A 142,017-nucleotide genomic window follows, 5' to 3' on the forward strand; every position below is an offset into this window, starting at 1 on the left:
TTCATTTACACTGCAATCAATAACCCAGGTCTATCGGCAATGTAACTATTTATACAAGCATTCCTGGCTCTCTATCGATCAGAAGTGCGGGAAACCATCATTTAGCAATGTGTGTGTGTGTGTGTGTGTGTGTGTGTGTGTGTGTGTGTGTGTGTGTGTGTGTGTGTGTGTGTGTGTGTGTGTGTGTACATCTGTGAGTGTGTTAATGTGTGTATATAAGCTGTTGTGCACAGCAAACTGATTCTGATTATGTCAATTAAGCTGTCACTCAGGACAACATGAAATTCAACATGTATATTAGAATTATTTAAAATTTTAATGAACAAAAAAAGAGCATATTTTTGATGCAAGCTATACATTTTGAAACATAAAATGATGTTAAAATATTCAACAAAAAGTGCAGTCCAGGAATCCCTATTTTAGGCTTGTGTGTGTGTGTGTGTGTGTGTGTGTGTGTGTGTGTGTGTGTGTGTGTGTGTGTGTGTGTGTAAGAGAGAGGAGAGACAGGGGTGTGAGGGGGTGGGTGTTGGGGGGGGGGGGGGGGGGGAAAGGGACAGAGAGAAGAGTTGTCTGGCTATACTAAAGGAAAATGCATTATGTTTATCTTTAAAGGACATGGACAAATACAGTTCGAATGGACCAATATTGTTATGAACGTACTTGACTGCGTGAGGATCCAGTGGAACGCTTACAGCCAACACCAGTCTCCAGGTAATAAATAGCACTACGCTGTATTTTGCATTATTCTTAGATCATACTAGCTGTTTGGGAATACGGTCAGGGACTTGAATAGTTCACTCCCTGTCCCTGCCTGTGTTGTCAAGCCACTGACCAACATGAAGCCTCTCCGGCACTACTTCAGCCTTTGTTTACAGTGGTCCGCAGCGAAACCAAGACCGATAGTGTTCCCTATCCAGTAACAGGTGACTCAATGTACAACCACATCAACAAAAGCTTGATTTCTGCGAATTACAGGCTGCACTGACCAAATCAAACACCCCATTCCTCGCCCACCGACGGGCAGTTTCCTCCCCAGATCCCTTTAATATCGTAAACAAATGACAGACTTACATTTCTGCAGCAGCTCTGGTACAAAGCTCCGTACGCTGAATGTGTAGTAGTCCAGAAAACAATCGTATAAAGAGCCCACTCATTCCTTATGAATGATCCTCTGCGTTTTTACGGAGCCAGGAGGGGGAAAAATGGGGAGAGGGAGAGAGAGCAGCGGGGTCCAAGTTGTTACCAAACAGTGTAATTAAAGCTACATATAGGCTGTAGTAGTAAACAGAAAGATGGGGGACGGAGGGGTTTGTGCGAGCTCCAGAGGTAGAATGAGTTCTGATCACTGTGGGGGGAAAAACACTTGGCTCTTTATTCCTGCTAATTAGTTTCCTTCAAAAAATGGCTGAGATTATGCCTAGTGCGCATGTGCGTAATTGCGCAGACACCGCTAATTAGCCCGTATGGATTCAGAGAGAGAGAGCGAAAGGGAGGGAGGGGGAGAGGCTACAGGGGACTCATAGAAGACAAGGAGGAGAGGAAAATATTTAAAAAGTACGAGAAATTAATGTCGAAACGTTGAATTTTAATCACAGACGTTATATTATTTTGAAAAAACCCAGTGATACATTTAAGAGGCAAATAAAGACAAATCCCTGTTTATTTAAAATGTATATTCAATGAATATAAACGATATCACGGAAAAATCTCCAAATATATCCTACTTGAAGACAAGAAAATATTAAGTAATAATAATAATAATAACAACAATGTGGTTATTAAACACAACAGACGTATTCAACCCCAAAAGGCTTTTTAGGGGAATATTGTGATGCCAGACAATCACCACAAAATGCGACACTGTCACCGTGATTCACCACTGAGCACTGCAAGCGTACCATAAGGCCCTAGAGGAATATTTGAAGAATATGATACTGAAATTTTGTCTCAGATAAAATACCTTGTATGCGTTTACATGTGTGTCCAATACTTCAGCTGCAACGTTTACATTACATATTAAAATGATTGGCCAATTAATGCTGTAAGAAAAAAAGTTATTTAAGCTCATATTCGTCAGCTGTATTGGACAAATATTCACGTCTAACAAAGAGAAGCTTACATTTATATTTAAAAAATGAAAGAAAAAGAAAACAAAGATATAAATATGCTTAAATATGAAATGAGACACTCCACTCTTGATTGATTTTTGGCTGGGCAGGTTAGTCTGGGTTTCGGACTTTGTTTTGCTGTTTAATTTTCTTTGTTTAGGAGACCTAAAATATATAGTTAAGCCAAAAATTGGATGTGTCCATTCCTGTGTAAGTCATCACAGAAGACCTTTAGATTTTTTTGTTCTTCTCCGGCCGTCCCATCCTCGCCACTCGGCTCTATTGTTATGATAATACTATTGTGAATTTCACGCTGGATGTGCAATCTGTCGATCGTCCATATTTTAGAAGGTGAAAACTGCATTTATTTGTAAGATCATAGTATCCTTCTCCTTTGTTGGGCTTTGCTTATCAAAGCTGACCTCGTCCTTATATAAGAATATACATGTTTTTAATGCTATGAAAGGCTCCAATGTTGCAGCAAAAAAGAGTCCCTATGTAAAAGATACAGGAATGTTGTACCTAGAGAGATAAAATACATATTTTGCATTAACAAAAGTAAGGTTACTATCTGCTCACTGATGCGTGATAAAACTGCATTACAAGGCCATATCTGAATAGTGCATGAATATTAATGATATTTCGTTGTGTTGGTTTTGCGTGCACCAACGTTTTGATTTGGATTGTCCCGTTTCGTGTTGATTTTTTTTTTTTCATTAGAAAAATAGATAAAGAATCTTTAATTGTCATAAATGATGATTTGGCCTACGTTTGGTGGGCATCCAATAACTGTTTTACGATTTGAAAACGCTTTAAGTGATTGTCTGTCTGCTACATGCCACCAAGTGAAGACTAAGACGGTAGGTTATCACAAACATAAATCAGTGACTGCTGTCTTTATGCCTACATTCTCTGTTGTTATGTTGTTATGGCTGCAGTTAAAAACAGTGACAATTTTATATCTGGCTTTTTAGCAAAAGACAATGAATGGTCGTTTAATTTTAATGTTAGTCCATATCAGTGTGTGTGTGTGTGTGTGTGTGTGTGTGTGTGTGTGTGTGTGTGTGTGTGTGTGTGTGTGTGTGTGTGTGTGTGTGTGTGTGTGTGTGTGTGTGTGTGTGCCTACATTTATGCGTTTAAATAAAATGCAAAATGTTAATTTCTACTAAATATGTTGTTTAAGAATGTAAATCTGTTTATGTTGAAACTCTGGCATATTTATCATAATTCATATATTTTTGCTTCTGTTATGCATGTAAAAGAATAACCTGTAAATAGATGTAATGTGAGAAAATAAAAAATAATAAGGACATTGGCTCTGTTGATTTTACTTTTATTTTTAAATCATTTATGTAATTGAATGTCATCATAAAATCAAATAATCTTAAAGTCTACATTACAGTGCTGTAACACAATAATAAAATGCGTTTCAATGATCCTTCAAATTAAAGCATCACAGGTTATTGATGTAAATTTCCATTTATATTTGAATCTGCAATTCTAGATAAGGCAGGTGAGCATACGCGCACACACACATACACACACACACACATTTAAAGCCTATGCTTGTGAGCGGGGAGTGTGTGTATATATTTTTGATTCACATTTACATTGTTTATATTACAGCACATAAATGCACAGTCTCCTCACAAACAGTCCTGACACAAAGTCACATTTTTACAGAGTAGAATAAAATAATCCTCCTGATTGGTTGACTGTGCACTCTGAGAAAGTTCAGCACAGATATGAGAGGAGAATCTCTCCCTGACTGCCATTGTGAGTTCATTTCCGTTTTAATAAATATAACATTTTAATATCTCACCAATATGAAAGGTCTCATGTAAATGTAAATCTACATTCACAATTTACACACTCTCCTTCTCTCTCTCGCATTTACACTCAAACATACACAGGCCGTACTGTAAAATGTAGCATGTGTTTCATGCCCCCGGGTGTGTGCCAGGGGTTGTTGTTTTCATTGTAATATATAGTTAACCCTTCCACCAATTTACCCTGTCAGTGCTAATGGGGCAATTAACCACTGTGATACCCCCCAGGCTGAAGGAGAGCCAAAAGCTCCCCAACTCCAAACTTGTCTTCATGACATTTATATGACAAAATGTGGGGGGAAGCTGGGGACCCTTCTGACACCTTAGAGGGTCCTTAATGTCACTCCCTCCCTTACTACCGCCCCTTTCTGCCCCAGGGTATGGCACTGAGCAAGAAGTGTAATACATCATGTACAGGAGAGGCTCAGGTCTCTTCCAGAAAAAAAAACTTTGTACTTTACTTCCAAAGCTTCAATGGGGCAACTCAGTTTACACACTGTGTCCAGTTCGGCAGGTAAACTGGCCTCTAAGGTAAGTCCAACACACATCCAGCTAACACACTCAAACTTGACCTCTCGCTTCATTTAAAGCTTTTTGGTGTGTGCAAGTCCCCCCTATCTTTGTCTCTGCTCACATTCCCCCTGTCCTTCTTACATCCCCAAGGAGGCAATAACCTCCCTAGCAAGTGCTTCCCCTTGAGCCGTTGTCATAGTAACTTGTGGGTTGGTCGACATGACAACCCCATGGTCCAGAGATAGATGATAGGCCAGGAATGGGGAGGGAGAAGGCACATGGGGGATATGCACCCCCTTTAATTTGGTTTGCCTGATTCTGATTCAAAATGTTTTTTCCTCTCTCTGAGGGTGAGGTTCATTCAGCATCAACCTGTTTTACATTTATACAGGTATTTACAGCCGGCAAACAGCGCCGGCCTCCGAGCAACTCCACTGAACAGTTATCTGCCTGTGGACCAATGTACTGACATGGTTGAGAGAGAGAAAAAAAATCTCAACCTTGTCTCGTTAATAAGAATATTTTTTGTAACACTAAAAACACAGTTTAATTAAATATTGTGATATTCACATTTTCAAACAACAGTCCTGAAACACAAAGAAAATATACATGGTGAGTCCTGTGTGTTTTTACCCTTTTACACAGCTTCAGCTATTTATTGTCTAGCAACAAAATACCAAATTCATTGGGAGGAGCTGCAGAAATGTTAAAGTCCAGGAGCAAGAAGATATCCTCATATTAAACCTTTGTCTCCCCACATCTCCATTTTTAACTCCGAGGACTGTTACAGTTAATGTCCCAGCACCACTCTACCTGGCTTTGTCATACTATGAGTTAAACAGGTGCAGTATGGTTGTAATTCACCACTTCACCTTTTACATTCCTGACAATGAATGAGAATTCACAGCTGTTTTTTTGGACATGATGCAAAAATGTACAAACTCTAAAATATGTACTGACGAATGTACATGAGTGTAAAAGTCACCAGTGACCATTGATAATTAACCTTGTGGATTTGCAAAAATGTACCATACATTTCCTTTCATTTATTACATCTTCAGTTTATTACAGCTGTCCTGTTTTTCCTAATGGGGCAGTGCCATGGTCCTTCAAATGGGGGACTCGATGAGGAGAGCACTGTCCTTACAGAAGACCGGCGCGACATGATGAATCCCAACCAGCTCCAGGGGTGCTAGCCTTCAGATGACCCTCATCTTTGACATCTGTTTAAAGAGGAGAAAAGAACAAAAAAAAAAAGATATTTCCAATAAGGATCAATAAGTAAGATTATAATCACGACTATTAGATGCATATAACATAAATCATATATGAAATATTTGATATAAATTATATTAACAAACTAACATTGTGCATTCAATCCAGTCACTTTGAGAAGAAATATGAAAATAAAACCAAATGATCACTCATCCAAAGGGGCTTTATGATTCTGTTTGTGAAATATTCTCCAGCTCTTAATTATTTTCACCAGAAACTGCAGCAGAACATTAGTTTAATTTGTTCACATGGATTTTGTTTGACATTGCAAACAACTTAAATACTGTAGCATTATCCACAATGTATAAAACTGAGAAAACCTCATTGATGAGCCACAAAACATCTGCAAATCATACATTATATGTCCATTGCATTCAGTCTTTAATTTTTAATTTAACATTGTACTTACTGTGCTGATGGTTGGAATAAATGACAAACTCTAAGATGCATTTTTGTCTTTGATGTGTGTGCACCAGGAATTCTCCAAATTCACATTTGGACAGTAATAATAATCCCAATTGACTACAGTTATAGTACAGCAAATCTGGAAAAAACTAATCTTCTGCCTCAGGTGCTCCCAAAATCACAAATATGACACATCTTTGTACATCGTGGTGTTTTCTCATTGTGCTCTTTGATTATGATTCAGTCAGTGTTCACATTTGGTCTCTTGTTTGTGTGGTTGTTTCCTCTCTTCTTCTTTTTTCTGGTTTGGATACATTTGATGTGTTTCCTTTCGTTTTTTGTTGCCTCTGCCTTTGACATATGAATTATCCCTTGGGGATCAATAAAGTGTATCGTCTCATTTCGTCTCATCTCATCACCTCAGCAATGGTGTCCTGCAGGAGAACATTAATAACATTAATGTTAGATGTAGATGAGTGTGCCTACAGGTAGCCAATATTTAGATCCAATCATGCTGGACCATAAGTAGAATAGATAGATAGATAGATAGATAGATAGATAGATAGATAGATAGATAGATAGATAGATAGATAGATAGATAGATAGATAGATAGATAGATAGATAGATAGATAGATAGATAGATAGATAGATAGATAGATAGATAGATAGATAGATAGATAGATAGATAGATAGATAGATAGATGGGACGAAGGGAGAGAGGGAGAGAGGGGAGATTCACATTCAATGGTTCAGAAACAAAACATGGTAGTAAAACTGAACAACAGCGCCCCTCGACGGACAGAAACTTGAACTGAAGAAAGAGAGGAATGAACCCTGCTCGGCCCCCATACAATCGCGGAAGTGGTCAAACTAATGTTTAGGAGGAGCGAGCATGAGAGGTAAACTCAAAGGATAACTTGGAGGAATTAAGCAGTGAAATCTCCATCGTGGCTCTTTTATAACTGGACTTTGAACATGGACGATGAATGGGAAGAGGAGGTATGAAGCACTGTTAATGTAGAAGTGTTACGGTATAGCGGGACCACCGTTAGCTGACATATTGGCTAATTTAGCTAGTGTAGGGGGGGAAACTTTAAACATTACTGTATTCACTTTAACCTTTCAAACCAGAGTTCTCCTGGAAATTTCAGAGAATTTAAATGTTAGATTTTCATGGAAGACTTTCAGAATTTCATTTCCCCATACTTTCGGCTCACTTTCTGACGATAAGATTGCAATAGTTCAATGTCTTAATTTAGATTTATTTATGTTTGTAGAGTCCAAATGATTTAAAATCACATTTCAAATCAAGTGTGTGTGTGTGTGTGTGTGTGTGTGTGTGTGTGTGTGTGTGTGTGTGTGTGTGTGTGTGTGTGTGTGTGTGTGTGTGTGTGTGTGCGTGTGTGTGTGTGTGTGTGTACAGGAGCAGCTTGTTGTGGTGGAGCTTTCTGGTATAATAAACAATGACTTTCTGTCCAAGTGTCGGACTACATGCAAGATACTGGTGAGTTCTTCTGTCTATTAGTATTATTATTATCATTAATATTACTATTGTTATTATTATTATTATTGTTATTTAAAAGTCTGATGATCGTCTCTGGCTGCACACACTGATTCAGTTTGCAAATTTGTGTCAAAGGATATTGACAGCGACAAGCCCATGATGCAAGTAGGACAGTATGTGTTTGCAGGGGAATATGAAGGTAAGGATAAATGTTGTAAGAACAAAATAAACTGTAATATAATAATAACAATAACGTGCATCAGGGGAAAGTAACATGAAATCAAATTCCCACACACATCATAATTCAGTTTAGTCAGGGAAAAAATCTTAGGAAAGACTTGAAAAAGAATGAGGAAAGAATGATGATATATTAATTGTTTTGTTTATATATCTTAACACTTTTTCTCTTATCTTTGTTTTGTTTGTTTTGTTTTGTTTCCATAAACATCTGTTCAAGAAATTATTCATGGAAATTATTGTGATTTTTTTTTTGTAAATGACCCGAAAAATAAAACTTACCTAACCTAAAAATAGAAATATGTATCATACAGGAACTTGTGTGAATTGCACCTTCAAAAAATTAATAGAAATAGAGATGCTATTTTTCTGAAGCATCACTTCAAAGTTTAAAAAAAAAATACAAGATCACTGCTGATTATTTCCACAATTAATGGATTTGCCTATAAAATATAAGAAAATATTGAAGAGAGCCAAAGGTGACATTTTCAAAAACCAAAAATATTCAATTTATTTTCATACGTCACATTTGAGAGGCTGCATGAGCAAATGTTTCTTTTTTTAAAGTGATTTAAAACTGTTAGTTGATTATCAGAAGATTCATTTTCCATTAATCGCACTGATGTTGATTTTTACCAGCACTGGAAAAGTGTCCATGCCTTCCCTTATAGATTTTATCATTAAACATTTTTTTTTTTTTTTTCTTGGTATCCCTTCCTCTTCAAAGATGCCTTGGGAACGACTGTCCTATTTGAGGAGGAACCACACAAAGGTAAGGTTATTCTCCATATATTCCAAATGTTCCTTTATTGTTTCAGTTGTACTTGAGTGGTAGTTTTTGTTTTTCACTTGTGCTCCCATTTGGCATGTCTACAGGAAAAGCAGACAGTGGTCCAGAGCTCAAGTACATGTGCCACACTGTGAAGAAACTTATGATGCAACGTATGTTCCTCACTGAGAAGAAAGAAAGTGAAACCAACACAGGTCAGCCACCCAAACTCACCATGCTGCAAAGTCTGATGCTCCTAATACATTTAACTTGGCTTGTTTTCTGTCACACACATATTTAAATAATTGTGCTATTTAGCTGTAGTTTGACCCAACTTGTCGTCATTTATCTGCAGCTTGTTTCAGAATGAACTTTCCATAACAACCATGTTAAAAATGTGCTTTTCATCTTGCCTCAGCCGGAAGCTGTGATGGTGATGAACAGAGAGACTCCGCTGGTCCGTCAAGTCAAGTAGAAAATACCAGGGAGACAGAAGATGAGATAGAAAACACTGATTTGGAAGATTCAGCAGTTGGTTGAGGGGGCTCTCTGAACTTATAGAGACACTGCCACTTGTGAGACTATGTGAGAATCCATCTCTGTAACTATTCAAAGAAAGTTGTATTTGTACAGTTAAGCAATGGCTAACTAACTAGTTGTACTGTATTGCACATGTGCCACTATCCTTTCCTCATTGAACCTCAAGAATTTAGTTCTTAATCCAAAAGGAAACATGGCTAAAAGACACCTATACAGAAAACATGCCTGCCACAATTCATATTGTGGCCCAGTTTCTTTCAGAACGACATGGGGGAGGTCCTGGGAAACGCGGTTACAGATTTGGCTCACTGAAATCTTGCCATCTTATTTTTTGAGGGGTGGTCTTAGTGTACTTTTTGTTGTTGTTGTTGTTGTTGTTGTTTTGATTTGATTGGTTTTTTTGTTTGTTTATTTAATGTTTTTATTAAGAAATGTGTCAAATGAAAAGAATGAGAAACTCAGATGCAACATACTATGTGTGTTTTTTTACTATTTGAATTTCAAGCCCACTAAAACAAAAAAGGCAATATCAGATACTAATAATAATGATAATAAATAAATGAATTGCTCCTTGTGTGGCCTGTGAATACTGACTCACACAAGGGTGGGGCAAGTAAAGTAGACATTCAAAGCATTAATATGTTAAAACAAAAACAAAAAACATTCTAAATTATATATTGCACAATGTCACTTTCAAAGAATAACCATACCAGCCATGTGAGAAAGTAAAAACACCATATAAACCATCTATTTTGGTTAAGAAATAAAAAAGTAAGGAACAGGGTTGGAAATGTAATAGGTTACAGATTACTATTTACCTTGTTTAAAATGTAATATGTAATTTAACTATTTCATTTTCTTAATCAAGGTAATGTAACATATTACATTTGATTAGTTTTTGATTAGTTTTCTAATTTTCTAACATGTTTTCATCTGTTGGGGTAAATGTACCCATTAAACCCACCAAAATCTGAGTTCAGGTGTTTTTCATGGATACTGGCATGATTGAAAAGGGAGATCATTTCTTATAAAGAAAGGTTTATCTTTCATTTGAAAATGTATTCATTAGTTCATGTAGATTTTGGATATAAAATAAAGATTTATTTATTTTTTATTTTAAAGGTCGAAAGTCTGGCATGGGATTAATTGACACTGTGACATCATTTAAACCCATGTGTGATCCAAATAAATCCATGTCATGATTTATTTACAAAACAAAAAATATTGATTTCAAAGAATTAAAAACAGCTAAATGTGCATGTAGTAACATGTTAAGTATTTCAAAAATAGGGGGAAACCCTCCTGAGTGAAATCTTAAAGGTCGCTGTAATTTAATTACACTTTTTTTTTTTCTCAGTAAATGTAACGGATTACACTTACATTTATTTTGTATTTAAACTACCTAACGCGGTTACATGTAACTAGTGTCAACCGAACACAGGCAAGGAATAAATAAGTCAGTGAATTTAAGGACATTCACTGAGTAAAAGGCACCTATTTAATAAGACTACAGTCAGTAATTTAACAGCCTGATAGCAGAAGGGAAGCAGAAGGGTAGCAATTTGTTAGGAGCACTGACTGAGTGGTTTGGAGCTGTTTTAGTAGAATCAGTTTTATGAATGAACGAGGTTTTGTTGCCTTTGACGACGTGGCGGTTCTCGGCCAATCCAATCACCGATGCTCTCTTGAATGTGGACCAATGAGCATGCGACATGGCACTCGCATCCTCAGAAGCCGATTGGTCAGCGAGTGTTTTAGCACAGGAAGTGCATGGGTGTGTTTCCGGGAGGAGGGCTCCAGAGCTGCAACGACGAATTTCCCCTGAAGACACCGGTGAGTACAGTTGAGATTATTGCGCTTTTAAACACAAAACTTTAACTCCTGTAGGTGTTATTTAAAAATACGCATTATGCGAAGTAATGTAGTTGGTTGTATATTTTCGGAGGACGAGTGAAACTGCAGGTAAGTAGGTAAAAGTGACGGTGAGCTGGGTTAGCCAATAGTCAGACTATCGATGGATGTAGATTGTGGGGTTGCTAACTCACAATAACACTCAAAGACATAATACATCACATTTAAAGTGACGAGACATTTAGAAGTGAGAGCACATACATTGTGATGTGTCATAGGGCAGTAGACGTGTTTTAATGAAAGCGAGGTAAAATTGTCAAAATGTTGGTATTTTCTCTCTTAATGATGAAACATATCTCCTATTAGTTAAATGACAATCACGTATATTAATAAAAATGATATGCGAGGGAAACATTTCTATCGGGGTAGATCCTGAGAAATGTAAATGTGTCTATTTTCAGCCCCCTTTATTTCAGGTTTGCTGTTTTTAGATTTGTTTAAAAGAGTGGGTTGAATATGCTGGTTGTTTCTAATAGTGATTTAAAATGTTGTGATCGCATTCATCATGTCTTTGAGGCTAGACTAGATAGCAGTATTACGCAAAACAGTAAACATTTGAGACACTTCCCAGAATGATGCAACCCAATTCAACAGGATCACAAACTACAACCTCTAGATTGACCATTTATTCAACACCAACATTTTTATAACTTACATCAAGGTAAGTAGAGCTGCAAAAATTAGTCGATTAAGCAATTAGTTACCAGCTATTGAATTAATCAGCAACTATTCTGAAAGTATAGAAAACTGAATGTCTTTAGGTTGTGGACTAGGACAAAACAAGACATCTGGGGACATCCTCCTGAGCTTTGGGAAACAGTTATCATGATTTTCATCATTTTATCATGTTTCATGGACCATTCAACTAATTGACTAATCAAGAAAATAATCTAATAATCAATAGATTAATCAATAATGAAAATAGCTGATGTATTTGTGGCCATAAAGGTAGGGTCTATTGCAGTGTGGTTGTATTAGACTGCCTTTGTTTAGCTAAGCATACCTAATAAGCTAGAAACTGAGTGTAATTTTTAGTTTGAAGTTAGTATGAATTGATTGTTATGTATGAATGGTTATTTATGGTTGTTGGGAGAATTGGTGGTGGTGCTTCTGTATATGAGATGTCAAGTGCAGTAAAGTAACAGAGGGAGAACAAATAAGGGATTGTGTCAGCTGGAAAAGATTAGCCGTTGCTGGCACTCAGACCTTACACTCTCACCGCTAAACAAACATGGACATGCATAGTTGGCAGTGTGAAAGTATGATGTAACTTTGATGAATGAATTTGACCAGAAAGCAAAATTTAAGCAATAACCAAGTTGTTTTTTTGTTTTTGTTTTTTTCTTCCTCTGGTGCAGACGGTGTTTGTACGTGTGCAGGATGGAGCTGCGACCACTTGTCATGTGCTTTGCTCTCTGTGTGGTTTATGCCATCAGCAAACCCACAGAGAAGAAGGAGCGTGTTCATCACGACGAGCCCCTCAGTAACCGTGATCACGATGATTCAGACAACTTTGACTATGACCACGAAGCCTTTTTAGGACAAGAGGAGGCCAAAACCTTCGACCAGCTCACACCAGAGGAGAGCAAAGAGAGGCTCGGGTAAGAATGCAGTACATTTGCACATATGCTTGCAATACATTTACTACAAGTATATGCTTTGACAATGACCTAGTTTCACCTCAGGGAGCATTGTTCATGTTCATTCAGAGTTCATGTAAAGTGATTCACCACTCAGGGAAATAGGGGGGGAAACCTGAACATTTGCTAAGTCTTTGTCTTTTCTCTGCAGCATGCTGGTTGAACGTATAGATGACGATAAGGATGGCTATGTGACTGCTGATGAGATGAAGAAGTGGATCAAACACGCTCAGAAGAGATGGATCTACGACGACGTGGATCGGCAGTGGAAGAGTCATGACCTCAATGGGGATGAAGTGGTGTCATGGGAAGAGTATAAGAATGCCACATATGGATACATTCTTGGTAAGATTTCAGACAGTGTTCATTTTATATATTCAATGTATAAATTACACATTATACAGTTATACAAGTTGTGACCTCTGACTTGCAGACGACCCTGACCCTGATGATGGCTTTAGCTACAGGCAGATGATGGATCGTGATGAGAGGAGATTCAAAATGGCCGACCAAGACCGTGACATGAAAGCCAACAAGGAGGAGTTCACAGCCTTCCTTCACCCAGAGGAGTACGACCACATGAAAGACATTGTAGTGCTGGTGAGTGTCAAACACATACACACTCACATAGGTGTTAATTAACAACAGAAAACACTTTGTCTTTTACATCCAGTTTCACTGTCTTGCACTCCCTCCTCCTCTAGGAAACTATGGAAGACATTGACAAGAATGGAGATGGTTTAATTGATCTTGATGAGTACATCGGTGAGTTCTAACAGCCTGTTTTAATTTGTAAGACTGTCGTAAATGCACACACACTTTTACGGTGAATCTTCAAAACTGCTCCTATCTTTTTGTGCTCTAGGTGACATGTACAACCAGGAGGGAGACGCTTCGGAACCTGAGTGGGTGAAGACGGAGAGGGAACAGTTTACTGAATTCAGAGACAAAAACAAAGACGGAAAGATGGACAAGGAGGAGACCAGAGACTGGATCCTGCCCAATGACTACGACCATGCTGAGGCCGAGGCCAAGCATCTGGTCTATGAATCAGATACAGACAAAGTATGTGTGTGTTTGTTTGTTGAAGGAATCAGTTTCAAAACTGTTTGTTTTTCTCATGAGTTTTATTTCCTGAGTCATTCAATGAACATTGAGTGTGAGGGGAACTTGTGAGTTTAAATTGTGTACTGTAGGGCTGCAAAATAAGGAGAAAACATAAGCTGTGCATTGTTGGATACTGCAGTTAGAACTGGCTTTTATGACTGGATATCAATATCGACATTATTACTATCATATTAATAAATACATTATCCACTGTGTGGTAAATGTATAGCAAATACTGCAAAATGATATCACCTTATCATTTCATAGCACCATGATACAATTTTACGTAATTTATACTAAAATCATGCCACAAAACAAAGAAGCACAAGAAACTACCATCTAGGTTTAGACCAGTGTTTATGAAATAATGAATTTGCTTGCAGAGTTTCACTCCAGTCACAGTAAAAGCCCTTCAGTAACACCTCACGCCTTGCTGTCGCCAGAAGCTGGAAGGCTATAACTGCAGCTGAAAAACTAAAGCTGTTCTCAATCTGAACAAGGGGTTGAACAAAGGGATCAAAAGAAACTGGCTTAATTTAAGCCCCTCTAATCATGAAGTATCTCTAGTGACATAAATATAATCTTAACATGTTTGTTATTCTCCCTCTGTCAGGATGGCCGTCTCACAAAGGCAGAAATTGTGGACAAGTATGACCTGTTTGTGGGCAGCCAGGCGACTGACTTCGGAGAGGCTCTCACTCGACACGACGAGTTCTAATATCTACCCGGCCCCCAAAGACTGTGTTCATCCTGTTTTACCACCTTACTCCTCCCACAGTGGACAGCGTGTTTGTTTGTTTGTTTGGGTTTTTTTTAAACAAGATGAGCTCAGTTAATCCAACCCCACGGACAATAATTTATTTGATCTCTTGAATGTGTCCCAATGTACACACACTAAGTGTGTCCTCATGATAAATTGTGCGTAAGATTGGGATATATTGCTAGCTTTTGCTCTGCTTCCACACATTATCCTCGCCTCGTCCAGGTCAGGTGAAGGACAAACAGTGTTTTTATTCTTATGAGAGAATTATTTGAAATAGCCATGTTTTGTTAAGAAAACTTTGATAGAAAAATAAGTTTAGACTTGCAGTTTGTTGAACAATTTGTTTTTGCAATGCACTGGACCGTGAAGAGTAAAGCTGATTTCTAGAATTTGTTCTACTCTGTCTAATCATGTAATTGGGTCCAAACTGAATTCACTTGTACTTTGTTTTTTGATGTCTTTATTGATCATAGTTTGATAATGCTGGAGTACAGGATGTTTGGAATAAGGAGTAAATGTTAAATTTCAATGACAATGAAGACTATTTGGACTAGTGCAATACAGTATCATCAGTGGGACCCCGCTGTGTTTGCTATAATGGTCCCCCAAACCATCCATGGTAACACAGGCTGTGGTGTATGTTAGTTGAAGGAATCAAGATGACTTTAAGGACTGATGGATGCTTTGTCAAAACTGCCTCTTCTTTTTCATCACCTCAATATTGTGAGTGAGTGACTGAGTGAGTAAGTGTTTGTGTGTGTGTGTGTGTTTGTGTGTGTGTACACTTATATTACTTGTATTCTTGATGAGTGATTTCCCCTTTTTTCAATGTTATATTTTGAGTTTTGTGTAATTCAGCTCAACTACTAACTCATTTGTGTGCCAAGCAAAAAAAACTATTGTTTTTTGTAGGCAGTTAAAAAAAAACACTTTCTCCTGCATATTTTGGGAGCTAAATATGTTTATGCTTGTCTTATCACTACCACCATTTATAACCACTGTTGATCATTTTTATGGTATACTATAATGTACATGATAATGTTTTTTTACAGGCTCACTGCAGCGACATGCCTTTCACGAGTGACTTTACTGTAAATAAGTTGTTGGTCTGCAAACTGAGCACTCTAATAACAATCAGGTCCAGTTTTTGTGATTGAGAGGAATGTCTCAATAAAACAAATAAAATTGGAACTTTTAGTCATCTGTATTATTTACGGACACATACTTTTACTTTTCACGGCTGTTTCCTTTGTTTCTGTTTCATAAAAGATTAATGCAGGTTGTTTCATTTCTAATAACTCTGGTTAAAAGGGTGTAATTCAACAGTTGCATTAGAAAGCTTTGCTGCGCTCACAGTTTTTCCAGCTTTTGCCTTACTAGGAAATGCTCTGTTTCCTGCTCTCCATCAGGCTTTTGACCCCATGGATTGTTGTTTCAGATGTTTGGGTTCAACATCCTCTTCCTATTACTTCTACTTACCACTACAGACTTTTATTTGCATGTTTATTTAAACAATATAAAATACTTTTTTTTAAATGATCACACACAAAATCATAGTCTCAATGGTTTTACCCACAAGAAACTCTTATTTGCATGTGCAGGGCCATTAGACGAAGTGGGTTAATCTCCAGGATTGAAGCTGATGCTTTATAGCTAATCTTGACAGTCCCATTGTACTCAGCTAACAGATTGCTAATTGAATAAGACATTCAAATACAGTCACATGCTGCACACACTTTACTGTAGTCAAAGTACTGTGAGAGCTTTACCTCTTTTTTATCACCAGTTTGTTGGTGTTTTTTGTATTTTAATGACACATTCTTGGGTATCATGCACAAGACATGAACAGAGGTCCCAGATTTTTACTGCAAGTTTAAACCTTTACCCATCTCCATCTCAACCTTAACATAAACATTTTTAATCCTACACCTTAACCCAGGCTTATCACCACACATAAACCCATAACTCTAACAGGATCCATCATTTTGCGTGAAGAACTGCTCAAAGTTCATTGTTTCAGTTGGACAATAGCTTTACTCATGTTCAAAGAAAAAACTGAGGCAGCTTGTAGAGTAGGCATAACAAAACAGTTAAAGTTGCAGTACACTATATCAGAGTTTTGAACAAAATCTGCAGCTATTTAAAGGATAAATCCACACCAAACCATGCAGGACGCAAAAAAGCTGTTCCACTTTTCTCTGTGACTTTAAATGCTGAAGACATGCTGCACGTCTACGTCTGCGATGTATCACGTGTTACAAAGACCAAACTGTGTCATCGCTGACTGGGATTTATGGTCAGAAATTCAGCCTGTGTGACTTTTTCAACACAAAGAGAGCAGTGCAGCTGCAGATTTCCACCCTACATGATTTTTTTGTGGATTTATCATTTATCAAAAGAATATAGTCTTATTAATCGTAAACAAATAAAAACAATATATTGTGAGTGATGACAGGCTAGTACTGTGAGAATATGCTGGAATTATAATTCATACATTATGAGATTTCTTTAAAAGATTGTTTTTAAATGCATTGTGCTTTTAAGGTCACTCATTCCTGTCACCTAAGCTAATTACATGTTGTATTTATAATTAATCCTCTTAATTGTGTGTTTTTATAGTGTATCTGTGTATCGTGTGTGTGTGTGTGTGTGTGTGTGTGTGTGTGTGTGTGTGTGTGTGTGTGTGTGTGTGTGTGTGTGTGTGTGTGTGTGTGTGTGTGTGTATTATGTCCTCTTCCATGACTAGGCAGTGCGTACAGTACAGCAGAACCACGTTCAGGTGTTTCTTTTTTGCTTGATGACGTGACCATCTTCATCTTACCTCCTCCACTCTCTGTCCTCCACCCCGTCACTCACAGTGCCTGTGATATTATAGTGACATCACTTACGAAATGTTATAAAAATGGGATTACAGCGAGCCATAACTCTCAGCAGTTCTTCATCATCTGGGTCTAACTCATCCTCACCCTCACTGTTCTTGTCTGCGTCTTCATCTCCCAGAATGCCATCGTCCTCCTCTTGCCCCGCCTCACGACTGTCCTGGGTGTCTCCTGAGTTTGTTGAGAGCCTTCTGTCCTCAGATGGGGCAGTTGCTGCCCCATCCGGCTGCTCTGGTGCGTCTGGTTGGTCCAGTGATGTAGAGGGTTGGTCTTCCGCTATGTTTACAGTCATAGATGTTTGCCCTGGTGTTACTGGAGGGGTTTCAGCAGGAGATGCATCTATATGTACCAGCTCGGCTTTTAAAAGTGCATGCTCAGGGGAGGGTGGGGGTGTGTTTGTCTGCTTTGGGAGGGGTGAGGAATCTAAAGGTGATTGTGGATGGTTTGGGGGGGTATCCACACGAGGTTTGATGAGAGGTTTCTCTGTCTCTGCTGAGGCGATTCGGCTATCGCTGCATGGCACACTGGATGGAGAGGACTGAGAGGAGGGGTAGGTGACAGGTTCAGTAGGGTCATCACTGGTGTTTTCCTGTGAATCTGGACCAGTGAAAGGTGGTGGAGTGATAGGGCTGGGGTCAGGTTGGTCCACAGTGGGGTCTGGGGTTGTGTCAGGTGGAGGGGTTGGTGACCTGACCTTGTCTTGAGTTGGAGGAGCATCTTGAGTTTGCCTCTCATCCACAGTGATTTTGTGAAAGATGGGCGAGCTAGACACGCATTTAATTGGTGTAGAAACATTATTATTGAACATCACAGGGCTGCACACAGTTTTGATAGGAGTGAAGCTGGTATCAGGTGTTGTTTTGGGTGGAACGGGTCCTTGGCACAACGGGAGGTCTTGGTGGGTGTACATAGGAGGTTTTTCTGGAAAACTGAAGGAAGGGTTGCAGGTGCCATATTCTTCATTGCTGAAGGGTATTTCTTCCATCTGTGACATGGCACTGCGGTGACTCACCTGAGGAGCCGCCAGAGTCATCAGGCCAACATTTGGAAGAAAAGAATAAATATTATATTGCAAAGAGGAGACAAGTGTGGAGTGAATGCTCTGGATTTAGTGCGATGTGTAGATATTGTCACATTTAAATAACCACAAAGATCAGACAGTCTAGCCTTGAGTGAGTAACTGACTAAATGAATGAATAAATTGCTTTGAGTGAGTTACTTTCCAGATTTCTTGTATCTTCAAATATAAATAGTTTATTTACTTGTAATAGAATATCACACATGCTACCTTCATCAGATCATTGCATCAGTTTTTTAGTAAAAGTATAATTTTCTTATTTATTTTTTATTAATTTTCTAACCCTAACCCTATCAAAACACTGAAACACACAATGTGTTCATCTTCCTCTCCATTTGACTAGTGGCACTCAGTCCCAAGCCCAATAAAATTTCTTAAAAGGGCTTAAAATATATTGTTTCATTTTTAAAAGAAAGATCCAAAAAAATCTTACAACTGTTGAACACTGTGTTTTTTAGCAAACATTACTCAAACAGGAGGGGATAGTGCTTTTGTTGGGGACTATTTTCATTGGTGGATTAATACACAGTTGATGCTTTAGTGAGTATTTATGGCAGCAGGGGATTGTGTGGGATTGACTCAGAATCACTCGTGCATGTAATATGTTTTGACAACAATAGAGCTCAGTGGCACAAAGGAATTCCCTTTAATTATTGAATATCTTTTAAGATATCTATTCTACAATAAGCACTTGTACAATATATTGATTTTATAGCTAGTATACTATAAAGAGTTAAGTAACAACAAAAAAGAAAACAGGACAAGAATGAGGAGGGGCTGTAATAGAATATAAATTACTCACCAGCTGAAACCATCGTAAGCTCTGTGGGAGTATTTAGAGAATATTTCAGAAACACAAATGTCTTGGCAAATACATCCTGGTAAATATGAACTAGAGTTTAGTAATTCATGATCTCACCACATTGGGGTGTTTGCCCTGGGCCACACAGCCTCTCTCCAGCGGGCCCTTCTGCCCTTTGTGTTTCTTCTTCAGCCACATTATCAGACACAGGATACATCCAAATATAGTCATGAACACCATGCTCAGGAACAACGCTTTCCCCACGGTGCAGCTTATCAGATGTTCATCTCCCAGCGGACTGATAGGGACTGCAGTGTACAACATACACACACAGACACATATGCATAGAATTTGCTTCACTTTGTAAGATCATCAGCAATCAGCAGTGTGTGAAAGCATGAATGTCTGCTTACTTGATTGTCCTTCAGATAACACCTCCACCACCACAGTAGCAAAGGTGGCATCACCCGACTCCTTGTCTATAGCCATTATCTGGGTGTAGAAGTATAGAAATATTCAGTAAGATGAGGTTAGCAATAGGTCATGCTCATTGGATATGAGATGAAGTGCTTGGTTAATGACATACTGGTGGCTTTTTAAGGTTTTAGCCAAGTAATATGAAGTCTTGCAGATCATTTTAGATTTATTTCCAGCTCTACATATTCAGTTACATAGAAAAAGTGAAAATAAATTGTGTTTGTGTAATTATAGTTTACAGAGAAAATCCTCTATAGTTATGTTGTCATGCACATCATAATATATTATTACCTCTGGGTTGTTGCAGTTTTACCCTTACCACCTAGTCAACCTAATGATGGATGTATTCATTATCTCAAGCAAATTTCATCTTTCTTTAATGAAGGAAATAAATCTATGCATGTACATAAACACTAAGGATTTGAAAATCAAACAATATTGTCTGGTATGATTTGAAAGTAAGACACTGAATGGCTACTCTGGCATAAGGTGTACATAACACAGAAAATTACAAGAAATGTCTCTTTTATGTCACTAAACTTAAACAGATGTTTCCACTGGCTGAGGCTCACCTCAAGAAAGTGTTTCTGTTCTGGTTTGAGCTCATTGGTCCTGGCAATCAGAAGCCCCTCCTGTGTGACCTGGTAGATGTCTGTGTGATTGGATGTGGGGCTGAAAGTGAAGTGGATCATGGGATTGAAGCCCTGCCGATTTGTGGAGAGTAAAAGGGAGGTGGTGGGTACCAGAAAATGAAACAAATACAGAGTGTGCTGAATGGGTGCATGGAGCAGTACATACATCCTTGAAGTCCTGGTCCTGTACATGTAACATCAGTGCTTTGCTGCCGTAGGTTATGACTAGGGACACGGTACTCTTTCCTGCAGTTACAAAGCCATTGTATGTAGCCATGTCAAACTTTGGGTAAAACTGGTTCACTGCCACCACACGGACCAACACTGTAGCAACAGAGTACTTCCTGGGGTCATCGTCTTGGTATGCCTGGTTGCAAGCCACAGAGAGATCAGGAAGAATGGTACAGGGAGAGGAGAGTTGGTATTTTTAAGCCTATTATGTGACCCACATATGAATTTGTTAATCTCACCATGACCTGAAGATCCAACGTTGGAGTTGTGAGTCTGTCCCTCACAGCCTGAGTTAGTCTCACTTCTCCTGTCTCTCTGACCATCAAGAAACGCCCATCATCATCCCCTAGCATGAACACAAACCCAGTTACAGATATACACATGCAAGCACAGCCCATTTAAAAATGATTACTGCATATAAATGTGTGTGTGTGTGTGTGTGTGTGTGTGTGTGTGTGTGTGTGTGTGTGTGTGTGTGTGTGTGTGTGTGTGTGTGTGTGTGTGTGTGTGTGTGTGTGTGTGTGTGTGTGTGTGTGTGTGTGTGTGTGTGTGTGTGGTACCTGAGATGATGGCATAGCTGACTGGGGAGCTGAGTCCTCTGTCTCCATCTACTGCATGAATGGGACCAGGAGAGAAGTCCAAAACAATGTCCTGCAGCATGACGCACATTTGTTGCATTTGAAGTCATGGTCACTTCCTAACTTGGTATAACAGTAGATGGTTCAATAAAAAGTCCATGTCTGAAACTTGCATCTGGTGAACAAGGTAGAGTTTATCAACTGACCTCTTGCCCCTCTGTGACGTTGACTGTGTACACAGGGCTGGTGCAGACACGACTGGTGTCATCCTGAAAGAGTAGTGTGCAGGGCAGGAACTGTGGGTACTGGTCATCTCCATCCAGGATGGTGATGGTGATGGTGGTGCTCGTGTTGAAACGCTCAGCGGTGCTCATTTCCTGAGATCATCAGGAGTTAATGTGTCTTAAGTGGGCATTACATCAAATCATTCATCATCTATTTACTGGGAAGTGACCATGGAAATGACTTAGGATGATAAAAACGTATGGGTAAATGTCAAAATTAAAAAGGTAGATAACTTACCGAGGCATGAATGGTGACAGTGAGCTGAGTTTTGGTCTCATAGTCTAGAGGCTTGGACAGGATCACCTCTCCACTGTTTGGAAGATCGACTTTGAAGTACTCTGCATCCGACTGCAGAACACACACATAAACAATGAGGCAGCGATAATGTTTTATTTTTCATCTTTTAAGAGTGTAAAAGTAGAACTTACTGTTGACTGGTCAATTGAGTAAATGATCTTGTCGTTATCTGCATCTGTTGCCTGGACAGTAAAGACGAGTGTATTCACTGGAATCAGCTGGAAAACACAGACAGGCAGACACACACATTAGACTTATTTTATTCTCTGTTTTGTGTATGCACTGTAAATGTGTTTATGTATGAGCATCTTACCTCACTGATAATAAGAGACTGGACAGTGTCTTCTGCAAACACAGGTGAATTATCATTCTCATTGAGAATCTCCACCATGATCCTGTACACACTCTACAACAACAGCGAAAAAAGACAAGTGCAGATTTAAACTTTGGAATGGAGATGAAGAGTTAAGATAAAGGGACAAAATGTACCTGCAGAGTGTCCTCCTCTTGACATGACAGCTCAGCCATCAGGACGGGACCCTGCACCTGAGAGACAGGAGATGCCAACAGATTTATAGATATATATTTGATAGGATATTTCAATACAAATACTTTGATTACACAACTGAGACTTTGTTATTATCTAAATCATGATGACCAAAAGAGAAACCATTGTGTACAGGTTACTAGTGTACCGAATCATTGAAATTCAAAACCCCATCATTTTCATGCCAAACTCCATCCACTTTTTTATTCAAGTGTTCTCATATTTTCCTTCACTAGTAATGATTTATTCTTAACCTGCATATGCCTGCCTTAATTTAATATACAGTAAGGATGAATGTAGAAAAAGATTCTCACACAGTTTTTCTAGGGACACACAATGCACTTTATATTCCCTTATATTCTCATATTTATTCTGTTAAATATTAGTAAAACTACTGTTTATATGGTTATGAATGAACTCTCATTCCCAATTATATATATTCTTTGTTAATTTATTAAAATGTTCTTGCTATTATTTAATGGTTACAGTATAGTCTTCTTACATTCAAATATTTAATTAACTGCTTTGGCAGAGAAGGCGGCAACAATTACAGCTGAAACCGTCAACTCATCAGTTAGTTAACTGGCTTTTGGTAAATTGATCCACAACTATTTTAATAATCGATTTATCATTTAAGTACATTTTCAAACAAAAAAGGCCAAACCTGGTCCCAGCTTTTTATTTTATTGTTTATTTCATTGTTTTTTTCTGAATATATTTAGATTTTGGACTGTTGGTCGGACAAAACAAACAATTTGAAGATGTCACTGTTGGTTTTTGAAAATAAAATGTATCAGTCAATCAAAAAGAAACCTGGCAGATGAACTGATAATGAAACGTCTTGGTTCTACAGAGAGGTGTCTGCACACTGAATTGATGATCCCAAATAATTAATTTACCTCAGCACAACGTTTTAACATGAAGTCTTTATCTAGTATATTCAGGTTTATATATAGACTTAGAGTATATAAAACCTGATTCAACACTGACTGAGGGTACAATTACTATTACCACCATCAATAATCCTAGCATATACAAAAACTTGTCCCGGTAGCTGACAGGTTAAGGTGCATACAAGTGAACTGCAATACCCACAGTTTTATTCTGACCGGTTGCATGTCTGTTTCCTGTCTCTCTACAGTATGATTGTCAAATAAAGGCAAAAAAGAGAGAGACTGATAGCAAGAGAGAGAGAGATTGTTAATCTGGTTGACCCTTTAACAGCTGCCAAGATGTAAGACAGCTGGCTGAGAAGAGGATGACGGTAAGAGAGATTGTGTTTGGTCCAAGAAAAAGGTTGTGAGATTCAACCTCTGAAAGTTTGTTCTAAATTTAGATACAACAGCCTCATTGCGTCCTCACACTGTCACAAGTATTCCTGGAGATTCAACTAAACCGGTCCTCATCAGTTCAAAGAAACGGTTGAACACATAAAATATATGTTAAATGAATAGTTTTCTGAGGAATGTCCCAAATTTCATGTAAATCAGTGTTTAACAAGAAATATCTTTACCTCTCGGTCGAGGACCTTCTCAGCTGATGTGTTGAGCCGGATGTTTCTTCCATCCAACAAGAACCAGTCAGCATCTTTCCCATTCAGGCTCCAATGAACCCCCTCCATTGTGGTGTCGGTCATGAGCTCAGCAACAATCTCTCCTGAAAGGCTGTTTTCTCTGACTGTTGCAAATACATCCTGACCATCCAAACATCCATCCCATCCGGACATTCCTGCGAGAAATGCAAAAGTAAACAATCACAGAGGCTGAGAGATGCTTTAGTTCTGGCCAAGAGCAAAGTTTTACTAAGAACATACGTATGTGAAGTGGATGTACCTGTGACTGTGTGCAGACTCAGGAAGACCATCAAAGAGTATGCGAGAGTCTTGGCCTGAGACAAACTCCATTTTAGGTCAGTTGGGGCCATTCCTGAGCTCAGTCAGGCCTCAGGAACCAGTTCTGCCAGAGTGAAGTGGAGAGAAAAACATATAATTTCCCCCTCTAATGACTGAATTAGAAGGTAAGACTGGGCATTAATACTAACTCAATGGTGACACATCAAGAATCATCATTGGGTTAAAACCCTCTCCTAACACAACCATACACTCTTCTCTGTCCTATAATTCCCTCAAATCCTCACTAAGTGGGGTTTTGCCTGGCTTTCCACAGTCTGAGGGAACAGACATGTAGAAGAGTTAACAAATATCCCCTTTCTCTTCAATTGTTTCTCACCTGATTCCTTTTATACTGATAATGTTTAGTGTAGACCCTAGATATTTAATGACATCAGAAGATGTACTAACTTGAAAAATAATGAAGAGCAAAATCAGAACTCACCTACAAATATATCTTAAAACATGATATGTGTGTGAATACATGTCTGTCACACTCAGGTGAGCTGATGTGTGCACTGGTGTGTGTGTGTGAGTTTTAATGTTCTGGGAAAAGCTTGGCAGAATAAGTAGATTACATCCTACCAAAACATGAACTCTGCTGCCCATTTGAGGTAAATAAACACATATAACATCTCACTTATGCACTCAAATGAATCAGCATGATCGTAAATATAAACACAGATCTACACTGCTGTTTAGCTACTGACCTGTTGTTGTCAAATCCTCTACTGCTTGTATGTCAGTCTCCATATCCTCCTGAAATGTGGTGGAAGCAGCATCTCTGATTCACACACGCAACATCCCTGAAAAAGCCACTCAAACCTACACAAAAAGGTCACCTGGAGCTTTTGGGAAAGAAACAAGGTGACAAAAATAAATAACACTGACTACGGAAACACACACCGACACAAACACTGACCCCCCCACATACATTAAAAAGTAGACAGCAGATTATGGTGTGTTTCCTGGGATAAACTTCAGCTCAGAGGCTAAAGCCTGAGGGTGGGGCTTACCTGGTCAGGGACAAAGACTGAGCCAATCAGATTAGAGATGGCAAGAACCAGGCAGTGAGGTCAGAGACCGTGGCCACAAGTGAATCTAAGAGATTTGTCTGGCACAAAAGACACTTGACCTTCATAAACAGTTTGTCATGCAATCGAATCTGAACGGTCAGAGTCAGTTCAATGTTGGGTCTCTTTAAAATTAAAACGTGAAGAGTACGGTTTAGAACCTGCTCTATGTGCAAAGTGACTTGAGATGACTTTGTTGTGATTTGGCGCTATATAAATAAAGATTGATTGATTCATTCATTCATTCATGCTCAAGCTTCACTCGCTGTGCTGCAGGGCATAACAGAAATGTTATTTTATTAGCTGAATATGCTTCAGTTTCTTGTAAATACTTTTCAATGTGTTGTTTGGGTTAGAACTTGTTAAAAGAGCCCGAGCATGTACTTTGTGTACACAGCTTGCACCTGATGGATTTGTTCAATTAGCGACAACTAATGGAGCCTGACAAGGGATTAGCTATCAAACATCGGCAGCTCACCTTCTGAAGATTAACCCACATCCTTTTACACACTTGTCCCAGCATGCACAGGCACAGGCACACACACACACACACACACACACACACACACACACACACACCCACACACACACACACACACACACACACACACACACACACACAAAGACACACTGTCTTCAAATATCTTTAGGGCTCCTGTGATGAAAGCATGTCTGGCTCTTTGAGAAATGTTTTGGTTAGTGCAGACTTGTGAGTGTTTTCCATTGTCAGAAGAAAAGCAGGGGGAGTAGGCGTGTTTGGAGTCTGCCTCCAGGAAAGGTTAAAGACTGCACAGTCTGTGTCCCTGAGAGAGAAAAAAACGTTCCTCAGATCATATAAATGTTCAAACATGCCGTCTCAAGCAGCATTAAAAGAAAATGAATTGAAATATGAAGATAGAGCCTGCACTTTTCTCCTCTCATGTTATCATTTTGTTTTATGAAGCTACTACTGACAAATATTTGAAAAGATTAATCTCACCATTAGATTCAAAAAGAGCTGTAGTGTTTGTGTTATTCTGCTGTGATTGAACTTGTCCACTGGATGTCAGCAGAGATGTGGTTAAAAAAATATAAAGTCATGACAGATGGCTGATGCAGTAAATAAAAAGCTGTCTTTTGAGAACCACATCATCATCTGAACATCTGTTTTTCTCCAGAATTCCTCTTTTTTTCTTCTTGTAATGCTGTCACTTGGCAATCATTAAAAGTTGAGCTGATACTGATGAAGACTGTTGATTCTTCATCTCACTAGACAAATCTACTATAGCAAAGACTGTTAACATACTTAACTGTCCACACTCAAACATGAAATATCGAGACATTTACATGCACTTATCAACCTGTCAGATAGATAGATAGATAGATAGATAGATAGATAGATAGATAGATAGATAGATAGATAGATAGATAGATAGATAGATAGATAGATAGATAGATAGATAGATGGATAGATGAGAGAAATGTAGAAATAAACTCAACATATACACAACATAAACACAATAGAAATAATATATTAGAATACACTATAAATAAGTGAGTAAAAATGGGAAAATTCACTATGAGCAAAGTTACTAAAGGAGCAAAATAGAGTGGAGTTTGGTTGAGACATAACCAAACTTCACTCTGTTTGTTCCTTCAATAACTTTTTCAATAACTGGTTGTGTATTAAATAATTAAACATTGCAATAATGAATGTTACATTAAAAATATTTTGAGACCACATTCATTCTGGGCAAACTTGTCTTTCTCCCAGGAGAAGTTGCTGGATTTGTCCTGCACATCTGCCCATCTGGGTGTAACACTAACCTACTTCTTCTACACAAGCGAAAGTCCTACTGGGTACAGATGAGCATGTGAGAGCAATATTTTTTCCTTGTCTTTTCAGATTTTACAACCTTAAAAAGGCTCAATGCTACATAAAAAATGACCAGAGCAAAAATGTGGTGCTTTCTTACTGCTTTATCGAAGTCTGCAATCAGCCACGAATTACCACACCATGCAGAGGGATTGGGTGTATGTTTAAAAAGCTCTGAAGTGAATAGAGCTGAGAGTTTTAATTTTGGTTATTACAGGCTTTGATTATTATGAGTCATGGATGAGGTTTTGTTTGGTATGCGCACAGAAGGTAAAATAATCTGAGTTACAATCAGGTGTGATAACACAGCGTCTCATTGAGTGTTGCAGGAGTCTGGCTCTCCTTCAACGGATATAATCACTGCAGACTCTCTTTGTTGGAAAACAAGTCTGGCACCAGATTGAGCAGGGATCGTCTGTCCGGTATCGAGCAGAGTGGGATGCACACTTGGAGTGTTTCCAAAGCAGTGAAACATGACTACTTGTGTTTACCCCCGCCCTCTCTCTCTCTCTCTCTCTCTCTCTCTCTCTCTATCTCTCTCTCTCTCTGTGTACACACACACACACACACACACACACACACGCACACACACACACACACACACACACACACACACACACACACACACACACACACACACACACACACACACACGTATGGCTCCCCTCCAGTCTCCAGACCAGGTTTTAGCTGATAACCAAAACGGGGGTCCTTGGGAATCAACATCGCTGAGCAGTGCTGGGTGGAGAGGGAGTTTTTTCCTACCAAAAAGAAGGAAAACAGGGGAAGAAAAGACTCCGCTCACAGCTATCCTTCTGGGGCTAAATACAAGAGACAAGAGACAAGAGCCGGTGACCTCACGCACTGCACACCTGAACTTTTTTTTTTTCCATGTGTGCCTTTTTTTCTTGAAAAAGGATAGGCTACTAATAATTGTTATTGAAATAATCATCAAGTTTACCTTGTGACCATGCACTGAAAGTGTGTTGTAGATGTGGCCCCGGGGGGGAATGTGAAGTGACTGCGGAGAAGTGACGCCCTGCCTGCATCCAGATGTTTCATGTTCCCCCCGCGCGCTCTTGGGAAAGGTCTGCTCCGGAGTAACAAGGGATATCTTAAACGCACAGTCAGACAGTTCAAAATACGATGAACACCAGGCTTTTTGTGTGAAGTGTTTGGAGTTTCATCCAGACTTTACTTTTTTGCGTCTGGAGAATGGAGAGCTGCAAACTGAGGACGTTCATGCTTTTGGAGATACAGTTGCTCTGGATCTTGGCTCTGTCTGTGCACGGACACCCTGGTCCAAATCATGAGAACGGTGAGTTTACAAAATTGTCATTGGGACCCATTAGTCATCGACTTCTGAGACTATTGTTGATGGTTTACATGTTTGAAAATGTTGTGTATTTCATACATTTAAAAAAATAAGTGATAACATTTATGTTTATAGGCTACTAATAAACAACATTTATGAAATTGGGGAGGTGGTGGAAGAAGTATTTTACTTGGAGCTAGCATTGCCACAATGTGAAAGTGCTCAATTGCAAGTTAAAGTCCTGTATTTATTATCATGGTCGTCGTCATCGTAATCATCATCATCATTATCATCATCATCATCATCATTTTATTCATTTAAAGCTTCGAGAAAACATAGAGGGAGAACCCTAATTGTTAGTGGTGCCGAGGTACAAATATTACAACAAATGCAGACACAACTAAAATCATATAGCCATAAAAGAAAAATGCATAGCTATATCAATTGAAAACAAATGAACAATGCTAAAGAAAGAACTTGACATTGAGAGAAATATATAAAATATTAAGACTAATACTAATTAAAAACATTAAAAGCAATGACAGTTACAATCAATACATTTATCAATTAAATCTTGACTTAAAGAGGCCTACTTGAAGTTTGTTTGTTTGTTTGTTTGTTTGAAACATTTTTCATTGTGGGACACAGTAACAGAAAACAGATCTTCCTAACACTGTATGAAGTTTTGGTACTTGCATGATGAGCCACTGTGAGCAGGTACAATGGCTGCCAGCTTTCAAACAGGGCTGAGCGATTGGAGGGTGGAGGGGCTATTGTAAAATAGCTTTATAAATCAATAAGAACAAATGTTGATCCCTCCTCCTTGATAGAGCAGGCAAGTCAGTTTTTTGATATAGCAGGCAATGGTTTGTCCCATATCTATCTCCAAAAAAACCTTAAAACGCTTATTTAGCTTCAAGTTTCAAGAGAAGAGCTATCTCTAGGTAGATTTAAAAAGTTGGATTGCATTCATTTTAAGGGCTGTCTATCATGGCCTGCTGGTGTTGTTTGAGGTCCACGAGTCAGCCATGTGTGACCAGCTAATGAATGGCTTCATTTGGGTTCCCTTTCCCACAGACTTACCCCACAAACCACAGTGTCATCCTCAGACAGAGCTTGATGTCATGCAGTATGAACATGTTTGTGTCTCAGAATCTGACTCTCTGTTTCATCTCCTTCCTAGTGATTGATCTTCTGGCAGCTCTAAACATGTCCAACCAAATGAGTGGTGTGGCCAGACTGCAGAGTCACGGCAGCATGATGTACAGAATACGTCCCAGAGCACCCTATCTGACCCTCCCTCGTGAATATTCCCACTTCCTATACTCCAACCTTAAGGGGAGCATGGGGGTGCATTTGGTGGGGCAGCAGGCGGTGGGCTATAGTGCCACCCTTTTTTCTCTCTCCTCTCCATCCTCACCCATTCTCCAAATGATCTCCTCCACCGTCAATGACACTCTCCATTTGGACTACCAGGCTGAAGGAGGAGTTGCTAGCTTTCACTTCCCCAGGAGAAACCCCTTCTCCAAGGAGGATTGGGTACAGTTGGCTGTGAGCCTGGAGCATAATAGACTGGCTTTTTTTGTAGAATGTCAAGAAGCTGTGGTTATACCGATAAAAAGTGAAGAGAAGATCAACCTGGAACTGCCTCAAGATGTTGTCGTCACACTTGCCAGCACACCGGGAAAGAGAGAAAGCAAATTTAGTGTGAGTTTTTGCCCATACTGCATGCCTATATGAATACTGAAAGGACAGTATTTAGTATTTTTTACTAGCTATCATGTTAAGTCTTGTAATCATAACAAAAAACAACATAACAGTCTTTTGAACTACAATATAGCATGTCCAAAATATATGCAATGATACACAACTTTACAGTTATTTCATGTTTTCTGCCTCCATTCAATGTTCTTTATGTAAATATTGTAAACTAATATGTTACCATTGCTGTGTTCATGAATACAGGGGCATTTGAAGACAGCTGAGATTTCCATGAAAGCATATCTAAGGCGTCCATGGCACTGTGACAACGTTACAGGTAGAGAAAGGTTATCTATTTCAAGACTGAGGGTAAATTATCTTCTTTGTTCTGAGGATCAAGTGAAAGCAAATGATGTATGTGAGTTTTCCATGTGAGCACAGAAGAAATAAATAAGTAAAATAAACACTGACCTTTCAAAGCTAAACGGAGAGCTATGATTGACTCTCTGCTGTTTCTGGATTCTGTATGTGTATGCAGGCCTGCGCCTGTACTACATCTACACTGTATATCAGATTGCAGCATGTAGTGACAGTTTACAGTATGCCAGAGGCTGCAGTGTAATTTCCTTTTTTTTTCATTCCTTCTCCGCATTACTGACACTGGTAATTTAGTTTCTTTTGAATTCTTATATGGGGTGAGATAAGATTTTTAGATACGTGAAGAGCTGTCTTGCCATTAATAGCTATATGAATGGGTAAATCACTTCATTTTTAACTCTTTCTTCCCAAACTGTGAGATTCTCCTCTCATTGTCATATAGAATTAAACTCAGTTGAAGGACCATTGTGGTTAATGTGCATGACTGCAGATAATATCTTTTGGCCCTTGGGCAGAAAGTCCCCCAAACAGTTAGTTAATTATTCCTCAGTGTGGGTCTTAATTTAGACAGTGCTTTCCTGGATGTTTGTTTAGGCTCAAAATGTGTTTTTTATTAATTCAAAAATTATTCAGGGATCTCTCTGTTTTACTCCCCTCTCCTCCCACCAACTGTCTCATTCTAGATGATCTGCCTCCATCTCAGTACACTGACACTCGTAACCCAAATTCTCGGACTGACAGCGGTCGAATGTTGCGGCACGGGGTTTCCACCAGTAAACCTGAAACAAGCCACAACATCCAGAGTGACCAGCTGCATATAGGTGTGGTCCTGGGGCCTCCAGGATCTCCTCAAGGGGTAAAATCTGTTTCCCAGGCACAGAAAGACGACAGGCTGAAGAGGCTAGAAAAGAGGCTGGAAGATATGGCGCGTATGCTGGACATGATCAAAGCTCAGGTAACTAATGTGCTCTTAATATTTGGCTTTTCATGAAAATTGATGCAACATGAGGTGACATGATCATTTTCTTTTGTAACAGAATGCAGACCTACAGTCACGTGTGCAGTACCTGGAGGGATGTGAGTGTGTGAGGCAGCAATGTGTGTGGGAGGGACGTGAATTGGAGGATGGTCATCGCTGGTTGACTGACCTCAACACTGTGTGCACATGCACATCTGGAAAGGTCACATGTCAGGCTGACATCAAAGGTAAAAATGACTCAGCTTCTGACTGTCAAATCTCTGTCTCTGTTTTTCCTTTTCCAAGTGTTTTCTCTCTATGTTTCTTTCTTTGTCACACACATACAAAAAACACATCATACAATCTACTTATGATGTAAGAGCACTGAACAGCCTGATACTAACACACATTCAAATGATGTTAAGTAGCTAGTTTGCAGATGGTCATCCCTCTCCCAGACCCCTGTCTGTCTAGCCCCTGTCAAAATGGAGGTGTATGTTTCGTCTTGACCCTTGACCCTGCAGGGTTTCATTGCTCCTGCCCTCCCAACACCAAAGGACCAGTTTGTCACAGACAGCTGAGACAGGTACTCTTGTGCAGGACTCAGGTAGTGGATTAGAATAGATTTGTAGAGTATTACAAAACATCAAAATTTCCATGTTGGTGGCAAATCTTTCTGGTCCACATTGTGAAAATGTATGTTCAGTCCCCCTTTTTTATGTTGATTGTGTGTTTTTGAACACTGTAAGTGTTACAATTGTGTTAGTTTTGAAGGTTTTCTTATTGTATGTCTGGTTACCCGGCAGGTCTCCAGAACTTTTCAAATGTTTGAGGTGGGTCACAATCAGAAATGAAAACCAAGGTTTGAAACCCCTTTCTGTTAAGTTTTGTGTTGCTGTAGTTTTGTTATAGTTTCATGTTGTGTTAGCATTTACTTTTTTAGCCATTAGTTTGTAGTTGCATCTTGTACTTTGCTTAATTTTACAAGGATCTCTGCTACTATAGCAGTGAGTGTTAAAGGAATAGTGTCTTATCTAGAATTAAACAGGAAGATCAATATCACTCTCATGTTAACTTGTTAAATATAAAGCTGACCAGGACAGCCAGGAGACAGTTAAAGAAAGACTGGAAACATGGGGAACAGCCAGCTTGGCAAATGGAAAAAATACCAGCACCTCTAAAGTTCACTAATGAGCACATTGTATCTTGATTTTTTAATCCAATTCAATCTTTTGGCCTTACCCACACTTACTGTTTCACCATGCTTCCAGTGTTATGGTAGGCTAAACTAACTGTGTCCTGGCATGAGTGTATTTCCAAAACTGCCAAACTATTCCTTTAATGTGACTTATCTAGTTTTTAGATCACTTTTGTGATTTCCTGTTATATTTAGCTGTAGAACATACAGCCACTTGGCCTGCTGGATTGGGTGAGCCCAATAGCAGTGCTCTACTTTATTTCTGTCCTTTGTCAGTTCTGGGTATGGGCTTTGCAGTGGGGTGTAAGGCTGGGTAAGAGGCCCTGTGTCCCCCCTCCCCACTTCTAGGTTTGTTGGGTACCCAAACCAGGGAGCAGCTGTGAAGGGGTGCGGCCAATTCAACGCCGCTGGGCCTTTAATCCCTCTTCTGGCCTCTGTGAGGACTTCCTCTACTGCACTGGCAACAGCAGCAACAACTTCCCTTCCTTTAATGCCTGTAGGGACCAGTGCATGTTGGGAGCATGCTGCCTCCGCAAACCAAGTCTTCCCACTGGCCATCTTAATGGATACAACATCTCCTCTGAGGACAGCACTCTTGGGCAGTACGATCATTACAATTTAGAGGATGAAACATGGTATGGCAATATAGACTTTAACGTTACGGAATTGGAAGTCCTAAAAGAAAACCTAAAGAGAGAGCAAGAAAAAAAAATAGTTGACTGCCATGAGGATCCGGCTTTCAATTACACCTGTGATTACCTCACAATAATGCAGTGCCAAGCCCTGGTGAAGGACAAAGCTAGAGAGACACAGGTAGTGAGCTTTTACCCTGGAGTAAAGTGCTCAGACATGAGATGTGGTGGAGGCTGTGGATGCTTCTCTCAACGCAAGCTCTGGAGATATGGAGAAAAGTTCAGGCAAGGCTGTGAAAAGTGCGTATGCACTCACAGTGGCAGAGTTGACTGTGTGTGCAGGCACCTGACCCAGCGTAAAGAGATTAGAGACCTCACAATAAGAGAGAGGAGTTTGTACCAAAAGGCTGTCAGGAAACTATACACCAGGCCAGGTAAGACTTAATCTAAAGGTTGTTGTTCCTTGTTATTTAACTTATTTTGAATTCACCTTTTAATCATAAATATTAGCGGTTTAATTCCGTCTCTATGTGTTTGCATATGGTTATAGCTGTGTGGAAAGGCTTTGCACTCCTGAGGGCTGAGTTTTCCCCTCAAGTGGGTGATCACGCCTTCTTCCTCCCCTGGCACCGCTACTTCCTGAGATTAGTGGAGCGTGAGCTGCAGTCGTTGTCATCGTGCAAACTGGCAATTCCATATTTTGAGTGGACGGTGGACTCTGGATCAATGCAGTCCTCAGCTGCTTGGCAGGCTGGGTTGTTTGGAGGAAACGGCAAGCCCGGCTCTGATTGCGTCCAGTATCACCCTTTCCAGGGCAGGACATCTCGTTCCCACTGGTCCCCTTGTCTCAGACGGAGTTTCAACTCCTCGGTTTGTCTATCCTTTTTTTTTTAATTGACAGCCAACCTCAATGTACTTTTTATCACCATGCTGTTATATTCTTCCTTATATTTTGCCAATTGTCTTTTTGGGCTCTATTATAGTTACAGGGTTTGTCTAATTGATTTCCACTACTTCCTTCAGGTTTGGTTGCCAGATGCAGTGACCTTGCAGGCGGCTGTGAACCTGGCAGACTTCCAGTTGTTCTCCCAATCTTTGCAAACCTTCTCTGGGCTCTTTAGGCTGTGGGTGGGCGGCCTTTTGGCTTCACCTTTGGCTGCTTACGACCCTCTATACCTGTCACACATGGCATTCATAGACAAACTGTGGGCACAGTGGCAAGAGAAACATCAGCATGGATCAGACAGAGAAACTTCTAAAGAGGATGACCCCCTCTACCCTGCTAGACAGAGGCATATGAAGATGAAACCTTTTGATGTTACCCCTGATGATGTAATTTCTTCAGAGAAGCAGACGTGTGTTATATATGTGCCTATAACCATTGGTGCACCTTGTAATATGACATCATTACAAACACACACAAAAGGAAGTCTGAAATATCAGAAGCATAGCTTTGCCAAGCACAATTCACACCACAGTAGTTTTGTCAGTGGAGGCTTTGACAGCAATGGCTTTGACCATGATGGTTACGACAGTGAAGGCTACGATCAGAGCGGTTGGGACAGGTGGGAGTTTGGCAAAGATGGCTTTAATCGTGACTTCATTGATAGGGATGGATATGACATATCTGGTTTCAATCGCTATGGTTTCAACCATTCTAATGTCTCCTGGTTTGGTATGCATTGGGATGAGATGTTTAAGATAGACAAGAAAGAGAATCAAGAGACAGATGGAGAGGATAAGAATAACCAAAAGGTACTCACAGACAAGATCATGTCTGAGCTCTTCAGTGACAAAGGCTTCAGTATCTATGGGTTTAATCCCTTTAGCTTGGATCGGGCAGGGTTTGATGCCTTTGGCTTTCGAACAGATGGTTATGACAAAGACGGCTGCAACTGGTTCTTCAATGGACCACACTACCTGCGGTTCTACTTCCACACCCAGCAACTGTTGATGTCATCCAGTGACCAAGCTCTTACTCGCATCCCCCGTATCTGCCCTCCAATCACCTCACTTCCCAAGCACTGGGCCATACAGGACTGGATGATTCATAGTCCAGAGGAAAGCATTGCTCCAAATGGTGAACCAGAGCACAATTGGGTGGGACAAAATAAGCAAGAAAGTGATGATACTGTTATGGCAGCCACTCACAATAGGAGCACCACATGGCTTCCAATCACACCAGATCACAGGTATCAGCATTAAAAGAAAAAAGTACTAATAGCCAGGCCCTATTTTTTGTTTCCCTCCGCAGGATTTAAGTTATACAACTGTTTATTGGCAAGGGCTCTCCTTACACCAGACATCAATATGACTCCTTCCTAAACCTGATTGGACCAACACACCACTTACTGGGCTGCGATTGGTCTTTGTTTCCATTTTTAAATATATCACATTTATTCACTATCCAGTAAAATACATTTTTCGATATCAACTGCACAGACAGACCTCATTGTATCCTTACTAAAGTGATGAATATTCAAAGCGCCCCATTAACCTCGCTGATGTGTAGAATCAGTCAATGCTCAACTGAGACTAAAACTGAGTATAGGCTATTTAGGCTGGCTTTACCAGGTCATAATGTCAATAGTTACATAATGAATCTTTTTTCCACCATTTTTATTATCTGCTTTCCCTCAAAACATTTGTAGGTTTTGTTTCAAGCTCCACTGGTTCAGTGGCTGTCCCCTTGGCTCTGCGCCTATCACCTGCCCTGACCTCTGCCTTCAGGCTCGTTGCCATGGTTACCCGAAGGCTGTCTGCCATATGCGCAATTGTGGTTCATGTTTCACAGAGTGGCAGGATCCAACCACTGGAAACCAAGTAATATGCCATGGCTGGTAAACACTGGACTGTCTCCCTGGAAAATGGAAGAATAAAGTACTTTTCCCAGCTTTGAGAAAAGGACATTTGACTGTTGGACCTACTAGTACTTTATGACCGGGATGACTGTTTAAAGGACTAAGAAAATAAAATAAACAAAGACATCATTCATAATTACCAATGTGATGATAGCATAACATTCTTATGGGGAAAAAAATACCTCATTGCTCATATTTGGGTATAATCCAATATGAAATGTTAACTTTTGCACCAATAATTTGTGGTGAACACAACATTGACAAATAACATTTAAATTATTTAAGAAAAACTTGTCTTCTCAGTAACAATGTCCCCATTAGTATGAATGATCCACAGACTTCACTGTCACTGAGTTTTCATAATTTGTTAAAGATGTTCCACTGAAAACTGCTGACTGGGAGGTCTGTAGATTTATTAGGAGTAACAAGGTCTGGGACACTGTTAATGGAAAGAGATCTTGCTGTTGGGACAAATGCATTGTTCACCTTATTATTTAGGTTTTACCATCCACACCTTTTACTGTTTTGTTCTTTCTCTGTTTTAAAAGAAAATGCTCTAATATGCTGGTTGAACACTATCTTCCTAGCACCAAACAGCACATAGACAAAGTTAGCAACTAGCTGCTAACTATAGTGGAGTATTTTGCAGCTAAAGAGCCAGATATTTCTGGACACAGAACAGGAGCTAGTGGAGAGTGAACATTGGACTTATCTTTGTTGGCTAGGAACACGACTAAATGAATGCTAATACTGCTCCATATAAACTGGATATGTATGGATCTGCTTGCCAATGTCTTCTCATTGTGAAGTTTGTATAGTTTTCTATGGGTTCAGTGTCACATTTGCATCATGTTACGCTAGGGGCACAATTAATTAATGTAGATTGAATCAACCATACTGCTGGTTTATATGTTTGCCTGCTAAAATTAAAATGTATCACTTCCGTTTGCCAAAAATCTCACAGGATTTAGAGTAACTTATTTTATAGCAGTATAGTTGTGTGCAGGGACTATACTGAAAACGTTTTAGAAAACATTTAAAGAAACTGTGTACCACCACCTGACACAGTCAAGTAAAACAAACATGTGGCACTTTAGTTGATGTTGAACTGGCCTTTTTAAGATTTCCCTCTCTTTCGCTCTCTTCATCAGCCCACTCCGCACTCCTCTCTGTGTCTTGTCCTGCCTATTGTGTACATTTCAGGCTTCTGTGTTCCCACATATCTTCTGTCCTCTCTCTGTGTCTTTTTTTCTCTCAACCCCTTAGACTGCTCTCTGTCACTGTCTATGCCTTTTCATCCATCTTTCACTTAATTGTTTCTGCATGTAGGCCAGAAGACTTCACTGGTACACAGTTGATACACACTCGCAGACTCACAATCCCACACACTTTGATCTCATGCATGCTTGGCTTGCTAGAGGAAATGCCTGTTGGCTGCTGGCACAGTAGGCAGCCTCACTAGCCCCTCTCTCACTCTGTGATTATTGCCCTCACTCACACACAAACACATTGTCTCTGTTGTCATTAAAATAATTATCTCCTGAAATGTCCAAGCTAAGCAAAAATAGTATTTGATGAGCTCCCTGAAAGCCCTTGAAAAAAATGAGTGACTTTGTGCCTCAGGGTTTGGTATGTATACTGAAGAGTACACTGAAAAGTACTTTAAATAAATCACTGTAATGAATTACTGTAAATGACCCTTTGTCATCACAATAATCCAGACAGTCACAGAATATCAGGGCTGTATCTCACATGTTTTGTAGGGAAATTACAAGCGAGGTCTTCCTCTTGTTTCTCGTGCAGTAAATGTCTTTCAGCAGTAATTGACTTGCCGGTAGTAGTTTTTAACGGCTGGAAGGCAGCAGGCACTTTTGGTTATGGTTTACAAACCATAAAACACTGTGTTTTTTGAGAGAACGTGTATATTACATCAGAACCACACTGTTCTGTCATTACTGGAGAAAGAGCAGAGCCAGATGTTCCCTAGTGACCTATAGTGAATCGGTGAAGAAAATCTGCAGATAGGGATAGACAGACAGGGTGGAGGGCAAAACCAGCTATAATATTCAAACTTATTTCCACATTACTCTTTTATTAAACTATCTGTACACACTCCTGTTAGTTCACCACTTTTAGACACACACCTGGAAGCTTAAAACTGGGCATGCACTAAACATCTGTCTTGTCTTCAGGGTGTGAGCCAGATGGGACAGTTCATAATGTGTCCTACAGTACTATAGATGGCTGCCAGACTTGTTCATGTAAGGTGAGTATTTGAGATACATCAACACTGGCACAAACATTCATTGAGGCTGAATGATTTCTTTTCATTTTTCTTTTCATCCTCTACTGTCACCTATATGTCCTTCCTTTGGCAACAGGGGGGTAACAGGGAGTGCTCAGCCCTGCCCTGTCCTTCACTGGACTGCACACAAAAGGAGACTGTACCAGGAGAGTGCTGCCAGCGATGCAGAGGTAAGGGGCGTAGAAAACATCACTTTTCTGGGTATAGCATCAACCCATAACAACACAGGATGATTGGCTACGCTGTGAAAACTATTCAAAATATCACTATTGGATAGATATGTGTACTGTTTAGGGGCTCACACATGGATTAGTCTTCATTTAATATACCTTTTTTGAATTATATAAACAATCTTCTTATGATGGTCTGTAAAAAATTCTAGAGTGATAAATTGTGATTGCAGAACATACACAACATAAACCATCCTTGAGCAGTCAATACATTTCGCTGTTAGTTTAAAGTCCAAATAAAATCAGATTGCTTTTTTAATAGAGTATACATATCTACTCTTAAATCACTAAATCTGACACCAAAAGGCAGAAATGTATATTTTAAACTCATTAATCTAATATTAGTCTAATTAATTTTTTGACTGCAAAGAAGAATTATTAAAAGTGATTTCAGTTGGCCTTATGATTAATAAATGATCTGGAAACAGCTCTACCAATAATACAAATTGACAGTTCAGTTCAATTCTTTCGACAACTATAAAAAGTGTTTCCCGAGTTGTAAGTATACAATATTTATCCTTGAAACCTGGAAAGATTCGTTCAAGTTTGGCGTGAAAAATGAGTTTATCCCACTGAGAGATGACGTGGTTTTCTTTCCTGTGTGATTTAGTGTGAATAAACCTTTAGCCTTTTTACTGCCAGTTGCACCATCTATCATCATCTAATGTGTTCAGGTTGTATCCATTCTGGTATCCAGCATGATCACTTAGCAAAGTGGCGACCACTGGAGAATCCCTGTGATATTTGCTACTGTTTGGTGAGTCTGATACTAAATAATTGTCAGTTTAATCCCCCATTTTTCCTGTCGCCTTTATCTCTAGTGATCTTTTTCTCTCCTCTCATCAGGAAGGTCATGTTCACTGTGAGAGGGAGCAATGTTACACCCCATGTAAAAACCCAGCTGCTCCTCCAACAAATACCTGTTGTCCAGTTTGTCAAGGTGGGTTTCTTTACATTGCTGTAGCATTGTGTGTGTTGTTTAAGTTACAGCGACACAGTGTGTGCTCATGTGTGTCTATCAGGCTGTGGTGTGAATGGTCATGACTTTCCTAATGGAGCTGTGATCCCCACTGAAGACCGTTGTCAAGAGTGTACATGTGTGGTATGTCTATCATTTATCATCGTTAAATTTCATCTTTTTGCATATAAATCAATAATGATTCATTTTATTTCAAAGTATATCTGTGTTCTCTCCTCCAGAATGGAAATGTGGCATGTTCATCCCATCCCTGTCCTGCCTTGCCTTGTCGAAACCCTATACATCGTGCTGGAGACTGTTGCCCACGGTAAACAAACCTGCCTAGCCTCAACCATAATTATCCTACTTTGAATGTGCAGTTTTTGGAAACATGTTGTTTATGTGACCTGTAGGTGTGAGCAGTGTGAATATGAGTCTAAGGTGTATCTGGATGGACAGAAGTTCTCCTCCAGAAGAGACCCTTGCCTCCACTGCCGCTGCTCTGTGAGTTCAATCTGGCAAAGTTTTGTGGTTATGTGATGGTCATGTGACTTTACTCATGATGGGTTGGCAAAGTTTAATGACCCAGGGGTTCAATGAAAACATGTCAAAACCTACTGTACCTTTCCGAAGTAAATGGGATTAAATTAATTGGGGTTAAGGGTGAAAATCAATAATTTTTCTTATCTTGAAAATGCTGAAAATGTTGCTGCTGTTGCAAATGAATGTATCGTAGAATACTCTATCAGAGTGACATATTAATCCCGTCTTGTCTGTTAGGCAGGTGAAGTGTCTTGTGTGCGTATGGGCGCATCATGTCCCACAACATACTGCAGTCATCCAGCTAAGCGCAAAGGAGAGTGCTGCCCAACATGCAATGGTCGGTGTATACTGTATATAAATTTGTTCAGAATTTTTTTTTACATGTCATCTTCCATTTCTTTTGAAGTAGTTTTCACTGTAACTGTTCAAGTTCAAGATCATTGTATGTGTGTGATCTCACAGAATGTGAGTATGAAAGAAGAGTGTATGCTGATGGAAAAGTTGTCACCCCTGCTGGGAGCGGACCCTGCCTGCAGTGCCGGTGTAAGGCAAGTCCATGCGGTATACTCCAGCAAAAAAATATCATTCACAGACAGGAAATGTGTCTACTTCTGTCATCTTTTTTTGTGTGAGAGCTCAGTATGTTCCTTGACTTATTAGCCTTTTCACACCATCTAATATGCATCATAATTATAATAGGCAGCAAATCTCTTTTGTAGGTCGATATTTAAACTTCACCATATTTATTGACTTTGCATGTATATTGTGCATTTTAGGGAGGAAACGTAATTTGTCATGAAGAGAAGTGCCCTCCTGTCCAGTGCTCCAACCCTATTATAGACCCACATCTCTGCTGTCCAATCTGCAAAGGTATGCACACAAACACATATGCAGGTGTAGCTCATCAGTCAATTTATAACAAAATCCCTGCTTTCTTATTACAGCATGTGTGTTAGAAGGGGTGGAATATGAAGAGGGCTCCAACTGGCAGCCTGAGGGTCCCTGCTCCAGCTGCACCTGTGTAAATGGAGACGCCTTATGTACACACACACAGTGCCCCTCCACTGACTGTCTGCATCCCACCAAGATCACTGGTAACAGGGCATGAGTGTGTGTCTGACCTTTGTTTGTATGCAGATGACTGTGTAATCTATTTTTTTCCCCTCTTAGGCTCCTGTTGTGCAGTGTGTGAAAGCTGCAACTATAACCATCGTATTTATAGCAACGGACAGAGATTTACCACTCCTGACCAGCCCTGCCTCATCTGCACCTGTCTGGTGAGCATGCCTCCATTCACACAAAATGTGCTGTCCACCTACAAACCTGCTGACACAGTGTTACCTTCTCCTCCTCAGCATGGCACTGTTGAGTGTGAGAGAAGACCATGTCCTCCACTCAACTGTACCAACTCATACACACCAAATGGGGAGTGTTGCCCTAAATGCCCAGGTACCCAAACTCAGAAAAAAATATAAATCTAATTGTACATTTTGAAGTTATGGATTTACATATTTAATTATGTCTGTCTCTGTCTTTCCCAGACTGCTCCTTTGAAAACCGTGTGTTTGTGGATGGAGAGGCTTTTCCTAACCCTGTGAGTGTGTGTGAGGAGTGTAAGTGTGTGAGTGGCAGAGTTGACTGCCACCATGCACAGTGCCCCCATCCTCATTGTAATGCTCCTCTGCCTGGAACTTGCTGTCAGAACAACTGCAATGGTGAGAAATTATGACTATCAGGAATATTTTTAAAAAAAACCATCCAGCATAGTAACATCTGAAAACTGACAAGATATTGTTTTACATTAGGCTGCAGCTATGCTGGGAAGGAGTATCCCAATGGCCAGGAGTTTCCCCATCCTACTGACAAGTGCAGAACATGCAGCTGCATAGTAAGAATAAGAAGAGCATGTCTAACACTGCTAAATATTTATGTTTTTCCATGAAACTGGTTTTCAACCCAGCCTGTGTTGTGTCTATTATAGAATGGAAATGTCAAGTGTCTGAAGAAGAGATGTCCACCACTGCCATGCTCTAACCCCAATGTGCTGCATGGGGACTGTTGCCCCCAATGTCCCGGTAAGGACATGCAAGAGTGAAAAGTTCAATGCAGTAACGATGCAGTGAATGGTTTTTAATGGCCCTGCACACCCACACAAGTGTTTTCCATTTTTCTGGCTTCTGAAATCTGCTCAGGCTATAGTTGGATGAAGCTATGTTGGAATTATATCAGGTCACTAAACTTCATGAACCAATAAGAATTACAACTGTGTAATCTCTCCCACCCTAAAAGTTGCAACAAAACTGATTAGAGGGCCAGACACATGTCAACCAAGTATAGTTCTTGACTGACATGGCAAATAAGTGAAAACACCTGTGTAGGTGTGCTGTTTAATGGGGTCTTTGACCTTAAGCAGGATCAGAAGGAGGGTGTGTTTTCACCCTTTTCTGAGAACATTTTCAAAAGTAACACATTGAGATTTGGTGGATTTATTGGTCTTGAGCCAAGGATAAGATAATCAAAACTAGATTAGGATATGAGTCTAGTTTTGAGAATTGTATAGCACTGACAAAGTTTCATCATATATATTATTGTTGTGATATTTCTGTCCTATTTAAAGTTATGTACTATATATCACTCTCTTTTGTATATTTACTTCATCTGTTAATATTTATTCTACATGCGGCTATTGTGTTCCTCTTTATTATAGTTTAAAATGTTTTAAATTGAGGTTTTATCACCCTGTATTAAATGATGACTGTATTTGATCTTCATCTTATCCTTATTTGGCGAACAGAGAGCTTACAAAACGTTTTAAAGCATAAGTTTAAAATTAATCAAGCATTTAGAGTTTGAAGGTTTATACTATACAAACTGAATTTATTTACTGATTACACTGGTAACACTTTATGGTATGGGTACAGGAATTATAATGAATTTGTGTGACTTCATGCCCTAACTGCAGACTTTACTACATGAACACCATTAATAAATCATGAAGACTGAAATAGCTTAGTTGTTACATTACCTAAGGTATTGTTCGTTATGTAAGTTTGCAACCTGCAGATTCTTGGCTGATGATGTCACATGATCAGAGCTAAAATTGTGGTTTAGGTGCACACTCTTCTTGACTGTTTTTACTGATGTTCCCTCAGCTCCCCCGTCAGACTGCGTGTATGAACAACGACCCTATAGACACACGGAGCGCTTCTACCACCCAACCGACAACTGTCAATCATGCGCCTGCACCAACGGGACAGTTCACTGTCAACGCAAGCCCTGCCCCTTCGTTCCATGCTCTCACCCAATCACACAGGCATGCTGCCGAACCTGTGAAGGTACACATTCTCACCTTAAAAGGAAACAATTCTCAATTTAACAGGAAAAAGCAAAATTGACACAATGTCATAATTTGTGACAAAAGACCCCAGTTAGTTTGAAGCATTTTTTTTGCTATTTTTTTGTCTCAAATTTTCTTGTATATGTTCCTCTTGCAGGCTGCCTATATGAGGGTCGAGAGCGAGCTAATGGGGAGACGTGGGATGACGTATCAGACCAATGTGCTGTGTGTATGTGTCGTGAGGGCTCTGTCCGGTGTGAGAGAAAGCGCTGTCCGCCGTCAAACTGTAATTACCCTGTCCAGAGACAGTGTTGCATGTCCTGTGATGGTGAGTGATTGGAAGACTTAACAGCCAGTTTCATAAAGAGTAGGATAAACCCTGTCAACAGTTTTCATTGAGAAAAATCTAATTTGATCTCATCTTCTACTTGCAGGCTGCATGTTTAATGGTAAAGAATATCCTGACGGCACTGAGTTTGGTGATGACCAAGGCCCCTGTGGTGTATGTTATTGTTATGGAGGTGAGGTTGTCTGCACCAAAATACCCTGTTATGGAGAGTGTAGCCACCCTTATACACCACCTGGCCAGTGCTGTGGAGAATGTGAACGTATGTAAAGTCAGAATAAAACTCCCAAATTCCTAGTTTATCATCACTGGTTCATCATTTCCACGATTACAAAATGACAACATAAATATGTGTCTTCATCTGTCAGGCTGTTTCTACAATGGTGCAGTTCTCACTAATGGACAGTCCATCCCTGACCCAGGCAACCCCTGCTCTGACTGTACCTGCCAGGTAACATAAACACGCACACACACACACACACACACACACACACACACACACACACAAACACACACAAACACACACACACACACACACACACACACACACACATTCTACTGCCAGTTAATCTCTTTAGACCACACCTGGTGCTTATTCCCTTACAGGCTGGGTATGTGCGATGTGTGAAGAAGCCGTGTTCAGCAGCCCTCTGTCCTCACCCGGTCACCAACCCATGTGACTGCCCTGTCTGTGACGGTATGTCAGCTCCCAACTTATCACAATGCATGTTATGTAGAGCAAGTAAATAATTGATGTGTCACTGTGTGCATAGGTTGTCATTTCCAAGGTGTGAATTATGTTGATGGACAAATCCTTCCAGGAGGAGAGAAAGGCTGCCAAGACTGCACATGCTCAGTGAGTGAGAAAGGTATTTAACTTTGGGTCACCTCACTGCAACATTACAGTAACTGTCTATCCTGTCATTGTTATTTTCCATAGAGAGGTGAAGTGGTGTGTACACAGCGAAGATGCCCTTCTGTGTCATGCCCGCACCCGGCGCTGGACGGCTGTGCATGTGGAGTGTGTGATGGATGCAATTTTAGTGGGCGAGATTGTTTCAATGGAGAAAGATTCCCTCATCCTACAGATCGCTGTCAGCTCTGCTCCTGTCTGGTATTCGACACATATTTTAATACTTTACTTTAAAATCCAACAATCTTAGTTACTTTTTACTTTTTCTTTCTTGTTAGTGTTGGAGCTGTGAACAGAACATGTCAATTTGAGATACTGCACACAAATTGATCAAAATGTATGCAAGAGAACAAGAGATATCGTCTTTTTTTATTCAATGCAGACTTCTTCCTTGTGTCACATCCTTTGAGGCTCTCTATTAAACTGGCCACAGCTCTCTGTGGAGCCACAAAGGGCTTGATACAACTTTTTTCACATATGCAGTAGTACTTCCCAAGAAAGAAACAAAGAGTGTAAACAGACTTTGCTATGTAAAATCAGTGGAGTTATTTTGAGCATCAGATCCTCACCCCCTGTAGATTTGAAAGTTGGCTCTGCTTCCTCATGCAGGATAGCAGCTGTAGATTTACAGTAGTTACAATAAATTACATGAGACACACAGATTCAGTGCAAACAAAATGTTGTCCAAATGTTCATAGAAATGTCTACAGTCCTGCAGAATAAGCCACTTCTTTACTGTTGTGTCCAATGTCTTCCAAAAGATATTTGGAACTATAAATGTGTGTTTGTCTGTATAGAATGGTGGTGTGGTGTGCGTTCATGTATCTTGTCCAAGTGTTGCCTGCGTGCGACCAATGACCCCTCCAGGGGACTGCTGCCCCATCTGCACAGGGATTTGTCTGCATCAGGGAAAAGAGTATCAGTCCGGCTCATCCTTCTCCTCACCCTCTGACCCCTGTTCCTCATGCTCCTGTCTGGTCAGTCTGATAGTTCGTACTAAATTAAAATAAGTTATCTGAGTGTGATGTGATCCAACTTCAAATTATTTAATAGTTCGCTTAATTCCACCCCTCCTTCTTTTTTCTCCTCCCTCCCACTTCTCCTCTGATCAGAATGAGGTGGTGAACTGTCAGAGGAGACCTTGTCCAATCCAGTGCTCCCATCCCGTCCCTTCAGATTCCTGTTGCCCTGTTTGTGATTCCTGTCTGTATGAAGGCGTCATTCACTCTCACAGTCACACCTTCACACGCTCCTCCAACCCCTGCCAGCGCTGCACCTGTGTCAGAGGCACGGTCACCTGCGTTCCCCTGGTCTGCCCACCAATACCCTGTGCCCGACCTGTTCCGAAGCCAGGACAGTGCTGTCCTGAGTGCAAAGGTACTTCTGCATGAATGATAACTGAAGGCCTTTGTGTTTCTGCTCATTTTTCTTACTTTTTTTAACCAGGAAATTAGAAAATGTGTGTTCTCAAGATTGAGCAACATTCCTTCTCCCCTTCTCACTCTGTTTCTTGCCTTTCTCTGGTCTCAGTGTGTATGTCAGATGGACAAGAGTACAATGACGGGCAGACATGGACATTGCGTTCAAACCACTGCTCCACCTGCACCTGTCAGGTCTGACCCCTCAATCTCTGTTTTTTCCTTATGTAAATGTACCCTTCTTGTATTTTTTTTCTAATCTGTTCATGTCTTCCAGGCAGGTGAGGTGCAGTGTGCATCTCCCAACTGTCCTAAGCTGCCCTGTAAGCACCAGGGGACAGATCCAGGAGCCTGCTGTCCTCGCTGTAGAGGTAAACACCACAGATTAGTAAGAGGTTTAAGCACAAGAGTAAATATTCTTACCAGTGGTTCAATTTTTGTTTTTCAGGTTGTGTGTATGGGGGTGAGGAGCATATAGAGGGCACCAGTTGGTTTGCAGACTCCACCCCCTGTATGACCTGCATGTGTGTGGAAGGTGTGACAACCTGCTCTGAAGTACACTGTCTATCTCCCTGTATCAACTTCATCAATGTGCCCGGAGAGTGCTGCCCTGTGTGTGCTGGTAAGTAAATCACCAAAAGTCTTTTTGGAGCAATATGTCTTTGAAGACTTTCCTGGCCCTGAAAATATCTAAAGGAATTAAGCTGTATGTTTCATAGTAGAATTTCTAGATGTTGTTATGGTGTTTGATATTCTTATATTATTGTTTTTGTGTAGACTGTGTATTTGAGGGCAAAGTATACGGCCCAGGGGACAGTTTCCATCCAGCCAATGATCCCTGTCAAATCTGCACTTGTGAGGTATGATGATTACAAACCTGAATTGTGGAAACTTGAAATTGACTCTTTATGTTTTTTTGTTTAGTTTTAAGCAACTAACAATTATTTTAATTATCTTTAATTATTGAATAATTACTAGTTCAATTTACACAATTCAGAAAATGGCTCTCAGATATTCCCAGAGCCCAATAGGACATTTTTAAGTTGCTTGGTTTGACCCAAAGATACTCAGTTTGAGCATTTGAGATGCTGGAACCAGTGGATGACAGGAATTTTAAGTCATTATATAAAAGTCATTTATAATTTAAAAAATGACTTAAATACATTATTAATACATTATTAAAATAGTTGCTAATTAATGTTCTGTAGATCTATTTATCTTTTAATTAGCTAGTAATACAGGTAGAAGCAGTAGTAATAGAAATAGATAAGGATGATGCATAAACTATGGTATTAGCTATAGTAGAAATTAGTAAATAGTATTAGTAGTAGTTGTATTCTAACCTGTATGTATCACAGGTGATGCCGGATGGAGAGCAGCATATGCGGTGTTATCGAAAGCAATGTCCCAGTCTGGTTGACTGTCCAAAGAGTAACATCTTGTTCTCTGGACCAGACTCCTGCTGTCCTGTCTGTGCACGTCAGTACCTTATAGCATTTTATAATATATTACATATTACACTGCTGTGCACTCACTGAGCTCTGTAACATATGTATGTCTCTCTCTCTCTCTCCAGAGCCTCTCAGTAACTGCACTTCTTCGCTGATTGGCAATGAGGTGTTGGCCACAGACAATCCCTGTTATACCTGCCACTGCAAGGTCCTGCAACACTTTTCTTGTGCTATGTCATTAATATGTTAGAAATATTATGAAGACAATTAAGTGATTTTTCAACTGAGCTAGGAAATATGAATAATACTGACACATCTAGCACAGCTTATAATAGTCTTTAACTGTATATAATTGCATTTTATTTTTATTTTTATAGTCGTTTCTACAATAGAGCAAAGTTGGTTTTGGTTTGAATCAGACATCTCAGCACATATAAATCTAATTATTCAGCTTTTTAAACTACTATGTGACATTTTGCAGTGCAGTGATACTGTCTGTGTTTGTGATTTAGGACTTAACGTGGACCTGCCTGCACCAAATCTGCCTTCCACTTACTTGCCCCGTTAATGAACAGTTCACCCCTCTGGATTCTTGCTGCCCCGTGTGTAAAGGTGGAATAAGTCCATTCTTCTCCCTCTTTTCTCTGTTCGTTTTAATTTTAAAGTCTTATTGATGGTAACACATTCATGATTGCAGAGGTTTATTTGTCTGTTTTTCATACAGAATGTGTAATTGAGGGTCAGAATAAACGTATGGCCAACGGAAGCAGCTGGACAGACAGTGATGATGACTGTGTCACATGCACCTGTAATGTGAGTCGGACTTAAATGCACTGATTAACTTCAAGTACATGAGCATATGTATTTATACACCACTTTTCAAAACAATATTTGCTTTACAAGATAATAGAACACATTTTAACACAGATGGAGTAAAAATGTTGTATTCATTTACAAGGAGCACACCATCAACAAGATGCATTTGAAGGATTTATTAAGAAAAACAATGGGGATAGGATTGCTGGAAGTATCACAGCTGAGGTGTGGTACTGCTCCTGAAACTACACTAAATAAGCTTCATTTGAGTCTGGAAAAAATGCCTTAAAAGAGTTTTGAGGAGTCATTTAAAATAAAAAAAAACAAAAAGATGGGTCCAGCTATAAGATTTCAAACAGATCAGTTGTTAGTATACCAAACAGATGGCCAGGGTAGTGGCAAGCTCTAAAAACAGTAATATAATCAAAAAAACATTTTTAAAACTCACTGTCAAATTTGCAAAAGCCTGCAGTTAGAAAATACTTATGGAGATGTGTCTCAGCTGAAGAAAACTACAAGTGGACATATCAGAAACCAAATTATACTTGCATAATATTAGATAAATGTTTGCCCAAACTAGACCTGAGATTGTTGATAGGACTCATATCTTCAGACCATCACCTTATAAGTAATCTGTTGTTTCTGTGCTTCTTAGTTGGGCTATATTGAGTGCAGCATTGAAGAGTGTTTACCTCTGGTTTGTCTGGAGGGCCAAAAACAAGTGAAGATTCCCGGAAAATGCTGCTATGAATGCCAAGGTATCACAACCAGCCAACACAGTGAGCATCTGTGGTAGTGTTTGCAGAAAGTTCTGCTTAATAACTTTCATGTGTGTGTGTGTCTGTCTTTGTGCATGTGTTGTAGAGTCAGGAGTGTCATGTTTGCACCAGGGGACAGTGTATCAGTCTAATGAACAATGGGAGGTGGATGTGTGCACTAGCTGTACATGTGTGTCTGGAGACGTACACTGTCACAGTGAACGCTGCCCTCCCCTCACCTGTGCAACAGTGAGTATAAAAAAAACCACACACACTCTTTTTCAGTATTACATCATGTTCAGAAATGTTCCCATGATGCTGAACTTCTCTAAGAACCCAGTTTGTAGAGGGAAATTAAACACCTGACATTTCTCATCATTTCATAGCTCCTTTGTGCTCGCTCTGACTCTCCTGAGTTCCTCATAGGTACATAGCCAGTGTAACTGATCCTGTGTGTGTGTGTGTGTGTGTTTGTGTGTGCGTGCGTGCGTGCGTGCGTACGTGCGTGCGTGCGTGCGTGTGTTTGTTGCACTCAGGATGAGATGCCAGCGGTTGTCCCAGGTTTGTGTTGTCCTCATTGCCTTCCTCGTCCAGCCACCTGCATTGCCTTCGGTGACCCTCATTACCGTACCTTCGATGGCCGCATGCTGCACTTTCAGGGAGCGTGCACATATGTCCTGGCACAGGACTGTAAAGGAGGAGACTTTAGGTGAGTCATGACAACTGCTGTACAATAGAGTACTTGGTTATGGGTATAAGGTATGTAGTGTATGTAGTGAAGTAGTTGAAAACCCTAAAGCTATGATTTGAGGCTTTTCTTTGTTATACATGATACTAAACTAAATATGTTTACTGTTCAGACTGTTTGCATTTTAACTATGTTTCACCATTTTATATACAAAATTATTTATTCATTGATTGAAAAAAAAATGAAAATAATCCTTAATTTAGTCCTACATCTAATAAATGTGATCACAGATGTGATCACAGATGTTCTCTCATCATCGTAATCATTTGCTTATGGTCCTTGAGGTAACCTGCATTAGCTGCAGCAAGATAATTGAAGCTGCATGCAAATGTCAATTTGCAAAAACATTACATTTTCAAGGTGCTGCCCCTCTGTAACCTGCTGTAAAGTAAAGCATTGACTTTATTTGACTTTTGCCAGCAAGACCATCCTGATGATTAGTCCTTCCCACTATATCCTATTTTATGCAGAACAATGTTAATCCACAGAAGAAAACAACAAGCTATTTCATGTGACCTTTCAACAAAGAAACAAACTTCCATAAATAATAAATATAATAGGTTAAACGGTGCAGCTTTGCAATTACCCCTCTTTGTTTGCACAGTATTCATGCCACTAATGATGATCGTGGGCGTAAAGGAGTGTCCTGGACTAAAGAGGTGACCGTGTTTATAGGAGACGTCACAGTGCAGCTACTGCAGGACTGGGTTGTGAAGGTTTGTGTGTAAACGTACTGAATGAAATGTGTGTGTACAGTTATGATTGTGTTATGCATTCATTCAACCAAATTTGATCTCCAGGTCCATGATAAGGTTGTGACTTTGCCGTTCCTCAGAGAACCGCACATCTACGTAGAACGCCAAACCAACACCATCTTACTCAATACCAACATCGGACTCAAGGTACAGTCTTCTTTTGTTTGCTTGCACCTTTCCTTTCCTTTATGGATATTATGTGGTTGGATATACTATCAGTTCAGATACTCCCACATATGTCACACACTCACACACCCACTTGTTCACCTTTAGGTGCTGTGGAATGGCCGTTCACACCTAGAAGTGAGTGTGCCAGGCTCCTATAAAGGCCGAACTTGTGGCCTTTGTGGAAACTTCAACAACTACCGTCAGGATGATCTACGGATGCCCAGCGGAAAAATCACCCTATCAGAATCTGGCTTTGGCAACAGCTGGAGGGTAAAACAATAGATACAAGACTGACAATTAGAATTAACTAAATTAATAAAAGAAATTCAGTTACATTTTTATATATATGCAAGTCTGTTGATGGATTGGACATGCAAATCAAACCACTGGTCAACTCTCTCATTTTAGGTCACAAATGGTAGCCATTCCCTCTCATCCTGTCGTCCGGGTGAGGATGTCGACCCCTGTAAAGATGCAGGTTACCAGGCCAAGAAGGGGGCTAATGCTCGTTGTAAGGTGCTAAAGTCTGCTGTCTTTAAGCCCTGCCATCGCGTGGTCCCTCCTGAACCGTGGTATGGAGCCTGTGTGTATGACCTTTGCGCCTGCGGGGCCAATACGGACGAGTGCCTGTGTGATACACTGGAGGCCTACACCAGTGAGTGCAGGAAGTCTGGTGTCATCCTGCAGTGGAGGAGTCCATCGCTGTGTGGTGAGTGAAACGAACATTAACCAAAACTTACAAATCAAAGTCTTTGGTTTTCAGCCCCAAGCCAGTTCCTTCCTGCTGAAAATTAAATTAAAATTTAAAAAACTGTTGTCATTTGAAATGTAAAATGTTAAATAATTTCATTTAACAGCACTGTAGTATTTAGTAAACAAGAGGAAGAAGCACATTTGAACTATTTTCATCTGTTGATTTGGTACATTACTGAGTATTTACGGCAACAGATCAGTGTATGTGGGATTACAATGAATGTATTGTTAGTTTGGGTCTGTTCATTTGCTGACACACTATACACAGTAGATATATAGATGTCCAATATATAGGATATCACCAGGCTTAACCAAAAAGGCATCTGCTTTTTGCTAATAAAATCATTAAAAGACCAATAAGTAAGATTTTTACTAAGCTGTGTTAGTCATATCAATTATTGAGATTCCTCATTATTCATTATGACTTATGTTCTTATTTAGGATCTAAAATCTTATCCTCTGTAAACTACTAATGCACAACATTTCAGTAAGATAGAAAAATGAAAAGCCCATACTATATCATGTAAAATGTGGCAGGTATTTTGATACCTGATAATGTGTCAATTCCAACTGGTCACCAGCAGAGGTCGAGTAAATCAGCTTTGACACCGTAGCAGTCACAATGTGCTCATCCTCTCTCTTTGTTTTACTGTTTGCTGCTGTCTTCCACAGCTGTGGGCTGTCCAGTGGAGAGGGGTTTTGTGTTTGACGAGTGTGGCCCCCCATGCCCTGTAACCTGCTTTAATGTGGCTGTTCCACTGGGGGTGATAGAGAGCCACTGCTTCAAGCCCTGTGTCCCAGGCTGCCAGTGTCCTGCTGGTCTGGTGCTGCACAACAACTACTGCATACACCCAGAAAAGTGCCCCAAGATTATACATGGCAACCCCTCATAATGTTTGGTGCTCACTTCCAAATGAAGACTTGTACACTCACACATGCACTGCCACCTCTTTTGTTACTGTATAACAAATATGTTGGAAATGAAAGGAGAAAAAAAATCAACTAATGAACTTATATGATATGTGTTTTTCTGTATTTCAGCAGCACTGAATATTTATAGTAAACAAGAGTTTGTCATTTTAATTTGTTCAACTTTCATTTGACCATCGGTATCTTCCCTACCTGTTTTATTTGATACATTTATGCAATATTGTCCTCAGTTTATTTCAATTATATTATTTACTATCAAGTGAGCATATGTTTACTGTACAGGTTCAATTTCAGCACTGTGCAATGTCTGACTGTATAAACAGTAAGCCACATAATCTCAGGTACTCCTTTTTCCTTCTCCATTTTACAAATAAACAAAAGTTTCACTAATATTTGTGGTATTTCATATTCTGTTTGACGAGCGAGATAAAAGTCATTAATCATTGAGACATAAGGATGATGTTGGTGGCACTTTGTTTTTCAGGTCAGTCATTTCTTAGTAATTTCTCAGGACATTTCTTAGGAAGAAATATGTAATTTTGTACCAGTTGGGGGTAAAATAATGCAGACAGAGTGTTTGTATATTTGTAATTTAGTTAATTATAGTTAATTAATTATAGTTAATTGCTTGTTTAACCTAGAAAGGGTTCTAGCAAATTAGCTGAACATGCAAAAATGTTAAAAAATAATAATAATAATTTAATAACAACAGTGGACAAATATTTAATTGGTTACCATGATATTACACACTAAATCCAGTGGGTATTTTATTCACCAGACGTATAATGTATGAACCAGGCAACACAAACACAGTTTCTGGGCTGGGATCCACCAACTTTCACTTGTAGTTCAATGCTACAGAACGTTTTTCACACAGGTGTAATGTGTCACATGGTCCTGTATCACATTTCATCCTCTCTGTCTCACTCTGACAGATACACTGTCACTTTTGTTGCTTGGTAACCTGATTCAGCTGTTGTTCAGAGGACTGCTGTTACCATAGTAATGGCATGTATAATTCATCAGCCCACCGTGGTGAAAACATGGAGCAGGTAAGATGTTTTAATGTTAGGTGAGAGCTGCATTTGTTTTCCATGTCTAAGTTACAAATACTGTAATGATGTTTTCCCTCAGGACTGTATTGCTGGTCTGTACCAGTCTCTGGGCATGCCTGTCGGAGCTGAGTTTTCCACTGAAGACGTGAGTCTCCTCTTCCGCAAAATGTTTCACATTCCCTCTAGCACGGACGAAACACATGTGGCAATGAAGAAGGTAGAAATTCAGATATATTTTAAATACAAACATCACCATGAAAGTAGCTGGCATTTGATACATTTTTAATTTCTCATTAAAGAATATTAGTGTGTACCTGTGTCTTGTTTAGATTGCAGGAGCTGACAATAGCTGGTCCTGTGTTGGTGGAAATGTTTTGTACGTTCTCCTAGAAATGGAAAGGGAGAGGGAAAAGAAGGAAAAGGTAGTTAATGAAATGTTTATATGTATGAGAAACCCAGTAACATATACAGTATATATACAGTATATACTATGATATATATTATCATCTTCAGCTGTACTGGGACCTCCAGCTTCTAAATGTGGGGAGTCTCAACCCTCTAAATGTAATGGACTCACTAGAAATCATCGATCCTCATGTCCTGAATTGCCTGCACCAAAGCACAGACCCTAATACGTTCAAAAAAGCTCACAACTCAGATTTAGGATCCGCACAGTCCTGTACCTTTGACACAGACAACACACAGGTATGTTGAAACGCAGCAGATTTTCTCCTGCATAAAGGCTCTGTCCATCATAACTTGGCCTTCTTTTACTCTCCACACACAGAGGGAGAGACCAGTGGGAGGGAAAAAACTGTACTGGAGAGTGAGAGATATGAGGAGGCTCAAGAAAGCAGTGCGGCAGTGCTGGACCAGGTGAGCATCTTTAGTTCAAGAAACTGAGGTAAAATTCCCAGGTCAAGACACTTTAATGTTCCTTTTTTTACAATTAAAACATTAGACTCTATCACTGTACAGAGGGAAATATTTAAATTTTTACTCCATTCAACTTCACTCCACATTCTGTGATGATTCTGTACGAAGGACTGAGATTATTGTCACATTGCAGGTTGAGGCTACACCTAAAAAAAAAGGAAAATAAGCTCAAAAGATGATGATTTGCTGTTGTTTGAACTAAGATTTAACAGTACAGCCACATTGTTCACATACAGCTATCAAATGTTTCATGTGTGTTCAGATAATGATTTAACACCTGAAAGGGAACGTTTCATGGAATTAGTACTTTAAGTTTTGATATCTTAATTGTATTTTAGTGCTAATACTTCCTCAACTTAATAATGTTTCTAATGAAAGACTATTTTCAAACTGTAGTATTTTAAAGGATGTGAATATTTGCTCACCACTTTAAAACAGTCTCTCTCTTTTTTGCATGTTGGTGCTTAATATGATCATAATGTTGATGTGTTTATCTCCTTAGATTGGCAACAGAGGGTGTGCAAAGAATACTGGCCCCTCCCTGGCAGGACCAAATCCCAGGGGTCAGAGGTCAGGCCTGGGGCTTTGTCTCCCTGTCAGATGTCCTCCTCTTGGTTGGAGTGAAGTATGATGTGGTGACCCACTTGCTTTATACAGAAATGCTTGAGGAACACTACAGTAAGGAAAAGATACTTTGAACTGTCGTCTCAATAGCACATCAAGAACAATCTCATAACTAAGTAGAACTCACTCAGCATTATAGAATCTGGTCCAGAAGCTTCATATTCCCTTTTTGTCTTTCTTTCAATGTTTTGCTGACTCCACAGCTCTGAATGTATGGGAGACCCTGCTGCCAGAGCAACAACACAAGGAAGAGGAGGGGCTGGAGGATCTTGCAGAGGAGGCTTTGGAGTCAGGTGACATGCTCCATTTGGCTGGACTGCCAGGGGCATTCAGGATATACAGGTAGCCCACACACACCAAGATGATTATTAGGGCCCGAGCACTGACAAGTCAGTGAGGGACCTATTGTAATTGCCGGAATTATTATTAGGGCCCGAGCACTGACAAGTCAGTGAGGGACCTATTGTAATTGCCGGAATTATTATTATTATTATTATTATTCAAGAGACGCATAATGAATTGCATTTTTCGTGGCCTGAACATGCATGAAAACTCATGAAATTCTGCACACACGTCGCAGCTGGTGTAAATTTATTTAATTCAACGTGATTGGACGCAAGCGTGGTAAGGGGACTCGCTAGCGCCCCCTAACGTCGGGTCATGTGTCCAAAAATACTCTCGGATCAGCATGAAATTTAAGTATGTTACAGCTGTCATCGGATCATGTAGATATTAATTTTGTGGAAGTTTTTTACCAAACAGGAAGTTGTGCACGCGGCGTGGCGTGCAGCGATTTTCATTTTTCGAATACCGCTTTGAGGACTTTATGATGTTCACAGAATCATGAAACCTACCACGTAGGTTTCAAATCATGAGCTCTTTCATCTGATACCACATTTGCCCAATATTTTGCCCCAACAGCTCAGTAGCGCCCCCTAATGCCTTTTCCCACCTAGGATGTACTGACAAGCTCTCAAACTCACCAAATTGGACACACTTGTCAAGACTCACGAATATTATTTTTTGGTATAACCGCAACCTTTTAAGTGGCAAAATGACTCTACAGCGCCCCCTAGAACATTAAAAGTTGAAGCCCCGCCTTCTACATGCACGTACATGAACGAAATTTAGGATTCATATATATCATGACCAGACGCACAAAAAAGCCTCTTGGACCCATACCCTAAGTCCAACAGGAAGTCGGCCATCTTGGATCACAGGTGAATTTTTGCCGCCATTTTCCCCATTTCCAGCCCTCGTACTATAACGCACTCCTCCTGCAGTTTTAACTGCAGTGACTTCAGATTAGAACTGTATCATCCTCAGACCTTGATGATGTAAACTTGATAACAGATTTTCCCTACGTTATACCAGGTGGGCGTGGCAGTCGTTTGTTTGTATAAACAAACAACTCCTTATAACTCCTCAATACTTTGTCGGATGTTTATACATGCAGTGCGTAAAATGTCACACCTGTTCAAGCCGTTTCAATTTCAACATCATTGGGGGTGGATGTGGCAAGGGGTCTCCATAGCGCCCCCTAACAGCAGGTCATGTGACCACAAACTTTGTCTGATCTTCGTGTAATTTACAGGACTCATAGCACTCCTGGGTAAACCCCCAAATTATTTTTTTCAAAATTTTCGCTCTTACAGGAAGTGAGTTATTGTGCATTTCCTGCGTCAATTTTCCATTTTTCCCTCTGCCTTTAGAGGACTTTCCGGTCTTCACAGAATCACCAAATTGTACACATACGTCAACAGTCACACATATTGCCTACTGACAAAGTTTGGGATTTTTAAGTGAGAAAATGACTCCACAGCGCCCCCTGGAAGATTTCAAAGTTTAACCATTATATGAATACCTTATCCCCTTTCATTTCTGGTCTTGGTGTGCCATCTAGTGGAGACATTAACCCCATCACACAATGTTCCATTGAAGCAGCAGGAGCAAAGACCTTTACATGGCTGCTGTCAATGCCCTGCGACTGCGACAAGCACTGACGTTCCTGCGTAAGAACAACTCTACCTGCGCGCCCTCCGACTGCGCCACAGTCCGACGTGCGTGGATGCGCGAGGGCCCTTCGACACTGCTTGCAGTTTTAATTATTATTATTATTATTATTATTATTCAAGTGCCGCGTAATGAATCGCATTTTTGGCGGCTTGAACATAAATGAAAACTCATGAAATTCTGCACATACGTCGCAGCTTGTGTAAATTTATTTAATTCAACGTGATTGGACGCAAGCGTGGTAAGGGGACTCGCTAGCGCCCCCTAACGTCGGGTCATGTGACCACAAATCTTCTCTGATCGGCATGAAATTTAAATATGTTACAGCTCTCATCGGATCATGCGGAAATTAATTTTGTGGAATTTTTTTACCAAACAGGAAGTTGACCACGCGGCGTGGCGTGCACCGATTTTCACAATTTCGAACACCGCTTTGAGGACTTTATGATGTTCACAGAATCATGAAACCTGCCACGTAGGTTTCAAATCATGAGATCTTTCATCTGATACCACATTTGCCCAATATTTTGCCCCAACAGCTCAGTAGCGCCCCCTAATGCCTTTTCCCACTTAGCATGTACTGACAAGCTCTAAAACTCACCAAATTAGACACACTCATCAAGACTCATGAATATTATTTTTTGGTATAACCGCAACCTTTTAAGTGCCAAAATGACTCTACAGCGCCCCCTAGAACATTAAAAGTTGAAGCCCCGCCTTCTACATGCACGTACATGCACGAAATTTAGGATTCATATATATCATGACCAGACGCACAAAAAAGCCTCTTGGACCCATACCCTAAGTCCAACAGGAAGTCGGCCATCTTGGATCACAGGTGCATTTTTTCTGCCACAGGTGCATTTTTTCAGCCCTCGTACTTTAACGCACTCCTCCTGCAGTTTAGACTCCAGAGACTTCAGATTCGAACTGTATCATCCTCAGACCTTGATGATGTAAACTTGATGACAGATTTTACCTACGTTATACCAGGTGGGCGTGGCAGTCGTTTGTTTGTATAAACAAACAACTCCTTATAACTCCTCCATACATTGTCGGATGTTTATACATGCAGTGCGTGAAATGTCACACTTGGTGACGCCGTTTCAATTTCAACATCATTGGGGGTGGGTGTGGCAAGGGGTCTCCATAGCGCCCCCTAACAGCAGGTCATGTGACCACAAACTTTGTCTGATCTTCGTGAAATTTACAGGACTCATAGCACTCATGGGTAAACCCCCAAATTATTTTTTTCAAAATTTTCGCTCTTACAGGAAGTGAGTTATTGTGCATTTCCTGCGTCAATTTTCCATTTTTCCCTCTGCCTTTAGAGGACTTTCCCGTCTTCACAGAATCACCAAATTGTACACATACGTCAACAGTCACACATATTGCCTACTGACAAAGTTTGGGATTTTTAAGTGAGAAAATGACTCCACAGCGCCCCCTGGAAGATTTCAAAGTTTAACCATTATATGAATACCTTATCCCCTTTCATTTCTGGTCTTGGTGTGCCATCTAGTGGAGACATTAACGCCCCTTCACACAATGTTCCATTGAAGCAGCAGGAGCAAAGACCTTTACATGGCTGCTGTCAATGCCCTGCGACTGCGACAAGCACTGACGTTCCTGCGTAAGAAGACCTCTACCTGCGCGCCCTCCGACTGCGCCACAGTCCGACGTGCGTGGATGCGCGAGGGCCCTTCGACACTGCTTGCAGTTTTAATTATTATTGCAATTTAAAGTAATGCAAAAACTAAATATACTGAAACATCTTTAACTGACAACAAAACAACAACCAAACTACATTGCAACAATATTTGTTAGTTTCTAAAGTAACTATGAACAATCAATGTAAACATTCCAATTAAGAAAATCACATTTCTTTTTAGTTTTAGCTTAATTTTAGCTTAACCTGCATTTTTTTCCTGCAGGGCCTTTCCTGAGTGTGGGGAACAGTGCTGGTCTGCCATTTCTCTCCTGTATGAATTACACACATCTCATAAACAAGAGAGGGACACACTGACAGTGCTAGCCGAGAGGTACACACACACATTTTAAACAGTTTGAAGCCACTGGTAGATATAAGCTTAAAAATCAAGATCATGTCATATCAGAAGATACCCTTATTATAATCTTATTTACCCACTCAATAATCTTGCCCATCCGAAAATAGGTAAACATTAAGGAATTGTTTGCAAATACATTTTTATTCTAGGGTTAACACTCCTGCACTTCCACATGGCAAGTTGATTCATTATTCTTTTCCCTTCCAGGCTGGACAGGAAGAGCCTGAGACTAATGTGTCTACACATCAGGTTGGCAACTCTCAGAGCTCAGAGAGCAAAAACGTCCTACAGCGCTCTTCTGGCAGCCCGGCAATCCTGGGAGAAATGGTGAGCAAAGAAATGTGTAAAATAACTATATACAAAGTTTGACAATGTAAATTAAAATCTCAGCTGTATACTTCCTGCAACTCATCTATCTCCTCAGGCCACATGTTTACAGTCCATGCAGAGCAGATCAGGCTGTTTTGTGGCTACAGGGTGAAAAACAAGAGCAAATTAAGCACTTCTCAATGTCACCACAGCAGGTACTGTAAATCTAATTAGTGCATAATGTCATTACATTATTCCTGAATTGTATACAGTGTTCTTTTGTGTGGTCATATTTTCTCCAGTAATGCTCAGTGCACTATAAAACTATAAACTCTGGCCCTCTCCCAGCAGGCAGTGCTGCAGTTGCTGGTGCTGACTCATGAGCAGGAGAGGCAGCACCTGGTCCAGTTGGTACATGGGATCTCTCTAGAGGAACTACAATGGCCAGGCTGCACTGTGCCTCCAAACAAGGGTAAATCAATATTTCTTCCTTTCCAGCTGCTTGTTTGTCAGAATTGGTTTGCTTCGATTCCCGTAAATCCCATATTCTTTATTTCCTGTAGAAGATAGTCAGAAGCAAGCGTCTTTAAGGAACGTCTGTATAAAAAGACTGAGACAAATCCATGCCAGGCTTCAGACACACAGTAACGCTCAAATCATCTTAGAGCAAACTTACTCGCAGCTTCAACCCCAGCCGCAAATGCATGAACACATAGGGATACTGACCGAGTGGTCCCAACACCAGCTGGAAGATTGTGCTCTGCTCTTCTTGACCCATCTGCTGGAGCTCCAGGAGGTCCAAGCTACTGCATTACTGCCAGCGCTGATGGACAAGGTGAGTGAAGAAAACCACGGCATCCAATCCAAAGCAAAATTCAGTAATAAAGCACAAGAATTTAAAAATAATTATGTGTGTTTGTTAGAGTACACAGCATCTTCAAGCTCTGCAAGATGAGTGTGAATCTCAACTTCAATCAAAGCACTACACCAACCTGCACAAACTTCTTATCTCAGATGCCACTTTTACATCAGGCTCTATACTCAATCCTAATACAAACATGACCCAAAGCAGTAGCAAGGAGCAAATCACAGCTGAGTCCTGCTGCAGAGAGCCTGTTGATGCCCAAAACATCAGTGCTGAGTCATCTGACACCCTGACAGTTGTTTCAGTCAGAAGGGCCAGCAGAGAACTAAAGGGAGTTCAAACTGAAGATGGGACTAACGCACATGATGTCTGCACAGGTGCTGTAAACACAGGGAAATATACTGTATATGGACATATACTCATTACTTCAATTACAATACACTTTGCTTTCCCCTAGAGTGTGGAGCAGCAATGGAGGATCTGCCTTACTTGGAGATCTTGTGTGTGTCAGACACAACAAGTAATACTCCTGAGGTCTTTGCTGCAGAAGGGGGAGCCCAGGATGAGGAAGAGGCCAGTGCAACAAAGAGCCCCCAGAGCTGTGAGAAACAGGGCTCACTGATTGCTGTTGCTTGGAGTAAACCACCAGAGGATGACACTAACAATGAGGCAGAGGCTGCAGACAGAAAGACTGCTCAGAGCCAGGATGGTAAGAGCAGTCTGAAGACCAGAGATATACACAGCACAGCTGAACAGACACAGTGTGAGGAGACCGCTGCACAAAGCCACAATGAAGAGTTGAAACCCACTCCATTCCAGTCTGGTTCCACAGGTCACCCTGACACACAGTCTGTTGACCAGCAGTGCAGCGTAGAACAGGTACTCTCAGTTGTGCATAACAGTATAAGCATATTAGCAGACCATAAAACAGTGTTACTGTCATTCTACCTCATCAGATTCCTTCCCTTTTATATTTTTATTAGTTAACCTTAGAGGAGAGGCCAATGCCAACCCTGCAGATGGAACAACCACATCTCTTGGTTGACTCTCCTGACATTGAAGAGCATGCCAGTGACCTCTGCTTTGGAGTGTCCAATGAGATATCTAACAGCAGCAGAGAAGTGGTTGAGGTGGAAATGTGTCCCATTGCATCCAAGTCACAGCTGTGGGAACTGAGAGGGCCTGAAACTGCTCACCCTGAGGACCAGAAATATATCTCACAAGCCACAGTAAGTCTGCTGTTACATCTTTGTGCAGCCAGGGCTTTTAACATAACTGTATGAAGACACCAATGATGTGCCTTGTGATATGCGCCTTGTGGAAGTGTTGTAACTTCCACATTATTGCATTTTTAAAAAACAATTTTGCAGCTGTTTCCTGCTTTAAAGGTAGACTGTAGCCTCGCAGAGAGAAAAGCAATGAGGGAATCCGCACTTATGGAGAGAGAACGAGCAAGAGAACCAGTGTCAGCAATGGAGAGAGAGAGGACGATGCGTAACCTGGTGGATATGCAAAGAAAGGTCGAACAAAGGCAGCAGAGAGATAGAGAGAGACAACTGCTGAGGGTGAGATAAAGTGGTACTGAAAGATTACTCATTGTAAGTGAGAGGCTGAGGAGCACGGGGACACCTGTCATTGACATCTCGCTTTGACACTGTTTGTCTTAGGTTCAGGAACGTCTGTCGATCATCCAGAACAAGAAGGCGGAGGAAGATCTGCTAGGCCTAAAACATGGAGACAGGCTAAGGCACCTCACACATGATCTACCACAGGTAAACGTGTTGAGGGAATCTGTCTGCATAATTCAAATAAGTTTTTTATTATCAGACTTTTAACTTTTGTGTTTCAGGATGACAAGAAGCAGCAGAAAACAGTCGTCAGAGAGCGACTGGAGCAGCTAAGAAGAGAGCGCTCTTATGTCATGCAGTCCAAAAGAGACAGGTATGGGATCATTCTTGAAATTAGACAACAAATGAATGTCTACCAACATGTTGTACACTCCACTTTTTTTCACTCATAAGGAATACTGCAGGATTTAAGGAACTCCTGGGTCCAGTAACTCTCCACAGTAGAGAAACAGAGGATGGAGAAGATTGAGATACTGGAGCTGCTTAAAATTCCTGTCTGGTAAAATAGGAATTTTTAGTTATTACCATTTACATAAAGGTTAACCTAACACATTTCCAACCATGAATCAGCACAACAAACTTATTTCCTAATGAACTGTATCAATCACTGGTAACATACTGATGTGTTTAATGCTGTAAATATTGAGTGGGGGCTTAACTGTTTAATGTAACATTTAAAAATGCAGATTGTGCATATGAAAAAAAGATTTCAACAAACTTATGGTGACTGTTTATTATACAGTTTAATGAACATCTTGACAAACATAAGCATTAACAGTAATATCATTTATCAATGACCCCATTTATTTGTGTACACATTATCCCCCTGTGGCCTAAATTACATACACAATGAGTCACAGAGGTGCATTTTAACAGTCTACACAATATCCATCGACTCTATTGATCATTATGTTGTGATTACAGGAAGGACACTGCTGTAGACTTTTAATGCACCTGTGGACTGGGGTTGTATTTACAGGATGTGACTATTGTAACATGTCAAAGGACATAAGCTTGGCTAACAACTCTATGATGGGGAGATATGTATAATACAAAGGGTTGGTGTTGGCCCAGTAGTTTTCCTGCAAGAGAGGGTGGGGGGTCTCTGGGCCCAGTTGTGTAAAAGGGGGGGAAAAATACTGTCTACATGGGAGAGATTATCAGCAAATAAACATTCAGTTGTTTAATCTTTAATTGATCTTATATGGTGGTCACTCACACTGCAGTCTGACACAAAGCAGGAATACCTATCATCCTAATAAGCCAGAACATTCCACGGCAGCTCTCCCACACTGAACCACTGTGTTACACACATACATACAAAGTACACAAGTGTGTCCTCACATGAAGAGCACACAGCTTAGGTTCAAGTCCTGTGGTCTCGAACATACTAACATTAAAACCAAAGACAAAAAAAGCTTTAATTCCAAACTAGAAAAGTGGGGCCTGGCCGACAGTTTCTATACTCAAAGTTTTAATATTCTAGCAATGTGACAGCTGGGAACTAAATAAGAACCCACAAGTCCCATTTTCAAAACAGGAGAGTTCACCTTTGAGGATGAGGTGCATTATTATCATGTGCGGTTCCCAGCAGGCTGTGCAAATGACACACTTTTCTGGCTGTAATTAGGTCAGCAGGGCACTTCGATAGTGACATACATGAAATTTAAATGGGTGTGGTGTCTGGACCCAGGATCTACGTGTGCAAGATCTTCAGCAAGAAAGCAGCATGCGCTTGTGTGTGACAGACTAAACTACACCTTATACAAGATAGTCAACAATATTTGCATTTTATACACTAGACTGGTGTTTCCCACAGTGAAAGATAAAAGCCTAAGATGAAAACATGGAGGTCCACATCAAGTTCAGTCAGTGAACCTCTGTGAATGGGACCGCCTTCTTGCTGGAGGCTATGATGAACACTACTGTCCAAAAACACAAAATGGTCATCACATGTCCAGTATCTCTCTGACTTATGGGCACCATGGAACTGAGGAGGGTGGATATACGTGTATATGTATTTGTGTGTATCTCTTTTTCATCGGTATCATGAAAGACGAGAAATGCGCATTGTATGTGCATCAAGTCTTGAATGGTGTTAGCAATGGGACTCAAGGGATGTTCATGTATTTATGTTTTAATGTGTGCGCTTGTTTTAAAGCATGAGTCTTTCTATTGGTGTGCACACTGCACCCCAGGACCATGATGGCCCCCTTCCTCATCAGAACTATCATTATAGGCCTCTCTCCTGGCTCCACCTCCTGATCCTTGACTCCGGTCGAATTCTGTCAAGTCAACTTCCTCCGCATCTGCTGTGATGACAGGGTTCTCCGCACGAGCAGGCAGCAGGCACTCAAGTTCCTGAAATAAATAAATTGATCATTGTTAAATACACAATGACATAATCATTTGAGTGGATTGAAATTTAAAATGTACAAATCAATATGTTTAACAAATGTGACTCACATTCAGTTTTTCAGGGCTAATCCAGTTGTTTTCAGGGAACTGGACATCAAACTTGAGGTAAAGGTCTCCCTTCTCAAATGGGTTTCTGTATTGAGGCATTCCTTCTCCCTTCACCATTCGAATAGAGCCTGTTACACACAACCAATAAAAGGGTGTGAAGGCATACAGATGCAATAAGGATCCTTAGGGCCTTGGCTTCAGCAATTTACAACCTGTGTATTATATTCTGTAATAAATGTGGAGATTGGTGTTAAGAAAAAAAAATTCCCATTCAATTTGAATTGTTTGAATGACCTGATATTGCCTTTTCCCATACATGAAACTTTAACCTGTTAGTATCACATGGCCAGCCTTTGGTTCTTTGCGCAACACAATCTTGTCACATGAGAGACAGTGAACCCTCGGTTGAATCAAAAAACAGGGTAGGAGCTGCTGTGGAACTTTCCCAATATCCACAGCTTGTATCAAGCACGTTGTGGTGACACCAAAACTTTTTTTTTTTTTTAACTGTGTTTATTTCTCACTAGGCTTAATTCTGCAATATCTCTATACAATAATACCTAAATGTTCACCAGAACAACAAAGCAAGAATGCAATTTAAAAAAAGAAAAAAGATGATTCACTAATGTGGTATGAAGACATATTTACCTGGCTCTATGACCTTGCCAGGCGGGTATTTGACAAGCAGCTGACGTCCATCCAAGTGTGTAACAGTCAACTGGAAGCCACACAAAGCCTCAACCAGGCCAATACGTTGGACCATGTGGAGGTCATTGCCATCACGGCGGAATTCCTGATTTAGACAAAAATCCCCAAATTTGTTGCCAAGGTTCACAACTGTTGTTCATCAAATAAATGTAGAATGCTTCCTTAAATAATGGCTACTCTATTGTAGCCCTAATAATAAACACAGCTTAACAATCAATAACAGAATCCAGGGCAAACAGGTGAGGTACCTCATGTTCTTTCTCCTGTAGCACCAGGACAATATCTCCTGGTTCAACACCTGGTGCTTGGTCAGCTTCTCCAGAGAATGTGATCTTCTGTCCGTGTCTCATGCCTTTGTCCACATGCACCTCCAGAAGCTTAGTTTCCTTACTAACCTTATGACCCTCACACTTTTTACAGCGGTCCTTCTCATTGATCACCTCACCTAGACAAGCACACACAGATTGGACACACTCAGAATACTGTTGTTTTTGTGCATATCGGTTTTCAAAAAAGATACAGTCCATGTGTGGGTGTTGATGGACATATTACCCTCTCCATTGCAGTCTGTACAGACTGACTGCATCTGTTGAACCATCCCAGGGGCCAGCTGTCTAATCATGATTCTCATACCTCGTCCTCTGCATGCCACACACTTCTGCACTGCTCCGGCCTTACCGCCCTGACTAAAAGGCAAACAGTAAAGCGTCAGCAACAAAATCATTGCAGTTACATTCCATCATCTGCCTGGCCTATAACACTATAGATTATTAGGTTTTTTTCAATCCTTAAACTTAAACATTCAAAGCGGACTCACCCATTACAGGCAGCACACAGAACATTCTTACTGAGCTGCAGTTTGGTGGTTTTGCCATTGTAGAGGTCTTCAAGAGAAACTCTGTGTGACAAAATGATGCAAAAACACATTATTTTTGAACAACCCACTAAAAACCTCCAACAGTTTTTAAGTACAATACTTACTTCAAAGGGTGTACCATATCATCTCCTCTCCTCCTGCCTCCATTGCGTCCTCTGCCCTGTCCCCCCATGAACCCAAACAGTCCTCCACCAAAAATGTGAGAGAAGATATCGTCCATCCCGGGGCCTCCGCCTCCTCCCTCCCGTAGCCCCTGTTCTCCATAGCGATCATAAAGCTCCTTCTTTTCTGGGTTCGTCAGCACCTCATATGCAAAACTGATCTCTTTAAACTGGAAAATGCAAAGAAACAAGAACAATCAGGATAGGATACAAAAACATTTGATATATTACAGCAACGTGGGCCAACTAGTTTTTTGTTTTATGAGTCACCTCATACAAAGAAAGGAGAAATAAAGACAGTCTAGTCTCCTGTATTAATGTCAAATGGAACAAAAATCAGGACTGAGTCATAAAGCAGTAAAATAAATCAAAACTTGATGCACTCATCTCTAGAGAAAAGCCGTTTCATATTCTGAACTCTGGTCTGTACCTATTATTAACCCTAGAAGAGTTGGGCTGTGTGTTATCATGACAAATAAAGTTTACATCATTTCTTGGTTCCAATTGTTGAGCAATTGTGTTGCTGTTGCTGTTTTAATTGTAGACTATCATGTTGCCACTGTTTTAATTGTAGACTATAGTGTTGCTGCTGTTTTAATTGTAGACTATAGGGTTCTGTTGTTCTTATTGTAAACTATAGTGTTGCTGTTGTTCTTATTGTAAACTATAGTGTTGATGTTGCTCTTATATAAACTAGTGTTGCTGTTGTTTTAATTGTAGACTATAGTGTAACTGCCGTTGTTTTAAATGTAGACCATAGTGTTGCTGCTCTTGTTCTTATAGTAGACTATAGTGTCGGTTGTTCTTATTGTAAATTATAGTATTGCTGCTGCTGTTCTCACTGTAGACTATAGTGTTGCTGCTGCTGTTCTCACTGTAGACTATAGTGTTGCTGCTGCTGTTCTCATTGTAGACTATAGTGCTGCTGCTGTTGTTCTCACTGTAGACTATAGTGTTGCTGCTGTTGCCATTGAAAATGCTTGAGTGCATCATACCTTGTCTCCAGCATCAGGGTTCTTGTCAGGGTGGTACTCTTTGGCCAATTTGCGGTAGGCCTGTAATGAACCAAAAATCAACATAAACAAAGCTGCATGATAGCCTTGTGCTCAGGTGTCATTAACCTCATAACCTTTCTGGTTAAGGGCTCAACTTGTGGGGCCTGCTGTCAAAAACATCGGTGAGAGCATCGCTGCCTCTGACATCAGACATACTCTGGTTTGAAGACATCAACAAAATCTTCATCCGAAAATATGCATTTTTAATTTTATTTTATTTGTCATGATCTCCTGACAAATCCAAAATCAACCAACATGACAATAAAAGTAATACACTTCGACATATATTGGTTTTGATTCGGAATACTCGCTTGATGTTTTCTGTCGGGGGAGAAAACAGCTGGGGTGACAGCTATTATCTTAAAATAGTTGAGTCTTAATCGAGTTATATGATTATTTGAGTTTAACTTATTGTTGAATACAGTATTAATCCTCGAGGTGTCACAAGCATTTGTCAAAGTCACATTTGGAAAGACTGACGCTGATTTGTCGTTTATAGACAATTGGTAACTAACGTGATGTGATGTTTGAATCCAGTTCAGAGTACACAGCGACGAGAATATTAGCAACGTAAGGTTCATAGCTACCGCAATGTTAGCTATACGACGAGTGGCATTAGCTGTTTTTTAAGTAAAAAAAACATACACGTTTATCCATAAGCATATGATATAGTTAAAAACATAGAGGTTCACGCCGAGCTTAGCGTCACCACATGCCATATAAACTTTGTGAACACAAAAACAGGGTTGTTTTCTTAGCATATTTATGTGGGTGATCTGATAAGCTAACGTTATTTGCTTCGTTGCTGACAGACTTGGCGGAGGCTATTTGCTGGAATTTAGCTTAGTAGCGTTATCGTCTACTAGCCGGCGAGCTAACATAACTAGCACACTCGTGGTCACCCGGAGTAATTCTGGGTTTCCATTTCTTAGCAGGCAAGCTCATATCTTACCAATTCATGTAGGGAATATACTAATAATAATAATATAAAACACATTCTCAATAATTTCACCAATACCAATGTATAACTGCAGTGCAGTCAGGTATCTAGTTAGCTTAGTTTAGTAGCTAGGATAGCAAACTCACAAGCTGCTGCTGAGCATCTTGATTCGTTTCTAGGCCATATTTCACTACTGACCTCTCTTCCTATGTTGTTATGTTCTCCCTATTATCAAACTTCCAATTTGCTTCTTAATCTCACCTTCTTCAGTTCATTTTCAGAGGCAGATGGGGAAACTCCGAGGATGTCGTATAGCTTAGTATCCACGACGCCCGACATGATGCTAACCGGCCGGCTGCCACAGAAAGAGCTTCTACGGAGGTTCAGCTGAGAGAGGAACCGACGCAGGATCCACCGGTAGGGACCGTTCACGGCTGCCAGATACTACGACACACGCAAACACCCACTCGGAAGTACATGCCCAAAAACAGCAACCATAGTAAGAGTTAGCTAGGGGGCTTATTTACATTAATTGTTCTCAATTGAAAGAACAAAATTGTGCGTGGTTGTTATGGAAACCATTATTGGTTTGCCTACAAAACGTTGTCTAGTTTTTTCCCCCCTAAATTTAAATGAAATACAATTTTAGACTCCCTTTATAAAAGCAGATCTAAAAACATTTAATCAGCGTTTGTCCAAATATTCATCAGAAGTAACCTTTATCAGTATAAGAAATAGTTTACAGGTTAGGAAAGGTCGTAAAAATCACATACCCCTGTGTGAAATATAGGCTGACACTCAAATAAAATGGTGAAGGGTAACTATATAGTAAATAGGGATGGATTTCGGACACAGCCATAAAGTTTTCTCTATGAGTTAAGTTTTTCCTACAGAAGCAGAGGTTGCACTTATGATCTTTAAAGTGATGTTATGATGTGTATATCACAGGTTAATTATTTTGCTATCTTGAGAAAATAAGCGTTGTTATCTTGAGAAAACAAGCTCGAGATAACAAGATAATCTACCCGTTATCACAAGAAAAACAAAAGGTTGTTTCCTCTTATTACTCATAATGTTTAACAGAGATCAGGAGTGCAGTGCCAGCTTGCATAGATGGCGTCTTGACAACCGTAGCAACTGTTTTAAGATGAAAATGTCAGATCTAGGAGTACCAATTATAATAAACAGTACCTTTATTTATGACATCTGTGTCATGGTCAAATGGCAGGTTGATTAACTTCTAGTCATAATATGATGGGATGTTTCATATAGAATAAGTACCAAGCAATACCTTTCAACCACCTTTCATTTTATTAGACTAGATTAGAGAAAGGAAAGGGGGGTGGAGAGAGGGAATAAGAACCAACGTATGACAGATTTAAACCTGTGCTCTTAAGAGCAACCTGAAGGCTTCTTGTTCTTGATCCAAATATTTTAACTATCCATGTGAGGGAGACATGGAGAGGAGAAGACAGGAATGAACAAATGAGAATGAGCACCACTCATGATAAATCTTGTGATACATTATCTCATTATCTTGAGAAATTGGCCTTTTGTTTTGCCGAGATATCAAAATAAATAAACGTGTGATCTCAAGATAAGAGCATTAAAAAAATATATAGTATAATTTTGCTTCTTAAATTTATGAGTTTCCACATCTAGAGCAGTGTTTATCTGAGGTGGTTTAAATCTTAAAGCCACAGGAGGCATGGAAATAAGGTCTAGGAGTGGGGCCACATCTTCAGCATCACTGTAGATTTTCCTTTAGAAAATGTGACTTTAATTTTAGTGATAGCCTATCTGTTGTTTTTCTTTATCGGTCAGAGTCTGGTGCAGATGCATCATAACTGAGTAGGCCCCCACTTTCTGCTGAATACCTTAAAGCTAAGCTTTGTGATTCAAATTCAGATTTAACCAGGGAATAAATCAGTGTTTATAGCATTCTACTGAAGCTCTGAGGAGAATAGGATTCTTGTCACCTGTTATTCAAAAGACGAGCTGTCAAACAAAGTCAAATGGAATAATGTCTGTTCTTATACAGTTTGCCAATATAGCACTTTTGCTGATGGATTTACAGTTTCTGCAGAAATTGTAAGAATGAGGAAATACATTAGCCTGCAGAGTCCTGTCAAGGATTATCATTATTACCATAGCTAATTTATTCTGTATTTTCCTGTATTTGTGTTTGCCAGGTAACTGGCCCACAGTGCAGCTGCAGCTGCACATTTGGTAAAATAATGAATGTGCAGACCTGCAACCCAAAACAACCACAGGGCCTAATTCAGGGACAGCAACAGCAAGGAGATCAGAGTAGAGGGTTACACATTTATTGAGATTTGTTCAGAGCAGTGGTGGAAGAATTATTCAGATTGTTATGTCACAGTAATACCACTGTATAAAAATACTCCTTTACTGGTAAAAGTCCAGCTTTCAAAATACTACCTAAGCAAAGGTGAAGATATATTTGGCCTATGTATTTGCAACAAAATTTACTTAATGCATCAAAGGTAGAACCACTTATTATACAGATTAGCCCTGTTGTTATTATTGAATCATTATCACTGATGAGTTTTGGTGATTTTCCTCTAAAATGTGGTGTGGAAGCATTACCCTCAAAATTACTTAAATAAAATAATAAATAGCTAGAGTTACTTATCAGCACTGGTTCTGGGGCATAAGGCTTAAGTGAGTAACATTTGTAATCTGGGTGCTTTTGTACATGTGGTAAATAAATACATTTACCGATATTCGACGTGCAGATGAGTCCCTGCATTTTACGGGTAAATAGCTAGAGAAAATTAATGACACTCCCTAAACTTGTCGCACAAAGCTAGCTAGAAATATGGGAAGAGTCAATAATTAAATTGCATTTTTTTAAAACCACAATTTAAAACTGAATTTAGTATTGTTTCCATATCAAACAGGTTTTATTTCAGAGCTATGAATGTGAATATCAACGTGTGATGCAGCAGTTGATGGTGTGATCCAATGATCAGGGTGACAGCAAATACATGCGTTAACTATCTGTTGTTATGTTTACACAGCTGATGGACAGAACAAGTTTTGATTACGTTTTTTATATATCCGCCATTTTGATTTCCAAATCAGACCGATTTGTCGTTGCCTGCCAGTTGAAGTGTAATTTGGACAGTGTCAACACAGCCGCTCAGCTCAGCAGGCCAGCCACCGTGTAGCGGCGGCGTGTAAATGACATTGCAACCGGGGAAAGGGTATCGTTAAGCTAACAACGCAGTCATGAACAGCCAGCTACGGGCCTCCGGGTGACCTGACAGCCACAGCACAGTCGCCGAGTTGCCGTATAGTTAGATGACGACCGAGAAAAACGATGGATAAAAGGTAACTAACTAGCTAATCGATTGTCTTTTGAGAGGAAAAACATGTCACCTAACGTAAAGCTGCGTCGCTGTCAAGTGCTCGGGACAACACGGTACCGTTAGCCACACAGCCGTGATAAATTACGAACTGTTAGCTTGTGACCTGCATTAACGTCGTTTGTTACCTGCACCGTTTTAAAATAGTTTGGTAACGTTAACAACGCAAATGAGACATTGCTAGCCGGGGTTTATGCAAGGTAAGTGCACGTGAAGATGTTATTAACAGGAGAAAAGCTTAAACTTAACGTGAAGTTACGGTAACTGTATGTATAAGCTACTTAACGTGAATCCACACTGATGTATAATCACGGTTAATATCCGTTGACGTTACTAGCTAACTTGACAGTAACGTTAACCGTTACCAGCTGATCTTACAACGCCACAGAGGCCTGTCTTAAAGCTGAGCATGGTTGTGCTGTTTGTGTGAATTTTAAAATGCATCCTAAGGTTAGCTGTTGTGGGCAAGGATGGGTACCTGAAGTGTATGGTCGAGTTTGTTTAGCCTCAACATGTTTACTGCGGCGATGTGTAGGGAAAGCAGAGATAATTATTGTCATGTATTCCGTTTTAATGATGCTCGGTAATGAGTATGGTCAAGCGTTTTTGTTTTCTTTACATTATTAAACTGTACATTACCCACTCCTTCCAATGTGTCCTGCTGACTTTGCGCTTATAAACACATGCTGGATCAGCGGTATGTGCACTGTGGGAACTCTTTCATCTTATGGATGAACATAAGGATAATGGACTGAATAGTAGACCCATTTTATTTAGATGGGTTTGGTTCAAGTGGATGTATGGTGAGCATCCATTGCCCTTCAAAGCTCCTGCCTGCCTCATTACAGTGGTCAGCTGTTATCATTCCCACACCAAGTCTTAAGTTTGCTCTTTGCAATAACACTGATGTCAGCCAATGCAGGCTTCGCCAAATAGTCGTCATCCCAAGACAGTGGCTGACACATATTTGATTCCCTTGTATACAATATCACACATTAAAGCTAGATTGCTGTCTGCATGAGATTTGTTACTACACACAGATTATTTGCTGAAGCGGGTGTATGTATGAGACCATTCTCAAAGCAAGCTGAGTAATGTCAATACACAGATGTCCAGCACTTACTCAATTACAGAAGAACTGCTTCCTGCTCTTTGTAGAGAGGAGTACGACATGATTGTTTGTCTGCACATGCGCTGACTAACTTTTCCTCTGACTCTAAGGAACATAGACCACATTTTCCTGGAAACAATTCTGTAACATTTGGTTTTTCTCTTATTTTTTCTTTTCTCATTAACAGGTTGAAGGCATCCTCTCTTGATTTAGCTTGTCTGGTGTTAGTATGAGTGAAGTAGGTGTTTGTGTATTCACTGTGTGAATTTGTCCAGGCCATGCAATGTCAGTAAGGTAAATGGCTGTTTAGCAAGATCTGACTGAGGATACCACTCCTTGTCTAAATGTAAGAACATGCATTTGTACAGTGTGTCATATTTAAAAATGAATTAAACATTGTTATGATTGTTCAGTGTCATTTATTAACTGGTGCATGAATGCTACACAGTCATGATACTGATCACTATGCCACATCCTCTCAACAGCTAAGTGTATGTGCCGGTGACGTCAGCCATGTTTTGGAAGTTTGACTTACACACATCGTCTCATCTGGAAGCTTTACTGGACAAGGAGGATGTCACGCTTGCTGAGCTCATGGATGAGGAAGATGTGCTGCAAGAGTGCAAAGCCCAGAATAGGAGGTTTGTGTATTGTTCCTTTTAGCAGTACATTGATATTATTATTATTATTATCATCATTATTATTATTATTTTTTCATTATTATCTTTTCTTTGTTTTTACATGTCTTTTTTCAGTCATTCCTGGTATCATGCTTGTAACCGGTGCCTCTTTTCACTTCATCATGCTTTTGTAGACTTCTCCTGTTCTTGTGCCAGGACCAGTGCATGCAGGAGCTGGTCCACATGATTACTACAGAGCCCCCTGCTGGTATAGAGGACATCAAGCGCTTTAAGTAGGTGGTGCTGTGTAGATCATGCTGATATAGTATACTGTATCTAGAAAAATTGAAATTTGCTGGTGCTGCATTACATCATGTCAACTACCCGTCATTTTGTACTTGGAACTGAGAGCTTAAGTTGAGTTAAGGTTCATAATTGTTCTGGATACAACAATTTAACCAAACAATTGATACTGTATATAAAATGTCTAAATGACTAATTAAATACTAGTTGGACAGTCAGCCTGTGAACATCAGCACAGTCCTATAAGGATACCAAGTACACTAAAGTAGAAAATAAGATACTGATCTTGTTTCATTGCCAGGTGTGTTCTCGTCATTTATTACAGGTATCCAAATATAGCATGTGAGCTGTTGACATGTGATGTGGGAGTGATCAATGATAAGCTGGGTAATGAGGAGCCTCTGCTGGAAAGTCTGTATGCCTTCCTGGAGCAACCATCCCCACTTAATCCCCTCCTGGCATCTTTCTTCAGCAAGACAATTGGGAACCTCATCACTCGGAAGACTGAGCAGGTAACACACACACTCACACACCCACAGAGCTTAATAAGAAGGAGAAGATGACAGCTTTTTATTTTTTCAATGTTGATATTTTTGTGATTGAAATCACAAAATCTGATGAGTGATTAGTGCATGATAGTGGAAACAGTGTTTACTGTTTATTTTTTAACCAGAATAGCAGTTTTATTTTTTCATGAAATCCCAACATACAGATTTTGCATTTACACTTAAAGCAGTACATATGGCTGAAGTTTACTTTGTTGGAAGCAGGCACTTAGACAAGTAGGCACGGATGAAAACATTGATGCACATAGGAATTGTGATTCTTATCTTCTATGATTATGGGTCAATTCACAATGTCAACAATCAATTTCTATTAAAATGTTGGTTATTAATGGTTATTATGTTATGTTGATGGAACAAAAAAGGCAGAACTCTACAGTGAAGGCACTACAGCCCCCAGATGGAGTACAGCACGCACATGTACATGTTATTTTGTAGTACATCTTTAAAAACGGTTTGCATTTTCTGGGGCGCATTTTAGATTTATTAACTTAATAATTAGCTTTGCATAACAAAGTAATTTGTGAATACTTGCAAAGACTAGCATTAGGGAGCAGAGCAATGGACTCCAGCACCAATGACAAGACACTGCAGCACTTTACAATGAAGAAAATAACTCAGTGATGTTTGTCAGTAAATTACATTTTCATTTGAATGTTCTCATACAGGAAGAAGACACACAGATGCTTCCAAATCAAAGCAATTCACTTTTCTAAATTTAAAAGCTGTGTACTCTCACTCACTTTTCTCTGCTTTTCTCTGTTGGTCAGATAATGACCTTCATTAAGACCAGTTAGCTTAACTGTCATTTATGTTTCATATTGCACTTCAATGGACAAAGGACACGAGTCAATGGTTTAGCACACAGTCCACTGGAGTCAGAGGCTAAAAATAGTGTCCCCTTTCTATTTATTGAATCAAGAATCGGTTCTGACCCTTACACCATCCCTAATGACAAGGTCAGTTGGCCTTTTGCTGGTCTCTTGACAGCTGGCAGGAAAGCAGTGATGTTTGTTATTGATATTCATGTTCTAGACAAGATGGAGTATTCATAAATATTGTAGTGGACCCCGCACCCCTCCCTTGACTTTGACCACCACTTTAATACAAGACCCCCACGATTTTGTGTCCAATTCTTCGCTTGAGTCTGGGCTTCAGTTTTTCAGTTTTGTACTTTGTGTCATTGTATTTCTGCTCTTTGTTGAGTTTAGGTGATCAATTTCCTGCGACGAAAGGAGGGATTCCTTTCTTTGGTTCTGAAGCATATTGACACATCGGCCATGATGGATGTGCTCCTACGACTCATCAGCTGTGTGGAGCCACCCCCTCTTCGTCTTGAGACTCTTACTGTATGAGACAAATGAATTCAAATTTAAATTTTGAGAGATTACATCCTTGTGTATCACATCTTGTGCTATAATAATGTTGTTTTTTTCTTAACAGTGGTTGAATGAAGAGAAGCTGGCCCAAAGACTCATAGAGCTCATTCATCCTGAGAGAGATGAAGAGGTAAAAGGGCATTTTGGTATTTTTACAATAATGAGTAACTCCTTTCTATGATATAATACACTGTCACTAGCACTCACACACTCTTAAATAGACAATTTACAAGTATCTATGTCCATTTTGGTGTTTTGTTCTCACACAGAGGCAGTCCAATGCATCTCAGACTTTGTGTGACATCATTCGTCTGAGCAGAGACCAGGCCAATCAGTTCCAAGAGATGTCACAGCCTGATCCTCTGCTGACTGTGCTGGAATCGTAAGTCAGGCATACACACAAACACACACATCTTCACACTCTCTTCACTGGATGCAAAGATGCTGACTGCTGTGTTTCTATAGGCAGGAGTGTGTGGAGCAGTTGTTGCAGAATATGTTCTCAGGAGAGAGGACTGAGAGCTGTATCGCCAATGGAATTCAAGTTCTTCTGACATTATTGGAAATCCGGAGGCCTGTGTGAGTGAGAGACAAATTTAAAATCTATATATATAGAGTAAAACATTTCATCCCTTGTCCCTATCATTTTTCTAAAATAGTCCCGAGTTGACATTTTTCTGGTTTTGATATGTGTTTGTTGTATGTGTTTCTGTGTTTATAACAGCGTGGATGGTGTAATGGATGCTCAGGGATTTGAGAGAAGTTACACTGTTAACAGCAGCATTCTGCTGGCCATTCAGCCACACCTGGTACACTTCCACCAGCTGCTTCTGGAGCCACCTAAGGTATAAAAACAAAGATATCAGGCACAGGGATGTTTCAGTATTTTTATTTTTATTTTTTAATTAGTTTAAAACAGTATTCGACAATTGTCTGTGCTTTCAGTGGATTATCTTAGATAATATTTTATCCAATCACCATACCTTAAATTTACTGAACTGACTTTTGATTGGCTTGTACGGTAACTAATTGCCACATGCAAGAAGACCTAACTTAACAAGATGTTATTTTTAGTATGCTTTTACAATAAGACCTTTAGACATAAAAGCTATATCCTGTTCTTTATCATCTTTAGGTCCTTTTACACTGTAAAATGAGATAACATGTTATTCATGAACATATAATGATATTTATCAATAGTAAATCACGCATCACCTGCACACTTGTATAATTCATTCAGGTGCTAATTGCAGGCCACATAAAAAGCATTGAAAATGAAGAAAAGTCTTACCCACACAAAAACTCATGAGGGCAAGGGCTGTTGCTACAAAGTGAAACATGCTATAAGCATCAAGCATGTACACATCTTTAATGTGCAGAAACTACTTTCTTTAATAATTTTGTTTAATTATCTGCCATTTAGATATATTTGCTGTACAATAATTGAACCTGCTAAAGAACCAGCTTGTTGTTTCTAAAAACACCTCAATGCCCTCAATCTGTGCACATTTAGCGAAGTCCTATGCTGACAACTCTGGGTGTGCTGGAGGAACCGTTGGGGAACACACGGCTGCATGTAGCCAGACTGGTGGCCTCTCTGCTGTATACCAGCTCTGCTAGCCATGCAGTTGTAGCACAGGAACTCTGCCGGCTCAATACAATGGACCTGCTTCTGGTGAGATAAACAAACACACTGCACTGTCATATACAATGTTAGGAAAGTGACACTTGTTATGTCCCTTTGGAAAATGTATGCCTTTTTTTTTAAGGACTTGTTCTTCAAGTACACATGGAACAACTTCCTGCACCTCCAAGTGGAGCTCTGTGTTGCTGCCATCCTCCGGCCCTGCGCCCATGAAATGAGACTTCAGCCTGGCTTGGGATCCCAGGAAAAATTCCAGCCTCTTCAGGATGTGTTGCAAGAGCAGACTTTGACTGACACGCAGACTTCTGAAACTCCAGTCACCTCTGAAAACTCTGCACACAATTTAATGGTGACCCATGTAGGTGTCTCTGTTTTTTGTTTTAAGAAAGAGGCTTAGGATCCATACAAACTATTAGAGACATAAGTCTTGTTGATCTTTCTGAATTAAGATAATTAATTGGCTCGTTCTTTGTCTCACACAAGTTGTTTCAGCACTGCCACCTTGTCCAGAGGATTTTACAGGCTTGGGAGGAGAATGATAAAACACAGTAAGGAACTTTGAGATAATGACATGGTGATGTTTTTGCCAATAAGCAGTAGCCTGAGGGTTTCCCTGAGTGTGGTACCTCTGTGTTTAGGTCAGAAGGTGGTATGAGAAGAGGCTACATGGGACATCTGACCAGGATTGCCAACACAGTAGTCCACAACCTAGAGAAAGGCCCAGTCCATGCCCAGATTAGTAGCCTCATCACAGGTGTGTGTGTGTGTGTGTGTGTGTGTGTGTGTGTGTGTGTGTGTGTGTGTGTGTGTGTGTGTGTGTGTGTGTGTGTGTGTGTGTGTGTGTGTGTGTGTGTGTGTGTGTGAGTGTGAGTGAATGTGATAATAAAATAAGTTATTCAAACTCAACTGGAGTGTTGTCTTCTTAATGCTGTCGATCTTGTGTTTTTGGATGTAGAACTGCCAGATGACTACAGAGGGCGCTGGGAAACCTTTGTGGACCAGACCCTGTCAGAGACCAATAGGAAAAACACCATAGATCTGGTAATCACACACACACACATATCTGCACTGTGTAATAGGTGTTTATAATTATGCACACACACACACAAACTTTCACTCTTTAATTTGTGGTGTTGTTTCTCTCTTCAGGTTGGCAGTGGAAACCCACGCCCTTCCTCAGAGGATGATATGGAGAGCCCCTTCCCTAAAGAACTGACAATACAGCAGGTACACATACAGAAGCACACATAAAATATTTAGGCCTTCTGTTATCAGATATAGTCATCTAATTTAAGTTGTGATGTGTGTTTTAGGCATTTTCAGACTACCAGATCCAGCAGATGACTGCTAACTTTGTAGATCAGTTTGGCTTCAATGATGAGGAATTCACTGATCACGACAACAGCATTGGGTATATTCACTTCCTCTCTGTGTATTAGTGTACCAATGTAATTGTAATTGTGTTTGGACTAAATTAATCCTACCATTATTGCAGAGCAACGTTTGAGCGGATTGCAGAGATCAATATCAACATTGATGCAGGCCAGGACAGCGTGAGTTGATTTGGATTCATTCACACCTCTTTGTGGCTGCAAATGTCTTTATGGATTCTTTTTTTTGACATTTTTTATTTTTATTTTGTGAGAGCATTACAATACAGTAGTTACTTTCAAGGAACATACAATGTTACTTCTGCCACTCACAATTAAATTTTTTTTTTTTTTTTTATGTGTGTATAAAACAATAAACAAAATACACAAAGGTAAATGAATTACATCTAAAAACTTTGAACAAACTGGGAGAGATAGGCCTACATAAAAGAGCAAATAAAGAAATGTCTACCAGGTAGTTTTGAAGTAAAGTATGAGTGATACAGATTAATCCTAAATTCCAACAAAACAATAAAAAAATAAAAATAAAATAAGAAAAAAAGAAAAAAACAGCATTCCAAGGTCACCCATTCCGTACTTCTGTCTGTTCAAGACCGGCATATTTAACCCACTTGGCCCACCTTTTAGTAAATATGATTTTTTGAAGGCGGAGGGAGAAGGTAATCCTTTCCATAAGGTAAATGTCATTTACGATACTTATCCACTCCTGTATGGTGGGTGGATCGGGGACCAACCAACGTCTTGTAACTGCTTTTTTACCAGCGGTTATCAAAATATCAAATAAGTATTCATCAGCTTTCCTGACCTGTAAATCAAAATTTCCTGTCTTTATGGATTCTTAAAGATGAGTGAATGCATGTTATGGCCACTAAGGATCAGAAAAACATCAAGACAGCCTGACAGATACACAACCACTACATATAACCACATTACAATTGCCTACTTGCACATCCCACAGACATGGAGCAAGAATAAATTATATTTACTCTCCTTCTAGTTTTTAGTTGGCCTCCATCCACACCAAGGTCTATAGCAGGAGTATTCAATTAAAATTCACTGAGGTCCAATTTGTGAAATTTCCTCAAGTGAAGGTCTGGAACATCATAAGTCATTCAGTAGCTTGAAGTAGCATTGTAGTTACATCAGCATCTGTGTCATGTGGGTAGATTGTAGACTGTCAAATAAATACAGTAGAAATTTAGAATATGGCAACAACATTTATTAGTATTTACACTCAACTTGTGGGAATCAAATACATAATAAAATAAATACAATTAGAATAAAATAAAGATGGTATTTTAAAATAAAGTGCATTACAGAAAGCTTTTGATTGTGCTTCCTAAATAAAGTGCTTAGTTTTAGAAAAATAAAAAAGAATCCCTTTTTACTTTTAAACTTAACTTAAGCATAAACCATAAACTTAATTTCATATATAATAACTTTATAACTCTTTTCCGTGAGTATCTCACTGACAGTCAAGTGTCTCTGCATGTCCAAATGCAGGGATTTGATTGGCTGATTAGCGTCACGTGTGAAGATTGGCTATGTGCACAGTGGTCTGTGAGTTTAAACTATACACTCAAAGTATATTTGAGTGTATAGTTTTCAAAACATTATTATAGCACCAACATCTCCCTAATTTGTCTGCTTTTTGATGATGCCTTTGTATTGTTTTTTTCCTATATTTGATTGCTGAAAGTGCAGAGAAAGTTGGGAAACATGAGTAGACGGAGAGGTATGAGATGCAACAAAGGTCCATGGCTGGACTTGAACCACTCAGCTGCTGGAATGCCCTCATCATCAGAGCTTTTTCACTGTAATGGCTGGCTTTGGTTGTTGAGGACAGCAGCTGAGACTCACCCATATGACAATTAAAGTACACTGATAAAACTTAACACATTTCATTTTTCATCTTATTCTTTGCAGAGAAATACAGCTGTGTTTGAGGCCTGTTCCAAGGAGAGGATTCAGCCCTTTGATGATGATGAAGAGGACATCTGGGAGGAGAAAGAGATCAACTATGCAACACAAACAAAATCCCGTAACAGGTAAGCACACAACTGAAAATGCTTACAACTTTATGATCTGGAATGATTTATTTTAAGCATTATATTTTTAATAATATTTTTTTTTTGTCTTTGCTCAACCAAACATACTTTATTTCTAGGTTTGGTGGGTCACAGTCTCAGAGCCACACAAGTACGGCCTCTGATAGGACAACAGGTTCTGGAACTGAGGCCTCTGACAGGGCAGCAGACTCAGACTCTGAGGAAGAAGAGGAGCCTAAAGATGACCTGGATCCTTTCTCAAGCCAGTGTGGCCACACTGAGACAACAAAGAGTAAGATATATAATATAATAATAAAGCAATCATTGTTTTGCTTTTAATGAAGGATTGCGGGTTTTAAGTAAGCGCCTCATGCAGAGTACATGTTGCTGCATTCATACAGGCACTGGCTGGATCGCAGACTTTGGGGAGGTGAACTCAAAGGCTCCCGCAGCAGGTGTGGGATTCGCAGCCTGGGACACTTCATTCTCCCAGCCAGCTGCCACAGAGGCAGAGGAGAAGGGCTGGGCCAAGTTCACAGACTTCCAGCCTTTCTGTTGGTGAGTCTGGGTTTTCTCTAAATATGTGTATGAGAAATAGCCTGGAGTAAGGAGTAAGGTTTTATTTTGATGAAACTACTGATAAGATATGGGATAGTAGTAATTTTGCAATACCTTTTCATTTTTAGAATACCATCTCAAAGAGGTACATCTATTATTTATTCAGAAATTATAAAATAACACACTGACTCAATAATTAACAACTTGTTATGTTAATTAAATGATAAATATATTATATCTGAAGAAAAGTTCCAGCATGACGGGTTTACTCAAAGCTTAAACAAGACATTGGATAATATTTTAACTGAAAAATGAAAAAAAAAATTGAAAAATATCATATGATGCTATGTACATCACTCATATGGTGCTTTGTGTATCACACAGCCCTGAGTTATATTTAATTAGGGCCCGAGCACTGACCAGTGCGAGGCCCTATTGTATCTGTCCTGATTATTATTATAGCTCCTACAAAACAAACGCCTTTTTTGACAGCCTCAACGTGCCCCAAAATATACACCGCGCCACCTACTGGACACAGGAAGTCAGCCTCATATGACAAACATTATCCGATTTATATGAAATTTACAGGATGTCTTCTCCACATCATACACTACAACATGACATATAATTGGTGGGTGATCTCTAGCGCCACCTACTGGACACAGGAAGTCAGCCTCATATGACAAACATTATCCGATTTATATAAAATTTACAGGATGTGTTCTCCACATCACATACTACAACATGACATATAATTGGTGGGTGCTCTCTAGCGCCACATAGTGGACACAGGCAGTGATATTTCACCACATCATGCGACGTTAAATAAAAGCCTGCGAATGAAGACATCTACCTGCGTGCCCCCCGACTGACACAAAAATAGCAGTTAGAGGAGCTCTGTTGTCAGTACTGTTTCGGGTAAATAAACCAGTTCATTCCAGAGGCAACATGGTGACCCCGGTCTGTTGGGGGTTTTTTTTCACAACGTTGAAGGTGTTAAAAGTATGTGGTGATGATGAGGATGATAACAGGGTGCAAAAACAGATGGCGGTTCTAGTTATCAAAATCAACCAAAGAAATATTTCAAATCAGCCAGGCAAGTCATAAGGGACAGACATAAGAAAAACAAGTGCAAGAAACATGATCAAAATAACACTAAGGCAGGTAAGGCAACAAGACATTTTAACAGCGTACACAAGGACAGACTAGCAGGAACAAGTAAAAACAGATAAAACAAATATGAGCGACAGGGCAGCAGTTTCAGCAACAGGACAGTTTTGTAAGGTGATGGGTTCATCCAGATTAGTGCCGACAGATTTGGAGATTTATGAGCCATGTTCTCAATTGTCTAGAAAAATACCTGTAAGTTGTAATGTCCCTGATGTGGACTGGTACAGCATTCCATTCATGTGCTGCTTTGATTGAGAAGGCAGATTGACTAAAAGCAGATTTTCGCAGTGGAATAATGCAGTTTCCTCTTGTGACTCCTCTAGTGATCTGATTTAAATTTACTCGTTGCCGGACAACTCGTTGTTGGATTTATCCTCTCCGCTGTTGCAAATTTCCTGGTTGGATTGTGTTTTCGACCCGTGTGTGGGTTAGTATGATGAGGGTTTGACGGATACTCGCCATCCACTTGGATAGATGGAGAAGTGTTTGTTGTGTATGTACCTGCACTTGATGCCTTTGGACAATTGCCAGAGTTTGGTAAAGCCCAGGCATTCGTAAACACCAACGCCACCTCGCACTGCACGCCAGCTCCAAACAGCCCCAGCTCTCCAGGTCCACACTCAGAGCTCCTACGTGTTCTCCGTCCCTCCGGCAGTACGACCGGTCCTCCTCCAGTGAAATTCTCTGCATAGCGTGCATACCTGTAATAATGGATTGTTGCTCCTCTGATTGATGGCCTTACTGCCGTTTTCAGATCGATTCGGGTTTGTCAGGTTTGGGCCTGGGCATTGGTGTACATCTCCGGATAATAGCATGCAGATTGCAATGATCAGTGCATTATTTTGATTTGTAGCTTTGGCCTTGGTGTATTTGTGGTTCCAGCGCAGTTCCAGTAGTGTGACAGCGAGGGCATATTTTCACCATTGTTGTAATAGGTTTCATTAAAAAATGGTGTTGTGTTAAAAGATGAAGTTGCATTAAAAAAGTATTGCATATATTAGTAGAGCTGCAGCCTTCCCCATGATAGCATTCAAGGAAAAGGCTACCAATCTGTGTGACATGTGTTTCCAGCTCTGAAACAGGTCCTAGATGCAGTTCTCCTGTGGACTCAGAGCTCAGCGGATCAGACAGCACCAAACCAAACCAGAACCGTAAGTTGCTGCTGCATGGCTATTTGAGTGATAATACTACAGCATGAAGTAGAAGTGTGTATCGATACAACAGTCAAATCGATTAAATACAAAAAAAATTAAAACGTGTAGCTGTCAACCTTACTGGTGTAAAATGCCCATTCAACATCAAAAGGCAACCTCCTCAATTGAACATAAATTGTGTACATTGAACTGCACAGGCCACAACATGAATCTAAAGGGTGGAGTACACCTTGCATCTAAAAATATCCCCAGTGGATTGTTTAATTTTTACCTTTTTAATTAATTCAAATTGACAATAGCATATTACAGATTTTATCCCATGATGACCTTTTTCCTCTCCTATCAAAATAAATATGGTCAAAGGATACCCAAACAGTCATAACTGTTTTAGGGAAGTTTTAGGGTTATATTTTTTATTTAAAAAGGAAAAATTTTGCAAAGGATAAAGTCATGGAGTCTTTTTCAACTAGTAAAAACTCTTCAGAGGTAAACATGACATAATGCAACGCACAGGCTCAAAGAGTCTTTGAGCAGTATTATGACATGCCCAGTACTAAACATATTTGGCAACTTTTGATGACTTCCTCTTAATCTCCTGCCTCTGTGATGCATTGACTTTTCCAGTGAAATATAAGTACATCAATGTTAAAATCACATGATGTCTTCTCCTTCACTCCGTAGCCTGTGTGTGGAGTGTGTGTGTGGCAAGAAAAGCTCCACTTGTGGCATCAGACAGCTCCTCTTCCAGCAGCTCAGACAGTGATGAAGAAGAGAGCAAGACAGAGTCTGCATCCACTGAGACCATCACCACAGAGACCATCACCACAGGTGCTGGCAAGGAGACCATCCGACTCACTGTGGACGCCAAAAATGAGAGGGCAGTATTCACCAGGTACAGTACACACACTCACACGCAAATGAACTGCAGCGGCTCAGTCATGGTTGTTGCGGTGAATCTCCCCCTGCATTGTACTGTACTATGCTATCCATGTTTCTCTCAAATGCTCACACAGGGGCGTCCCTCCTTTATCCCTCCACACGTTTTCCTGTGCAATTTTTACTTTCCCCTTCACTGTTTTTCTTCTGATATCACCCCCTCCTGTCTGTTCCCGCCTGCCTCATCTCTCCCCTTGACTCCAGAGTATTCAGACCAGCAGTCAGACGGTATGTTGTGCTTGAGGTCCTTAATTCTGGAGTGTGGAATGCTTCCCTGAAGTTGTATGAAGGATTAAAAAGGCATTCATAAGCACAGATGTGCCACACGTTTTTGTTTGCTTGTTGCATTTAACAGGATATGCAGTAACAATCCATTGCGCCATAATTCAGGGCAAAACTAATTCATTAAAAGAATGCACTAACCCACAACGGGTGACTTGTAGAGGATCTACTGGACCACTGTCCTTACACAAGCCTTATTTCATTTTCTCAACATTACTCTGTAATTAGTAAGCGCCACTGGTCTGAACAACAACCGCTGCCATGAAAGATCCATTGAGCATTTTGAAAATCAAATGATGGTCCATTATCTTATTCATGCAGTTACACCTCAAACTGAGAGCAGTGTAGGACCACTCACTGTGATAACCATAGTAATGCAACTATATGGGACATGTTATTCAATTTTCATAAGATTGATACGACTCAAGTTGATAGCATTTTGTTTTATTTTAGATCTCCAACACTAACAGTATGTGAAATTGCATGCTGTGAACAAAACAGTTCTCCCGGATCAACATATCAGCACTCTAACAAACCAACACATTGGCAAGCAAGTTACTAACAAACAGTGCTCCAACAAGCATGCTACGGTTCAAATTATCCCACTTGGAATTTGTGGAACTTTGTGTCCAACTCACTATGATTGTGGTCAGTCACAGTACCAGAACAGTGGATACACAGGTGTCTGTAATGCACTCATACAATGGCCTGTATAGACAGAGCTGAGAGCAGGTAACTGGTGAAATTTTGCCAATAGCAGCAACTAGCAACTGCACTTTGGTCTTTACAGTTTGATTTTAGGTGCCAGTCCCCCGGCCATCTCTCTAGTTTGTTAAAACTTTATTTGTTTTTTGCAGCGAAGCAGATAAGGTGCCAGTAGAGGGACTCTCCGTCAAAGACAAAGGGAAAGGCAATGAGAAAGACAGTGAAAAGGGAAAGAAACATGGAGACTTTCCCAGCCCAACTACAGCCAGTCCAACCAACCAGTCGGCTGCTGTCACACAGTAAGTGTGTGTGTACATGTTTGTGTACCGCTGAATAAATTACATCACCACACATTAGAGCAATGATTCAAATTCATGGTAAAGCACCTTTCAAATACTATAACAACCACAAATGAGGTATTACACAATGCTTTAAGGAGTGTTCCAGTGTTTTACAACCTGGGTCTTAAGGTGCTTTCAGATAACGAGTGGTTACTGCTGAATTGTTGCTTGTGATGTAATGTTCTCTATTTTGAAGTGGCGGCAGCAGGTCGCAACTAACTACTTGTACCACACCCTACCGGTTGCTTCTCTCAAGTTACACAAATGTCCTCATTAAATTATCATGTCATAAATAGTGCAGATTATAACTCAAAGTAAAGGGGAATTGTTGGCAATATGACGTAACTAGTGTTGCAAGTTGAGACAATTGATGTCAAGTGATTTTAGTTGTCCTGTCTTTGCGTTTTTATAATATTATTTTGTTGTAATCTTACAGAGAGACGCAGCCCTCTGCCAATGGACCAGCCTAACAACGCGGTACAGGCACACACACACACATGCTCATCACCTGCCCATTCAAGACACATGCCACCTTTGCTTCCTGTTAGCAGTCCCCTTATGCCTTTTTTGTGTCTGAAGACATGCAAGCGAAATGGGAGATCCTCCATGTTGAGATCAGACAGCCCTCAACAGTATGTATGTTGGATACCACAAAAGTACTCATGGGTACTATTGATGTCTCCACTGCGCCTCCATGACATAATCACAACTGAACCGCTTCAAAGAGAAATGTGTGTTTTTAAAGAACATTTCATCATGCCAGACCCCCAAATGCCAAATTGTGTCACACATGAACTATTTGAACTTGGGAAATTTAAAAAAAAAAAAAAAAAACTATATAATCTTGAGATGAGTAGAGGTGACACTGAGTGTTTCAGTTCCAACTTAAACGGCATTAAACCACAAGAAAACACATCAGTCTGAAATTTGACCTTTTATTGGATTCAACATCAGAATTTCAGATTGTTTGAGCATGTTGGCTCTAAGGGCATGAAATCACAGCCTACTGATTTTTTTTTCTAGCAGATCATTTGACTGTTTACACTTTAGTAAAAAAAAAAATCTGTACTCAAATATTAAGCCAAGATTACAATAGCCAAGATGCTTGCAAAGCTAGCTGCCATTTTGACTTCAGCATTTCAATGTACATGCCAGGCAGACATTTTATAAGTGCAAATGCGTGAGTGATAAAAAAAGAAGAAAAACATTTTTGGCTTTTTTCATACATGCTACCAGAGTAATTTCTCAAACTGGGTAAGATTTATTTGCTTTGATCATGTGGAACTTAAATGCTCCCTTTTTGTTAATTTGGGAGTATCAGATTTGGGAGCATCATGTGTCACTTCCTCCTCAAACCTCTGACAGATCCATGTAGTTTAGTGGTGTGTGTGTGTGTGTGTGTGTGTGTGTGTGTGTGTGTGTGTGTGTGTGTGTGTGCGCCTGTTGTATCTATGTGTGTAGACATGTGCCCGTGTGTGTGTGTGTGTGTGTGTGTGTGTGTGTGTTTGAGCTCTGTCTGAGGTACAGAGTGCATTCTCAGGTCAAAGGAGAAGTATGCAGATACAAAGAAAGCACACCTGTGTAACACACACACTCACACAGTGCCACACACACATGAATACACAACCATATCTATACACACATGCAAAAAAAAAAGAAACAAACCCACAAGACACACTGATGTGCAAACCCCAATTCATATCACCCTCAGAGCTGTTTAAATGTAATATTGTGAAATTTGAACCTGTATTAGGTTGTGGCTATTCTTGGTAATATGTAAACGTAATATAAATGTAAACAGTATATATAAACATTATATCTATTTTTGGAACAAATCCAATGTATGGAAAGGCGGTTATTTTGCAGGTTGCAGTGTGCGTATTGTATGTGTGTGTTGTACTGTTGAAATGAGGCAATAATGACGTCTGTGTTTCGGTCGATATCCCAGCATCAGTTCCTGTTCCTCTGCTACATACTTCCTATATGGAGGTTTGGGAGTGTGCATGTGAGTCAGTAGTCCGCAGTATGTCTTCCGTATCATTTGGTTCAAGCATAATTCTGGTTCATGATAACTTGGATCTTATTTTTTGGAGTTTTGTTCATTAGGTTTTTAATCAGTGGTAGGTGAGAACATGGCAACATCTATAAAAAGAAGTCTAACAGGGGCAAGAAACACAATCAGTAGGATGATCAGAAACATCTCTAAAAAAACTACCAGGTGAGCCACATCTGTCGGGAATACACAACTTGAAATACTTCAGTTGTGTGAGAATTATTCCTTAGCAAATGTGTTGTGGTTTGGTTTTTGGTCGGATCTCCTGCTCACCCTGTCTGATTTAACTGTAGCGATGCCACTGCGTTTTCCATTTTCAGTAATTACTTAAATCACTACAGTTTTCTCATAACTCACAAAAACAAGACCCAAGTTGTATTAAACTGCAGGGTTTGTTTTGGATGAATACATTCGATGACGATACACGTCCAGTTGGTCAACACAAACTTTAACTTGAAGCAGACTTTGGTACGAAATGTGACTAGTTGATGATTATCAGAGTAACTTCAGTCTTGTGTCTGACCTGCAGCACAGTGATGAGTTTTGTTTTTGTTTTTTTTTGTTTTTTTCTCCTCCATCAGCACCTGATTGGGCTGTTTGCTTCTTCTTTTCTCAACTTGTGAAATCTCAGGTTTCTTTTGTTCTCGACACTGCGACGTGCTTCTCTGATGAATTACTGAAGTGAGCGCACAATGTGATCAATCAATCAATCGCCTGTTGAGCTCAATCCTGATATATGATAATTCTCTTGTGATCACTGCACTTATAAGATGGTGGTTTAAACAACTGCCTCCCCCACATGGCTTTTGCTGTGTGACGTAGCTCTACTGTTCGGTCTCCCTGAAGCTTATTAAGCATATATAACATTTTATAAAAATGTAATCATTTCTTCTGTAGTTGGTGGAGGTACTCTTCACTCCACTATAAGAAACTTCAGGAAACCCTGAGCTGGAATTATTATTTCAAGTTTGCGCAGCCATGCTTCTCTTTTCTCCTCGTCTCTCTCTTTCTCAGGGCAGGAGTTGACTTTAATTGCATTTAAGACTATGGAATGATTTACATAGATTGTTGTATTTATTTTAAAAGCACTTTTTTGAAGAAGCACTTTTGGTTTGTATTTGGTGGTGCCACGCACCATCATTATTCCCTACTAAAAGAGGCGGGAATGTTTGACTTGAATGAGTGAATCATGTAGATACTTTAGAATACTTTTTATTCAATGCTTTCAGCCAAAGTGTGTCTTCCCACCAGTGTTTAACTGGGTTTCATATCTGTGAAGTAGCCTCCTTTCTTGCAATGGTCTTACAGAAACAGATTGATCTAGTCTTTGTTTGATCCCTCCCACATGCTCTTTTGAGTCATGTGATGGAGTTATCAGCAGTAGGAGAGGATGCCACATGTCAAAGAAAGACTTTGAAGATTCATCTTAGATCACACCCATTTTGCTTTTATCCGTTCGACACTTTGAGCTGTTTTGAAGCACACAGAGAGTAAACACTGGTTTCAGTCAGGGTTAGAAGAGAAAAATAGGGCTTTTTTTGTGGTTGTCTTTGTCAGGGTGTGTACAGGGTCAGAAAACATCATCCCTTCTTTCACAAACCTAAGCACTGCGTCTGACCCTTACCTTTTTGTTTTGATCTGAGTGTGTGTGTGACTCCTTCACCTTGAGAGTGGTGTGTGTGTGTGTGTGTGTGTGTGTGTGTGTGTGTGTGTGTGTGTGTGTGTGTGTGTGTGTGTGTGTGTGTGTGTGTGTGTGTGTGTGTGTGTGTGTGTGTGTGTGTGTGTGTTTGGTGTAGCTACTGGTACAGCGAGCTGTTACACATAATGGCATGAGGTACAATATGGTCATCTTTTTAAGTGCCATTACGTTTGCACATTAGCCTCATTCACCTCATGGGTATGTGCTGTGTTCTACAGTGTGTGCCCAAAACTTTAAATGAGAGACGTGGGATGTTACTACTTCATCCCATTGCCTGTTGACTTACACTGAGGCCATTTCAGTTTAAAGTTTCTGCGCATTATAGCTTATTACATTAGTGAGTGTGTGAGAGTGTGTATGTGTGTGTTTTGGGTAGGGGGGAGGGGGAAGTGGTGTGAAAGACAGCCCTGTTGTGAAATGCCTTTTTTGTAAAGTGGACTGATGCTGGTGTTTTCTTTTCTTTTTTTCTTTTTTTTCATTTAGAGAGTAATGTGTCTGTTACCTGTTGTCAATTTAGCTTGTACATTCAGATATGAACCTAATAAATATGTCAGACCAAAAAGAAGCACGTCTTTGTCTCCCATTTACAGCCTACGTATAACACACACATATACACACACATATACACACACACACACACACGTACAGTATAAACACACATAGAAAGTGAGAACAGGACTGGGTCTTTGGAAGCACAAATATGTTTACCTTAGGGGCAGGTGAGATGATGTATCATGTTCCGTCCCGGTCTCCCACACATGTGAGCAGCAATAACAATTAATTCTACACCCTCACGCAGTCTCCCTCAGTGCAAACATAAACCTGCCCGGCACACTGACAGTTGGGTTGGGGGCGGGTGGAGCTGAAGAACCCCCTTTTGTGTCAGCTTTCATATAATACACTTCTCATATTCACAACACTTTTTTTCATCTATATATCAGCGCTCTTTCACTGTAAGGGTGTGTGTTATCATTCCTTGGCTCAGATACACCCTGTATGTCATCACATTCCTCCATAGTTTACAAGTGATCGTAAACACACCTGCTGCTCCGGACACTTTTTCTACTCTTCCTCTCTGCCTTTCCACCTCTTTCTGCGCACACAGTGCAAGACCACCTTTACTTTGTCATCTGCACCTGCCTGCTCTCTCTCTCTCTCTTTCTCTTTCTTCCTGGAGCGCATACACATGGAGAAATGTACGCAGTGGGTCGAGCACGCAATGAGAAGTGGATGGAAAAGGGGAAGAGGAGGAGTTGTATTATGTACTTTTAAATGGGTTGTGGAGAAACCTGCCTGTCCGCTTGGAGCTGGGAGAGGAGGAGCCTGTGGGGTGTGGGACTCTAGACAAAGGAGACATATACACACTGACACTGGATCACTAGAGCGCAAGGAGAGGCAGACAGCTGGAGACAATCCTCAACTCCTGGAATACTTTGTTCTGTTTTGAAAAACTTGTCCAAAAAAAAAAAGGGGGGGGGGGAATCTTGTCAGCTGTATGTATCCTCGAGCGAGCTGATAGATGTTTGTGTTGAGGCACTGGTCGCCATATTCTGCCTGTAGTGCCGAGACGTGCGTGTGTTAGTATGTTTGGGATGGAAAAGTGGGGCTGGCACGACCAACAGCTCTGCTCTTAGCTCTACGCCATGGGGGGTTGCCATAGTTACCCCTCAGCTACAAAGACAGACGGCACAGCTCTGCAGCCCTCTGACATCAACAATGAAAAACTGTAAGTGATACTTCTTTTCCCTCTCTTAACTCTCTTCATCAGGCTTCCGCTTACGCTCATGTTTCAGTTTTCTACGTGGAGCAAAAGTTTTAGTTTGTGGCGTTTGCTGTTCCAAATTTCAGTATTTTTATACTCCTGAATTTTTAAGATCAATGCTAGGAAAAAAGACACATGGATATGTGTCAGAAACAAGAACTAAAAAGTTGGCTGCACATGGTTTACTGAGGAATGTTCTCCAGAAGTGTGTGTGTGTGTGTGTGTGTGTGTGTGTGTGTGTGTGTGTGTGTGTGTGTGTGTGTGTGTGTGTGTGTGTGTGTGTGTGTGTGTGTGTGTGTGTGTGTGTGTGTGTGTGTGTGTGTGTGTGTGTGTGTGTGTGTGTGTGTGTGTGTGTGTGTGTGTGTGTTTTGCATATTTGTCTGATGGCATCAATGAAGGTGGATTCCTCTAACAGCGGGAACACATGTTGAGAGGCAGTTTAAAAATGAGACGTTGAGGGCAGACGTGTGAATGCATTTTAGGACAGTTACTGAGCAAATTCCTGCTTTGGGATGAATCTGTCAGAGCCAGCTGGCTGAGAGGACTGTTTATTTCGCCCTCACGGCAGAGGCAAAGGTAAACAGACAGCCAGGAGGGAGAGAGCAGGGTCACAGAGGAGTATGTTTACACACAAATACACCATCACACGTAGCTCCGGGTTCTTTGAGTTTGTGTGCTGACAACTGGTAGCCAAGAGGCGGTAATAGAGTTAACGCCATGCAACTGGAACGGAACGGCCTACAGGATGTTAACAGTTCCTGTGGATATTAGAGTACTTCTGCTCTACTGTACCTTTTGGACTAATGTTTACATTCTTCTCAGTCAGTATCCCTCCCTCTCTACCTCTGCTGACCTTTACTTTTGACAAAGACCTGCTGTTTAAACCATTAAACTAATTCACCCGACCCATTCCTCACACACACACACACACACACACACACACACACACACACACACACACACACACACACACACATCTACGGGGGGAGTGAAACCTCACAGAGAACAGTGTTTCCCTTATCACAGCAGGCAAGGTCACAGTGAGTAAACTCTCAGCTGCTGCGTAGACATGTAAAAACTGAGCATGGCAGCTGCCTGATTCCACTGACTCACTTTAATCCAAAGCAGTCTTCACAAGCGTCTAGCTGGTGGGCAGACAAAAGTAGAGGACGACACCTCCTAGTCACACTGTACTACAGTATCTGCTAAATGTGGCCTCCCTTCTTTGCATAAAGTCAAATCATGCTTGTTTGACTTTCCAATACACATCATTCAGTTCCTGCACTCACACTTCAAAGCTATCACGACATCCCAAGCTGCCAGTCCTGTGCTACTGATTGTAAAGCATTACCTGTAGCTTATCAGTAAGTATGTACTAATGTTGGAAAGAGAGGTTTGGTAAAGCCAGCAGCTCTCAGTGTGCATTATCTTGCATAATGTTAGTCCACTGCAGGTTTGTTTGCTTCATTAACAATAATTACTCTGGCAGTGAATCGACTGCCTTCATTACACTAACTGCTGGTTTATTGGACACTCAGGCCTGCAGTTGCAGCAGTGTATGTATGTGTTTGCATGTGCCAGCCAGAGAGGGCAAGACAGATGAGAGAGTATAAAACGCTTTATCTACTGGCTGCAGCAGGAGTAATTAATACGCTGACCTATCAATTGTTTTACACAGCAATATTTTGTCTTTCTCTTTCTGCTTCTGGTTCATTAACTCTGCACTGCCCTTGCAAGGGGAATTAACAACAATAATCTGGAAGAGCGTCCGTATCTCCAGCAGCAGTTCGTGTGCCAGCGGGTCACACACACAGACATGTTCGCCCTCACAGCGCTGCCGCCTGGCATTGATAAGGCAGAGTGGCTCGCCAGCAACAGTGAGTAAACCACTTTGGACACAGAAGAGTTGTAATGTTTGCTTCCCCTCTTTCCTGTTCCTCATCCTCCAGCTGCACACAGCGTCTGCATTAAAAGCACATAGAGTAAGAAGATGAGCAACATGTAATTTTTTTTCATATTGATTTCCTCCAGCCGTGGCGTTTTTCAAGCACATAAACCTGTTCTCTAGTGCACTGTCCGAGTTCTGCACTCCCAGCACCTGCCCGACTGCATGTGGACCAGGCAACACGTGAGTTAACTGAGCAGTAAATGCAGCACATACTTTGTTTTAGTTTTTCAGTTTAGTTTGTGAAAATTGTGAAAATGTACACATAAAATGACAGATTATGACAGATAGAGTGCAGGGAGAGGCAGAAAACCCGAATGGGCTTATTTAAAGCCTCCACCTAAAAAATGTTAAAATGTCACAATATTATAGAAAATAGTATGACCACATAAAAAAGAGAACAAACCAAATAATTATAGTATATATAATAACAATAACTAAATAAAAACTTGAAGGGTTAGTTTACCCAAATCATGAGATAAAACACATCCTTAGATTGTGATTTGTGGAAAGATCAGTGTAGTCAGCGAAACATCTAGAGACTAACTTTGAGTCTAGGATCAGCCGAGATCTCAAATCCTCTACATTTTGTTGTGACTTGGGTGAACTGACCCTTTAATGGTCCTCATCTTACTTCTCTGTACTTAATGTGCAGTGTTTCCACTACAAAATCAAAAAGGAGTTGACACTCTGAACTGTTATTATAGACAATTAAACTAATTATAAAACAGAAATTGTTCTTTTGTTTCTTTGTTTTGTTAGAGTTTATGTCTGGACTGACGAACAGGGCAGGAAGCTGAAGTGCTCCGCTCCACTTTACTTCGACTATGCCATGTCATACATTCAGGATCTCTTGACTGATGAAGACGTGTTCCCCACAAAAACGGGTAAAAGTTATTAATGTATCATCTGTGTTACATTGTTCTGCATCACATTCCAGTTTCTGTGTTAAGCTCTCTTCTTTTTTTCCAGGTGCAGTGTTTCCAACAGGCTTCGTCTTTCTGGTACAGAAGGTGTTTTTGCTGTTATTCAGGACTCTGGCTCACATTTACTGGTGTCACTACAGAGAGACACTCGCTATGGGTCTGCACCCACACCTTAACACACTCTTCACACACCTCACACTCTTCTGCCGGCAGCATGCACTTCTGGAGCCAGAAGATACCGAGCCGCTGCAGGACCTCATCACCGCTCTGGGACAGCAAGGAGCAACTTAAAGAGAAATACATGTATTGTACACCATTCTTATATATATTTTTTTTTATCACACACTTATTTACTCGTTATAGCTGATTAAAAAGCTTTTTAGTGACTCTCACTTCTCTTGCCAAAACTTTACTTCACAGTATGAATTTTTTCTTTCTTTTTAAAAAAAGGTCTTGAAGTTGTAAAAGAAAATGCTGTTTATGAACAGCATGTGGGAGAATGAATGAATCTGTTCTGCTTCAAGAAGCAGTGAATCAGACCACACAACACTATGTGACTTCTGTTGTATAGAGCTGTCATCAGTTATTGTGATATTGTGTGAAACTGTATTGTTGCATGTTTGTGTATTTTAACTTTATGGTGCATTTTTCTGTCTTGATATGGTCAAGATCTTTTAGGTCAAAGTCTTCCACATACACTTAATAAAAAACAAAAACAATGAATCGTCCTGTGGTGTACTTTCCCAATGTAAATATAAATTAAATGTGCCATCACTGCATGCTGAATTGTTGCAGAACCCATAACATGATGTGTTGACGCCAAAATGTGATTACATTGTGGAGACTGAATTGTATATTATTCATTTGTATGGAACTGCTCAGCTTGTCTTTTGTTGTGTATGAATCTGTACTCTGCAATAAACATTTGTGACAGTTTTGTGCATATCGTTGATTTAAAAAAGAAGGGTTCTCAATAGAAATTATTTGTATTTGAGGTATTATTGAAAGACTTATTAGCTGATATCCTTCCATATGTCTAGTGATATAAGTGAGATTTTGGTTGGTTTTCTAAGTCTGGTTGGTTTTCTAAGTCTGCAATTTATCAGCGCACATTTTATTTAACTAATTTAATTAGGTATCTACACCCAGGCAAACTGGGTTGGTAATCCAGCTTCTGTTTTTTGTCTTGATCCTGAAGTGACTGTTGTTTTATCAGCATGGCTGCAGCTCATTGGTTTGGGAGCAGCACCACCTGCTGCCACAACAGGAACAGAGCATGTATCATGTTTTTATCTGCATCGTCAGCCACACTGAAATCTGGGTTGTTCTGTCGGCTGCAGCATATTGGATTTTAAATGAAACCATTCAAAGTGCTGGAGCAGGGCCAAACCAATAGATGTGTGCTGCTATTCAAAAATAAGACTTTGCTGCACATCTTTGGGGAAAACACTCAATCTTCACTCTTACTCCATCTGCGTTTAAGTAAGTACTTCTGGGTTGCATTAGTGATAATGGAAACTGTTCCAAAGCAGCTGGATTTAGGCACTCATTTCAGCAAACTCCCAACCAGGTCACTCTCACATCCCCATGGATACAAATAATCTACAGCAAGTGTCCAATAACCAAAATATGATTAACATCCTTTCCTACAATAACAGACACTCCAGTTATAGTGAGAATATAAGTATGAATGCAGTTCTGAAGGGGTGAAATTTGAGAGCAAGCGTAGTTTTGTATGACAGCACTGTGAGCAATCTGACAAGAGAAACGACCTGCTTTTGTGAGCTTTTTCTTGTCAGTCATGAAGCTGAAAAGAAAATCCAGGACTGAGAGCAAACTGATACTGAGACCATGAGCTCACTCAGTATTACTGTCAGTAGATCAGCATAGGAACAACTGCTGTCTTACATACAGCAGATACATAGATAGTAGCTTCCCTTTCTGTGGGAGTGAGTGCTTTTCAAACACTGCAACAACAAAATGAATCATATATTAGGATTTTTTGTTTTTTCAAAGATGAAAGCCCTCATCCAGAAACCCTGAACAGAATAAAATGTGAATATATATGATGGAAGAATTAATGATCACAGGATCGTCTAGTCACTAGACTCTAGTGACTTCTTCTATTTCAGTTGTGCAGAAAATGCAATCCCAAACTTCACCACACAGAGGCATCAAAATGCCACCATATTCAAATGAAGATAGGTCTTTATAACCGGTGCCTTGAAAGGTTTTTTCTCACTTTATTATATGATGAGGGAATTAGCCATTTTAATCAAACTATCTTAAATGTGAGATCTATGTTGCCCAGCCTGAGAGATATGATAATAATCATCCTCTAAAGAAGATCTTTGAAGAGGAAGTCAACAGAATGAACTGGGAGACTAATTCAAAGGTACCATAAGTAATACAACTGTTTGCTCATCCATCACATAAATGACTGATCTACTAAAAACACCAAAACAAAGTAGCTTCTCTGGCAAAAAATCTGTTGTTTATACCTGTGCTATTCCTCCTCTTACATGTAAAAATGTCTTCTGTGCGAAGGGTCCATTGCAAAGTGCACTCTCACTAAAACCCTCCTCATCCCCCCTGCTGCACTGATTTCACCTGCTTACAACACAAATACAATTCCTTCTAAGTTTTTCAGACTTTTAATATGTTTTTGATGTATCGTAACATAATGAGTCTTTGGAAAACAGTGCAACAACTTTTTTTCTGGATGTCTAGAAAAAGAGGGGGTGTCTACAGCAGGTGAAATATAGTGTAATATGTGTTGTTAAGTAAAGGTAGACGTTGCTCACTTTATACTTCAGGTTGTGAATGTGTCCAGACATCTAATTTCCTCTCTGATTTCAGCCTGAGGTGTCCAGCAGAAGCAGAAGTTAAGACTGAAACTGAAACTCAGCTTTTCCAAGGAGAGCCAAAGCATCTTTGGCTGCAAAGAGATCAGAGGGAGAGGGGATAAGTCTGGATAGTGTGGACACACACACACACACACACACATGCACAACACACATGCACGCGCGCACACACACACACACACACACACACACACACACACACACACTGTTCTTGTGATAGATGAGTTAATGCACATGTTGGACTGAGTTGAGGCTCACAGTGTTGGAAACTGAGCTTAGAAGGTAATACTACAAACTGCTGAGTCACAGACAGACGCAGACACGCACTCAGCCCTTTAATTAAGGTCTGAAGCCACCTCCACATACAGAGCATTCTTTTAATCAAGTTTAGACTCTGAGCTCCTCATCTGTGTCTCCTCCTTCACACACACACACACACACACACACACACACACACACACACACACACACACACACACACACACACACACACACACACACAAAGAAAAGATGTTCTTATGCAGGGAAAATGAGGAGAACAACCAATGCAGAACCACACTAGCTCTCTTTTTCCTCACAGTCACGCCAAGCCTTATGTGGATATTCATAAATAAAGGGAAACTATAACATGTTAACATATACTTCGTTACACAACTGTATTCACTTGTCTGCACACACATACACATTGATATCGCTGCTCCATGTCAAATACATTTGCTGCAGAGGCCACAGCAGGTTACAGCTTTGGTTTCTTGGCCTGTGATCCATATACGAAGCAAAAAGTAACTCACCGGCCTCTGTGTTATAGGCTACATATTTCTGTGAGCTGTGAGCATCTCAAGTAAAGACTAATTTCCACCTTAGGCTGTTTAATTAGAATATTTAGAGCCCAAAAGAGGTAAAACAAGTAAAAATGAAAGTAGGAACAAACAGAGTAAGACATAATTATATGTAGAAGAAAAAATATTTTTTATTTCTTCATCTTAGGATCCTTTGAGAGATTGTAACTCTAGGTTTGAAACTAGTAGGTTTACATTATGTGCAGTGCACAATTCACAGCTAGAGTGACATTTTTATAATAAACTGAAAAATATAACACAAGTTAACCTGGTTAAAAGAAAATAAACCTGGTTAAATAGATCATGATGTCAAATACTGTAAAAGAAACAGAAAATCTGTAAAGGAGAATTACAGTATATGTACAATTCCAAACAAGTAAAAAGAGAAGTGATGCCCAATTTTCTGTTTATTTTAGTGACATTGAATCTGCTGATTGTAAAGATAAATGCCAGTTTTTACAGTTTATTTTACAAATGTCACCAGAACATGTCCTTTAACTGAGGCAGAACTATTAAAAAGGACACATGGACAGACTAAGCTTTCACTATATGTGTAGTCCAGATACAACCTGTGATTTTCTGTGTTAGGTAATAGCCATCAGTGCCCGAAACAAGGAACCACACTTCATCTCTTATCAGCAGAGTCTGGCAGTGAGCACATTTTTTATTGGATGATTGTATTTTATCAGTCTGCAATCAATTTTCCACAATCACACACATATTTCAAAGTCATTTGCAGGCTCCTGCTACTCTTAATTAATTTGTTAATGCTTTGACTTTGATTGTCATGGGTTCAGCAATTGCTTTCTAAGTGGGTCAAGCTCACCCTGGACACAAATAGAAGTGCCTGTGTAAAAAGAAACTAAATCCAATAATAAACATCTAAAAGGTCACCTTGACCTCACATATTAAAATAAATAAATACATACATAAAGGTGCTGCACCTCTGTAACTTATATGAGAAGACTGGAACTCCTGAGATTTAATTGGGTTGTGGGGTTCATTAGAGGTTAGATTGTTGTAGGACAGATAATAAAGCTACCTCCTCCTCCTCCTGCTCCTCCTCCTTCTCCTCCTCTTCCCTCAATCAGGCTTTATAAATGAGAAAGCTCAGGTCTTCAGTAGCTCCCAGTCTGAGCGGCCAATGAGCTCCTGGGTTTTCACGTCTTTATTTTCTTTCGGATTTCTTTTGGAGCAAGAGGAGAGGGTCAGAGTGCAGAGGATGCAACAGAAACCACATCAGAGACTGAGGATGCTGTCAGTGTCTCTCACATACACGGGACAGTTTACTTGTTAGAAATAACTTCAGATTCGAGTTTTTTTCTGAATTTTTACCAAGTTTTTTCTCCTGATTATTTTCATTTTTATTTACATTATAATACTTATAGTACTTTGGTCTTCTGAGATCCGTCTCCCCCGGACAGTGCGTCTCCACCGCGTCTCCACTGCGCCGTCATGTGCGCACTGCTCCCGGCGTGGCTGTGCCTTCTACTCGGCCTCCTGCCTCTGGAGATCCAGTCCCGAGCTTTAACTCCGCAGAGCCCCAGTCACAGACACAGGTAGCATCAACACGCTGCTGAAACAGATCTATTTGAAGGTGGAAATTTAGAAAAACCAAACAAACTTGAACACTTTCGTTAAAGTTTTTGTTATGATGCTCGTGTATACACTCAGTAAGTGATGTCCTTAAGTAGCAGAAAATGCTTTAATCTGTTATCGGTAGGTTATTTGTATATTAGCTATAATGAATTGGACATTTATAAGATGGAAAAATATTTCCAACAAAATGTTAAGATGTGCATAATTATATTTTAACCCACAGACACTGCTAGTTGATCTACATGTCACTCTCCAGTGGAAATGTGCACTCTGTGTCCAAGGCAAATGTCCATCTGGGACAATAAAGTCTTATCTTTGTGCCTAATGGTAACTTTATTGTTCTTAAGTGGCTTACTGTGCCCCAGTGGTGCCACTTCCGTATGCATGCAGCAGGTCTTATATTATATTTTGGCTCTGATATCCCATCACTTAATCACTGTAAAAGTCAAACAAAATGTTTATACAGCCAAAAATTACAAATGTTTTTTAGACACTACTTCAATCTCCAATTCTGGGAATGAAAACCTCCAAAACTACCAAACAGCTTTTATTTCACTTGCTTGCCATTTTTTGTGATGAATATCATAGTTAGTGCCTAAACAACCACTTGATTAACTGCACAAAACATAAACAAACAAAAACAAAAAGATAATGTATTATTCAGTCATTCAAGTAAAACCGCCAAACATTGGCTCAAGCTTCTTTAGTTGGAGGAATTGCTGCATTTCTTGTATCACTGTACATTTTCTATCTGCTTGGAGAGTTTAAGACTGTCAGACTAAACAAGATATTTGAAGACATTCCCACTGGGCTTTGTAATATAGGCATTTTATAGATTTAATCACTGATTGATATGCCAGAAACACAATGAGCAGGTTCATCAGTAGGCCAATGAAAATAATCATTAGTTGCAGCCCTAACAGAGAATCACAATGGAGGACATTAAAGGTCTCCTGACAGTCATTAATGTGAGAAAAGGCCCAACAGCAGAATGAGGTGATTCCTCTCAGCAGCAGGAGGTGAGGTAGAGCAGAGGTGAGGGTGATTTAGTGGGATTTTGGACAAGGACACATGTGCACACTGGGGGACCGAGCAGCAAACAAGCCACCGATTTATTAATGCAGACGATAATGACATGCTCCCACAACCCACAGACAGCACTTTGGAAGTTGTGACATTTGTGGATGTGAATGCATCTTGTGACTGAAAGCCAAAAATAAGAGCCCAATTTTAAAAACAACTGTCACATGCAGAATAGGGCATTATCAGCTTAATTTTCAGGAGCCACTGTGACTTATCTGAGAGGACTTTTGACTGTATTATTTTGTGTTTCCTGTGTGTCAGAGACAGACGGGCGAGGGGAGAATGTGTGGTCTATGAGCCTTATGTAGCAGAGATTTCTGTAATTTATTTTATTTTTATTTTATTTTATTTATCCTTTCTATCCTATAGTTGAAGTGTTACAGTTAGTTAAGTTGGATATTTGAAGAGTAAAAGATAAAGGTGAAATCAAGAGTTGCTTCAATAAATTCACAACGCTTTGAAACAATAACGAACTATTGGCATATCATACCATATTTTTATTTCTGCATACATGTTATGCAGCATATCATTTTTGTGCATTGCACTGTGAAATTTTGTTCTCAAATAGGCAGTCAGATGATGTAATGCAGTGATACTGTAAAATGCATTTTCTTTTTATTAATAAAAAAGGAGCTTTAAGAAGGTTTGCACAAAATATCCCTGGCTGGTGGGAAAGAAGAGAGAAGATCTCAGTGTGATTTAACACTGATGGATGTAACACAATATTCTTGTAATTTAGGAAACATAGAGAGAGGAAGAGGGGAGGAAAATAACAAATAGAGCCAGTAACAATTACTAGTAGTGAAATGGTGGGGCTCTGATAGGGACAAAAAGTTTCCTTTGCACAAAGTAGTTGTGAGGAGTTACGACAGGAAGCTGTGTGTGTGTATGTATGTGCTTGCGTGCTTGAGTGCGTGTGTGTGTGTGTGTGTGTGTGTGTGTGTGTGTGTGTGTGTGTGTGTGTGTGTGTGTGTGTGTGTGTGTGTGTGTGTGTGTGTGTGTGTGTGTGTGTGTGTGCAGTTCCCCTGTGAAGAACCACATGCTGGGCTCTAACATGGGAGGAATGTTGGAGAAGCTCCTTTTGCTCTCAGACTCTCCACAGGTCCACAACCTGGACTTTCACACAATCAGCACACACATGAGGGAGAGAGGGAAAGGGTGAGAGAGAGGTCGCAAAAGAAAGCACTGAATTACAAAGAAGTATTCACCTCAACTCATACTGCCATCATTCAGGGCTGATTACTATAAAATAAATTAAGAATAAACTTATTTCATGCTCCTCTTTGTGGCAGGAGTAAATCAGACTGAATCTTATAAAATATACAGCAGTTTTGTCAATAAAAACATAAAATGGTAACTTGACTAAAATGATTCATGCATGTGAGAGGTGTAGTATATCTGATTAAACATAAGTAAACATCAGTGTGAACTGTGTCATTAAAAAGCAGAGTTGTCCTCTGGCTGCTGTAGAGTAACATTACCTTAAACATCACAATCATTGACAGTGAATCTCATTGAAGCTGCCTTTTTGTGCTCTTTGTGACAAATGTTCAACCTCAAAGCACAGACTTAAAGACTTAGAGTTGTCTTTGACACATGCGCACACTTTTATTAGTTCATTGGTGTGTGTCAGAGCAACTACAGCCCACCTGTATTTGTTGTGCTACATGAAGAATGGCAAGCAGTTCAGTGGCCTACATTTCCTTGTTTTGGGAGGCTCCTTTGCGCCAAGTAGCTTTTTCTCCAGAGACAATTGTGTTCTAACCCTCACCACAGGTGGCTTTTTAGCCATGTATCTGTGTGTGTGTGAGAGAGAGTGTATGAGACAGAGATAAAGATAAATGCACGTACTGCATGGAAAGTGAATTTTTGCACATTTGGGTGTTCATGTACTTGTGTTGCTGTGTTTGTCGCCAGGCAGTCACATGTCACTTGCACGTTTGTGCCCACTAATGCCCCGCCAGCTAACATTATGCCAGTGTGTGTGTCTGTGTGTGTGTGTGTGTGTGTGTGTGTGTGTGTGTGTGTGTGTGCGTGTGTGCGTGTGTGTGTGTGTGTGTGTGTGTGTGTATTTTCTAGAGCTGCCAGAATTCAGCATCCATTAAAAAGAGGAAAATACTAATAGAGTTAGTGCAATGCCACAAGTTTCTAACACTCAATAGTTAGTCAGTCAGCAAGTGAGTATATGTGAATAAATGAATGAATGAGCGTGTGCGCGCATGTTGGCAGTGAGAGCCCAAGGTGTCCCGCCAGAAGAGTGATCAGAATACCAGTCAGGATTACTTACAGGATAAAGATCATATGGTATTCTGGCCCACTTTTCACACTAAACAAACAAACATTATCTCGCTCCATCAGACTTGCTCTTTTAATTCTTTGTTTCTCACCTCATGCATAGCCCACACAGAGGTATGATTGCGCAGACAGAAATATACACAGATATAAAATGTTTTTAAATTTTGCAGGATAGTTGCACATCATGGGGTTTGCATGTAAAATGAGTGCTGGTGATATAGTATCTACAGTATTCTCATGCAAAATCAACATAAATGAAAACTGCAAATGAATACACGTGGTGATTTGAATAGGTCTAATCTTATCTTTCCTCACAAAATCAGTCAAAAATCAATAGTTTCAACAATACACATTGACCTTGCTAATGCCAAAATATTTTTATTACATTTACAGGTAGACACCCTGAATATATTTACATTCAAATGCCATTTCAACCAAACCCTCCAACAACAAAACCCATATTCAGGCAGGGTTATAGTTCATGTGTACTGCAATCGAAAATAGATTGTCAATAGATGTGGATTGAGCTGCAACACATACTTTCATACACACAAATACATTCCTAACATAGTTAAGTTTAGTTATTGTTTAGATAAGAGTTGGTTATGTATGTCCTCGATTCATGCCCCAAATGCCAGTGTCTTGATTTACAGTAACCACTTGGACCTGTCAGCAGTATAAAAGGACACAAGTAAATAGGTGACTGTGTTATTGTTTTGAGCCTGTTTAACAATCTACAGAGACTGAAAGCACTGAGTGCTCTTTGGCCCCCTGCTACTTTACGTTATTCTACACTCAGTATTGCATCATTTCTGAACAGTCACATGGTCAAACAGACCAGATCTGAACACTTAAACATCTGAGAGAGAGTGGGCATAAATGAAAATATGTTTTTTTGTGGTGACATGAGTCTTAAAAAGTAAGGCTAGACAGCAGAGAGGTGAGAGAGAATTTTTTTTATTTTTTATTGTAGAGGCCTCTTACTGCTGTTTACATTCTGCCTCTCTTTGTTTCACTCTCTTACTCCGCTCCTCCCTCTTCTGCTGTTAGTTTTGTTATTAGATACTGTTGCTGATAAACCATAAACATTATCTTTTAGCTGAGCTGATGGCGTAGCGGATGTGGTGTCAGTTAGTTGTCACTGAGTCGGTTCAAACCACTCTGGGCTGGTTGGGTGCTGGAAAGACAGAGCCGCTAGGGGTCGCTAGCTTATATTTGAGAGTATTAGTCCAAACTTTTAATAATTGACTAAAAGACATGAAAAGAAACAACTCATCACTTTTTAACTGTGTTGTGCAGGTCCACATAAAGATGACTAAGCAGTACTCAGCCAGGTGTCAGGTGCCAAAGTGTGTGAAACACATTCACGTTTTTAGAAATGTGTTTGCCTGTTTTAACCTGAGTCAGATGAGAGGAATATGAGAGCTTCTGTGTTTTTACAGTATCAGTATTGACTGTATTAGACCCAAAACACATGCTGGGTGCCTCTCGGGGTGGTAGTATAATCTTGAGCTGCTCACTGGCCCTCATGATGGCGACATCTCATTCAAATTCCTGCCCTTTCAAATCTTAATTGTTCTCTCTGTACTCACCATGTGACCACAGAGGATCAGGATTTGACTCTAAAGAAAAAGATGGAGAAACAGCTACTACATCCAAGAAAGGCAGCAGTCTCGCAGAGTATCCTCTCCGACATCTGGGGTGTAGTAATAAAAAAGAGACCCTTGAAGTAAAATCAGCTACAATATGGAAGAATGGTGAAACATAACATCTCAAAATATGAAGAATGAAGGATGCCTTCTCCCAGCTGCTGTTTTGAGATCTCTACACAGGTGTTCTCCGGGATTCAGATCTGGACTCATTGTTGGCCATTTCTGAACTCTCCAGCGCTTTGTCTTTAACCATTTCTGAGTGCTTTTTGAAGTGTTTTTTAGATCATTGTCCTGCTGGAAGACCCATGACCTCTGGTAGAGACGCTGCTTTCTGACCCTGGGCACTACATTGCGCCCCAATATTCTTTAGTAGTCATCAGATTTCATGATTTCATGATTCACACAGTCAAGGCATCTGGTGCCAGAAGCAGCAAAGTAACCCCAAAAACATCTTTGAACCCCCACCACGTTTGACCGAAGTGACCGTGTTCTTTTCTTTGAAGGCCTCATTTCATTGTCTGTGAACAGTACCATGATGTACTTTACCAAAAAGCTATATTTTGGTCTCATCTGTCCACAGTACGTTCTCCCATAAGGATTTTGGGTTTGTCATGTAAGTTTTGGCAAAATCCAGTCTGGCTTTTTTATGCCTTTGTGTAAGCAGTGGTCTCCTACCAAAGCGTCAAGTGCAGGGATGCCAATATTTTTGGCTGTGACTGTATGCTTAGAAGGGGTTATGAAGTTTGCGGTTCGGATTTTATTGCTTTCAATTTGTCACAGATCCAGTGTAGCTGTAGTGAATCCATTTTGCACTGCGAAATAGCTTTTTTTAAAAGCCATTATTTCATTCAATTATTTCTACAGGTGGGAACATTCGAAAAATACAAGATAAAAAATATTAGGTAGTATCACTTTGTTATTGATTGCACATATTTTGTTGTTAGGGGCTCTGAGACTTGTCTAGGTTTGTGGCACTGGGCCATTGTGTTTAATAATGATGATGTAATACTGCATGTTGTTTTTTCAAACTACACAGCATCTGATGCAATTACTGTTTCACTTTGTTGTTTACTCTGTTGAGCGGAACAACCAGTTCTCTGCAGGTATCTTTATGCTCAGATAGGTGTGTAGTCAACACACACACACACACACACACACACACACACACACACACACATACACACACACACACACACACACACACACACACACACACACACATTTACACACCTTATCAGATACAGAGATAGTACAGTTGGATAAGTCAGCTACAGAAGTAGACACCCACCTGCTCGCCACCCACTGTCTATCTGTCCTTCCATCTTTCCATCTTACTTTCTCTCCCAATCCTGTCTTTCTCTGTTTGGTAACTGGGGGGGACTGCAGACATTCCTGCAGCACAAGCCTGACTTCCTGTGAGGCATTTCATTTCATCTTAGTGATCCAGTTACGCTACGAAACCCAAGCAGGCAACAGGCGCATGTGAATAGGCTGACTGTGTGTGCTCTCTTTAACTCTTTTTAACTCTCTCTTTGTTTCTCTACATCACAGGTTCAATTCACCAAAAACCTGCAAACACCCAAAGTCTTCTTACACTGCTATCATGTCTGCTGTGTCTGATCTCTCTGTTGTCCTTGACAACCACATCACCCAGGGAGATAGACATATCATCTGGAAGGCGCTCTTACACAAAGATCCCCCACCGAGGTTGTCCGAACTGTTGCTTAACGAAAAAGATAACGTGCTACAGGAAGCGCCAGTCAAGCAGCGAGGGTCACGAAGTCGTCGTCATGCCAACAATGGCGGCGGAAGGGGCCACGGACATCTGATGAGGGTGGGGTGCGTCCTGGGCACCTGTCAGGTTCAGAACCTCAGCCATCGTCTCTACCAACTGATTGGACAGAGTGGGAGGGAAGACTCCTCTCCCATCAACCCTCGTAGTCCTCACAGCTATGGCTAACACAAAGATGCCTTCGATGAAAACTTTTGTTAGAGTTAATCTACAGTCTCACAGATACCAGGTCCTGTTAGGCACAAATAAGCTTTTAATGTCAGTCAGTGGTGTCTCGTCTGATCTCAGCTTCGTTATAGTCAAAGGATCATTATGCTAATATAAAACAACTTGGATCTTACTGTAATAGTTACATTTGGAAATCAAAAATCAGAAGTAAGACATATGAAAATATCCTGATTTTTGATTGATTTTTTTCTTAAATAATTCAGCACCCATCTATACATACTGGGGTTGACTGTGTTTATTCATTATATAATAGTTCAATTTGACCAGAATTGTCATTGGCACGAAGGAAATTATACTCAAAAGTTGAATTGTTGAGATCTGGGAATATTGCAACATCGACAAGAGACACAAGCTGGGAACTAAAACACCTTTACACCTCACCATAGTCTGACTGAGAGGACATTTATTTTGTTGCCCCATCAGATATTGCTGAGGCAATGTTGCTGTACTCCTGAATCTTAGCAGCTACTAAAAATAGAAACTATTGAACTAACAGTTGTAGTAAGATTGAATTACACTTTACTTTTGTGTTGTGGCACTTATCCAGTGACACTAATCACTGAGACACCGTGTACACTCTATGTACGTAAAAACTGTGAACCAGAAAAGCCTCTGTCAAACTGACCTACCTGACTGATATCGTCATCATTGGTGATCCTCTTGATCTGAATTTACCTGAGCTCGGAGTTAATCCACCCCTCGTCTCTTAAAAGCACCCTCATCTTTCTGCAAACAAGTAGCTTTACTTCAGCGAGGACAGAAACCAAGAACATCCTCCAAACAGGTTAACCCTTCACCCAAAACCCTGCCAGTGAGCACAATCAGCCAAAATAAGCACTAACCCTAATCCATGATCTGTCTGTGTGCGTCTTAGCCTGTCTTTAGTTCACTAAGAGGTGAACCAGAGAGAGGACAACTATACAGCAGAGGGCCTTTTGACCTGTAAACTGTTAATCTGCAATGCTTCAGCTTGATTTTTGCTGCTTTTGTCTGTTTTAGAGCCTTAATAGGTTTAATCATTCGTAAAGCCTTATAGCTGTCGTATGCCTTTCACTGTGAATTTTGACTATCAAAGTGTTATGTGAAGCTTTAGCCCCTGCTTTTCTTTGTTTGAGAGATTCAGTAGTTATCACAGATTAAATGTTTATTAGGAATGCATGAAAGCACTTTATTTTTCCTTAAATTGAGTATGACTTGAATTTTTAAAATGTATTATTTAACTTTTAATTAATGAGACCACTTTGCTGTAAATGTCCCACCTTACTAAATCTTCATGTTCATGTTGTGAGAGCCCCTCCAAGTGTCCTTTTGTAAACCATCTGGGTTGAATACTGTTAGTCTTTGCAACAGTAGAATTGTGAAATAAAACTTCAGTCAAACACTCATGTGTTTTATCTGTCTGACAAAAGGTTTGAGGTGTAAGTGTGGCTATTTAAATAATAATAATAATTAAAGCTACAAGCAGCGATGAATGGGCCCTCACTCCCCGTGCATGTCAGGCTGTGATGAAGTCGGAGGGCTCGCAAAGCAGGCACGTAAATGTCTTTGCACCCGGGCTTTTATTGAACAATGCATGAAAGGGTTCAATGCCACTTCCTGTGTCCACTATGAGGCGCTAGAGAGCACCCACCAATTATATGTAATTGTATAATGATTATTAATCTGGGCTACCACACACACATTAGGAAGCCCACAAGAATCAGCAAAAAGGAAAGTGAAAAGTCCAAACCACTGCCACCAAATTTGTCAAGTTCACCATGACATTACATATCTCTGTCCTAAATTGTGACTGTGTGTGTGTGTGTGTGTGTGTGTGTGTGTGTGTGTGTGTGTGTGTGTGTGTGTGTGTGTGTGTGTGTGTGTGTGTGTGTGTGTGTGTGAGTGTGTGTGTGTGTGTGTGTGTGTGTCTTTTAATGACAAGGCCTACAATTCAGTATGCTGTTAGCCTAAACAGCATTTCTTAAAGGGGACATAATATGCTTATTGTGATTTTCTCTTATTTTTATACTTTTAGGATGTCTGATGTCTATTGTAGTGACCATGTCCTCCACTTTAGCCACAACTAGCTATATGTGATACATGTTGTTGTCTAAAAAGATTTTTTTGTTGTATTTCAGATTTTAAACACAAAACATTCATATGAATAATAGTATCAACCACAACAGCATCAAAACTAGTATTGGTAGCTATCCATATTTCTTATTGTTACACTGGATGCAGGTTTGATCACTCTCCTTTATGGGATGTCCTGTTTTGAGGCAGAAAAGAAAACAGTCTTATCCAAATGAGTCCAGATTTATTTGTAGTGAATAGATTAAACAATTAACATTACACACATTACTTTTCTTTAAAGGTCAGGTTCATGACATCACTGTTGGTTTTATACCTTCAGGTGTGCAGTGTTACTTTTGATTAATTAAATTTAACCTCTTACCAAACACCCCTTTTTGTGCATCAGCAAGAAAATAATGTACCCAAAATAAAAAGGTCTCATTTGAATGGCAACTTTTTAAATTTTACAACCAAGAAGTCAGAATTAGTATAACCTTCATATTTCAATCCCCTCACCTCTAGTTTGTCATCTCCTCCTGAAAGAATCATCCAGTTAGTCAATTTAGTGTTGCTGAATTGTTGTTGTTTTTTTCACATAAATTTGTTGTCTCCAATCTCAATTCAAGATTTTTTTTTTAAATGTGCAAAATCATTGGAGTGCCCTTTTAAGATCAAACATGGTGGTTTGGTGTCAAACAACCCCACAATTACACAATAATTGAGGAGTAGCTCCTAAAGAATCAAGTCAATCAGTTCTTAGGGCCAGAGTCACCACCACCTTAAGACACACCTCTGATTTAAGCATACGTTTTGAGGCTTTTCTTACTGTGTGTGTGCTTGTCTGTGTGAATCTATAAAGACATAGAGGACCTATTTTCATGGAGGCACAACGACCAGTACAGGCAGCGCACAGTGCACAGGTGGGAGGACAAGTGCAAACAGGTGGGAAGTTCATTCAGATGAATGTCAAGACAATTGTTGTATTTTGGTTTGAATTTGATCCTATACGTCTCAGAACCACTTCTGTTTCTGGTACAATGTCAATCTGCTGCTGAATTGGGGATTTTACCCACAAGAGTAAACAAAATATTTGCTGGAAACATGCCGCAATGACAGTTTAATACTTTAAATATTAGTAAGTTATTTAAGCTAAACCAAAATCAGCACAGAAAATAAAGTTTAAAGTGGTTAAAGCAGGAAACGTATTGGTTGATTACTGCTGCTTTATACTGTATGAAAAGCATCTCCCAGAAGTACCTGAAGCCAGCAGGACAGATGTGTTGATAAATCTGCAGACTTTTATTTAACTTTTAATTAATGAGACCACTTTGCTATAAATGTCCTATACTAATTATGACACAAAGCACAGTGCCTTTTACACAATTCCATTCACTGTGTTTGCCTTCATTAAATTGGCTGATAACAACACCCTGTTCTTCAAATGTGGCTTGACCCAATTCAGGCAAACATGCTGTTATCAGGCTAAAAAATCCTGTGAAAGCTTGTTTCACCAATTTGGTTCTATGAATGCAGTTTGACGATTGATTTATTAATCCTGGATTAAGTTTTCTTGAAATATAAAGGGAAAATGTATTGAGAGTTGAAGCCATGATCAGCATTGATATGATTTAATTGAGTATGAATCATGTGACTGCTGTTACAAACATTTGGTGTGTTGAGAGCCCTCCCAGCATGCACTGGGGCAATAGATTATTGGACACAAGTCTCCTTTCATGTGTGCCCCTACATTGTTATTATTATTATTATTATTATTATTATTAGTTCCACACTTAAATCATTGATACATATGGTCACACTGTGAGTGATGTCAGGTGCAAGAGTGGTACAGTTCTCCTCATTGCACATACCAGGGTGATAATCATATGTCTGCCCTCATTATATCACAGAGAGCAGCTATAATTGTCTAACATGTTTCAGCAAGTGAGTTCTGCAGTCACTCAATAGGCTGTTAAGTTGTATAAGTAAAATTAAATTCCTCTGGCTCCACTGGTCTTTTAACAGTCAGAATCTTTTAGTTGAATTTCTGTACCGAAAACATGGCCTTCTCAGCTGCCATAGTTGCAACACTTGCGTAACACTACAGGGACTGCGTTCTGAATCTGAATACTACTTTTTACTTTTAGCATGTAGCCTACTGCAGCTCACAGCAAAGTATGTACTGTTGCATGCATACAATTGGGATATAATATTTCATCTGTCATTGCAGCTTGTGTTGTTGCACTGTCAATGTGCTGTCATTGTTCTGTACTCTCTCAGCAGCTCAATCGATGTGACATATCATCAGCTGCGCAGAGGATTGTGGGTCACAATGGCTGGCTTGCATACTGCAAAATGTGACCAGATGTAGTAGAACATCCTGGTACTTTTGGCCCACTGCATTTGACCCCAACCTGGTAGTATAGAACGCTTCCAGGGTGTTCAACGAACCGCCATTTCCATTTAAATAAGGTGGGTGCTAGATTGTACGGACCAGAGAGACGATTTGGATAACTCTCACAAGATTTGTACGCTAACCTAATTCTTTTACCTAATTCTAACCCTAACCTTAATAAGACTTTGTCCACTGGCCCATCCAATCTAGCATCTACCTTTCAATAAACGTTTTGATTTGTTTTTTGGGGCTGAATTGGCTCAGTCGTGTCAGAGCCATGACAGCATTTATGTGACTGGCTGAGAGAATATTTAATAATCAGTGCACTTTCTGATCTATAATTATCTTCATTCAGTCTTTTGCACTTATCTGCTGCTGCACAGACACCGAAATAGGCGCTTAGATAGTCCACGTGCCCTAGACCTACCATGCTGAGCTTTTCATTGCACTTGCATGGTTAAAATAATGTTTACCAGCTTGGTAAATAGTTTATGTTTTTAATTTTCATTCATTTAGATTTTTTCTGACATGTTACATGACAATATCCACAGGGAAAAACAAACAAACAGTTAAATGATGCAAAATGCTTGACCTATTGACCCACACACAGCTGTGTGTCTACGTGTGTGTATCCAGTCAATGACCTTTCTTAGAAGGAAGTAGGAGTAGGGCTTTATGCCAAAAGTACATTTATCTCAAATCTGACAACAATCAAAAAACATCACATCACATGAGCATCTAGTGTGCATCTTTTGTGCTGCATTAAAGCTGATTAAATTCCCCTCATACACACATTTATTCCAAAGTAGTGAGATGGGCAACCAGTGGTCTACTTGGACTGAAATCAAACAGGGTGTCTGGTGGCTGTGACAGGCAGACATTAACACTAGTTCATCGACTGAGGTAAAGTTAGAACACTTTGTTCTAACCTAACCTCTGGTTCAACAAACAGAAGAGATTTTCTACCGTTCACATCCAGTGCCTGTAATATAGAGGTGTGTGTGTGTGGTCTGTCATAGGCTACATTTGGGGAGAAATTTCCAGCTTGGGACCAGTTAATTGGGGACGGCTTGTCCAATTGGTGATAAAAGCCATGTCCCCAAATGGGAAATAGCTGATTTTTGGGGCAGCAATTATGGTTAGGGTTAGGCAAGTAGTGGTGATCATTAAGGTTAGGGTAAGTCTCCAGGAAATTAATATAAGTCTATGTTATGTCTAAAGTGACCATGATATGAGTGTGTGTGTGTGTGTGTGTGTGTGTGTGTGTGTGTGTTTGTGTGTGTGTGTGTGTGTGTGTGTGTGTGTGTGTGTGCGTGCGTGTGTGTGCGCGTGTGTGTGTGTGTGTGCATGTGTGTGTGTGTGTGTGTGTGTGTGTGTGTGTGTGTGCATGCGCGTGTGTGTGCATGCGCGCGTGTGTGTGTTTGACCAAACTGACACAGCGAACCAGGTTATTTCAGGACATTTGATACTGAGAAAACACCATTCAGACCCTGTTGTAATGGGGTCATTACCCAGAAATAACCTGAAACTTGAAAGCAGGAATCTTAAATAAAATAGTGCTGTTTTTCATTAATAATAAAAAAGAAAAAAACTATATGGTTAATAATAAATAACTAAACTGAGGAACAAAGAACTACTGAGTCATTCTACATCAGACCAAACATGTAACCTGCTGATTATTGAAAAACTGTAGACACAGACACACACACACACACACACACACACACACACACACACACACACACACACACACACAGGCCAAAGTTCAACACAGGGTACCCCATTAGGTGAGGTTTGGTTAAAGTGTAACTGGACATTGGTGTAAACCTCATGTGAGCCTACTGTGCAGGTTTATCGTTTGAACCAGCAGGATATATACAGGCAGGGAAGTAGATGCTCAGCTTTAGAGGACCAACACATCACAACACTGCAGCTGCAAAGACTTCATACAATAACCATGAGGGTCATCAACTTGGTATGTGCCATTTTACTTATTCTTTCAAAGTATCTACTGTATGTAAAACTAGAAAACATATTCTTTAATGTCTGTTATTTCAAACGCAGGGTCCAGACCCATCTCTAGCATATCGGCCAAACCTGGACAAGAATGAAGCCAAAGAGAAGGAGGAATACAGAAACTTTGAGGTAAGCATTCAAAGCCTCTCTTCAGCTTATTACTGCATTAGTTTATGACCAGAGGGGCAAATTCAGAGATGACAAACACACCATAATTACAGTTATGGGAGCTTAACAGTTATGCAGAAATAACAATTGCCACATGTGTAAAAAGCCTATGAATCAATTAAAAGGTTTTTTTAAAGGCTATAATTCACTCAAAAGTACTGTCAACTTCATGGACATCTGTTTGTTTATTGGACATCACTTTGTGAATTTTATGATTTTTTCCACTTTTCCAAAATGTAGAGATTTAATTTACACACAGTCTGATGATTGAAACAAGCAGATCTGCATATTTGCCCTAATTCACCTGTTAATGTCGTAATCAAACACTTATAATAATACATCTTTATCATACATAGACCTCTGAGATGCTGTTTTGTTTTCAAAGAAGTTCAGTGGCTAGAATGTTCCTCTGTATACACTAATAAATATACTCTTCATGGAATTGCTATACTGTATACTGCAATATAGAACATATTTTATGTCATTTTTAATTAAATTGCTGTTTCAGTAAATTAAATAAAGAAATGCGGAAATCACAGAAGTGTTAAAGATGCAACAAAGCTTCAACTTTTGCAAAAATGCATTTCTCCATATTTCATGTGGTGTTACTTCTTGTCTTTATTTTAAACAACTAGGGTTCTGTAATTGTATCAGTGCATGCTGTATATATGTGTTTCAGAGTGGAAGTCTAATTGACCGTGTGTTCAACACGTACAAGCTGATGCACACCAACCAGACGCTGGACTTTGTAAAGCAAAAAGTGAGTAAGTGAAGAGCAAAAACTGCAGCTATGCAGTAGGTCTTTCACACTGACTCTGAATCCTCTTCATGTTTGGTGAACTCTTGTTTTGCACCAGTGGACAGAACGAGCTTTTTAGACTGAGCAAACAAATGTCATCAAGTCTCCTGACGTTAAAGCCACAGGCGAGGAGCCAGTGGAAGTTTAGTCTGAACCAAACATTGTTTGAGTAACCTCATTTTCACTTCTCCTAAAAGTTACGTGTTTGTTTGTTTGTTGTTTTATACACATGACCTGGAGGAATCCCAGCTGAAATCACCCACTCGGGCTGATCTGAGACCTTATACAAAAAATGTGCTTCAAATTCAACAGCGAAAATCCTTTCCTTTTCTACTAGTTTTACTTTCTTCAGAGGTGTTCAGGCACTTTCTCACCTAAAAAAGATTTCTAAGGAAGTTTGAGAAAGAGTACCCTCCTCATAATAATGTGATTCACCCCCCTGCAGCATTCTGAATGGACCAGCTGCAAACACACCCAGATGGGGATGATGGACATTATTATGTCTCTAGACCAGCTGGTGGATGAGTCTGATCCTGATGTGGACTTCCCCAACTCGTTCCATGCCTTCCAGACTGCTGAGGGCATCCGTAAAGAGCACCCTGACAAAGGTACCAGGCAGAGGGAGACAGGAACACAACAGCCCCACCCACCCACACCCATATCCTCACGCAAAGTCTGGTAAATGTCTTGCATTCACTGTTCCTCCGCAGACTGGTTCCAGTTGGTGGGTCTTATCCATGATGTTGGGAAAATGATGGCTCTTTGGGATGAACCCCAGGTAGGAGAAAGTTAAGAAGCAACAACGGCTGCCGCTACAGGTCCTTCATGTTGCCTGGAATCACTAATGAATATAAGTTCACTATACTGCCTAACTGTAATAAAACATTCTGACTAGCTTTTCTTTTAACTTAAGTTTATATCACTCATGTCATTTTATCTTTTCTTAAATATCCATTTACTATTTTATGACCCATTTTAGATCCTTTGTGTCTTTTAATGAGAATTGTGTGTACTCTGTAGTGGGCTGTGGTGGGGGACACCTTCCCTGTGGGCTGCAAGTTTCAAAAGTCCATTGTGTTCAGAGACAACACCTTCCTGGAAAACCCTGATGATAAAAACCCATACTACAAGTAGGTACCCTTGTATTACATCATTAAGGCCTGTGAACGAAAGGATGATCAATTGATTACTTTAAAAAGCGAAATCCCTTTTGCAGCACTTGTAGTCAACCTATCAATAATATAACTGTATTTGTATGCAATACTATCACAGGTACTCTGCTGTACTAAACGTATGTATTTTATGACTATCATTATCTAAAATCTGTCTTATACACAGGTTATGTGTTTGATTCTGGAGTTTGTCTCATTATAAAATGATTTCTTTCTCTCTTAGTACTGAACATGGGATCTATGAACCCAACTGTGGGCTCGACAACGTCTTCATGTCTTGGGGTCATGACGGTAAGAGAGGTCATCCCATTAAAATGTATTTATCGTTAAACGCTGACTCTTAAACAAGAAAATGTGTACCACTGTTAAATAGCTTTTTAACTACGATGCTGTACTTAATTCCTGCATTTTTGTCTTCAGAGTACCTCTACAGAGTTATGAAGTTCAACAACTGCTCCATCCCAGAGGAAGTGAGTACATTTTTACAATACATTGCTGTTAATTTATGTTTTGGGCACATCATTGTGAAGTTGACACATGATAGAAGATAAGACTAATGGCCTTGACTGGTCATGTGTAATTGAAGAATAAAAACATACAGCAGCGGTTGCAGACTCATTATGGATCAACTGTTTTTTCTGTCTTTCTTCAGGGGCTTTACATGATCCGCTTCCATTCCTTTTACCCCTGGCACTCTCTCGGAGACTACATGCACCTGTGCAATGACAAAGACCTTCAAATACTGCCCTGGGTCCAAGAGTTTAAGTGAGTATCTTCCTCTCTACTGTTCTCATTGTCCTACTCGCTGCTTTCTCCTGACGCTGAACCGTCTGTCCTCTCCACAGCAAATTTGACCTGTATACAAAGAGCCCCGATCTGCCCAACGTCGAAAAGCTGAAGCCGTATTACCAGTCCCTGATTGACAAGTACTGCCCTGGTATACTGAAGTGGTGAAACAGACACACAGCAATGAAAGGCTGTCAAGAAATAACCAGATAGAGATGATCACATACTGTACATATAACAACCCTGTAGCTGCACTTAGTATATTCTGTACACATATTACTTATCACCAAATATATTTATATCAAGTTTCTAACTACTCAGAATATAATTAGAATAATGAGATTAACTAGATTAGAATGTCTGATTTTATGTATACTAACAGTTAAAGTTTTTAATGTTCTACTCATAATTCTCATAATTATGAAACATTGACAGAAAATTGTATTGTATTTTAATATTAAAAAGTATTACATTGCTTTGTGTGATGTTTCATTTCTAATACTGAAGGAAACAAAAAAAAAGACACCAGTGGAAAAAAAAGGAAAAGTGCACAGTTGCTTCAGTTCTGGACATACAGCAGAGACAAGTGACCATAGGGACAAAAATACAATAACAACATTAAGCAAACACAATCACCTGCATTTACCTAGAAGTATAACCACACTTGAAGAAACCACATAGAAAAAGTACAAAGAATGGCATGGAAGAAAAAATCTGAAACAACGACATACATGTAAAAAAAAATAAAAATAATAATAATAATAATTTTACTTTCACTTGATTTGTTGAGAAGATCTCACTTGGATCATTAAACATAGACAAATTAAATACCGACCAGGGTGGTTTTAGTGTTTCTGATCAAATTAACTGGTGTATGAGTCATGTATTGCATTAAGGTGAGACAGCAATAAACAATAATACACTTTTTTCCATAACTGTCTCACCAGGAAATACAAATATACAAACAATTTCTTTGGTCATTTTTGCAAGATTTTATGAAGGCAGATGGTGATTAAAGATGACTTGCATCTTAAAACTTTCTTTTTCGCAGGTTTTCATCTTTTTCTCTCTCTTCTTCCTCATCATTATCCCCCTCTTCCTCCTCATTCTCTTCATCATCAGTAACCTTGCCTTTCTCCCCTGTTTCACCTTCCTCCACCTCATCCTCACTGTCCTCTCCATTTACCCCTTCCTCTTCCTCTGCCTGTTGTTCATCTGATTTCCCGAGGTGGTCTGAAGTGCCGTCATGTGTCGTTTCTGTGTGATTGTTCGCAGTCTCAGAGGCGTTTGCTTTTGGTTCAGTGTATTTGCGTCCGTTTCGCAATCCCTTTAGTAGACAGAAGGTGGCACTGCAGGCAATGAGGGTCCAGATTAACACTTCAGAGGGAACACCCCTGACCTGAGAGCGCACCCACCTCATCGCCCTGGCAACTGTGGTTTTGGCCGTACGTGGAGGCAACTTATCCTACACACAAATAATGATCACATATCAATCAATACTGGAATCAGTTAAAGCCTGAACATTTTCTTTACACTCTTCATCCACAATTTTCCATAGTTTCTGATGGAAGTTTAATGAAGAATGGTGATGTAGAAAGAACTTAATCATTTTTGTAATTTTAAGATATATTTACCTTGAGTCCGTGCTGGTTGAGCATGCTCTCTAGGAACGAATTTCCCAGGTGCACCGTGGGATAAAATTCCTCATCATAGACCCTCCTCCACCATCGCTCTGGGTAGGATCTGCCCAAAAAAGAGCAGCCAAACAGTAAATATGCTGTTGTTTGTATGCGTGTGATATCATTTATATAGGCTGTCCAACTGAGACAGACAGTGTGCAAACGAGTAAAATACCGTCAAACTCTTTGTGTCAATCACATAATACAGTAAGTAAGTACTAAATCTGTTTTTTCTGATAATATGCTCAGGGCCTAACTTAAAAATACTTAAAAAATTACCTAAATTGATCCATTTTAATTGGTTTTAAAATGGTGACAAAACTTTTGAAAATGTGATAAACATTTCAAAGATGGCAACATCTCATGATGGCAGTAGTGTTGTGTGTTAATATATTTCAGCTCACACAGGCTACTTCTGTCAGAAATAATCAGATTTCATCTGTGCTTCTAAACACACTGAAGTAGAGGCAGAAGTAGAGGTAGAGGGAGAGAGCACTGACCCGTCAGCCTTTGGTTCAGTAAACCAGTATCTGTAGCGGTGGGCTCGGAGGTAAGCAGGGGGCTCCTTGTGGAATGGATATTGAGTGACATCCGTCTGGATCAGCTCTATCACTGCAGAACATAAAAACCAAGATGTCAGAGCTCAGTTTATTATTTTTTTGAATAAAAAGGAAAGTTTTTTCTGCATTGTGTGCCATGGGTTGAAACTTTCAGGCATGGTGCACCTCTGGCCCTGTTACAGCACTGTGCCTCACTCTGACACCCTGTCAGATATACTGTTAATGAATTTCTGGCTGTCTGCACTTTAGCACTGTAGCTGACTTTATTATATTTTTTATCACTCCAAGTAAAGACATCATGCTATTGTATGCAACAATGTCTGCCACCTTCTCTTTTTTGACAGTACCACCCCGGGCACCAAATTGCCAAAAGTGACAGGGTTTGAAATAGGTCTGACTGAAACTCCACAAAGAAGCATTAAAACAGCTTGCACAGTCAGGCCAGTCTCACTTTTAGTTAATAGATGTAGAACATCTCCCTTCAGCCTGCAAACACACAACAAGACCTTATAAAGTTATAAAGAGAAAATATTTCAGACTTTTTAAATGAAATTAAAGAATAATTCTGGTTTATAAAAACTCGGGAAATGCATCAGGTTGAAATAAACTACACGTTTTAATGCTTGCTAGTGTTTTTGTGAAATTAAATTTAATGCTTTAAGACTTTGAGACCTGCAGATATCTTAAAGATTCATTTCTGATCACTTAATTTCTGATGTGACCCCTTGTCAATATGATGAGAAAACATTCGCTATGATGCTACTCATTTGGTTGTAGCCATATGTGCAGCATGGTTGGAAACTATAACCCACAGGGAAGTACATCATTGTTTTCTGCCCCTTTGGATTCAGAGCTGAATTGCCCTGAAAGTAGATAAAGTAGTGTTAGTAGTCACAGCAAGAAAATCAGCTGCAGCACTGCGTACCATCTTTCTTGCCCTGCAGCAGTCTGTACATCAGGCTGGTGAACCATGGAGCCTGCGTATGGTGCCCGAGGGCAGCAAACCACATTTGCCAGTCCAACCTGGGCTGATGAGGTGTCAACATAGGAGGAGGTGCACTCAGATTGCCTGGCTTATACATAAACTCAATCTCCTACAAGGAAAAAGGACACATGATATGAACTGATAAACTGATATGCACTACAGTGACACTACACAACAGACACTACAGTGTAGAAGAACACTCAGCTTGAACCCGTCATCAATGATCAGTTTTTCCTCTCACCGTCCATTGGACTCCGTCGTTACTCCCCTCGATGACAACCTCTGGCCGCCCACCAACGCCGGTCATCCTTCTGAACAGACCGTATGAGTTGACCAGCTGGTAGCGATCGACCAGATCGTGCACCTGACGCACTCCTGGCCACAACCTAGCATTAGAGTCATACTCCATATAGGTATACGGCACCTGGAAAAGAATAACACCATAATCATGATTTAGAGTCAGAGTGGAAAATGAGAAAATGAAACCATTACTGTATCTCCATCATCACACACCAGACTGATAGTGAACATGGCAGCAGTGGCAGCAGCAAACACAGTCCACTGGAAGGTTCCCCAAAATCTCTTCAGGAAACCAGGGACGCATGCACACCTAGAAAAGACACATTACACATTTTAATGTTGTACTTCTGCTGCAACAGACCGCATAATCAATCACCCACCAACACACAGAGGGAAACCTACCTGAACATGGCTTTGACTATCTCCCACGTGAGAGACAGGACCCCAATCCAGACAGAGGGGATGGTGACAGTCTTCAGAAAATGATTAAAGTGGTGGTATGTGAATGCTGAAAGGATGAAAGTGTTAATTAAAAACTCCAAAACACAAACTCAAGTGTATATATAACTGCACATGAATACAAACAAACCTATCCTGGAGGAGATTGCGTTCTTTTTGGTGTCCAGCTGAAGATCAAAACATATGATTGAGCCAAAGATCAGGAGAGACCAGACTGCCAGCTCCAGCAGGTAACACAGCCACGACCACAGCTTGGAGTCTGATCAGAACAAAGAGAGAGGGAAGATACTCTGAATGGACAAACAATGCAGGCTCATATTCAAGCTTTGTCCCAGTGGTATCTGTAGGCAGGGTTTAAATTCATTTAGTGGGTTTTTAATATGCTGATGATTAATGAGAAGCACAATTACTTAATTATTAACTAAATGTATTATTATTATTATTATTATTATTATTATTATTAATTAAAGACAATCCATATCATTTTCTGGGAAACATTTTTTTTTAATGAGAAAAGTATCTGAATTTTCACTGGTTCTACAGCTGTGCAAACTGAAGGGACAGATTTTTACTGTATTACAGTATTTGGACTATTAAATGTATACTTTACTATTTAAACAAATCTCAAACAACCAGTGAATTGTGAGATTGATTTCCCCGTATTTGTGCACATTTTTTAAATTAGCTTGGAAACTATGCATACGTATAAAGTGTCTATGCTTATCCTACTGTGGTTGGTGGTCTTGTCTGTCCTGCGCAGCCAGAAGTGTACATGTTGGTCGTCCAGCAGAGACAGACAGAGGGTTAATGTCAGCAGGTTGAAGAAGTTGTAGTTGCCTGACAAAATGATGAGCACTTGGAGCAGCACCTTTACAAAGAAACATAAAATCAACCCATCATTTCACCTGTTAAACATAAAGAAATTAGCTGTTTTAATAAGCACAACACTTAACATCCTTGTTAATTGTAGATTTCAGAGACATTTAGTAGTGAATGTAAGACTAACCCATCATACAACCCTGGAGTTAAGGCTGCAAAGGACAAAAGGAAAACAAACTTTGAAAACAGGCATGTAAATTTAGACCCACCTGCAAGTAAAAAGCTCCGAGTCGCAGCCTGCGCAGAGGGCTGAAGAAAAACAGTGGTACAACGATCTCTATGACGAAGGTTCCCACCACACTCAGCTTCTGCCACCAAACTGGCATCTGGTGGGCAAACCAGGCCAGCGGAGTGGGTATACACTGTGTCTCGTAGTGATATGTCAGAGCTATTCAACAGTTTAAAAAAGAAAAAATTTAGATTGTGACAGTTCACCGACACGAGGAGATGTACAGAATAGTTTGAGCATTTACATCTGGAGCTGAGGAGTCATGAAAGCATTTTGATTTTCTCCTTATAAAGTGATTTAATTTTTTCTGTCACAGTACGTCCTGTAGTGTAAAGACATAGAGATGCATACCTGTAAGACCCCACCATGTGGGACAGCGTGATGTGAGTTTCACCACTCCAGAGGCAAACATGAGCCTGAACAGCAGCCAGCGGGTCAGCCAGAAGGTCACACCATCATATTCTCTGACCTTTCGGGACCCCCTGATTAATGTCAAGGGAGCCACAAGGATACAGAGGAACCCTGTCTCCAGAAGCAGGTTGTCCCTGGATGTCATTAAAGTTGGAAGTATAACAAGAAACAAGACAGGGAAAGCAAAAGAAAGAAAGAGAGGACTGAGGTCTGAGTGTCTTCATTCTAGTTGTTTAGATTGATGTTGTTGCACAGCAGCAGAGACAAACATTGCTATGATGATACAAACATCGTATCATCATACTGTCATAGACTTCTTGATTTCCCTCGCCAGCTGCTATTTACAGTACTGGTATGTTAATTACAAACATCTAAATACAAAGATCTACAAATCACTCACCACTGGAAGTAGAGAAAGACCTGGCCCACCTGCCACAGAAAAACCGAAGTCAAAGAAACATCATGAGATCATTTACAGGAACCTGTGAGAGAGAACATGCTGCAGACGTTACTGTAGCCTCACCTGGTACATTGACAGGTACAAGACCCAGAGGCAAAGAAACACCACGCTATCTCGCAGAGCCTCCACCAGTGTGGCAGCCAGGCTCAACGCTGCCCCTAAGAGGCACAGCAGCTCTATGGCGGTGTGCGTGTCCAGGCCGAGCTGAGGTCCTAACCACAGCAGGGTGGGAGAGGACTGCAGCTGTTCCAGCAGAGGCTTACCACTGTATCGCAGCTGCCGTCGTGCAGGCAGTAGCCCTTCATTACCATAGAGACCTGTTAACAGACACAAACACAGGAAGCAACAACATTGTTGATTATTTTCTCAATTAATCTATTAGTTGTTTGGTCCATAAAACGTTGAACAACATTTCCCAAAGCCCAAGGTGACGTCTTCAAACGTCATGTTTTATTCACAACCTGAAAGATGTTCAGTTTACTATCATAGAAGTCTGAGGGGAAGGAATCACAGATTTTGGACATTTTTGTCTTTAAAAAATTACTCAAAAAGATGATTGAAATAGTTGGCAACTAATCCAAATAAAGGCTGCAGCTCTACAAGGTATACTGTAAGCAAGTCTCAGTAAGGTGTCAGAAGAACTTCAATGCTCCATGGCAGATGTCTCTAGGACACTACTAGAGGGGTGAACACTATTCCTCCTAACTATACACCCTCATTAAATGTTTTGATGATGGTGGTGGAGAGAGATGTCTAACATGTCAGTCCAAAATCTGCCACAGGCCATACTGTAGTAGGTGATTAGAGCTGCAAAGATTAGTCAATTAATCAATTGGTTGCCAGCCAATAAATGACAACTAGTTTGATACTCGTTCTTTTTTTTAAACAAATGTGATTATTTTCTGGTTTCTTTAGTCCTCTCAAAAACAAGACAGTTCAGGTTAAATCTTGGGGAAACATTCAGTGACATTATTCACCATTTTCTGATATTTTATAGACCAAACAATGAATCAAAAAATTGAGAAAAAATCAACAGATTAATTTATAATGAGAATAATTGTTAGTTGCAGCCCTATATGGGATTCACATCATTTTCATCATAAAACAATCCAGTTACCTCTTACACCCTGTATAGAAGCATCCGCATTCATTACATTTCTTTTCTATCTATCCTCAATGCCTATATTTAAGCAGCCTAATACAAAGAAGAATAGTGGACATACTGTACATGGGTCAGTGACAAATAAGGATTGGTAAGATGAGCAATTCAGAAATATCTTTAAAAATTGTCTTAAAAGTAGAATCAGGTTTGTTAAAATGTCCATTTTGCATTTTTGTTGGTTTTATGTAATTTGAAATGACATTTCCCCCTATTGTTTTTTACCAAAAGTAAGACTAAATGCTCCTGAAAAATGTCAAATAGTGTAAACTAATGATAAATATTAAATATTTTATCCAACTAGTGTATTTAAGTGTAAGTGAATTACTTCATAAAAAAAGAAATATTTCTTGATTTACATGATACTCTAGATTAAATTTAATATTTAGGACAATTGTATTCCATTACCTATATTTTATAGAACAAAGTTATAATTTAACATGCCAAACTAGATGATATGGTGTTTTATTGAGAATGTAGTGTTTTTAAGCAAGTTTAATAATTTGGTACAAAGTTTTTATGGTTACGCCATTCTTGCCATGATCCTAACATTTTCTCTCAAAATGGATTAAAAGCAGAAATGTTATGCTATGAGTCCACAAAAAAGAGCGTGTGCAAGTTATTCATACGTTTCACATTCCAACCCTTTTCAATTTGACTACACCATACGAAAAATGTCATTGACCCACATATCAAAGTGTTCAACAGAGACAAAGTATGTTTTGGTATGATCTTGTTTCAGTATTTGTTTTATAGTATATTACACTCAAAATGAGCTGGGGATGCAGTGTATAGGTTGTTGCACTGTGAAATGATCCTGACACCATAGAAATATGCATTTCCTTTGACTCATGTCATGGGCTATGACTTCTTGATTCCTGCTGGGAAAATAAAGCCTGCTCCACTGTGGAAACAGAGGGGTTTGTGGGTGGTGTAGTACAAAAACATTACTCTCGTGAGCATCTTCGGGTAGCTAGTAAAGTTAGCCGGGTGCGGGGTGTGCATGCAGGGAAAAGCTCTGTGTCTGCTGCAATCACAAACTTCCAGGCGCTTCTTGGTCAGGACAGCGTGAAAAGCGGAGAAACCCAGGAAGATAAAGTTCTCAGCTAACAGGCTAACACACACACACACACACGCACACGCACATTGACTAATAAGTAAAGTCTCACCTGGTATCTGCACATAGAGGGAGACAAAGGCAGTCAAATAGATGACCGCCATGCACCAGAGGAACATGCGCTTTGGAAGAATAATTTCCCCCATGTCTGACCGAGCTGCTGAGGCGGGAGGGGCGCTGCCTTTCACCGCTAACTTGCTGCTGCCTGTTCTTGTGGACGTGCAGCGGGATTACAGAGGTGGAGGACACGTAGCGATGAGAGGTGGGGAATCAATTCACCCGAAAGGCCTCAAGATGTCGCTGCAGCTCGCCTGAAGGTTATGCTGCATTCATGGTACATGGGATAAAATTGGGTGCAGTGTTGTTGTTTTTTGTAGGCTTCGACGCTCCAGGAGGATATTTTTTGGTCACTCTTTTCATTGTAAATGCCGCTCCTTATAGTAATGTGTAAAAGCCTAAACTACAAAACATTATCACAACACTGGCACCTCCTAAATTTGGGTTTACATGCAGTGGTTGATTTATCGATTAAGAGAAACAATTTTGACAAAGAAATGCGTGTCAGCTTCTAGCCTTTTCGTTATGCCTCTATAAACTAAATTTCTTAAAATGTCTGGCTAAAATACTTTACTTTTACAGAAAATGTATCCTTGGAGATTTTCCTAAACTTCTCACATTTTATACTTTAATTGTAGATGTTAACGACAGATAAATTTGTCCCGACCCTTCTCACAAGCGTTGAGTAGCTATTATCTTATACAGTGTACATTTCTATTCTTCCTTATTAATATGCGTGGACGTTCAGTTTTAATTCAGACAATGGCCAACAGAAGTCTCTTGTTTGACTGAGTTTATTGTGCAAGACTTACCAGGCGAGCATACAGATTCATGGCAATAAAAAGTGGGTCTGCATGCTGCGAGTCAGAAAGCAAATGCTTCTAAGTATGTACATTCAAGTTTTAGACACAAATATCAGAAACTGATCACAAACCGCTCATCACACAAATAGAGTACCAATAATTCTCTGACACTGAGTCAAAACATCAGGAGTTCATTGCACAGGCGAAATAAGCAGTAGGTTTCATACATTTTATGTTACAAAAATATGTTTTTAGAGAACATTTACAACCTTTATTTTTTAAATGGAACCTACATCAGAGATGTTTTCTTTCTTCTTTTTTTCCAGCATTGGACATCAATGTCAGGCCAGTAGCAGGATTATGATTCAGACCATGAATGTCAAAATAATAGAGATGAAGCTAAACAGAGATGTGAAATGTGACACTGACAGCAGGAAGCATCAATAGAAACTGATCTTAAAGCTGCAAGTGAAGCAACAGTTGCATCAATACACCCAACTGAAGGTTTAATTCAGTCAAAACAATTTCAGAGACCTCTATGAAAATACCCTTGCTGTTAGCCCTCCAAAGGGCAACATATATACTGTGTGTATATATATATATATATATATATATATATATATATAACAAAGATTATGTCTGTTCCATTTACACTCATTCGACCTTTACCCAATCACTCTAGATGTTAGTGAATATCAGGCATATAAATTATGCTATTTAATTTCACCACTTTAATGTAAAACAATAAAAAAAATCTTATACATTTATGAAGCAGGTCATTTGACTGCACAGTAATGGCTGTTAGAAAACAAAAATCCTCACCCTACAAAAATATGTGCATATTATGCCTGTAATCTTGGCCTGTTTGTTAGAGATGCAAGTAACTTGTCATGTCACTCCTGGAAATAAAAACAAGACTAATCTGCAGCATCATTATTTGACACTTTGAAGATATTTGATTATCTATGCTTGTGAGCAATACTGTCCTATTTACTGTGTGACAGTAAATAGTATGATTATCAACAACAGCTATACAAAATCGAATTTATACACAAAAGAAATTTAGAAATTTTAAACTGGACACAGATGAACTATTAACCGCTACTAACCAATGAACAAAATGGCATCACAAATGTGGCCTGTTTGGTTTCTAGCTTTAAAACTTCCATTCTAGGGTGAATTTTCTATTTTAAGGAAGAGCACAAGGCATGTTCAAATTTAAATACATGCCTTCCCCAGCACAGTGATTATCTGGCCAAATTGAAATGGACAGATGGGACTTTAATCTGCAAGTTACTCGAAACAAGAGCAAGAACACTGAGGGAGAATACGACTGCATTAAAAAATGTTTTCGATGGTTTATTGCGGTGTCCCTTTTGGCATGGCCGTTTGGTCAGCGACTCCCCTTTTCTGTGGATGGACAAATTGGTCATAGCTGCCTTAAGTGTCACTTATGCCCACACACAAAGGGATGGCCAAGATACTGTATCCTTAGTGAAACCCATATGGACGGCTGCAAAACCTAGGCAACAGTTCGATGCAGAGGGGTCCTTTGGCTATTGTTTTAACCAATGAGTCTTGAAATACTCTCAGTTGACCTAATTACAAAAGAGCTATGTCAGTATCTCCTGCAAAAATTCTGTTAATATAAATAAAAACACAGAGAAACATCCTGCACTTCCATGTTAATACAGACTGCATGTTTGAGTGTGTGAGTACTTGTTCTTTACTACCTGTGTCCAGACATTGGGATCATTCACAACATTTTAAGGCAGGCATAACTAATATTTGGACGGCTAGACTCAGAGACTGTGTCCTCAGATTGCGTGTCCTGCAGACAGAGTGAGGGTTTGGGTTTTACTGTCATGTAGCCTCATCAGTCCCGCTACTACAGCTCTGTCCAATGTTTGCCGCTGAGGGCATGGGCTCCTGGTCCGTTTCCCTGACACAGATGACGGCATCACCACTCACATTAATGAGACACTGAGCCTAGAGCAGAAGCAAAGACAAGAAAATTAAACCACAGAAATACTAAAAACTATCAGATCTGAGTACGCTTGAAGTAATTCTGCTTTGCTTTTATCTTTAGGTGTATGTGTAGCCTACCTGGTTCTTGTTTGGATTTTCCATCAACATACACTCCTTCATGCTGTAGGACACTACTGCATTGCCACCAAGGGCTGCTACATGGGCTCGAACCATTGCAAAGACCTCTGCTATGAATGAATGGAGGAAGCCACTAACACCACCTTCCTGCAGAGGGAAAGTACACACATTTCACGTGTGTAGGAATGCACACACCTTGTATAAGATGATCCAAGGGCTTGCATCAGGTGTGTTTTTGAAGACGTACCTCCCGTAAAGATGTTGTCTCTCTGATGAAGAACATGTTGATGATCCCAAGGTATTTAATGATGCGCAGCCCAGGGAGGAAGGAGAGCGGCGTCATCTTTACCACAGTGACTGAGCTTCCTCCAAATGAGCGGTTGGAGCGCAGCGAGCGGGAACGTCCCTCGGGCAGCGGACTGCTGCGATCCAAAGATGATACTGCAGGTTCAAAGAGAGCAGGGAGAGGTCCAAAGGAGGGAGACGTGAAAAGAAACAATAGGAGGAGGAAACAAAAAAGACAAAGGGGAATGGAGATACCAGAAAACATTCAACAACAAGAAACAAAATTAAAGCTGATATGAGCAGAAAGAAATGTGAATGTCAAATGTTCGTGCAAAAATGCAATCCTGTTAGCGTTTGCACAGCAGGAGTAACGTGTGTGTGTGCACACTTGTGTGTGAGTAAGTCAGTTGTATGTGTTCGTTAGATACATGTGAATTTACATGCAGTGATGTGTGGTGTTGTGGCAAGACAATCACTTGGAAAGCATGCGCTGCCATGCGTTTCATGCAGTCGAGGCAAACAGACAAGACCGTTACACAGTGTCTGCAGACAGACAGACAGACCTGGGCACAGCTGTGCACGTTTACATGTGTGAATACAGTATGTGCAGCACAATTGATATGTGAGAGTATTTTTATCTGTTTGCATTTGTGAAAGAGGCTTGCGAAATGGAGACGGACAGAGACAGCTATGAGCTGAGCTGGGCACATGTACATGAGCTGGAGTGTGAAAGATGTTCCACTCCTGCAAATTTACCTGATGTGGCTTACATCCATCAAACCAGGAACCTTCAGAGCCACACATTGCAGTTCACTTACTGTGCACAGGGCTGAAAATCATACCAGTTCTTGCAGCAAAGCATTGTCCCCCACCCCACTATGATCTTTAGCACATTGTGTGTGTTCAGTGTTTGTAGGATTCAGGCATGACACGTCTTAGCATTTTTATATTCTTCAGATCAAATAGTGTTTTTTCATCCACTAATGCAAATGCAGAATTCCTCCAATAATTGTCATTGAATTGCTGCAACCCATCTAGCTCTCACAGATCTAGTTCAGAAAGTGCATAGAAGAAAAGGGTTGCTTGCTAAAAGTGAAAAAACAAACAAAACAAAACAAAAAACGTCCTGTTAATTTGTCATCATTGTTACCATGGCTACAGGAATTTCAAAGCCAAGCTACTAATTGTGGATCCCTCTGAGGGGCGGGGCTTCAACTTTCACACTGCTTAGAAGCTGGTGCTTGATTTACGATGCTCCGCCCCCCAGCGGCATGCATGGAGGGGTGTGTGATTGATGTGTGTGTGTGTGTGTGTATGTGTGTGTGTGTGTGTGTGTGTGTGTGTGTGTGTGTGTGTGTGTGTGAGAGAGTGACTGAGTGAGTGAGACTGCTTGTGAAACGGTGTTCTGTATTTGTGGGTATGATCACCAGAGTGTGCTAGAGACTGTGTCCTCCTACTTGTCTTAACTGATCCCCGTCTTATGGTGTGAGCTTTCAGCCTAAGCAGCTCTAGCCAGGTGCTGCATCTGTCTGCAAAGGAACCGTAATCAACGGAGGCAGCTGGAGAGAACACATACACACACACAAACATACACACCCAAACGTACATACACGCAACAACAACAACGATAACAAGAAAAGGAAAAAAAACAAAAAAAAACAAACAACAATAACAACAAAACAAAAACAAAACAGGACAAAAAAACAAACAGAAGAACAGAAAAGAACAAAAGTGGATGAGGTCTGGGAGCGGTGAAGGACAATTCTGTCCGAGACAAAAGGATGAAAAGTCAAAACAGAAGTGTAGTAGTTTTGGTAGAAGGGAGGTGGGGGAGATGGTAAACGAGAAGGGTGTCTTACCTCTGGATGAGACATTGGTACTTTCTGGGAGACCTGTCAGACACACACATAAAAATATCAAAGTCTACCTGCGCACTAGAAAGCCAAAAGAGTTCGGCGTCAATCCCTTTCCCGCTCAGCAGGTGTTTCAATGCTGTAACTTCAAACTAAATCTAAATTTTCTGAACAACAAATTGATCCATCTATAGTCTGTAGGAGCACGACGTCTCATCCAGACAACATCACACTGTCATCTAAGTTCACAGCAAAACAGGACACACCGTTTTATTTACCTGCTGAGTGAACCACAACCAGCTGATTTTGGCAGAGTTTTGCAGATGGGGTGAGTAAAGAGACTGTACCTGAAGTGTTAGTGGAGGAGATGGGCAATGCCTGTTAGTGAAGCATGACAGAGGGGGGAGGTCAGGGAGTAATTACAAAGAAAAAAAAAGAATTTGAGGCTACCTGAGATTTTGGATGATGGTTGAGCGTTGGTGGATGAAGAGTCTGCACACAGCTCCAACGAAAACTGCAGCTGCTCTTCAGTCTCACTGGACCCTGAAAAGACAGACAGACAGACAGACAGACACACACACACAATGTCAAACACGTTTCTTAAATGTGTTAAACTGCTACAACTACTATGGTCTTAAAAGGATAGTTCTGTGTTTACCTGCTTCACTACGGCTGAGACATCTTAAAAGCCCTTTTATGTCTCTGCATGCTGTTTCATGGTACTAAATATTGATACTGTATTCGTATCTTAGCTCAGTTCCTGTATGACTATGAGATAAAATGACCCACAAAGAGACACACCTTTCATATTCTTCAAGGAGTGTTTGTTAGCTTAGTTAAATTAGTGTATGAGTAACATATCATTCACTAATTTGACAGACAAAGAATATCCATTACAACTTCCAACTCACATCCTGTTAAAACCACTTCATCTGTCGCTTCCATGCAAAATGTAAGCCAGTTATTAGGATCTAGTATGTGCTTTTTACTTTTCATCCACAAGACATATTAACATGAGACTAACAATAGGATGTATGTGCTGTGCTGTGGATGCTCCTTTTGAGCAGAGCTGCTACTGATCTCACAGCCACCCAGAAACTTAACTAAAATAAGATGTCAGTTGAATATACCTTTTAATCACATTCATAGTCATACATTCACATAAACACATTTGTGACTTTTGGTGAGTAGTTAAAATAAAGATGACCCTAACTTTAAACAAACAGACCTTTGGTGATGGGCTTCTCTGCTGGCTTCTCCTGGGTCTGGTCCTTGTCAAATGTCATGGCAACCGCTGTCACTGCAACCTAGGGGGGAAGCAAGAGTGGTATAGCAGAGAATGCGGCAAGAGGAAAACATTTGAAAAAAGGCACTAACAGTATTATTATTATTTTGGTTTTGATGCAATTTCACAAATCAAAGATAGCCTGCGACTGCTCACCTGTATGAGTTCTTCCTCTGGCACTGCAACAGTGAAGTTGAGATGACAAAGACAGCAGGGGATCATAGAGCGCAGCTTGAAGTAAAAACTCTGAAACAAACAAGAAATTGAAAGACTTGTAACTCGTAATTCAAAACAAAGTAGTACCATAATGAGCATTATATAGCTCTGATCTATCCACTAAGCCACAAAGCACCAGTATGGTGCTACATATAGAGTAATCAATATGATTTCTTACCTTTAGCAGATTCTCACACAGGTCAGTGAAGATCTTGTTCAAGCCTTGATTAGTAAGATTGGCATTACTCAACCTTAAGACCCTCACAGATGAAAACATCTGTAAAAGAGAGACAGAAATACACATTATATGGTACAAAATGTGTTTAATGATGCCAACAGACTGTAATCTGTGAAGATAGCAACACTGTAAAATCAATAGTAACCTGTACTCCTGAAGTCCAGTTGTAAATCCCAGGCATTATCTCAGTGTTGCAGCTGTAGAAACCTGTAGATAATAATAAGTAATGACATTTGTAAGAGCTTTGACCTTATTAGGAAGTAACTGAGCATGTGCAGTGTGTGCTGTATTATAACTGCTGTGAAGTGAATACATGGCACATACCTGTAGGAGGAGGGTTATCAGTGAGGAGAGAGTGGATGTCCTCTACAGCATCAGTGTCATCAATCTATAAATGATGGATTACAGTTAGACTTGTCCACAAGAGTTACATATTGATTTCATTTCATTTTAGAAGCACACACCTCCAGGACAAAGGCATCCTTCTTGCCATGGGATAGGTCCAATTCCGACAGTTCATCAGAGCTTTCTGAGTGAGAGCGAAAAAGTCTGGATCTTTGTCTGGGCTCAGGGATCGGAGAACCCACTGCTTCCTCTGTCAGCTCCTGCGAGCAAAGGGACATGTCTGTCTGAGCAGATGGGATATCAAGGTAAACACCAGAACATCACAGCAGCCCGCCATCTGCATCCCACATCTGTCCAGACTGTACAGCTAGTAGAATGACTATGTTAATAAACACACCACATGCTCACACAAGTACCCAATCAGATGTCGCACGCACGCACGCACGCACACACACACACACACACACACACACACACACACACACACACACACACACACACACACACACACACACACACACACACACACACACACACACACACACACACACACACACACACACACACACACACACACACACACACACACACACACACACACACACACCTTGTGTGAATCTGAAAGACTATGTAGTGGCACAGAAGACACACGCACGCCACAAAAACATACACATGTGAGAGTGTGAATGGGCAAGATAGAATACAAATACAATAATACAATGAGATTACAGTGGGTTGCCCTTGAGAGGTGACTCTGTAGTGGGTTATACATTGACCTGCTCCCAAATGGCCCCAGTTAAGAGCTGTTATACAGAGTATAGGTGGTGTAGAATTGCGATTAATAGAGTGAAGTATTTGTCATGCTTTGCTGTGTCTCACAGCTAAAAGTTGGCGTGCTCAGTACCATGTTTATGCCGCAGAACACTTCAGGGTCCAGGGCAAATAATTTCTTTAATGACCAGAGAGAAACAACAGGCGTAAGTTTATCATGATTTACAAAGAACAGACTATATGTAAAATGTATTATTACATTATTTTAACACTAGAACAGTGATAATTTTACCCCAAAATGATAGAAACAGTTTACCATCAAATGATTACGTTTGTGAAGAAGAATCATCATACTTACTGCATAACATAAAAGCTCAACAACTTGCCATGACACAAAAATATAAAGAATTTAATGGCCATAAACTGTAGATATTATTCATCTGGTATCTATCATCCAAGTCTAAAAAACTTGCCTGTTTGCAGTATAAAGATATAATTCATTATATCTTCATATCCTAGGACATCTGTCGTAAATATTTTTCATTTACAACACAGGTAAATGAATAAAATGTCAGGGTCAATGTGTTTGCAGCACAATTATGAAATGTGTTATAATATTTTGCTTACCTATTTATGTCAACGAGGGTAGACTATAGTGCATTTAAGACTCCACTAGTTTTAGCTGGGTATACCTAATCAACTAGCAAGTGCATTTGCTTTTTTATTGAAGGGTTTTCACACTGCCTACGTCAAAGGCTGTGGGCCTATGGGAGTCACAAAATCCCATCCTAGCTACTGCAGTGTTGATCTGACAGTGTACAGACTACTTAACAGTGCAAACCTGGCCTAATAAGGCAGGATTTGCCGACTTAATAACAAAACATGTCTTCCACAAATTCAGTTATGTACCCAAGTGTGCTATGTGTCTCACCGGAGGGTTTATTTGATAGAGCTCTTTGTTCTTTGCTACAGTGTCGTTGATCTTTTTCTGGATGGTCAGGATGTGGTGCTCATTGCTCAAGTCACCAGGAGTCTTCCCTGCAATCTGAATGCCCCCCGGTGCCGGCAGGGCTGTCAGATACACTCCTGTAGCAGACTGAATACACATACATATTTTGAGGGCTATGTTGCAGTAAAACACGTGTATGATAGAAGAAATTGGTAGTTTAAAATGTCCACCTACAGCCAGACCGAGGAGCATGTTCTCGCCAACACTGATCTGTATGTGTAGGCCAAACAGAGCATTCATGCTCCGCAGCTTCAGTTTGTTCATCAGCTGCGTGTGTAGCTCATATTCCATAAAAGGAAGCAGGTTGGAGATGGCCGTCGCATTCACTTCTCCCTGGGCTTTCTTTTTTAGACGACACAGTCTAGGAGACAACAAACACAGGCATTAACTCGCTTTGATCAATGTCTTTGATGTAAGGCTCCATTTTGAGACGGGTGTTGTTCAGCCTACATTGTGCCACTGGGAAGATGTTTTCAGCCTTAAATTAGTTTTAACGAAGTAATCAACACTTTCAATTTTCAACTAAGCACAACTTTATTACTTACTACACTATACTTAGGTGTTGTATTATTAAAATCATATAAATCAAGTTACTGTTAGTTAAAATATCTGTTTGACTGTTCTTGAAGAAGTTCTTGAAGATTGTATTATTAAAATCATATAAATCAAGTTACTGTTAGTTAAAATATCTGTTTTACTGTTCTTGAAGAAATTATTTCTTCATGATCTTTTAGCTTTGGTTTAATTATTTTATTGGTGTGTATATTCTAAAGTATCAACACAATTTTAAAAATATGTGAAGCCATTTAACTGTGAGGTTTTGTACCTGGCCTGGATAAGGCAGCCCTTCCCCGTGACAGCTGCTTCTGATGGCAGGTCAATTGTTGTGAACAGCACATCAGGAACCTTGAAAACAAAAAACATAGTAAAGTAATACCTTTTTTCACCATAGTGAAAAACCAAAGATGTCTTCTATATATATATATATATATATATATATAAGGAAATGTATTTGGGACCTTTTGTCGTCTGCAGTGGTAACAGTAAGTGAGCTGTGCAGGAAACGGCATGTTGAGTTCATCATACGGTATGTGACAGAAGCCACAACTCGGGGGAGATGGATCCTCAAACCTGGCAAACAACACACACTGTCTGGTATGAGACTCCACAACTCATTCTAGACTGTACTGACAAACTGTACACATTTACATATATTAATGAAAATAACCTGTGGTCGGTGCTGCCAATGTCTAGACAGCCTTCACGCATGTACCGAGGATTCAGGATGGCTGCTGTGCCGGACGCTGACAGGATACACACCTCCTCACTGTGTTGAGGGGAGGTGGAGGGATAAAGGAAAAAAAAGGGGGAGACAGTAGGAGAGGGAGAAGAGAGTACATGTAAATTTAAGCACACAACAAGCTGGTTTATAATCAATCAAACTTTATTTATATAGCACCTTTCATACAGACTAGCGTAGTTCAAAGTGCTTTACAGTTAGCTGATAAGACAGAACAAGTGACAAAATTAAAAAAAAAAATAATAATAATTATAATAATAATTAGAAGAAGAAGAACATTTTTAAAAAAGGATGACCAATGCACGCAAGAGAAAATAAAAATGATAAAAATGTTTAAAAATGTAAATTAAATAAGTAAAAATAAATAATTAATTAGATTAAAATAATTAAATAAGTAAAATAAAAGAGAATAAGAACAAAGGTTTATTATAAGTTAGAGTACAAAACTGGGGTTTAATAAAAGCTGGACTGAAGCTAGGTTAAAAAAGAAATTAAAAGACAAAAGAAATAGAGAAATAAAATTGATAAGAAGATAAAACTATAGAATGATAATAATAAAATAGTGTAAAATAAAGAAGACAAAAAATGTATTAATAAATAAAAATTTAAAACATCAAAAACACAATAAGATAAAATAAAATAAAAAGACTATAAACTATTAAATTATGAATCAAAAGCCAGGCTTAACAGGTAGGTTTTGAGTTTCCTTATAAAAATGTCCACACTTCCAGCTGTTCTCAGGTCCTCAGGCAGTCTGTTCCAGCTCGTGGCGTAAAAACAAAACGCTCTCTCTCTGTGTTTTAGTTTTGACTTTTTGAACAGCTAAAAGATTCCTGTCCGAGGACCTGAGGAGCCGTACTGGTTCGTACATTGTCAGAAACTGTGATAAATATGCTGTTGCTAAACCATGAAGTGCTTTAAAAACAGGTACAATTATTTTAAAATCAATATGAAAGCTAAGTGATTCAACAATAAATGTACCCAAAAAGCTAAAACACAGAGAAATGTCAAATTTGGAGTTCTAAACGGAAGAGATTTTGTCGTGTGTATACACAGACATACCAGATGCTGGTGCTCTCACTGTATCCCACAACCGCATGGCAACCAAGAGCTTTGGCATGAGATTTGATCTCCTGGCGAATCTCCTCCCACCAGGCATCGCGAGTCTCTGGCTCATCTGAAAAACACAAAATTCTGAATCAAACAGCTTTCAGATTGGATTAATTATCTATTAAAACTTCAAAAGCCTGTCAAGTATAAACATGTTAACAAGAAATTTGACATTGGAAGTTTGCATCTAATCTCATCTGATATCTGAATTTACCAGAAAATAAACAGACAGCAAACAGTACAAGTTGTATTTTCTGGTGATTCATGGGTTAATCGGTGTATCAAAGCAAGCCAAAACCAATTATCATTTTGTAAAACAAAGTGACAATGAGAGTGATTTATGACAATTTGAGGATGATGAAGGCAAAGTCAATGGATAGGTTAGTTGTCTCTGTGTGTGTGTGTGTGTGTGTGTGTGTGTGTGTGTGTGTGTGTGTGTGTGTGTGTGTGTGTGTGTGTGTGTGTTTAAGTGTTTAATATTCTCAGTGTACATGGTCTAAAACCAAATTGACTGTCTTTCTCTCTATTTAATCTCCTTTCCCTCAGCCGCACTGACAGAAAGGAGGCAGCCAGTAGGTAAGTTTTGGCTGTGGAGGTATAGAGAGAAAATCTTGCTTGCCGGTATAAAGAGTCGTTATATAAAAGACACTGTGCCTGACGTAAGGAAAAATGTTTCCTAACCTGGAGACAAAGATTTTAAAGTCAAAAGGGATTGAGCCTTCATCATACTTAGGCTAAACCATGGGTGTGTTTCAATAGTCTCATGAGGCTTTGCTCAACTACCACCTCTGTTTTATTAGCACTGTTCAGAAAAATAGTTTGAGTTAAAGTTTCACTAATTTAGTAGTTCTGTATCAGTGAACAAGACACGAAAGAAGCTACATTAGAGTATTGAGCCGCACCCCATGACTCCCTGGGAGGGCCACATGCTGACGGGGCCCCAGAAAGAGAGAGAAACTCAGCTGCTTTGGTGAGACAGGGGATGGGAATGAGTCAGGGTGGTAAAAGGAATGGGAGATCAACTAAAGAGATGAAGAAGAATGACTGATGGTCAGGCATCAGGCCCACAAGTGGGTTCCTTTAAACCAGAAGCAGGATGTCACACAGGCACAGACTCACCAACGTGCACTGCACGCTCATGGCCATTGTGCACGCTCATGGGCGGAGAAGGGCCATATTCATTCACTAGAGTCCATCAAATCTAGTTTTAAAAAGGTCGAGATCACTGACTGCTAAAACACTTCCTCCATTCCCCAAGCTCACCTCTTTCCCCATCATACATCCCAAATCCATGTTTTAATTTTCCAATACTACCACCCGTCTTATCACCCTGCCTTCCATCCAGCCATCCATCCATCCATCCATCCCTCCTTGTCTCTCTCTCTCTCTCTCTCTCAGTATGAATACGGCCCAGTGAGTTAGGGATGCACATGCCCGGTCAGTGGTTCTTTGTCACAGAGTAAACCTCCTAAACCTCCTCTGGTCTAGGAAGGTTTGACCATGATGCCGATTCAGGAAGCATTAGAACAGCGCTGGGACAACGTTAGGGAGGAGCTGCAGTGCTTCAGTGCAGCAGGATGAGCTGGGTGTGGGGGGCGGGGGGAGGGCAGAGGGGGTTAGCCAGGCCAGGCTGGATGGGGTGGGGTGGGGACACAGCGCATGCTCAACTCAGCTCAGCACACACTCACACAGATTAGAGAGAGGAGGATGGCAGCTCACTGAACTCATCAGTTATTAGCGATACACTATCAGGCGAGTTGGGTAAAAATCAGTGAGTGTTGGGTCAAAATCGTCGAGTGTTGAGTGCATGTTTAACAAGAGAGATTCAATCCATTTCACTGAGCTGCCATCACTCCTGTGGGTGAGAGCAGTAAAAGGGGGGAAATACCTGCAGTGACACTATTCCAGTCTAGCAGTTTGTATGAGCGCGTGTTACCCAAGGCTGGGCCAGAACACCGTTAGTACAGAAAGAGAGAAAAAGAAAAGAAGAGATAGTCTAACAAACAAGCACAGCACAACAGCAGCACTCCACAGTCACTATGCAGAAGAGACAGACAGCACTCCACAGTCACTAAATCAAGGCCTACAAACACAATCTCAAACAAGACTGACAAGGAAAAGAAGAAAATAAGAGATGAGAAAAGCTACAGGCCCTGATCACATTTTGAGAAGATTTAAGAAAAAAAACTACATAACGTAAAAAAAAAAAAAAAAAGGGAGCATGCAGTAGCAATCTAAGTGCAGTCAGACAGGATTTCACTTCCTATTCAGATTTATGTGGAACATGGCAAAACACATCCCGGTTTCTTTTATCGTTTGCTTTGAGCAGCTTTCCAAAGTACAGCCAGTTTGAGAGAAGGGGTGGGATTGACCCCCTTATTCAAAAAATATAGTTAGTTTACATTCTTGATTCATAGCTACACAGAAAACTAATACAAACAGCAAAGAAGAAGAGCTGCTGTGTCACTGCGCTGACTGTACAGAGAATGACAGAGGTTAAGGATGATAAAATGTTTGATAAAATGCTGTTAAATTTACAACTTTAGCGGGATGCTGTAATTAGTCTGCTGGACACGCTAACCACACCCATGCCACTTCCTGTCTCCTTGCTTTTGGCCAACACGTGAAGAAAATTTTGCCAGGTGGATTTCAGGTCTGACCGTGACATAACTCACAGTATACTCTCCAAACTTTTTTTTAGAGTTTTCTTATCAACAAACAACACTTATGGTCACATTCAGTGTTTCTCACCAAAGTCTATCATGTACACTACCGGTCAAAAGTTTTAGAACACCCCAATTTTTCCACTTCTTTATTGAAAATCAAGCAGTTCAAGTCCAATGAATAGCTTGAAATAGTACAAAGGTAAGTGGTGAACTGCCAGAGGTTAAAAAAAAAGGTAAGGTTACCCAAAACTAAAAGATAATGTATATTTCAGAATTATACAAAATGGCCTTTTTCAGGGAACAAGAAATGGGTTAACAACTTAAAGCTGTTCTGCAGCAATGGAGGTTGATCAAGCCTTGAAAGTTGGTGCTATCAATTCCTACAGATGTCCCAACTCTTCTTAATTTCTTACAACCCCCTCTGTCTGCATAAAAGTCGTGTTGGAACACACTGTGGTACCATACCCTTGTGAGCATTACTTGAACAGTATTGTACTGCAGAAAGTAGTGTGTTGCTATAAAAATGGCAAGAAAAGGCAATTAACAATGGAAGAGAGACAGACCATCATAACACATAAAAATGTAGGGGTTTCCTACAGAGAAATTGCAAAGAAAGTCAAGGTGTCAATGAGTAGTTTCCTTCACCATCAAAAAGCACTCAGAAACTGGGGGAAACTCTGAAAGGAAGCGGTCTGGCAGACCCAAAGTCACAACAAATCAAAAGACAAGTTTCTGAGAGTCAACAGCTTGCATGATAGGCGGCTCACAGGACAACAACTTCAAGCACAGCTTCATAGTGGTCGTAGTAAGCAAGTCTCAGTTTCAACTGTGAAGAGAAGACTTCGAGTTGCAGGTTTGACAGGTCGAGTTGAGGCAAGAAAGCCATTGCTAAGACGTCAGACTAAGAAGAAGAAGCTTGCCTGGGCCATGAAACACCACCAATGGACTACTGAAGACTGGAAGAAGGTGTTATGGACTGATGAATCAAAAATTGAAATCTTCGGTTCATCACGCATGTTTTTGTACACCGTCGAGTAGGCGAAAGGATGGTTCCTCAGTGTGTGACATCAACTGTCAAACATGGAGGAGGAAGTGTGATGGTTTAAGGCTGTTTTTCTGGATCCAGGGTTGGTGACTTGTACAGAGTGAGAGGCACTCTGAACCAAAACGGCTACCACAGCATTCTGCAGCGCCATGCAGTATCCTCTGGTATGCGCCTAGTTGGTCAGGGGTTCATCCTACAGCAAGATAATGACCCAAAACATACATCCACGCTATGCCAGAACTACCTCAAGAAAAGAGAACAAGATGGTAAGCTTGAAAACATGAAGTGGCCAGCACAGTCTCCAGACTTAAACCCCACCGAGCGGGTTTGGGTGCCACACATTTATGGGAACTTCTGCAACAGAGTTGGGAAGAACTTTCTGCAGAATATTTGATTTCCATTGTAGAAAGAATGCCACGAGTGTGTTCAGCTGTTATATCTGCCAAAGGTGGCTACTCTGATGAGTCAAAAGTTTAGAATATATTTTGGTTTATAAATTGATTCCATGATTTCTTTTTTAACCTCAATTGTTTATTTGTTCTATGCTTTTATTTCAGAGTACAATGAGACATCAAACTGCATAATTTTCAATAAAAAACTGGAAAAATTGGGGTGTTCTAAAACTTTTGACCAGTAGTGTATGTCCTTGAGGTCTAATAAGAGTGCTGATTACTTTCCTTAAAACATTTGAATATTTTAAATCCTTTGCAAAGCATTGTTTACAATCATGTTTACTCACAAGCAGTCTTCTTTACTGCCTTTATGCATTACCATCACAAACTGTCAATTAGTGGAATAATGTGAAACAATCGGTATGAGAATTGAACATGTACCATATGTATCCTTGTTCACAATACGAACAAAATATGGTCCGACTTGTAAAAACATTGATCCATGGCGCTGCTACTCCACAGGATACCTTTAATGTAATCTGTAGATAAAGTCTGGGCATAACAACAGTGAACAGGGCTCTTTTCAGAATTGTTTCCAAGCTTGCTGTTTGGACCAGGGTATGAAAACTACGTTATTTTCACTGTTTTAGTCAGGAAGACTGTAGGTTTAATCGCTGCATGACAGTCGTGTTGTTGCCAACTGTCATTTTTGCACAGATTTTGTTTCCCCATGTCCACCTTTAAAAAAAAAAACCTGCTTATCCTAACCTGGCCCACATTCATCAGCATTCCCCTTTTCCCTAAATTCTCAGACATCCTCACTACAAAAGGGCTCAACTGAATCGAGCAATGAGTTACTGAGGCTGCCCAGGAGAATCCAACACATTCAAAAGGGCAGGTACCATCAAACAAGCAAGTGTCTCATTATGATCAGTCTAATTAATTAAAGAAAAGAATTTCAACACAGAGATAAGAAGCCTATTTTAAAACTCAAAGCAGCAGAGCATAAGACACCACAATACCTCACCACAGCACCACCTGCAGCCAACAACACCACACAACAGAAGCAGCAAGCGACAGATTGAAGCCATGCACCACTACTGCACCTCACCTCCAGGGGGCAACATTATAGCACACACAGTCACACAGCAGGTACACACATGCAAACACACACAGCCATCACATGACCAGCACAGACTACATTACACAAAGCCAGTCAGTCAAACCACAAGGTGAAAGATGCCCCTATCCACAAAACCGTTTGATGCAGGTGTTGATAGCCTATCCTAACTTTGTTTCCAAAATGCTACAAAACTGCAGCCTATATGACTGTAACCAGGAACAGCTTTCACCTGTTTAGGACCAGTGCTTTGTACATAACTCAAGTCTTTCAACACACTATTTCAGGCCAAGCAAACATGGGACTAGAACCACACATAGGTGCGCCAGTTGTAACAAGACTGGACACTCACACAAAAGGTTAAATGGAGGAGCTCAATCATATAATTTCACAGGACAATGTACAACCTACATTGGGACATTGTGTGTTTATGTACACAGAACTCACCAGGGTTGTGTATGCGGTCCAGCAATTTAACAGAGCGAGCGCTGACCACTCCGCCAACATGAACCAGAAAACCAGGTGGGAATGACATCAAAGTGAAGAAGGGGAATTCCTGCAGGAAGAAAGCAGCCAGGTCACACACATCATATTTAGTGTTTCATGATATTTTTCTATAGCTTTCTATGAGTAAATAAATAATTTAACTATCTGTGTGCTCAAGTGCAAATTTTGGGTGAACAGTTCATGTGAATGTCCTGTTTGGTCAGGTTTAAGTAATACAAGTAAAAATAAATGTTAATGTCAGATATTTCTTCAAGGATACAAGATTTACCAAATAGCTACTTTATGTTAAAAATATAAAACTAATGTCAAACTAGCCTAAACTAATTTGTAGAACATTTTGGATATATATCACACCAAGAGTTCCAAAAGTGACCCTATATAAGTTATTGAATCATAAATCAGAGAAACAAAATCAAATTAGAGAAAAATAAAACTGCTCATCAGATCTGAGACTATATTTTTTCCTATTTGTGTATTGTAGAAAAAAATAGTCCCAAACAAAATGTATTGAATTTTTACTGTGACCAAAAACTGAATTTTAAATGATCA

The 142,017-nt window shown here is 40.0% G+C and overlaps 11 protein-coding genes across 23 annotated transcripts in view; 7 read left to right on the forward strand and 4 right to left on the reverse strand.

Annotated features, from left to right (window-relative positions):
• Positions 1-6,995: 6,995 nt before the first annotated feature.
• gtf3c6 (general transcription factor IIIC, polypeptide 6, alpha) lies at positions 6,996-10,170 on the forward strand. Its single transcript, XM_062420533.1, has 6 exons — positions 6,996-7,130; positions 7,555-7,635; positions 7,771-7,834; positions 8,600-8,644; positions 8,749-8,856; positions 9,060-10,170. The coding sequence occupies exons 1-6, from the start codon at positions 7,107-7,109 to the stop codon at positions 9,179-9,181; spliced, it is 444 nt and encodes a 147-aa protein (XP_062276517.1). The 5' UTR covers positions 6,996-7,106; the 3' UTR covers positions 9,182-10,170.
• A 793-nt stretch (positions 10,171-10,963) lies between these two features.
• Positions 10,964-15,799, forward strand: calub (calumenin b). The gene is made up of 7 exons (XM_062420534.1): positions 10,964-11,014; positions 12,451-12,693; positions 12,884-13,077; positions 13,166-13,332; positions 13,437-13,497; positions 13,598-13,797; positions 14,453-15,799. The coding sequence occupies exons 2-7, from the start codon at positions 12,473-12,475 to the stop codon at positions 14,555-14,557; spliced, it is 948 nt and encodes a 315-aa protein (XP_062276518.1). The 5' UTR covers positions 10,964-11,014; positions 12,451-12,472; the 3' UTR covers positions 14,558-15,799.
• Positions 15,800-17,482: 1,683 nt separating this feature from the next.
• Positions 17,483-24,331, reverse strand: LOC133982440 (cadherin-related family member 5). The gene is made up of 15 exons (XM_062421493.1): positions 24,241-24,331; positions 23,922-24,136; positions 22,351-22,407; positions 22,175-22,267; positions 21,993-22,079; positions 21,802-21,912; positions 21,486-21,656; positions 21,262-21,352; positions 20,941-21,047; positions 20,637-20,837; positions 20,411-20,542; positions 19,775-19,853; positions 19,479-19,669; positions 19,362-19,382; positions 17,483-18,493 (listed from the first exon to the last, which is right to left on the reverse strand). Exons 1-15 carry the CDS (start codon positions 24,329-24,331, stop codon positions 17,483-17,485), a joined length of 2,658 nt encoding a protein of 885 aa, XP_062277477.1.
• Positions 24,332-28,439: 4,108 nt separating this feature from the next.
• kcp (kielin cysteine rich BMP regulator) lies at positions 28,440-52,950 on the forward strand. The gene is made up of 46 exons (XM_062421666.1): positions 28,440-28,542; positions 29,723-30,246; positions 30,505-30,577; positions 31,302-31,573; positions 31,656-31,824; positions 38,460-38,533; positions 38,649-38,742; positions 39,477-39,559; positions 39,649-39,742; positions 39,825-39,904; positions 40,003-40,088; positions 40,174-40,264; positions 40,541-40,640; positions 40,766-40,851; positions 41,080-41,173; positions 41,248-41,397; positions 41,474-41,580; positions 41,659-41,752; positions 41,845-42,018; positions 42,109-42,191; positions 42,285-42,378; positions 43,456-43,638; positions 43,798-43,968; positions 44,075-44,248; positions 44,355-44,437; positions 44,593-44,683; positions 44,760-44,842; positions 44,927-45,100; positions 45,697-45,876; positions 46,012-46,276; positions 46,430-46,512; positions 46,595-46,688; positions 46,766-46,939; positions 47,095-47,177; positions 47,676-47,796; positions 47,894-47,976; positions 48,281-48,380; positions 48,493-48,581; positions 49,240-49,342; positions 49,449-49,591; positions 49,879-50,051; positions 50,695-50,806; positions 50,891-50,992; positions 51,119-51,283; positions 51,422-51,722; positions 52,439-52,950. Exons 1-46 carry the CDS (start codon positions 28,440-28,442, stop codon positions 52,657-52,659), a joined length of 6,276 nt encoding a protein of 2,091 aa, XP_062277650.1. The 3' UTR covers positions 52,660-52,950.
• Positions 52,951-62,913: 9,963 nt separating this feature from the next.
• dnaja2b (DnaJ heat shock protein family (Hsp40) member A2b) lies at positions 62,914-68,827 on the reverse strand. Its single transcript, XM_062421061.1, has 9 exons — positions 68,664-68,827; positions 67,403-67,462; positions 66,351-66,577; positions 66,187-66,267; positions 65,922-66,055; positions 65,618-65,814; positions 65,310-65,454; positions 64,662-64,789; positions 62,914-64,556 (listed from the first exon to the last, which is right to left on the reverse strand). Exons 1-9 carry the CDS (start codon positions 68,739-68,741, stop codon positions 64,368-64,370), a joined length of 1,239 nt encoding a protein of 412 aa, XP_062277045.1. The 5' UTR covers positions 68,742-68,827; the 3' UTR covers positions 62,914-64,367.
• A 2,703-nt stretch (positions 68,828-71,530) lies between these two features.
• On the forward strand, positions 71,531-86,842 carry ppp6r2b (protein phosphatase 6, regulatory subunit 2b). 3 transcript variants are annotated; one of them, XM_062421602.1, is made up of 25 exons: positions 71,531-71,759; positions 73,181-73,251; positions 73,391-73,546; positions 73,720-73,818; positions 74,154-74,340; positions 75,603-75,740; positions 75,835-75,900; positions 76,040-76,152; positions 76,236-76,349; positions 76,495-76,615; positions 77,284-77,445; positions 77,540-77,773; positions 77,899-77,963; positions 78,054-78,169; positions 78,371-78,456; positions 78,565-78,642; positions 78,729-78,826; positions 78,911-78,968; positions 80,733-80,854; positions 80,974-81,146; positions 81,256-81,412; positions 83,654-83,733; positions 84,418-84,628; positions 85,812-85,958; positions 86,437-86,842. In XM_062421602.1, exons 3-25 carry the CDS (start codon positions 73,419-73,421, stop codon positions 86,468-86,470), a joined length of 2,787 nt encoding a protein of 928 aa, XP_062277586.1. In that variant the 5' UTR covers positions 71,531-71,759; positions 73,181-73,251; positions 73,391-73,418; the 3' UTR covers positions 86,471-86,842. The 3 variants fall into 3 exon arrangements, with proteins under 3 accessions (XP_062277586.1, XP_062277587.1, XP_062277585.1); XM_062421601.1 differs by having other exon boundaries at positions 71,532-71,759; positions 73,093-73,251; XM_062421603.1 differs by lacking the exon at positions 73,181-73,251.
• Positions 86,843-88,308: 1,466 nt separating this feature from the next.
• Positions 88,309-95,387, forward strand: LOC133982545 (MOB kinase activator 2). Its single transcript, XM_062421604.1, has 5 exons — positions 88,309-91,478; positions 93,252-93,391; positions 93,546-93,642; positions 94,222-94,346; positions 94,432-95,387. Exons 1-5 carry the CDS (start codon positions 91,396-91,398, stop codon positions 94,674-94,676), a joined length of 690 nt encoding a protein of 229 aa, XP_062277588.1. The 5' UTR covers positions 88,309-91,395; the 3' UTR covers positions 94,677-95,387.
• Positions 95,388-99,543: 4,156 nt separating this feature from the next.
• On the forward strand, positions 99,544-106,677 carry adm2b (adrenomedullin 2b). The gene is made up of 2 exons (XM_062421494.1): positions 99,544-99,647; positions 106,269-106,677. The coding sequence occupies exons 1-2, from the start codon at positions 99,544-99,546 to the stop codon at positions 106,675-106,677; spliced, it is 513 nt and encodes a 170-aa protein (XP_062277478.1).
• A 6,316-nt stretch (positions 106,678-112,993) lies between these two features.
• Positions 112,994-116,597, forward strand: miox (myo-inositol oxygenase). Its single transcript, XM_062420733.1, has 10 exons — positions 112,994-113,156; positions 113,246-113,326; positions 114,045-114,125; positions 114,610-114,772; positions 114,875-114,942; positions 115,185-115,294; positions 115,560-115,627; positions 115,757-115,806; positions 115,989-116,101; positions 116,182-116,597. The coding sequence occupies exons 1-10, from the start codon at positions 113,139-113,141 to the stop codon at positions 116,288-116,290; spliced, it is 861 nt and encodes a 286-aa protein (XP_062276717.1). The 5' UTR covers positions 112,994-113,138; the 3' UTR covers positions 116,291-116,597.
• lmf2a (lipase maturation factor 2a) lies at positions 116,557-124,571 on the reverse strand. The gene is made up of 14 exons (XM_062420732.1): positions 124,413-124,571; positions 122,148-122,401; positions 122,025-122,053; positions 121,565-121,758; positions 121,194-121,372; positions 120,835-120,973; positions 120,236-120,364; positions 120,049-120,154; positions 119,860-119,956; positions 119,588-119,770; positions 119,287-119,455; positions 118,302-118,413; positions 117,757-117,865; positions 116,557-117,587 (listed from the first exon to the last, which is right to left on the reverse strand). Exons 1-14 carry the CDS (start codon positions 124,504-124,506, stop codon positions 117,153-117,155), a joined length of 2,229 nt encoding a protein of 742 aa, XP_062276716.1. The 5' UTR covers positions 124,507-124,571; the 3' UTR covers positions 116,557-117,152.
• A 624-nt stretch (positions 124,572-125,195) lies between these two features.
• The window catches only part of c2cd5 (C2 calcium dependent domain containing 5), a 27,776-nt gene continuing 10,954 nt past the window's right edge, over positions 125,196-142,017 (reverse strand). For 2 of the 11 annotated variants that reach the window (XM_062420191.1, XM_062420203.1), the window contains 19 exons: positions 141,409-141,517; positions 135,691-135,805; positions 134,557-134,655; positions 134,348-134,459; positions 134,155-134,234; positions 133,503-133,689; positions 133,251-133,415; positions 132,453-132,497; positions 131,668-131,808; positions 131,528-131,591; positions 131,349-131,410; positions 131,144-131,242; positions 130,906-130,995; positions 130,693-130,771; positions 129,915-130,007; positions 129,039-129,503; positions 127,574-127,767; positions 127,327-127,473; positions 125,196-127,209 (listed from right to left, as the gene is read on the reverse strand). In XM_062420191.1, the coding sequence (XP_062276175.1) occupies positions 127,084-127,209; positions 127,327-127,473; positions 127,574-127,767; positions 129,039-129,503; positions 129,915-130,007; positions 130,693-130,771; positions 130,906-130,995; positions 131,144-131,242; positions 131,349-131,410; positions 131,528-131,591; positions 131,668-131,808; positions 132,453-132,497; positions 133,251-133,415; positions 133,503-133,689; positions 134,155-134,234; positions 134,348-134,459; positions 134,557-134,655; positions 135,691-135,805; positions 141,409-141,517 (2,472 nt within the window). In that variant the 3' untranslated portion in view covers positions 125,196-127,083. The remainder of the gene's footprint in view (positions 127,210-127,326; positions 127,474-127,573; positions 127,768-129,038; positions 129,504-129,914; positions 130,008-130,692; positions 130,772-130,905; positions 130,996-131,143; positions 131,243-131,348; positions 131,411-131,527; positions 131,592-131,667; positions 131,809-132,452; positions 132,498-133,250; positions 133,416-133,502; positions 133,690-134,154; positions 134,235-134,347; positions 134,460-134,556; positions 134,656-135,690; positions 135,806-141,408; positions 141,518-142,017) is intronic. The other 9 variants (XM_062420200.1, XM_062420196.1, XM_062420197.1 and 6 more) reach the window with 9 other exon arrangements.

The sequence above is a fragment of the Scomber scombrus genome, chromosome 6, assembly GCF_963691925.1.
Source record: "Scomber scombrus chromosome 6, fScoSco1.1, whole genome shotgun sequence".
Lineage (NCBI taxonomy): Eukaryota > Metazoa > Chordata > Actinopteri > Scombriformes > Scombridae > Scomber > Scomber scombrus.

Bases quoted from the DNA above. Each gene is read 5' to 3' on its own strand.
- ppp6r2b (XM_062421602.1), top strand. From the start codon at position 73,419: ATGTTTTGGAAGTTTGACTTACACACATCGTCTCATCTGGAAGCTTTA. The intron at 76,153-76,235 runs GTAAGTCAGGCA...GTGTTTCTATAG, and splicing joins CTGCTGACTGTGCTGGAATC to GCAGGAGTGTGTGGAGCAGT. The intron at 78,170-78,370 runs GTGTGTGTGTGT...TTTTGGATGTAG, and splicing joins GATTAGTAGCCTCATCACAG to AACTGCCAGATGACTACAGA.
- miox (XM_062420733.1), top strand. The intron at 115,295-115,559 runs GTAGGTACCCTT...TTTCTCTCTTAG, and splicing joins GATAAAAACCCATACTACAA to TACTGAACATGGGATCTATG. The intron at 116,102-116,181 runs GTGAGTATCTTC...TCCTCTCCACAG, and splicing joins CCCTGGGTCCAAGAGTTTAA to CAAATTTGACCTGTATACAA.
- gtf3c6 (XM_062420533.1), top strand. From the start codon at position 7,107: ATGGACGATGAATGGGAAGAGGAG. The intron at 7,131-7,554 runs GTATGAAGCACT...GTGTGTGTACAG, and splicing joins ACGATGAATGGGAAGAGGAG to GAGCAGCTTGTTGTGGTGGA. The intron at 8,645-8,748 runs GTAAGGTTATTC...GCATGTCTACAG, and splicing joins TGAGGAGGAACCACACAAAG to GAAAAGCAGACAGTGGTCCA.
- lmf2a (XM_062420732.1), bottom strand. From the start codon at position 124,506: ATGGGGGAAATTATTCTTCCAAAGCGCATGTTCCTCTGGTGCATGGCG. The intron at 122,402-124,412 runs GTGAGACTTTAC...GTCTGTTAACAG, and splicing joins CCTCTATGTGCAGATACCAG to GTCTCTATGGTAATGAAGGG. The intron at 117,588-117,756 runs GTAAATATATCT...ATTTGTGTGTAG, and splicing joins TCAACCAGCACGGACTCAAG to GATAAGTTGCCTCCACGTAC.
- kcp (XM_062421666.1), top strand. From the start codon at position 28,440: ATGGAGAGCTGCAAACTGAGGACGTTCATGCTTTTGGAGATACAGTTG. The intron at 40,641-40,765 runs GTCGGTGTATAC...GTGATCTCACAG, and splicing joins GTGCTGCCCAACATGCAATG to AATGTGAGTATGAAAGAAGA. The intron at 47,977-48,280 runs GTCCTGCAACAC...TTTGTGATTTAG, and splicing joins GTTATACCTGCCACTGCAAG to GACTTAACGTGGACCTGCCT.
- LOC133982545 (XM_062421604.1), top strand. From the start codon at position 91,396: ATGGGGGGTTGCCATAGTTACCCCTCAGCTACAAAGACAGACGGCACA. The intron at 93,643-94,221 runs GTGAGTTAACTG...TTGTTTTGTTAG, and splicing joins GCATGTGGACCAGGCAACAC to AGTTTATGTCTGGACTGACG. The intron at 94,347-94,431 runs GTAAAAGTTATT...CTTTTTTTCCAG, and splicing joins CGTGTTCCCCACAAAAACGG to GTGCAGTGTTTCCAACAGGC.
- LOC133982440 (XM_062421493.1), bottom strand. From the start codon at position 24,331: ATGGCCCCAACTGACCTAAAATGGAGTTTGTCTCAGGCCAAGACTCTC. The intron at 21,913-21,992 runs GTAAGTTCTACT...TGTGTTCTGCAG, and splicing joins ACTCAATTGACCAGTCAACA to TCGGATGCAGAGTACTTCAA. The intron at 20,838-20,940 runs GTGAGATTAACA...GCTTGCAACCAG, and splicing joins CGTTGGATCTTCAGGTCATG to GCATACCAAGACGATGACCC.
- adm2b (XM_062421494.1), top strand. From the start codon at position 99,544: ATGTGCGCACTGCTCCCGGCGTGGCTGTGCCTTCTACTCGGCCTCCTG. The intron at 99,648-106,268 runs GTAGCATCAACA...TCTACATCACAG, and splicing joins AGCCCCAGTCACAGACACAG to GTTCAATTCACCAAAAACCT.
- dnaja2b (XM_062421061.1), bottom strand. From the start codon at position 68,741: ATGTCGGGCGTCGTGGATACTAAGCTATACGACATCCTCGGAGTTTCC. The intron at 66,578-67,402 runs GTATGATGCACT...TGCATTTTCCAG, and splicing joins ACCCTGATGCTGGAGACAAG to TTTAAAGAGATCAGTTTTGC. The intron at 65,815-65,921 runs GTAATATGTCCA...GTGCTTGTCTAG, and splicing joins TACAGACTGCAATGGAGAGG to GTGAGGTGATCAATGAGAAG.
- calub (XM_062420534.1), top strand. From the start codon at position 12,473: ATGGAGCTGCGACCACTTGTCATGTGCTTTGCTCTCTGTGTGGTTTAT. The intron at 13,078-13,165 runs GTAAGATTTCAG...TCTGACTTGCAG, and splicing joins CACATATGGATACATTCTTG to ACGACCCTGACCCTGATGAT. The intron at 13,798-14,452 runs GTATGTGTGTGT...TCCCTCTGTCAG, and splicing joins ATGAATCAGATACAGACAAA to GATGGCCGTCTCACAAAGGC.